The sequence below is a fragment of the Syngnathus acus genome, chromosome 5 (genome assembly GCF_901709675.1).
Source record: "Syngnathus acus chromosome 5, fSynAcu1.2, whole genome shotgun sequence".
Classification (NCBI taxonomy): Eukaryota; Metazoa; Chordata; class Actinopteri; order Syngnathiformes; family Syngnathidae; genus Syngnathus; species Syngnathus acus.
In genome coordinates this window covers 12,848,801-12,992,511 of record NC_051091.1, presented here as the reverse complement: position 1 = coordinate 12,992,511, position 143,711 = coordinate 12,848,801, and the positions used below count along the sequence as shown (strand labels likewise).

The 143,711-nt window shown below is 46.7% G+C and overlaps 2 protein-coding genes and 3 long non-coding RNA genes across 16 annotated transcripts; 1 reads left to right on the top strand and 4 right to left on the bottom strand.

Annotated features, from left to right (window-relative positions):
• Positions 1 to 1,112: 1,112 nt before the first annotated feature.
• Positions 1,113 to 1,821, bottom strand: LOC119123478. Of its 2 annotated transcripts, XR_005098067.1 has the most exons (3): positions 1,765 to 1,821; positions 1,572 to 1,661; positions 1,113 to 1,429 (listed from the first exon to the last, which is right to left on the bottom strand). It is a non-coding gene; the product is annotated as an uncharacterized LOC119123478 (long non-coding RNA). The 2 variants fall into 2 exon arrangements; XR_005098066.1 differs by lacking the exon at positions 1,113 to 1,429 and having other exon boundaries at positions 1,548 to 1,661.
• A 15,102-nt stretch (positions 1,822 to 16,923) lies between these two features.
• Positions 16,924 to 17,305, bottom strand: LOC119123482. Its single transcript, XR_005098071.1, has 2 exons — positions 17,136 to 17,305; positions 16,924 to 16,992 (listed from the first exon to the last, which is right to left on the bottom strand). It is a non-coding gene; the product is annotated as an uncharacterized LOC119123482 (long non-coding RNA).
• A 15,933-nt stretch (positions 17,306 to 33,238) lies between these two features.
• On the top strand, positions 33,239 to 46,152 carry rspo4 (R-spondin 4). Its single transcript, XM_037252624.1, has 5 exons — positions 33,239 to 33,636; positions 34,667 to 34,855; positions 35,737 to 35,874; positions 40,152 to 40,382; positions 45,161 to 46,152. Exons 1-5 carry the CDS (start codon positions 33,564 to 33,566, stop codon positions 45,262 to 45,264), a joined length of 735 nt encoding a protein of 244 aa, XP_037108519.1. The 5' UTR covers positions 33,239 to 33,563; the 3' UTR covers positions 45,265 to 46,152.
• Positions 46,153 to 59,368: 13,216 nt separating this feature from the next.
• chd6 (chromodomain helicase DNA binding protein 6) lies at positions 59,369 to 123,472 on the bottom strand. 11 transcript variants are annotated; one of them, XR_005098047.1, is made up of 49 exons: positions 123,059 to 123,472; positions 121,404 to 121,480; positions 120,688 to 120,806; positions 117,570 to 117,947; positions 117,132 to 117,327; positions 116,887 to 116,989; positions 116,672 to 116,822; positions 115,791 to 115,940; positions 115,525 to 115,590; positions 115,395 to 115,459; positions 115,206 to 115,323; positions 105,797 to 105,883; positions 105,595 to 105,732; positions 104,337 to 104,458; positions 103,689 to 103,932; positions 103,001 to 103,177; positions 102,332 to 102,475; positions 102,054 to 102,152; positions 101,831 to 101,987; positions 101,061 to 101,271; positions 95,083 to 95,278; positions 93,998 to 94,162; positions 87,871 to 88,050; positions 87,578 to 87,688; positions 87,294 to 87,496; positions 86,802 to 86,882; positions 85,882 to 86,006; positions 85,640 to 85,799; positions 84,934 to 85,023; positions 84,613 to 84,716; positions 84,414 to 84,543; positions 84,138 to 84,207; positions 84,009 to 84,072; positions 82,340 to 82,733; positions 81,688 to 81,896; positions 81,151 to 81,248; positions 80,849 to 81,073; positions 79,990 to 80,457; positions 79,410 to 79,637; positions 78,200 to 78,509; positions 75,943 to 76,542; positions 73,281 to 73,429; positions 72,953 to 73,150; positions 71,258 to 71,782; positions 70,907 to 71,143; positions 70,118 to 70,258; positions 69,574 to 69,678; positions 68,310 to 69,493; positions 59,369 to 59,381 (listed from the first exon to the last, which is right to left on the bottom strand). XR_005098047.1 is itself a non-coding variant. In XM_037252447.1 (48 exons), exons 3-48 carry the CDS (start codon positions 120,718 to 120,720, stop codon positions 68,462 to 68,464), a joined length of 9,237 nt encoding a protein of 3,078 aa, XP_037108342.1. In that variant the 5' UTR covers positions 120,721 to 120,806; positions 121,404 to 121,480; positions 123,059 to 123,472; the 3' UTR covers positions 65,917 to 68,461. The 11 variants fall into 11 exon arrangements, 10 of the variants coding, with proteins under 10 accessions (XP_037108342.1, XP_037108351.1, XP_037108350.1 ...); XM_037252447.1 differs by lacking the exon at positions 59,369 to 59,381 and having other exon boundaries at positions 65,917 to 69,493; XM_037252456.1 differs by lacking the exon at positions 59,369 to 59,381 and having other exon boundaries at positions 65,917 to 69,493; positions 71,258 to 71,722.
• On the bottom strand, positions 112,147 to 113,213 carry LOC119123472. The gene is made up of 2 exons (XR_005098059.1): positions 113,138 to 113,213; positions 112,147 to 112,199 (listed from the first exon to the last, which is right to left on the bottom strand). It is a non-coding gene; the product is annotated as an uncharacterized LOC119123472 (long non-coding RNA).
• Positions 123,473 to 143,711: the final 20,239 nt, after the last annotated feature.

Sequence of the window (143,711 nt, the reverse complement as noted above, 5' to 3'; positions counted from 1 at the left end):
TGCGGTTCGTGTTCCAGAGTTGCCGCCGATTGCGGTTCGTTGTCCCCAGAGTTGCCGCCGATTGCGGTTCGTGTCCCCAGAGTTGCCGCCGATTGCGGTTCGTGTCCCCAGAGTCGTCGCCGATTGCGGTTCGTGTCCCCAGAGTCGCCGCCGATTGCGGTTCGTGTCCCCAGAGTTGCCGCCGATTGCGATTCGTGTCCCCAGAGTCGCCGCCGATTGCGGTTCGTGTCCCCAGAGTCGCCGCCGATTGCGGTTCGTGTCCCCAGAGTCGTCGCCGATTGCGGTTCGTGTCCCCAGAGTCGCCGCCGATTGCGGTTCGTGTCCCCAGAGTCGCCGCCGATTGCGGTTCGTGTCAGCCAGAGTCGCCGCCGATTGCGGTTCGTGTCAGCCAGAGTCGCCGCCGATTGCGGTTCGTGTCCCCAGAGTCGCCGCCGATTGCGGTTCGTGTCCCCAGAGTCACCGCCGATTGCGGTTCGTGTCCCTAGAGTCGCCGCCGATTACGGTTCGTGTCCCCAGAGTCGCCGCCGATTGCGGTTCGTGTCCCCAGAGTTGCCGCCGATTGCGGTTCGTGTCCCCAGAGTCGCCGCCGATTGCGGTTCGTGTCCCCAGAGTCGCCGCCGTTTACGGTTCGTGTTCCCAGAGTTGCCGCCGGCCGCGGTTAGGACTTTGCCATGGCCGGTGAGGCCATTTGGACTGGTGCGCTTCCCCCCTGCCCCCCCGTTCGCCACGTGGGGGTTTCGGTTTTTGGGATGTTGGGAGCCGTCCCTTGTGGGGGGGGGTGCTGTCACGTCTCGTCCCCAGCTGTGTCTCTGTCTTGGTTTCTGTCTGTGTGCTCGCCCCTCCCCTCCTGTATGTCCATGATTAGTTTGAGTAGTCTCACCTGCCTCTTATTACCTGTCGTGTATATAAGTCCTGTCTGCCCCCCACGTCCCGTCGGATCATTGTGTGTGTTGTTGTTGTCTTAATGTCTTCACGTCCTTTGTCCCTGTCGGTTGGTCCTTTTGTTATTTCGTTAAGTCATGTCAGTTTGCCGAGTCTATTAGTTTGTTTTGCTGAATAAACCCTGGTCCAAGCTGCATTTAGTCGCCCTGCTCCATCCGATCCGTGACACATACAGTATTAAAAAATGGGGGCTATTTAACAGAACAAAACTATGTTACAAAACTTACAATATAAATATCTATACATATTTTATGTAGGACATATCAAACAAAACAACCAGCTCGGCGAAACACAACAATATAAACATCACTCTCTTGTGGGCTTTTGATAGCGTCCTTTGCTACTCAGCGCTGGAGCCCGTTTTAATTTTAAAGCCATTGCAGTCCTTGTTTCATCATCCGTCGCCTCTGTGCGTGTCGCCAACAGCTTCTACAAAGATGAACTCGATGTACATCAGGCACCACCCATTGTAGACCTTGGGATTAGTCTGTAAAAGAAATATGAATATGGGGAAAAAAAACACGACTACCTGTAAAATAGTTTTTCCTTGATGCATCTCATGTCAGTCGCACATTTCGAACATGAAGCAATCGCACAGGAACGAGCAAACAGTTTTTTTTTTTATTTACCAGCGCTATCAGAGCAGTCTTCCTGAGGGCCCTCTGCACGAATCACACGAGCACGCATATTGAACGTTGTCATTGTCATTTGTGTAGAGTCTACAACAGAAAGAAAATGTCAACAGTTAGCGGAGCCACCACATCGTAAGCCTTCACTGTTGTCTTTTTTTAATCTACAGTACAGATGTCAAACTAATCATACGTGTCCACGGTCTTGGAAACATGCAGGTCTTCAAATCAGCGGCCTCCAAACACGAGTGTTTTGCAATCTGTATACAAGGAATTATGAACAGTGTCTCAGAAGAGTGGAATTAAGAGTAGACAAAATTAAATTGAGGACTTTTTTTCTTGTAAATAAAGCAAAAAAGTAACTGAAACGTCAGTAACTTTGACAGTACAGCAATTAAACCAAACAGAACCCTACAGGTTCCATTTGTAAGCTATCAAGAGTGAGGGTGGGGACATCCAAAATTTTGACTAACAAATTCTAAGCTTATTCTAAAACAGAATAATTCTAATTCTAATAATAATTATAATAATTCTAATTCTTTAATTCTAATAATTCTATATTCTAAGCCAGGGATTGCCAGAAGGGGCTCCCCGATGACCTTCAGAAACTCTGAGAATAAAGAGAATAGAAATAAAATACTCACTTAAATTACTGCAGCTATGACCTCTTTTTAAATGACTAATGCCTACAAAAAAAACTTCACACTCACTTCCTAGCTGTTGAAAAATGAAGCAAATGTTAGCTGCAAGATTCAAATGAACCATTATCCAATAATAAACTTTGCCCTGTTTAAAAAAATAAATGGTGGCATTCTGTCTGTGCCTTTGAATGTGGTGCAAATTAATTTGGCTGTTGTACATATCCAATCACGTTATTTTAAAATAGTACTGATAAAATTGCTTCTACAAGTTGTTATCCAAATGATGAAAATGTACAGGGTAAACCTGGGTTTTATTTTGCACTTTGACTTCCGGAGTGTGAAAGTCAAGGCAATGACATGTCATAAATGCAAGTTCCATAGCGCAGATAATGCTAGGCAGTTGTGATTACTTCTACAATCAAGAATAAATCAAAAACCAATCTGTACCTTGTGGAGTCCAGTCTGTTTTTAATACAGATGCTCCTCTTATCTCCAGGCTTGGAGTCTGAAAAAGAGGGAAAGGGAAAAAGAAGATGTCTGATTTAACAATTCACCCATTAACCGCTGTTAATAACATGACACAAGACAATTTTAACTTTTGAAGTGATTTGCCTTAGAGTTCCAAGGCCTGTTGAGCGCAAAACAAAGTTAGGTGCACATTTTAATGACATCAGAAGATAAACACCTACTTTTTCACGTGCCACTCCTTGAGCTAAATCTGGAGTCACAAATCACTACATGGGTAAAAAAGGGAAATTACATCTTTGCCATGCCATCATCTCAGTGAATGGTTTTGTAACTTTTTTGTACCCTACGAATAATGATTTATGTATGCAATTTACAGAATGGTTTTGAGTTTAATATTTCATATTTGATTATTTATTTTTGTCGTCTATTTTAGATCTATGTGTAGACCTAAAATATACGTCTATTTTAGGTTATTCTCTAGACCTAAAATAGACGTCTAAATGAGATCTATGTGTAGACCTAATATAGACGTCTAAATGAGGTCTACAGATAGACCTAATATAGACGTCGAACAGGTTTCAGAAATAACCACACTTCACCCGGGTCAAGTGGATGGATGGATGGACGGACGGACGGACGGACGGACTGGCAAACGGTCGGGCGGGCGGACGATTAGATAAAAGAAAATGCAATCCACCGATAAGCGGGAATAGGCTTTGTTGGATTTGGTCCACAATTTGGGAAGCGCGCTATTCGCGCCTCATGGCAAGAGCCATAGCCAAACACCTGTCGTCCAATTCACTCACTGCGTTTTAGTTATTTCTTCAGTTTTGAGGACGAGAAAAAGACACCAAAACAAAAATTAGACTTACACAGGTTGGTTGAGTTCAATCACAATTCTTGTTAAGAAAGCTCTGTTGTCAGGAAAAATACCGTGAAGCGAATATAAGACGGTGTTTTTTGCATTGAAATAAGACTGAAAAAGTGGGGGTCGTCTTACATTCGGGGTCTAGACATTATACCCATTCACAACGCTAGATGGCACCAGATATCTTCAAAGCGAATGCTGAACTTAACTCCCCAGGCCAAAGCGAACCCCTGTCACTAAGAAGAAAAATAAAAATAGCGGTAGCAGTTTGCATTATTTTTTTGCAACACACGGCCACTTACATTCCCACCACTCATGTTATACAGAATGAAGACATGGATCTACCTGACTGAATGGGTATACATGAGTCTTATGCCTATGTGATTTGCAGGTAAGTACTTCACGCAAGATTTAAGGTATAGGCTACCAAACTTATCATTCACTCAAGTAGGAGAACTAGTTTCTGAATGGGCCTTTCTAAGATCAAAGGTTTAGTTGGATGGTTTTGTTTGGACTTCAGTCTCTTGATTCTCGCGACGACATTTAGGAGTCTTGACCAGGAAGAGAAACGACTCAGGTTGGTAAGTATGTTTGGTTGTGGAGGTTCAACTTTGGTTGCAAACTTCTGCATTGACTTGACTTCAGGATCGCCGACGAGCAATTCTGGTTGGAGGTCAGACGCTGCATGTATTTCCGATTTCCACAGGGATTCAGGTCCCCTTAATCAGTTCGTTGAGGAGATTTCTGCTGCGAGGCCTCTTGAGGCGTGGTCAGCTGGGTTTTTGGTTGTGTCTATGTAGTGCCATTGGCTGGGGCTTGTGTATTCTCTGCTCATTTGGACACGATTGGCAACAAAGACATGAAACCTTCTTGCTTCATTACTGATGTAAGCTAGGACCACTTGGGAGTCAGTCCAGAAAAACTCTCCATCAATCTTCATCTCACGCTCGTTTCTTAGCATGACACGATCTCGCAGCGACCACCGCTGCTGAGAGTTCGAGTCTTGGAATGCTGGTAAGTTTCGTGGGTGCAACTATGGCCTTTGCCATCACGAGACTGAAGTAGATTTTGCCATCTTTGTTCTTGCTTCTCAGATATGAACAGGAGCCATAGCACTGGTTGCTTGCGTCCGAAAAGTGATGGAGTTCTCAACTAACAGTTTTACCAAAGTCTCGTGGTTGGTAACCTCTTGTTATGGAAACTTCCTTCAGCCTTTGGAGACCCTCTTTCCATTCCTCCCACCGTGGGCTTAAGTCTTCAGGAAGTGGGTCATCCCATTCGATGCCTCTGCGACAGACCTCCTGAAGTATGCATTTTCAAGTTAGGATGAATGGTGCCACAAATCCAACAGGATCGTACAAGGAAGCGATGACTGATAGGATCCCGCGGCGTGTGGAGGATTTCATCTGTAGGTTCACATCAAAGTCGAAGTTGTCATTTTCGAGTGACCACTGAATTCCAAGTGCACGTTCTGCTGGGGCAGCATGTAGATCGACGTTGAGGGGTTCGGATGTCACTGCTTTTTCTGCTGCGTCCACAAAGTCCAGAACCTTTCTGTCATTTGAGTTGAACTTGTGGAGACGCAGACCTCCTCTCTTGCACAACTCTTGTGCAACAGCGATCAGCTCTTTGGCTTCTTCTACGGTGGGGACACTGATGAGCCCATTGTCAACGTAGAAGTTATTTTCGATGAAGGCTGACGCTGATGGATAATCATCTTTGTGTTAGTGAGCCAGGTACTTTAGGCCGAAGTTGGCACATCCGGGGGACGAAGCGGTGCCGAATAGGTGGACAGCCATGCGATACTCTTGAGGCTCTTTTTCCAAGTCTCCACCGTCCCACCAGAGAAACCGTAAGTAGTCCCGTAATTCAGGAGACACGTAGAACTGATGGAACATCTTCTCGATGTCACAGATGATGGCTACGGGTTCCTTCCTGACGCGATAGAGTACTCCGAGGAGGGGATTGATCAGGTTAGGTCCCGTGAGCAACATATCATTCAATGAGACTCCACGAAACTTTGCTGAACAGTCGAAGACGACCCTTAGCTTCTCGGGCTTCTTGGGGTGTAACACACCATGGTGTGGTATGTACCATTCGGTCTGCTCTTCTCCCATTGTAGGGGCTGGCGCTGCATCACCTTTCTTGATCATTTCCTCCATGAAGGACTTGGACTGATCATGATACTGCTTGTTAATTTTTAGCTTTTTCTTCAGGTACTGCAGTCGGATTTCTGCCAACTTCTTATTGTTTGGCAGAGGAGGAGGATCTGTGCTCTTGAAGGGGGGGGCATTTCGTAGTGTCCATCTTCCCTTTGAATAATGTTGTCACTCAGCAGCTGGATGAAGCGAACATCATCTTGTGACACACACTTATCTTTGTCTGCATACTTCCTCTCGTTAAAGTCCGACTCCAATACCTTCAGCACATCAATGGCTGACTGTGCTGGCATCTCTTTTACTGCAACTCGATGTACGAAACTCTGGTTTCCCTAGTGATCCAGGTGTGGGTTGGATGATCCGACAATGCTCCAGCCGAGTTCTATTCTCTGAGCAAATGGATCGTTTTCACCCCCTATGACGACCTCTAGGGGTTCTAATGCCAACGGGCAGTTGCTTCCAATCAACAGTCCCACTTCGCAGTCTTTCAGTGGTGGAAGTCTCTTTGCGAGGTGCTTGAGATGAGGCCACTGCAAAGCTGTCTTCGAAGTCGGAATGTAGGATCTGTCGACCGGGATGAAGTCACAGGTGGACGCTTGACGCAGCTGTACTCGTTTCTCAGACTGTAGTCCTCTGACTTGTAGACCAGCGACACTTTTGCTCTATATCACAGTATCAACAGCTGTCATAGTACTGAGCTTCAGCTGTACTGCTTTGGTCTTTACGTTTAGCTCTTCAAGTAGGTCATCCAAGATGAATGTCGAGTCACTCTGCGAGTCCAGAAGCGCATACGTTAGAACAGGGGTCACCAACTGTTGGGGAGGGTAATACGCTAGATCTTGGGTGTATATAGTGTACAAGATGGTGTATCGGTCAGAGTACAGGAGGCCGCAAAGGACGCTGGACACAGGGAATGGCCAAAAGGTAGATGGATGGATGGACAGGTTTATTGAGTTGCAGAATTAAGGATTTATAGAATGGCGGAGTCTGCAATAACGAATAATAAGAATAAGGGTAAAAACAATCCCAAACTAAATATTTCAAATATGGCACAAACATGCTTTAAATGACCCCAAAGGAAATACAGTATAATAAAGTTGTTGCCAACGTACATGGTTGAATTCCAATGCTACAAGTGGCCGCATTATGCTTATCTCAATGATACTCATAGTAATGTGGGCAATCGGATGGTCTGGGGAGACCTCTAGTGATCGAAATGAGGAACAGGAATGGCGGCAACAGGAAGTGTCTCTCGTCCGCGAATCCGCTCCGAGTGCCATACAAGGAGCCGAACTGACACGAAGGCAACAAATACAAACAAATATACTTATTATACGACAACAAAGATATAGGGCTTACTTTTTGGTTATGAACTCGGCTTTACTTTGCTTCAACTGTGACTAGCGAACTTCTACACCACCATACCGTGAACTGCTCTCTTCCGGACTGCCCTGCTCATGCGCGGAGAATGCCGCGTCACCCCATGGAGTCACGTGACATGCGGAGCGGGAACACAAGGCAGAGCCGCTGCCAACACAAACATGCACATAGAACAGCACAACCTGCAAACAATGTTACAGCCTTCTGTACAGCCGCCCCCAAATGTGCAGGGCACATTTGTTTCAAATGAAGGCTCATCAGTCTTTATGAGAGTCTTGAGTCACTTCCGATGGGAGGGCTGGTAGCACCACCAGTCGAGCTACTGGTCTGGTGTACACATGCCCTTTAATGTCGACATCAGCTGACCTAATGTGGCCATCGTCACTGCGATGGATCTTCGTCACATGACCAATAGGCCACGTGGCACGGGGTAACTGTGGCTCGGTGATCATGACCACTGACTTCTCCAGGAGGTCGGGGGGGGAGGCTTGCCATTTCTGTCTTGTTTGCAATCCCGGTAGGTAATCCCTGATAAATCTCGACCAAAACTGGTCGGCAAGGACTTGGGAGTGCCGACCAGCGCCTTTGGCTCAGGATTTCGCTCTTCGGGTAGACAATTTGGGGGAGTGATCCATCAGGCCGCCCTAGTAGGAGGCTATTGGGGGTCACGGGGTCGACGTCAGCCAGGTCCGCGGACACATAGCCCAAAGGTTTTGAGTTGAGAATGGCCTCCACTTCCAACAGGACGGTGGAGAGGACCTCCTCATGGATAGGCTCAGTACCTATACAGGTGCGGAGTGCAGACTTGACTGCTCGTACTTCTCTCTCCCATACTCCACCAAAGTGAGGGGCTGCTGGGGGGTTGAAGGTGAATTTGATTTTACGTTGAGCGAGTTGACTTTGTACGGTTGGACACATACTTGTGAAGGCTTCCCGAAGCTCTTTCTCTCCTCCTTTGAAATTGGTCTCGTGGTCTGACCACAGTTCCGAGGGGGTTCCTCTTCTGGCAATGAATCGCCTCAAAGCCATCAGGAAAGCATCAGTGTCCATATTTCGTATGAGGTCCAGATGTACCGCTCTGGTGGTCAAGCACTTGAAGATGAGACCCCAGCGTTTCTCATGGCGTCGTCCAACCTTTACTAACATGGGACCGAAACAGTCGATGCCAGTGGCGTGGAAGGCAGGTTTATGCAACTGGAGGCGTGCGGTTGGGAGGTCAGCCATTTTAGGTATGGAAGGCTTCGCCCGCCAGCGCTGACAATCTGCACAGGAACGTTGATAGCGACGAACTGCTTCACGGCCGTGAATGATCCAATAGGTCCTCCGCAGCTCTGCAAAGACTCGCTCTGGCCCCGGTGTTTAAGGTCCTGGTCATATTTCTTCTTTATGAGCAGGCGGGTCACAGGGTGTGAGGTGTCGAGGACGATAGGGTGTGGGGTGACCTCGTTCTGGCCCTCTAGACGGCGTAACCGGCCTCCTACTCTGATTAGGTCGATGGAGGTGTCGATGACTGGCGCTAAAGTAAGAAGTCGACTCGAAGTTTTCACGGGCTTCCCTGCTGACAGCTGAGCACAATCGTCTGGAAAGGATTGCTTCTGGGCTTGTTGAAGGATGAGTACCTCAGCTTGTCGGTATTCTTCAGCGGTAGGTGAGTAAACCGAAGGGGCCTGGCCATGAAGCTCCCTTGCAGTAGCGTCCATGAGTTCCTGCCAGGTGTTCTTAAGGAGGCGTCTCTCAGTGCTGCGCAGCAGGGCCATAACTGATTCTTTAGGTGCTTGCAATAGGGGCATAGCCGCATGGCGTAACAGGGGAGTAGCGTATCTAAGGATGCCACTCACCTCGGTACGTACTGTCTTCGTCTCCAGCAGGGCTATGGCTTGCTGATCCTGCTTGGATCGTGTCACTTCCCTCTCTGGCCTGTAGGGGACTGTATCCACTTGCCAGAGCCTCTCCACATGCCTGTAGAGATCATCCATGGGTGGTGGAACAGAGGTGAACAGGCATTGAGCTGGGTGAGCTGCCCGCCCCGTCGACTGACACGGGCCCTGCAAGGTCCACCCCAGTCTAGTGTGGACAGCTGCTGGGCTACCATGAGGACCAAGCCTGACAGGCTCGATGGGGGTTATGAGGTGGGGCTGGTCTGAACCTATGAGAAGCAAGGGCTTTACTTCTCGGAAGGTAGGAATAGGGATTCCACGCAGGTGCTTGAACTTCCTCTGTAGGTGGCTAACTGGGTAGCTATGTGGGGCTAGATTAAGATGGCTGGCTGTAAAGGCATCAGTGATCTTAAACATGACATTAGGGTTGGTGGGGGAGGAGACCCGGAATGACACTGTATGGCCATGCAAAACTTGGATGTCCGAGCGCACTGTGCGCAGTGGGAGGTCTTCGGGAGCGCCGTTAAGGACTAGTGACTTAGCAGCGGTGGGGAGCAGCATAGTCCTCTCAGACCCATCATCCAGTATAGCGAAGGTGTCTAACTTCTGACTACCATAGTGCACGTGTACTCGCACCACCTTCAACATGACTCGGTTCCCCACATGTGGTCGGTCAAGGTAGAAGGACTCGGAGGCACAGGTAGTCAGGCAGCTTTGAGCCTTTGGAGGTGAGTCATCCTTAACTTTCTCAGGTCTTATGTTAATCTTGTGGAGAGCGAGAAGGTGCTTGCCTTGACAAAGGTTACAGGGTTTCTTGAGGTTGCACTGAGCGGCGAAGTGTTGACGGGCACAGCGCCAACACCGCTTGTGCTCCTGGATCCACTTTTTTAGCTCGTCTTTGGTGAGCTGGGCTACACCACTACACTGGCTGAGGTAGTGGTCTGTACTCTCACAATAGGCACAGTATACCTTGGACTTGTCTTTCCCTTTGACGGGTTTCTCATTAACCAGTTTCACTGAGGGCTCCTGGCTACTATGCAGGACTGCTGTTTGCTTAGCCACAGGACGAATGTTCCCTTTAGTGCTCTGCTTCTCCTTGGAGCTCCGGCTACTGGTAGACTCGTCAAAGTCCTGACACCAGGACTCGTGGCGAAGCCACTCTGACAGGTCCCTCAAGGTGGATGTGGCTCCAGATCGAGTGGGCTGGGAACGGCGGAAATCGGCCCGCTGTTCAGGAGGAAGCTTACTCAGTAGGCGAGCTACGTGAGAGCCACAACTTAGTTCAATTTCTCCTTCGTGGCCCAAGGTCTGGAGGAGACCCACCAGTGATTGAACTTGAAGGGCAAATTTCTGGAACGCCATTGGATCACCCCGCCTGACCTCTGGGCCATCCAGGACGCTGGATATCTTCTTTAGGGCAAGCTGATGAGGTTGACCATATTTGTCATAGAGAGCTGTCATGGTGTCCGTGTAGGGGGTTGGGGAGTTTAGATAGGCGTCAGATATCAGTTTGGCCTCCTCTAACTTAAGATGGTCTACTAGTACCTGATACTTGAAGAGTTCTGTAGCATTGGAGGGGAGGAGGTTCTCTAATGCTATACGTAGCCGGGCAAACTCACTAGGGTCCGGGAAAGTGAACTTGGGAATGGTCGGTTGGGGTCCTCTGTACACTGGCTCTGGGAATGGAGGTTGCATGTAAGGGGTGGTTCTGTGAGAGTGTGGCACTTGAAGATGTGATGGACCAGTTGGGGATGCTCTTAGAGGTAAGGGTAAGTTACGTGGCGGTACAGGAGGAACATGGGAGGACTCACGGCTAGAAGGAATGAACTGTGGATGACGGAATTGGGCTGGTTGTGGCTGAGGCCTGTAGTGTAGAGGCTTGGTCTTCGGTGGAGTCAGGTAAGGAGGTAACTGATGAGCTCCCAGATTAAAGGCACTGAGGTCGGCGTTTAGGGCTTCCTCGGGTTCAGGCCATGGCGGGGGATCAGGCCAATCCTCCTCTTCCTCTGACTCAGTGAATGTCGAGCTGTTGCTCGTGGTGACGGCCCCATCAGGTGGTTTGGGACTGGAACATGCTGGTAGAGGGATGTTCACTTGACTCGTGCCTGTTCTTAGAGAGTGGGCCACGTCAATCAGCTGCTGAAGGTCGCTACGGGCTTTATTTAGCTCCTTCAGTCCGGCATGGATGGCTTCGTGAGTCTCACGCAGAACCGCATTCTCATCTTGTAAGGTTTGGCGGTTCGGGTGGTACATCGGGTGCTGGGTTGGCTGTTGTTGGTATGACTGGACAGGTGCAGATAAGGTTCTATCATCCGCATTCCTCCTCCGGGTGAAGCTTGAGGCTAGCTGAGGGGCTCTATACTGAGCAGCATCCTCGAAGCTCTCCGGGTGAAGTTGAGGTGCATGCAAGGAGATCGTCTGGACTAGTCCCTTCTGTGGATATGACGGTCTGCCTGTTGGGGTCGGTGTAAACGAGTCCCACCGTGGTTGGCCGCTGTGCTCATATCCCACGTAGTCCACCTCGAAGTCCTGCATCCAAGCTGGGGGGTGCGTCCGACGTTTTGGCCTCACATCCAGGTGTCTTTCTTGATCTTGCTCCATCCTGAACACTATATCCGGCTCGAAGGACCACAATGTTGGGGAGGGTAATACGCTAGATCTTGGGTGTATATAGTGTACAAGATGGTGTATCGGTCAGAATACAGGAGGCCGCAAAGGACGCTGGACACAGGGAATGGCCAAAAGGTAGATGGATGGATGGACAGGTTTATTGAGTTGCAGAATTAAGGATTTATAGAATGGCGGAGTCTGCAATAACGAATAATAAGAATAAGGGTAAAAACAATCCCAAACTAAATATTTCAAATATGGCACAAACATGCTTTAAATGACCCTAAAGGAAATACAGTATAATAAAGTTGTTGCCAACGTACATGGTTGAATTCCAATGCTACAAGTGGCCGCATTATGCTTATCTCAATGATACTCATAGTAATGTGGGCAATCGGATGGTCTGGGGAGACCTCTAGTGATCGAAATGAGGAACAGGAATGGCGGCAACAGGAAGTGTCTCTCGTCCGCGAATCCGCTCCGAGTGCCATACAAGGAGCCGAACTGACACGAAGGCAACAAATACAAACAAATATACTAAAGATATAGGGCTTACTTTTTGGTCATGAACTCGGCTTTACTTTGCTTCAACTGTGACTAGCGAACTTCTACACCACCATACCGTGAACTGCTCTCTTCCGGACTGCCCTGCTCATGCGCGGAGAATGCCGCGTCACCCCATGGAGTCACGTGACATGCGGAGCGGGAACACAAGGCAGAGCCGCTGCCAACACAAACATGCACATAGAACAGCACAACCTGCAAACAATGTTACAGCCTTCTGTACACCAACCTTTCTTAAACCGAGAGCTACTTCCTGGGTACTGATTAAGGCAAAGGGCTACCAGTTTGACACACACTTCTGAAATAGCCAATTTGCTCAATTTGGCTGTCACTATGTGTTATTATTGTCATTTCCAGTTCACATGTAAGTGTGATTTTAACAAGAATAGCAAAAATACAGTCAAACCTTGGTTTTTGACCACAATCCGTTCCAGAAGGCGGTTCGAGAAGCGAATCGGTCGAATTCCGAATCTATTTTTCCCATTACAAAAAATGGAAAAATAATTTTAATTCGTTTTGAGACAAAGAAAACCCCGCCTTTTTTAAGCACTTTTTCATTTGCGCATATTTGTCCGATCGCGCAACTGTAGCGCACCGCCGAACGCGCAACCGTAGCGCGTTGCCCACTGCGCAACTGCACCGCGCTGGTCGCATTATTGTGACAGAGCCGTCGCTGAAATTTAGAAAATATTTTTAAAGTCCTGATGTACTTTCCAAAATTTAAGTGGACCTAAGTGCGCAGGGAGCTTAATTTGGTCCGATCGCGCAACTGAAGCGCACCGCCGAATGCGCAACAGTAGCGCGTCGCCGACTGCGCAACTGCACCGCGCTGGTCGCATTATTGTGACAGAGCCGTCGCTAAAATTTTGAAAATATTTTTAAAGTCCTGATGTACTTTCCAAAATTTAATTGGGCCTAAGTGCACAGGGAGCTTAATTTGGTCCGATCGCGTAACCGCGGCGCGCCGGGCGCTCTCTGTCGCATTGCTTTAAGAGCGTTTTAGGATGGCTTTACTGCTCCCACTTGCTTTCTTTGGAGGCATGATTATGGGTTAATACAATCCTCAAAGTAACGAAAATACAATAACAACGGAGTCAGTCGGCATTCGGGCCGCGCGGTCGGGTTTTCTCGGGTCCTCCCGGCTCATCTCGCGAGAATCGACCTCCGAATTTTGTTGGACAACCGAAGCAAAAAAATCTCGAATTTTTTGTTCAAATTCCGATTTGTTTGAGAACCAGGACGTTCATAAACCAAGGTCTGTTAGATGCAGCTCACTGACAAGTGCCGCTATTTGAGCTAATTTTAGAACAGTCCTGCGGGCGACTCATGCGGTCCTCACGGGCGACCTGGTGCCTGCGTTAGAATTTCTTTCTGGGGCTCTTTTGCAGATGATATGAAAACAGGAACAATGCTTGATGTGGCAGAGGTGCATTGCATTATTGCATTAGACGTGACGTTGATTTCCTCCTGCATACTGCTGCGGTCTGTGGAAGAAGGCTTTTTCTCTGGTGCTTCCGCATGCCGGTTGTTTCTCTCTTCATGTAGGCAGGTCGGATGACGTCGATTACACGTGCCACAAGTGTGTCGGGTTTCGCAGTCCTTGCTGCTGTGTCCCTTTCTCAGGCATCCGAAACAGAGGTTATTTTCACGTAGGAAACCCCTTTTCTCTGCCATCGATTTTGCTGCAAAGGTGGGACATTTTGCAACGCTGTGCGTTTCATCTTTGCAGGTTAGACAAGGTGGCTTTGGTTTGGGGTTTGACGTTTCGTTTTCCCTCTTCAGTGGAGTTGTTCTTTTCAGTGTTCGTATGATGCGCTCGGGCTCTTTTGGGTTGTCTGTCGTCTGTTGATTTTATCAGAAACGGGAGGTGATTGGATTACAGGCGATCCTCGCTTCTGTTTGGATGAATGCGGTGAAGCATGAGAAGCTTGGGTATTCTCCGGATTCATCTAGACTCTGTGTGATGACTCTTCTCCATTTCCGGACAATCCAATCTGGAAGTTATTTCAGCAGTTTATGGTTCTCTTCACAATCGTCCAGGATGTTCAATCCTTTCACATGAGGCATTGTTTCAACGCATCCTTGCAAGAAGTCAGCAAACTCTCTGAGTGCAGCAGGATCACTTGAACTGACTTTGGGCCATTTCAATAGTTTGTCCCTGATGGCCTTCTACACGATGAAGGGGTGTCCATATTGCTCTTCGAGGACCTTCAAGGCTTCCTGATAGGCTTCTTTCGAATCTCTGTAGAAAAATCCCTCTACAGCTTTGCGTGCATCTCCACTCAGATAGTTTTTCAGATAAAACATTTTTTCGTGAGCTGCTAGAGGCTGGCGGTCTATCACTGCCATGAAAAACATCCTCCAGTCTATGTACTTCAGGGGCTCACCTGAGAACTTTGGTGGCTCGGGGGCAGGCAGACGATTTATACTGAGTGAAGCTATGAGTGCTTGGATTAGGCTGCGCAGAAGTATGCATTTGTGGACGCTGGAACGTTTTAGCTGGAGAAGGCTGGTACGTTTTTGCTGGTGTTCGTGGGGGGTCGAAGGGTTTTGAGTGTGGGTTCAGCTGGCTTTTGGATTCAGTTTGATAATCAGTCTCTTTGAACCAGTCTTTGCTATCATTTTCATTGCTTTGGTATACTTTTACTCTAGCCGCTGCTATTCTCACTTCTGTCTTTGCCTGTAGTACCTCTAGCTTTTTCTTCAAGCATCTCCAACTCTGCTCTTTTGAGAGCATCTTCCTGAGCCTGGATTTCATACACTGCTTTAGCCTTTTCTTCTTTCGCTGCTAGTTCAGCTTCTGCGTCTATGTGTTTGCTTGAGGTTCTTGAGTGGTCAAACTCTTTGGACACTGAGAGTACGGTATCTTTATCTGTTTCTCCGAAGACAGACCCATATTCATTTTTGGTGAGCACTAATCTCACTCTTGCCTTATCGAGGTTATCGTTAAAGAGATTCTCTAGAGTTTCTAGCCTCTTCTCTACCATTTCACAGATCTCTGTAGTTATTGCTAAAGAGACGTTCATCCTAGGGACTGTCTGGGGTGGCTAGATGATTACGCTGAATGTGCTCGTAGCAGTCACTAATTAGTTTAGATTTCTTCTTTGTAATTTTCTAGTTCTTCTTGAGAACAGAATGATTTTAGAGCTGTTCTGACCCACCTTGCAGTCTCTCTCCAGGAGTCATAAGCCTTTATAAAGGCTTTTTTGTGTTTTATGGCATTCTGGTCATGTATCATTTGCCCCTTCTCTGTAAAGGTTTTAACACGTGTAGGCCTACTTGACTCGCCCTGTTGTGTGCTATCAATTTGTTCTTCCTGTTGTGCATTATCCATTTCCTCACCACTAAGTGACATTTTGTTTTTTGTAGCTGTTTGATTGTACTAAACTATACTTGTTTATAACTCAGCAAACTCTTAATATCAAACAAGCACTAAATGATTACATAGGTTAACACACAAACAGTTACTCTGTAGATCAGGTGTGGGCAAACTTTTTGACTTGCGGGCCGAATTGGGTTCTAAATTATGACCGGGGGGCCGAACCAGGAGCAGATGGATGTAGTGTTTGTGTGAAGTAATATAAATGACATGTAAAGGTCATTGCATAAAAGGTGTTTACTTTTAGTAGATACTAAAGCATGGATATTAAAAAAAGCTTTTTGAAAACAAATGTATTTATTAACACCATTAAAAAAATATTTCACCAAAAAACTACTATCAGTGATTCTTATTAAATACGACACTGTTATGATGAATAACATTTTCCATCACTTCAGCGCCTGCAGGTCAGATTTATGAAATATGTTTATCTAATGAGGCGAAATCACATCCAACGGCAAACATTCTGACCAAATACATCATCTTGAAGAATCAGTGAAAGAATACATCTAAATAAAGTAATAAAGAAATCAATAGTATTGTTGGTTTCCCTTTTTTGCTAGTGCATCATAGTCTGGAGTAAAATCTGTTGTGGTAATTCTTAGGATAGAGCCGAGGTGTCGGTCCGTTAACCTAGATCTGTGACGGGCTTTGTTGACGTTCATGTGGCTGAACGTCTTCTCACACACGTAGGTCGAGCCAAATTGTCCACTCTTTTTTAACATTCGGCACTCAGTGTCCACCTTTCTTTTCTTCGGGCCACTCATTTTAATGGAACGATTCCAGGGGAAGGTTTGTGGGTGGCATTAGCGTCAAACTGTATCTGAAAACTCAGCGCGGGAATTACGAGAATATTGACGTCACAGCCTACACTCGAAATTCGGCACTGATAGATGAAATTACGACGTACTACTGAGTACGCACACGCACTTGAGTGTGCACCGAGCTTTCTGACACGGCTCCCGGGAGTAAATGCGCGGGCGGGCGCTTCCCCATCTACTGGGGAAACATAGTAATTGCAGGGAAAATGACCCAAAAAAAATTAATAATACAATTTATTCAGGTTTGGCGGGCCGGATTAAACGGCCCCGTGGGCTGGATGTGGCCCGCGGGCCGTAGTTTGCCCATAGTTGCTGTAGATGATTCACACTAGCAGGTTCAATGGTTCAATCATGTGAAATGAAATTACCCTTTTTTTTAATCCTTAATCTTATATGAAGGTAACCACAGTCCAATGACCGATCTTGCCTGAGTGCTGATTGAAGAATGAATTCTGATGACCAGTAGATGGCGGTCTTCTACCACAAGAAGGGAGGACGGCAGATTCATGCAGAAGAGAGTTTTCACTCCACACGCGACGAGTTTTCACTGTAGCAACCTAAGATTTTGAAGGAACAGGCTTTGAGTGTTTCCGAACGGGTGTAGTTTATTGAAGAATTGTGCATAGGCACCAACATCGTCGAACGCCGTGAAAACTATGACACAAAATGACACAGGCAAATTAGCCTACAACAGGCACATACTGTAAACAACAACTGCATATTAGCAGGCTAACAAAATGACAAAGTATACGAAATACTATACAAATCAATATATACAGTATACAAATGAATCGTACCTCGCTCCGCTGATCAAGGGTGCTAAGGGGAATCCTTGGAAAGCTGCCACCAATATCGTTGCAACGCTAGTTATCCATAAATGTTGCTAGCTACACAAAGAAACCAGTCTTCTTTTAAACTAAAATTGCCGATAATTCTATCGCTAAACGGCACAAGGCACACAATAACACTAGTTGTACTAAGTTCATTTTGTTTTTACTTGTTAATCACTTCACTGGTTCTTTTATCTCAAACAAATTATTTTAGGTTGCATTACCTAACATGTTTCGGCTTGTACTTCATCAGAGTGTCACTGGTGTGGTTGTGACGCGTCTTTATCAGATTTGTGCGTTTCTTGAGTGTCCTGTCTGTGTCATGTCTCGTCCCCAGTTTTGCTATGTGTCCCTGATCATGTCCAAAGTTTCTGTCGGTGTGTCTGTGTGCTCGCCCCTCCCCTCCTGTGTGCCCATGATCAGTGTGATCATTCTCACCTGCCTCTTGTTACCTGTCGCGTATTTAAGTCCTGTCTGTGTGTTATTCCCTGTCGGAGCATTGATGAAGTTTACTGTCATGAGGTTTGTTTGGTTCCTGTCTTTTGTCTCACGTCTCTGTTCGGTTCCTGTTGTTGGTTTTGTTAATCAGTTATGTCAGTGTACCGAGTCTGTTAGTTTGAGTTCCGTCAATAAACCCTGGTCCAAGCTGCACTTGGTCGCCCTGCTCCATTTCCACTCCGATTCGTGACAGTCTGCTGATAGTCTGTCATGTACTATGTGTATGGTGGCCTGTGTGGGTGTTTTGGTGAAGAGTGAAATGACGTCGTGCGAAATGAACATTTCATCTTTCTGTACCTTTATGTGTGTGAGTTCTATGGCGAGTTGTTTTGAGTTTTTGCAGTGTTGGTCCGTGAATAATAACACTGTTAACCAACACTGAGTGGAATGAAACAAAAATAAACACTCATTAACAAAGGAGAGAAGACGTTGAAAGATAAATTATTATGAGCGGTCTTTCTTGCTACTATCTTCTTCGAGGTCTCGTCTTTCTCTGAGCTTGACCGTTGGCGCGCACACGGAAGTTACAAGGCACAAGAAATTTAAAGTGACAATGCTCAATTCACACAACTCACGGCCACTTACAAATAATGTTAGTTGCCTGAATGTTGGCAGTCACTTAAATGTCGTACAGAGGCTGAGATCAACCGGAGTCAAATTCCCTGTTTGGCATGCACAAACTTGGTCAATAAAGCTGATTCAGATTCTGATTCTGACTTACTTACTTTCGTCACATTCTCAGTAAATCATACTTGCAACCATATATTTTCTTTGTTTGGCCAAACGTTTCCCTCAGTCCAGAATATTGTCCAGTAATCCAAGGCTGGCATCTAGCGTTAGGCAACATACGACGTCACATCAAGCATTAGGCAAAACATAAGATATAATCAAGCATTCAGCATTCTTAGACGTCCTTGGCAGTGTCCATGATTTAGAAAAACATCAGGCATGCATTGAACAGTTAATTAAGATGTCATTAAAATATTCAGGCAATATACCAAAAACATTTGTTATTTCAAAGTGAACAAAAATACATATCAGATCATGAAGTTATAAAAACATTTTCTCACTAAGTCCATCACATATCAAAAATGTCTACCGTAATTTTCAGACGAAAAGTCGCTCCGGAATATAGGTCGCATTAGCCATAAAACGCACAATAACGTGAAAAAAAACATATATAAGTCGCTCCGGAGTATAAGTCGCATTTTGGGGGGAAATATATTCGACAAAATCGATCACCAAGAACAGACATGAACGAGCAACAACAGGCTAAATGATAGGTATGCTAACGTGACATAAACACAAACGAAGAGCTGAGAACGGGCCTGACGTAACATTCAGAGTTAATAAAAAAAACTATTACATAAATAACACGTTTATAAAACCATCTGTGTCACTCCAATTCTTTAAATCCATCGATCGTCCTTTGTCAACAATGGGTGCGCGCCGCTGACGGCGCTTGCACTTCAAAATATTCCACAGGCCCATATAACGATATATAAATTAGATATCAAATAACTATTATATAAGCAATAATATTATCAAACCATCTGTGTCTCTCCAAATCATTAAATCCATCGATCAAATTCCTCGTCCTTTGTCAACAACGCCGCGCGTGCACCCTGACGTCAGCCTCGTCGTTATTCCACAGATCTAGTATATAACTATATTGTAGCGTTAACAAAGTACAAGGAAAGACGTGGGTTTGGTAAACGGCTCTTTATTTAACAAAACAAACTTCCAGGCGTGTGGCGGCGTGGACTTCCAGCCACGGAGATGGAAGAGAGATCCATAGAATAGGACCGGGCGTGCGTAAAAGCCATGACCGAGCCCATCCACCGTCCCCGGACAGCCACCCGGCCGAGCGCCGACCCCCGACTTCTATCCACGGAGGTGAAAGGAGAGCTCTGTAGAGTAGGACCAGGCGTGCGTAAAAGCCATAATAGTTTTTCAAACCTTCTGTGTCACTCCAAATCATTAAATCCTTCAAACTCTTCGTCCTCCATGTCACTTAGAAACAAAGCCGCTAATGACGCCGGTAGTACGTGGGGCCCTTCGTCATCTTCGTCATCCCGTGATCAATCTTTGTCCTTTTTGTAAACAACCACGCCGCGCCGCGCTGCTGACGTCACTTGAAATTCAAATTACAGTAATCCCTTGCTACATGGCGGTTCCACTTTTTTTTTTTGAAAATTTTTGAAAAAATTCACATATAAGTCGCTCCTCATTATAAATCGCCCCCCACCCAAACTATGAAAAGAAACGCGATTTATAGTCCGAAAATTACGGTAGTTACATCTTCTTTATTGATTTAGTGTGTATTAGGTATAAATATATGCTTAAAATGTTTTTTTATTGATTTAATGTTTGAATATAACTGTAAATGTATGTACTTTATTCAATGAGGTTTGTGCAAATCTGGCAGACAGCGTTGCTGCTATGCCAGCCGACACACGTTATGCTGACATTGTGTCAGGAATGAGTTGAGCCAGGGCGACCAAATGCAGCTTGAACCAGAATTTATTGAAGGGAAAGGGAGTTGGAAGGGAGGTAGGTGGGGAACCGAATACACAGACGGGATAGACTCACGGCCAGCAAACAGACAGACCGACCGACAGAAGTCCAGTTGGACAAGGTTAAAATTCTGACCGTGAGCCTCCAGACAGACCGACAGGGACGTGAAACAAAAGACGTGAAGACATTACGACAACAATGATCCGACGGGGAGTGAGGGGCAGACAAGACTTAAATACAAAACAGGTAACAAGAGGCAGGTGACTGTGGTTACATTGATTGAGGTGACACAGGAGAGGAGGGGCGACACGAACAGAAACCATGGCAACCTAGACACATAGCAAAACTGGGGACGAGACGTGACACATTGATGTTTTAATTTGTATTTGTTGGGTTGTAGTTGACGGTGTTATTATACCGAATGTGTTTGTGTTTGAATAAAAGTCAAAGTCAAAGAGTCAAAGTTAAAGTCTGCTTTATTGTCAATTTCTTCACATGCCAAGACACACAAAGAGATCGAAATTACGTTCCCACTATCCCACGGTGACAAGACATAGTACACAATATGCATACAAGTGAACAACACAAAAAAAAATAAAAACAAGAAGGCACAAACAATGAATAAATAAGAGTGATGAATAAATAATAAAGAAACAAATAACATACTAAATATAAGAGGAGCAAAAATGGAGCAAGTGTGCATACAGCAGACAGTCAGAATATAGCGCAAAAGTACAGGACGCTACGCAGAAGGGGGGAGAGAGTTCAGGATCCTAACAGCCTGGAGTATGAAGCTGTTGGTGAGTCTGGTGGTGCGGGAGCGCAGGCTCCTGTACCTCTTCCCAGAGGGCAGAAGATCAAACAAAGAGTGAGCGGGGTGACTCACATCACTCACAATCGTGGTCGCCTTGCGGGTGAGATGGGAGGTGTCAATGTCTTTCAGGGAGGGGAGTGAAGCACCAATAATCTTACCAAAAGGTTGGGAAAAAAACGTTATGCCGACATTTGTTATTTTGGGGAACACCAACTCAAATACATATACACATATATGTACATATTGTCATATAAAGCAGTTAACCAAATGTGTGATTTTTATGTTTTAATTAGCGAATATAAAAACAAGGAATAAAACACCAGACGTTTTAACATAAATGTTTATTAAAATAACAATAATAATAATAATAAAAATGGCGGCTCGGTGACGCACCGGGTAGCACAGCCGCCTCACAGTTAGGAGGATGCGGGTTCGATTCCACCTCCGGCCCTCCCTGTGTGGAGTTTGCATGTTCTCCCCTGGCCTGCGTGGGTTTTCTCCGGGCACTCCGATTTCCTCCCACATCCCAAAAACATGCTTGGTAGGCCGATTGAGCACTCCAAATTGTCCCTGGTGTGAGTGCGAGTGCAAATGGTTCTTTGTCTCTGTGTGCCCTGCGATTGGTTGGCAACCTGTTCAGGGTGTCCCCCGCCTACTGCCCGATGATGGCTGGGATAGGCTCCAGCGCACCCGCGACCCCCGTGGGGACTAAGCGGTTCATAAAATGGATAGATGGATGGATGGATGATAATAATTATAATAATAAAAGTAAATTTCAAACCAGCAATCTAATGTGAAATTGCAGTAGATACGTATATTGGATAACAATATTTAGGCGCATATATGTATACACGTGTTATTTAAGAACTACTGTATTATAAAATAAGATTGCCCAAAGAGAAGCATAATCTCCCCATTGTTGCATATCGACGCATTCCTTCATGCAATAAAGTTAGTCGTTAGCTTGGAGAAAACGAGCACAAAAGTGGTGTTTCAGAGAGTGGTTCTTTCTTTCCTTGGCAAATCGTTTATCTACATTCTGGTTTACATAGTTCACGACAGGAGACGCTACACGTTCCCTGACTGATCTGTTGATGCACAGGAAGGCAGTTCACCCATTGACTCGTTCGCGAACGGGAAAGTCAGGATTCGTTCCCTCACTGATCCGTTCTCGCGATGAACTGGAAATGCAAATCACTGACTCGTTCACTCACAGATCCGTTCAGTTGGTGAACGGAAAATGTAATTCACAACTCGTTCGTGAACGGGAAGTACGTCATTTTCTTCTTCGTTTTGTTTTACGGCGAGGTGGCACCAGCTTCAATGCGCATTACCCACACCAACTGGTTGAAGTCATATGAACTGAAAAAAAAAGAATCACTTTAGGAAGTGATTCGTTCACTCTCGTTCACTGAAAAGATTCGTTCCTTTGAACAAATCGTTCACTCACGAGCCAACACGAGCATGCATGCAGCGGATTTGGTCGTCCTCTCACGCCTTTTTTTGCTTTACCATCTATGTTCTGCCCTCCAAGCACCTTTATCTCCTCACACACATGGTCGCGCACGGCTTCCTCTCCTTTTTTGATCGGTGAGACAACGCAAAGGCGCGCTAATGAGGGCGTCCATCTGTTCCTCGAGATTCCTCCACGGGACGTCCTCGTCTTCAATCAGAGATGAGGGCGAGCGAGGGACACCCGCTAAAAACAGCCTGGCCCGGTGAGAGTATTGAGGTAGAAAGACGAATTGGGGGTGAGGGAAGGGGTGAGGGGTGACGGGGACCTTCCGGGTGTCACCACGGTGATGGATCGCCGACACTCCTAAGCTGACAGGAAGCTCGCCAACGAGGACTTTTACATCTTTTCAGATGTAACGCATGCAAATTAGCATTGACGCGCGTGTACCACGCACGCAAACACAACCACAGTCTGAGTGGGCACTCTGAAGCTGCGGTTTCAACACGCCAGGGTAGGAAACGTTATTAAAGGTCATTAACTTCTCGTAACACACAATGGCGCCATCAAAAACAACAACTCTGCTGGACGGCGGCTGGTAATTGCGCAATGACGTTTTTTATACAAAAGCACAGCATGCCACGCACATGTAGCCGTAAACACCAGCACTTGGTTTGCACTGACGTATTTCGTCAGCGACAACAACCGGCAAACACGCACACATTCAGTGCATATGATGATGATGATATGTCTTTATTTACAGCATACTTAAAACATAAAAGGAAGAAAAAAATAATTAAAATAAAATACAATGAATAACACTTTAAAGTTCCATATTTAAGTCACATAAAAAAAAAGAATGCTCAAAAAGGAGTAGGAGGAAGCAGAGCTTTTTACATTCCTGCCCCTTTCTCACTTAATCCATTAAACCAGGGGTCGGCAACTGTTGGATTTGGTCCACAATTTAGGGAGCGCTATCTGCGCCTCACGGCAAAAGCCATTGCCAATCACCTGTTATCCAATTCACTCACTGCGTGCTCGTTTAATTTCTTCAGATTTAGGAAAATGCAAAGACACTGAAGCAGAAATTAGACTTACACAGGTTGGTTGAGTTCAATCATAATTCTTGTTAAGAAAGCTCTGTTTTCAGGAAAGTACAATACAGCGCTGGGCCCTTCAAGAGCGGAAAGTCTCCATTCAGAAAAGGCAACGTTCAAGGTTCTTTGGTCTGCTTATATTCAGTTGCTCATGCCGGTGTGGGGCGAGTTTGATGGGTGATGAGTCGTTGGGGTGGGGCGAGTTCGCAGTAGAGTTTGATTCCATGGGAGTGGGTGCTGGTATGGACGATTCGGTGTGTGTGTGGGGGCTGCCGTCTTCCATCCTGTCTTTCGGCCTTGGGGATCATCTTTGGCCGAGTCCTTGGCTGTCTCCTTCTGGCACCAGCTGGTTTTATCTCCAAGTGACCTTCCTGTAAACATTCTGCTCCATTCCTACACTGTCGCACCTCATCCATTCGTCATTCTTTCAATTTTGTCATTTTGTACGGAATTATGTGAGCTTTTGGCTGTGACATCATCAATTTATTAATGTTCCCTGACGATGCAAAGTTTGTTCTTTTGATACTCCATGTCTTTGCTTACATCATTACATTCTTAGTTTAATCATGCTTCCGCACGTATCTCTTCTTTGTTAAGCAAAATATTTCCCTCTGTGCAGAGCGTTCAGTAGTAATCGAAAAGCTGGCGTCTCACATTTAGGCGACATATGACGTTTAGTCAAAACACAAGATATAATCAAGTACTGAACGGTCAAGACGACTCTGGCCGTGTCCATGATTTAGAGAACAAACATCAGGCATGCATTACACAGTTCCTTAAGGGTCATTAAGCTATTTAAGCAACATATCAAAAGACATTTATATTGCAGTGCACAGAAATACATATTGAATCGTGAAGTTGTAGCAACCTCTGTTATTATCTTATATCAAAGAATGTCTAGTTATGTCTGCTTTATTGGTTGACTCCATGAATATACTTGTCTGCTTATATACTTTATCCAAAGAGATGTGAGCGTATCTGTTATTGTGGCTAGGCGGGTTTTGTGTCTTTTGACCCTATTCCTTCACAACCCATGGCTCCGGAGCCACATGTGGCTCTTTCATCCTTCTGTTGTGGCTCCCTGTGACTTTGGAAAATAATGAGTATTTTATAAAAATTTAATTTTATTTTAGTTTGTTCATTTTCAAATATAATTGTGGATTTGAAGATTATGGTAAACTTGTAACATTAAAATTAAACGTTTTTAATATTTTTACCGCCCAGAATATGCGTCACATCCGCCGATGTGCGACATTCGAATTCCTGGCGTCCCTCACGTCTGGCAGCCGGCGTCTTTCCAGCACACTACCAGCGTGATAACTATATATTAAGTGAAGTAGTCCTTTATTTTAAATTCAGGAGGACAACTGGCTGCACACTCCAGTACACGCGATGGGACAGAAGCAGACTGCGCATTTTTTTGGTTTGCATTGTTCGTTCAGTGCTGGTGGATAATATTTGGATAAGTTTGGATTTTTATCTCATAAATAAGAGGACAGGTGACTGCAGGCTGTTTGCATTTTTTGTTCAGTGGGTTGGGTAAGTTTGGATTTTTATTTCTTAAATACGAGGACTCAAATAGACACCGGGTATTTTATTTGAAATTAAGCATCAACCAAGTGTAAAATGCTTTTTGTTACATGCAGAAATAAAATTCGGTGTTCTCTGCAGCAGTTCGTTCATTTCATTTTCATAAATGCAATAGTTTTTTGTATATAGCATAATATATACATGCATAATATATATAATGATGTCAAAATGGGTTGTGGCTCCGGGTGCTTTCTTTTCATTGGGGGGCGGTCCCAAATGGCTCTTTGAGTAAAAAAGGTTGCCGACCCCTGCATTAAACTAATAACTCAACATATAAATCAATAAAACAGAATACAAGTAGACACAGTTCCAGACTTATTTTCTGTTTCCTTTTTACCTGTGTAGTCAGTTTGGCTAGGTTTTCCTTTTTCTCGTACATGTTAAGGAACCAGTTTTTATACACTTTTTTGAACAGTTTTATGTTTGCGCTACTTGTGTGCTAATTTTCTAGATCATTCCACAATCTCACCCCGCAAACAGTCAGAAGAACTTTTCATAGTTGTTCTGACCTTTACACTCCTCAAATTCAGTTCCCCTCTAAGATTATACCCACCCTGCCTTTCCATCAACAAATTTTGTATCCTACCCGGAAGCAGGTTGTATCTTGCTCTGTACATAATTTGAGCTGTCTTGTGTTTGATCAAATCCTTGAATTTCAAAGTTTGTGTTTTTATGAATAGTGCGTTTGTATGCTCCCAACATCCTTTGTTATTGATTATTCTTATTGCTCTTTTTTGTAACGTGCACAATGGCTTTAGGTTGGACTTGTAGCTGTTACCCCATATCTCCACACAGCTCAGATATGGCAACATGAATGCATTATAGAGAATATGTAGAGATTTGGAAAATAACGCAGTTTAATAATACCTTCCACATCCCCTTCACGTTATTTATTTCATATGCACTCAAGCACGCACACACGCGCGCGCGAACAAACACGCAAAGTGACACACGAAAAGCTCAAATGTCAAAGCAACACTCGTCGAGTTGGCTTGAAAGCATCGTTCGGCAAAAATGAAAACAGGTTCAAGGGAAGAAGGAACTGACAAAGGCAAGAGGAGGAGCCGGAGGCTGGGAAGCAGCGAGCTTCAGCAGAGGGCAGCAACGCTCCACGGCCAAGCAGCACATCCATCCGCTCGACAATGCTGACGCTTCCCGTTCATTGGATGGTCACGAATCGTGTCGTGCAGACTGGACCTCGCTTACCGACCCTTTGTCCTAAAAGGACTCGCTTTTCTGTCCCGACAGAACTTGTGCTTGTCAGGACGTAAGCGCCTGTTGTACAGAAGGAACTTGTAGCCACTCCGCCACGCCCGTGTGATCATGCGCGTGCGACCTCTGGGTCTTATCGAAATTAGTGCGTCTGCAAAGACGTAATACGTAAGGAAAAGCTCGTGAAAGCGACAGACACACGCTCAAGCTACTAATCCAGTGGTTCTTAACCTGGGTTCGATCGAACCCTAGGGGTTCGGTGAGTCGGTCTCAGGGGTTCGGCAGAGCCTCCACTGCGGAGGTCCCAACACGCCTGATTTATTGCGTAAATTCGTGACAACGCATATCTGAACTGGTCTCGTAAAGGCAACAGCAGAAGTCACAGTGATTTGCAGGTATGGAATTTGTTTTGAGTTCATCCATTGGGTTGGTTATGTTCTTTGAAGAAGGTGATGTTCATGCATGGCTCATTTTGTGCACCAGTAATAAACATTGATGTCTTGAATTTGAAAAAAATATTTTTTTCACTAAAGCGGGCATCTGTGAATGCGCATATGAAACTGGTGGGGTTCGATACCGCCAATAAGGTTAAGAACCACTGTACTAATCAATAATAATAATAATCGTACATTTAATTTAGAAGGGCCTTTAAGTTCACTCAAGGTCACTTTACAAAGAGTTAAAAAGTTAAAAACAAATTAAAACAATAGCATTCAGTAAAGAAGATTGTGGAAAAACATGTTAAAAACAACAACAGTAAAGCAACTAGAGTTGAGATGCTGTCCTGAAATTGGTGGGTCTTGAGAGTGGATTTAAACTGTGGGAGGGAGTTAATATTGCGGATGTCAGGTGGAAGTGTGTTCCAAAGTTTGGGAGCAGTGCAGCTGAAAGCTCTGCTCCCTATGGTGGTGAGCCGGGCATAGGGGACAGTGAGGTGGATGGAAGATGAGGATCTGAGGGAGCGGGTGGAGGTGGCTGTGTGGAGGAGTTGAGACAGGTAGGGAGGGGCAAGGTTATGGATAGCTTTAAGGAATGGAGGAGGATTTTGAAAATAATGCAGTATTGAATCCCTAACCCTGACGTCAGCATCGTCGTTATTCCACAGATCTAGTATATAACTATATTGTAGCGTTAACAAAGTACAAGGAAAGACATGGGTTTGGTAAACGGCTCTTTATTTAACAAAACAAACTTCCAGGCGTGTGGCGGCGTGGACTTCCATCCCCGGAGGTGGCACTTCCAGCCACGGAGGTGGAAGAGAGCTCCATAGAATAGGACTGGGCGTGCGTAGGAGCAGTGTCCGACCCCCATCCACCGTCCCCGGACAGCCAGCTGCCGAGAGCCGGCCCCCGACTTCCAGCCACGGAGGTGAAAGAGAGCTCCGTAGAGTAGGACCGGGCGTGCGTAAAAGCCATGTCTGAGCCCCATCCACCGTCCCCGGACAGCCACCCAGCCGAGCGCCGTCCCCCGACTTCCATCCACGGAGGTGAAAGAGAGCTCCGTAGAGTAGGACCAGGCGTGCGTATAAGCCATAATAGTTTTTCAAACCTTCTGTGTCACTCCAAATCATTAAATCCTTCAAACTCTTTGTCCTCCGTGTCACTTACAAACAAAGCCGCTAATGATGCCAGTAGTACGTGGGGCTCTTTGTCATCCCGTGATCGAATCTTTGTCCTTTATGTAAACAAGTGCCGCGCCCCGACGCTTACGTCACTTGAAATTCATCCATCCATCCATTTTCTGAACCGCTTAGTCCCCACGGGGGTCACGGGAGTGCTGGATTCAAATTACAATAATCCCTTGCTACATCGCGGTTCCACCTTTTTTTTTGTTTGTTTTAATTTTGAAAATTTGTGAAAAAAATCACATATAAGTCGTTCCTCGGTATAAGTCGCCCCCCCCAACCAAACTATTAAAAAAAAGCGACTTATAGTTCGAAAAATACGGTAAATTGGATGAACTGGGTGCGGCCTGAGAGGTAGGAGTGAAACCAGTCGAGGGGGGTGCCAGAGATACCGATGGAGGATAGTCTATTGAGGAGGATGGAATGAGAGATAGTGTCAAAGGAGGATGAGGATGGAGAGTAAACCGTAATCAGCTGCAGTGAGGAGGTCATTGGTGAGTTTTAGGAGGGCTGTTTCGGTGCTATGGCGGGGGCGGAAACCGGACTGGAACTGTTCAAATAAATTATTTCGTGAGAGATGAGATTGAAGTTGAGAGGCAACAATTTTTTCAAGAATTTTACAGATGAAAGGTAAGTTGGAAATGGGGTGGAGGTTTTTGAAGTTGTTGGGATCTGAACCAGCTTTTTTAAGAATTGGGGAGAGAGCAGCAGTTTTGTAATGTAAGGGAACAGAGCCACTACTGAGAGAGGAGTGGATGATGGCAGTGATAAGGAAGAGCAGTGAGGAGAGGCAGGATATGACCAGGGCAGTAGGAAGTGGGTCTAACTGACATGTGGACGATTTGGATTTGGAGATGAGAGCAGAAATAGCAGAGGGATCAGGGAGTTGAAATGACGAGAAAGGCAGACTGGACGAGAGAGGTTCAGAGGAGTAGGGAGAAGGGGAAGAGGGGCTCAGTTGCTGGTGGATTTTGTCAATTTTTTGAGTGAAAAACAAAAGGAGTGAGTTGCAAGTGTCGTTCAAGTACAGGTGGGGGGGTAGGAGATCTCGGGGTTGATGAATTTTGTTGAGGAGTGACAAAAGAGCATTAGGGTGCCCACGGTTGGACGAAATGAGACTGGAAAAGTAAGTGGATTTGGCTGAAGCAATAGAGTCCTTGTACTGTAAAATATGTTTTTTGTACATGTCCAGGTAAACAGTGAGACCAGTCATTTTATGGAGGCGTTCAAGTTGATGTCCTTTCGACTTCATGGAGCGGAGACCAGGGGTGAACCAGGGGGCAGAATGGGTGAAAGAGACAGATCAGGTTCTGACTAGAGTGAGGGAGTTAAGAATGTTGGTGAGTGAGTTGTTATAGTGAAGAACCAGTTCATCAGGGGAGGAAGAATCTAGGCATGGTAAAGAGGCAATGGTGGAGGAGAGGGTGTCAGTATTTATGTCTTTGATGTTACGGAATGAGATGAGACGAGGTGGCTTGGTTATGGAAAGGCAGAGTGTGACTTTAAATGAAAGGAGGAAGTGGTCCGTGAAGGGGAGATGATCAGCTGTACAGGTGAAGGGAGTGAGACCGGAGCAACAGATTAAATCCAGTGTATGGCCTTTAACGTGGGTAGGGAAGTTGGTAAAGAAGTGAAAACCGGAGCTCTCAAGGCAGGATGAGAAGTCGCGGGTGAGGGGAAGAGCAGTGTTGCCCATATGGATGTTGAAATCGCCCAGTATAATCACGTTAGGTGAAAGTATGGAGAGATGGGCAAAAAGAGCAGCAATGTCATTTAAAAACTCTGGGTGCTTAGGTGGATGGTAAACAGTGGCGACGATGGTAGGAATAGGACCAGACCTTTTGCATGCAATGCACTCAAATGAGCTGCATGTGGGGGCAGAGAGAGCCGTGACTTTCCACTTCTGGCGGTGAATTATTGCAAGACCACCCCCGCGACCAGAGCTATGGGGTTGCGAGATGTAAACAAACCCCGAAGGTGTAGCGTCGTTAATTTGTGAGAAGTCGTTGGGCTGCTACCACGTCTCTGTCAGACAGAGAAAGTCGAATTTGCGTTCAGTGATGAAGTCCTGGACGAGGTGGCCTTTGCTCGTGAGTGAGCGGATGTTGAGGAGCCCAAAGTTGAGGGCGGAGTTGTCATTCTTGACAGTAGCGTTAGCCGACCTGGGTAGGCTGGCTAACACACTGTGGTCAGCCCGGCGGGCGCCGGTGTTTCTCGGAGGACGATGGGGGGTGGACCAGAAGGATTTTATTAGCTTGGAATTGTCAGTTTGAAAGTTCCGGCCAAAGCCCCGGTGGATATATCTGTGGCGAGGCAGGGGAGCGTCGCCCCGGAGGCACAGCACTGCAGGCGGAGGCTCAGACAGGTGGAAGCATGACCGGAGGAGCTCAGCAGCCGAGTACTGGAGAAGCCCAGACATAAATCCGTGGAGCGTCGACAGCGTAATCCAAGCGAGTGAAAATGAGTTTACTAAAACCAGTAAACACGATAAAACGAAAAAGAACAGCCGGTGAGTAGCGGCAGCATGACGCGCCAGCGTGCACTCAGACCGGAAGCATCCAACCTATGCCTACAGTGTGGGCTCTGACGCGTGCGCAGCAGCATTGGCCCAGATAGCGCTGCCTTGGGCGCGACAAATTCAGAGCTATTCAGAGCTAGGCGCTTTGACCCAAACAAGGCTCAATCCTGAAAGCTGGGCAAGTGTTCATATGACATGCCTACAACCTAATCAAATCATATGTGCCAAGGAGGTTGTTGAGCTTTTGAAAAAAATGGAACAACCTGCATCCCGAGATGTCCAGCCGTCCGTTGGTCTATCGTTCGTTGTGGGCGTGCCCGGGCCCATCCCAGCTGACTTTGGGCGATGGACGGGGGCCACCCTGAACCTAACCCACACAAAAGACACGATTTGCAGGTAAGTACACTTTTGTTTTTTTACTCGAGACAGGTTTTACAAAGTAAACTCAAACAATTCAAGGCCACCCAGCCCTGGGGAGACGCATGCAGGCCGCAGCGTGGTCATGAGTGCAGCAATAGATGCAAGCCAGATAGAGTTCAGCGGCTATTTGTGTCTTTCCTGGAGGAGCGTTACATTTCTCTGAAGACAAAGGCATCTTAGAGCCTTGCGTAATGGCCCCGAATGTTAGCACGCACTTCACAAGCGCCGCTTTCTGCTCATTTCGTAGCAAACGTGTCACAACTCGTCCCCGGTTGTTTTATTATGTGTAGGTTGTCATGGTTTCTGTCCGCGTCTGTGTACTCGCCCCTCCCTTCCTGTGTCTACTCACAATCTATGTACTAATCACAGTCACCTGCCTCATTACCTGTCGCGTATTTCAGTCGTGTCGGATTATTTCATGTCTTCTGTTCATGTCTCTCGTCTGTCGTCTTGTTTCTCATCGTTTTGTCTCGTCTCTCTGTTCGGTTAGTTTCTCTCCAAGTTGGTGTGTCTGTCTGTCGGTTACCCCTGTCACTCTGCCTCTGTTAAGTTATGTTAGTTTGCCGGTTCTGTTGGTTTGTTCCCCACATCCTCCCTTCCAACTACCTTTTCCCTCAATACACCCTGGTCCACGCTGCATTTGGTCACCCTGCCCCATTCCGATCCGTGACAAAACGAGGTTCATCATTCAGAAACGTCCCGTTTACAAAATTAACAAAACACGCGTGCACACAAATCAGAGACAAATGTGTCTCCAACAAACGCAGAGTGTTTTTGTGAACATCAAAGACTACCAAACAAATAAAGAGGACCGGAAATGTCAAGGACAATTTAGAGTCACTACCTGCAACGAATGTGGATGGCGCTGGCCCAAAAATCAACTTGCTCAGAACCGGCTCAAAATGTTACAGAACTCGTCGACCTGTCTGCGAGTGGACGAACGCATCGGCCTGTCTGCAGGTGGCAAGCTTCTGGGATTTCCTCGCCAATTGCACGTCACGTCATCGACAGGCTGGGCTGTTATGGCGCAACGCGACGTATGACGACCAGCGACTGGTCGTACAGATTCCCATTTAAAAATGTAAGGACAATTCAAGTATGAGAGGAAAAAAACGACTCAAGTATAGTAAGGAGGAACTTGTACTTTGTTACATGCCATCCATCTGCAGGCGTTTTTCCGTGGTTGTGCTTGTCATGTGAACGCTCGCCCAGCTTTCAGGCTTGAGCCTTGTTTGGGTCAAAGCGCCTAGCTCTGAATAGCTCTGAATTTGTCGCGCCCAAGGCAGCGCTAACTGGGCCAATGCTGCTGCGCACGTGTCAGAGCCCACATTGAAGGGCCATAGTGTGACGCAAAAGCTCCTCCACATTTCCCCCCACCCATTTGAACGTACTTGAATTTGGGGTCGCAGCGAGGAACATTTTCCCGTTCTGACTTGAAGTGTCGATGACGTGACATTAGTCCATATAGTCCAACGGCGGAAAAATGCAAGACGGGGAGCTCGGTGCATTACTGTCGATGCAATGATTAAACAGCAGGTTGGTTTTTGACATCTTGTCTGGCTTGTACCACCGAGGTGCGGTTGAATGCAGCAGCAAACACGCGACGCTGAGCAAGTCACGCAACACAATTATGACGGAAATGCGCTCCAGCAGGGATGCGCAGCGAGACAATTACGAGACATGCGCATGCAGCCACATCCAATAAAGATATTACATTAGAAAATAATGCATGCGCGCTGCTAATTGTGGACGGATATGTGTACATCTTCTCTTTAACTTCCACTTTCTTTGGCATTGTGGATGAATCATGATGCTTGATGATACGGATAAATGCGCAATCGTGGAGCGTGCAAGGTGGCGCTGCTGCTGCTGCTGGCTTCCGTCGCCGTGGCGTTGAAAAGAGAACACATTTGAAATAACTCGCCCCTGAGTTCAGTTGGCTAACTTTGGAAATTACACTTGGCCAAAGAGCCGAGGGAATTGCTCATTGCTCTTAATTCATGAATTCGTCCTGGCAAACTGTGTCCCCAACCTAACCCAACCCATACAACCACCACCATGGGAAGTTTCCACTTTCAGAAAATTCTTAGAATTTGGTTATCTAAAATTTGTTTTGTTCGTGTGAAATATTGCATTTGCAACTCTGATCCAAATCAGAATCGTCACAAGTGTTTGTTACAACAGAGGGTGTTGTGTTCTGGATTTGCCAATTTGGGGCTTCAGCGGCTGCTGCTGTTGGCTGTGGCTGAGCCTTCCCGCCGCAAAAGGTTCTGGCTCTGAGCTCGTTTTGGAAAAGAATTCTGCACGTCCAGCAGGAGGAGAGGATGAGGAGGAGGAGGCTGTCATAGATCTCAGTGCAAATGTGGAAGCACTTACGGCCCTGGAAAGGGTTAAAGAGAAAAAAGAGAGGATAAAAGCGGCTTGTTTAGAGCAAAAGCTGTCAGAGCTGCTCAGCAGCGACGTTTCCTTGACGGCATCCAGAAGGAGCTCCTCTTAGTTGCTCCTCAGCTGCTCTTCTTCCTCGGCCAATCCGCTCTCCTCCAGACCTGTCATCTTGTCAGCGCAGAAGTGGACGGTCCGGAGGGCCGCTTTTTTCCCGCGGATGTCGGCAGCCCGAACCTGAAGTCCAGCCAGCGCCTGCCAGGAGCCCAAATGCGTTTGCCACTCGTCGCCATTGTCATGTCTTTGCTTTGCGACGCCATCAGGAGCGTGAGCTGGCCCTACGGTAAGTGCGCCCGCCCGCCTTTTGAGCAGAGACTCCGCCAATTGAGTCGGATCTGAACTAAACCGCATTGACCAGCATTGAGACTTTTGCGGGTGGATTTTCTAGCCATGAGCGTGGTTTGCTCGTAGACTTTGAAGGGCAAATTTGGTTCGAGCCATGTCGCGGGCGGCCATCGTCCTCCTCAAAACGATGGCATCCACGCGTAAGCCGTCACACTCCAACCACATTTGACAGAGACGAGAGTGACCGGTGATTCTTTGGCATCGTCTGTTTGCAATGTGATTTAATGTTTGCATCTGTTGTGGCTTTTCAACAGCAATCGGACTCCCGAGAGCCAAATGGCAAAACTGACCAGTCTTGTCCTCAGAGGGCACGCCATTGTCATTTTGAGGGAATCAAAATAAGATGATTTGGACACATTCCTCCCAAAACGAAGTCACAGAAGTCACAAGAAAGTATCACGAGAAGCGACAAAGCGGCAAGGTGCCACGGCCAAGGGGCCGCTGACGAGCGGGCTGCTGTCGGCAGATGAGCCAGCGAGCGCCGTCCTTCCCCCCCATGCATGTGTTCGGCAAACGGACATCCCGTCGTGCTTTGGCCTTTTGCTGGCCTTTGGCCTTTTGCCGGCCTTTGGTCTTTCATCCCTGCTCCCGCGCAGGCGAAGGGCAACCGTGTCCTGCCTGATTTGCGCTTTGATGGCTCAGCGGCTGTACCCGTGCCGCGTCTGCAGACGGACGAACAGATGTTCGGTGTTTGCCTCTTTCTGTTTGCAATCAGTACGTGGGGGAATGCGAGGAATGAGATCCGTGTCAGGGGGTGGCGCACAATGTTTGCCGGGCTCAGAGCGGCCCGTTTGACTTGGGGACCTTTTCATGAAGGTGGTCGCTCCAGAATTGAATTGAAAAAGCTTCCGAGGACAAGAATGTCAGCTGTCAAAGGGGAACCAAAGTCTGGCCTTCGGTTTTGTTGAGAATAACAATTTGGTGGCTGACGAGGACTATTACTTCTTCTTGTTGTCCTCTCTCCTCAGCTGAGCAAGATTGGTCGCGGAGTTGCACAAACTGCAAGGAGTGTTCCCGCGACAACGGCTGCGTGCGCTGCGCCGAGCGCCTCTTCCTTCTGCTGCGTAGGCATGGTGTGGCCCAGCACGGAAGTTGCCTGCACGCCTGCCCCACAGGATACTTTGGCCAGAGGGGGCGCCACCTCAACCGATGCTTAAGTACGAGCGCAGCGCCGACGGCCACGATCACGCGTGACAAACACCAGGTGGCGCGGATGCCACAAGTGCTGAAGCTTGATACTAAACTTTTCAAGGCTCTTGAAAATATGGACACAGCTGAGATGAGTGATGCTCCGCTCAGATTTCTTGCATTGTTTGTGCTCATTGTCCCCCGCCCTCATCCAGTCCAAATGAGTCAAGGAAGGCAGCGTCTGAACATGCAACCATTTGATGGGCTTGATTTGATGTTCGATTTGATTGGCCACGGGACCACTCGAGCGTGTGTCGGCCATGCCCGTTGACAAGGAAGAACATTTATAAATGGCAAAAATCTCAAAGGTTGCAAATAAGCGTCTGAGATGAAACACTCAAGTACTATACAGGAGCATCTGCAGTCGACAGCAACGCAAATGGCGATTTGACAAATGGGGCAGATTTGTCAGCAAAGCATCGGATGGGGCCTAACGGCTGCATCCTTGTGCCGGCGCCCTTTGGAAATGAGAAGGTGTCAGCTTTTGCTAGCAAGGTGACGCAAATGGAGAGCTCTGCTGTTTTCCCGAGTGGCCTTCTGAGAGCTGCCGAAGCATCCCGGCATCGTCACGTAAAACAAATTCCCGGGCGGAGTGCACCGCCACTTTGTGACGGCAGCAGAAAGGGCGCATGGTTTCTTTAACAGCTTCGACGCTGCCGGGGGTGCACGTCATGCTTTGATGCGAGTCGTTTTCAAATCAATGGCAGCCTTGTTTTTGTTTGACATGTAAGGCAAGGCTCAAAAAGCGAGTGGCAAAATGTCAAAATCCCCACTCGGCTCAAAGACACGTGTGGCGCAGCGCCAGGCCAGCGCATTGTTTGACCTCATGCCTCTTTGCTGTTGTGTGCAGAGTGCCGATCGGCCAACTGCGAGCGCTGCTTCGGACGGGACTTTTGCACGCGGTGCAAATTGGGCTTCCACCTCTTCAGCGGCCGCTGCCTGAGCGTCTGTCCCTCCGGGACCTTGGCCAACAACTCCCAATGTCTTGGTAAGGATCATGGGTTTACAACGTGACGCTCACACGCCGTGTCCATGGAGAGTAGAGCCACCAAACGTGGCCAAGGTGCAAAATACCGTAATTTTTGGACTATAAGTCGCTCCGGAGTACAAGTCGCATCAGCCATAAAATGCCCAAAAATGGGAAATAAAACATATATAAGTCGCTCCGGAGTATAAGTCGCATTTTGGGGGGCAATTTATTCGACAAAATCCGACACCAAGAACAGTCATGAACGAGCAACAACAGGCTAAACGATAGGTATGCTAACGTGACATAAACACAAACGAAGAGCTGAGAACAGCCCTGACGTAAAATTCAGTTATTCAAAAAACTATTACATAAATAACACGTTAATAAAACCATCTGTGTCACTCCAATTCATTAAATCCATCGATCATCCTTTGTCAACAATGCGTGCGCGCCGCTGACGGCGCTTGCACTTCAAAATATTCCACAGGCCCATATAACGATATATAAATTATATATCAAATAACTATTATATAAGCGATAATGTTATCAAACCATCTGTGTCACTCCAAATCATTAAATCCATCGATCGTCCTTTGTCAACAATGGGTGCACGCAGCTGATGGCGCTTGCACTTCAAAATATTCCACAGGCCCATATAACGATATATAAATTAGATATCAAATAACTATTATATAAGCAATAGTATTATCAAACCATCTGTGCACTCTAAATCATTAAATCCATCGATCAAATTCCTCGTCCTTCGTCAACAACGCCGCGCGTGCGCCCTGACGTCAGCCTCGTCGTTATTCCACAGATCTATTATATAACTATATTGTAGTGTTAACAAAGTTCAAGGAAAGACGTGGGTTTGGTAAACGGCTCTTTATTTAACAAAACAAACTTCCAGGCGTGTGGCGGCATGGACTTCCAGCCACGAAAGTGGAAGAGAGCTCCATAGAATAGGACCGGGCGTGCGTAAAAGCCATGACCGAGCCCCATCCACCGTCCCCGGACAGCCACCCGGCCGAGCGCCGGCCCTCGACTTCCATCCACGGAGGTGAAAGACAGCTCGGTAGAGTAGGACCGGGCGTGCGTAAAAGCCATGTCCGAGCCCCATCCACCATCCCTGGACAGCCACCCGGCCGAGCGCCGGCCCCCGACTTCAATCCACGGAAGTGAAAGAGAGCTCCGTCGAGTAGGACCAGGCGTGGGTAAAAGCCATCATAGTTTTTCAAACCTTCTGTGTCACTCCAAATCCTTAAATCCTTCAAACTCTTCGTCCGCCGTGTCACTTAGAAACAAAGCCGCTAATGATGCCGGTAGTACGTGGGGCCCTTCGTCATCTTCGTCATCCCGTGATCAATCTTTGTCCTTTATGTAAACAACCGCCGCGCCGCGTCGCGCTGCTGGCGTCACTTGAAATTCAAATTACAGTAATCCCTTGCTACATCGCGGTTCGTTTATCGCGGTTTCTCTTTTTTGTTTTGGAACATTTTTGAAAATCTTTGAAAAAAACCACATATAAGTCGCTCCTTATTATAAGTCGCCCCCCCACCCAAACTATGAAAAAAAACGCGACTTATAGTCCGAAAATTACGGTACTAAGAAACCCGTTTTGGTTTGAACTTTTCATTGTGAATATCAAACCTCCAGTTCTGAGATGTTCGCTTTTGAAAATTGGTCCTGTGACTTGGCAACATAAAATTTGGAAGACAATTTCTATCATGGGCAGAGCCACAAAAAAGTCTGGAAAGACGCAGGAGGTCTGTCAAATGGACACAATTTGCAGACTGACTGACTAAGTGGTAAAGAATGTTTTTTGTCTTTGAAATTCAGCACCTGGAGTCAATTTGCCAAACACGTCTGTCACGAGCAGAAGCACCCAAAAAAAGACTCCCAAATTCTGAAAAGTCTCAGAAAGTCCTCCGTTTTGGTTAAGAGTTGGATGAGCCGCCGGCAAAGGCAAGACTCAAGAAAAAGTCAAGTCAAAGTCTGCTTTACTGTCAATTCCTTCACATTTCAAGACATACAAAGAGATCGAAATTGCGTTTCCTACTATCCCACGGTGGAGACAAGACATATTACACCCAATTGGTCCACAGACAAACAAAACATTCAAGTAAACAATACAAAAAGTAAAAATAAGAAGGCACATACAATGAATAAATAAGAGCAACTCGCTTGAAATGGTGCAATTGTGCATACAGCAGACAGTCAGTATAATAGCGCAAAAGTACAAGTGGAGTAGTGCAAGGCAGCCATCGTGGCCCAAAAGGCCAGGACGTTATGCAGCCGAGGGTGGAGGGGGGAGAGAGAGTTCAGGATCCTAACAGCCTGGCGTATGAAGCTGTTGGTGAGTCTGGTGGTGCGGGAGCGCAGGCTTCTGTACCTCTTCCCAGAGGGCAGTAGATCAAACAAAGTGTGAGCGGGGTGACTCACATCACTCACAATTGTGGTCGCCTTGCGGTGAGGTGGGAGGTGTAAATGTCCTTCAGGGAGGGGAGTGGAGCACCAATAATCCTTCCAGCTGTGTTCACTATGCGCTGCAGGGCCTTCCTGTTGTATTCAGTGCAGCTTCCACTCCACACAGCGATACAGCTGGAGAGGATGCTCTCAATGGTGCCTCGGTAGAATGTGGTCATGATGGCTGGCGGAGCACTTGCACGCCTGAGTTTCCGCAGGAAGTACAGGCGGCGCTGAGCTTTCTTCGCCAGTGATGCAGTGTTGGTGGTCCAGGAGAGGTCTTCGCTGATGTGCACCCCCAGGAATCTGGTGCTGCTCACTCTCTCCACCACAGCACCGTCGATGGTCAGTGACAGGTGTTGGGTGTAGCCCTTCCGGAAGTCAACAACAATCTCCTTGGTCTTGCTGACGTTCAGCAGGAGGTTGTTGTCCCTGCACCACGTGGTCAGAAGGTCGACCTCCAGCCTGTATTGAGTCTCGTCGCCCATGGCGATGAGACCCTCCAGAGTCGTGTCGTCAGCAGATTTCCCTATGCGGTTGTTGCTGTAGGTTGCAGTGCAGTCATGCGTCAGCAGGGTGAAGAGCAGCGGACTGAGCACGCAGCCTTGGGGGGCCCCCGTGCTCAGCATGATGCTGCTTGAGATCGCTCGCCAACATGTTCTACTTGAGGCCTCTGACAGAGGAAGTCCAGTAGCCAGTTGCAGAGGTGGGTACTGAGTCACAGTTTGTCGAGTTTGCAGATGAGTCGTTGTGGTACAACGGTATTGAATACAGAGCTGAAGTTCACAAACAGCAATCTCACATACGAGTCCCTATTTTCCAGGTGGGTGAGGGCCGAGTGGAGGGCAGAGCAGATTGCGTCCTCAGAGGACCGTTTGGCTCGGTATGCAAACTGGAAGGGGTCAAGGGTAGGGGGGAAAAATGGATCTGATGTGTGTCATGACAAGCCGCTCAAAGCACCTCATGATGATGGGTGTCAGTACTACGGGGCAGTAGTCATTGAAGCAGGATGGAGCAGTTTTCTTCGGCACAGGTAGGATGGTGGCAGCCTTCAAACATGATGGCACGATGGCTTGCTTCAGGGAAGTGTTAAAGATGTCTGTGAAGACACTCTTAAGCTCCTCAGCGCAGTCCTTCAGCGCTCGACCTGGGATGTTGTCTGGGCCTGCTGCCTTACGGGTGTTGATAGCAGCAAGTGTCCTCCTCATGCTATCGGCAGAGAGGCACAGGGGCTGCTCGTGTGGAGGGGGAGGGGTCTTCAGTGGGCAAGTGCTATTCTGAGCGTCAAAGCGAGCAAGGAAGCGGTTCAGATCGTTGAGCAGAGGGATGTTGCTCTCACAGCTCTGCGGCGTGGGCTTGTAGTCCGTGATGGCCTGAATGCTCTGCCACAGGCAACTGCCCCCGACTGCAGCATGAAATTTGCGTCCATCATGGCAAGAGCCACAAAAAAAAACCCTAGCAATTTCCAGTCACTTGCACCACTTGTTCCTCTTGAGATGGCGCCTGAGGTTTTTGTCAAACGGTGCCCCAGAGTCCACCATGGGCCGCTCTCGAATGGGCCGGCTGCGGGCAAGGTGACCTTTGAGTGCAGGGACGGCGGCTTGCCCCTTTGTGGCTCTTGTTTCTCCTCGGCACGGCACGGCCGCGGCCTCCCCCTGCAAGCGCTCCCTCCGTGTCTCTTCCAAGCTCGTCACCTTCAAGGCCATCTGTTGAGAATTGCTTTGAATGTTTGATGATGGTTTGCACATGTCACTGCTTTTGCTCTTTTATTGCACCAAGAGACTGGCTCCATCAGTCGAATGGATGGATTATTTTTTTTTTCTTCTCAGACGAGTGTGTCCTGGCATCGCTGTCCGAGTGGAGTGCGTGGAGCGCCTGCCTGCGTGATGGCGCCCCTTGCGGCTTCAGGTCGGGACAGCAGAGCCGCACGCGGGAGAGCGCCCCGCCCAAGCACACTCCGCCCGAGCACGCCCTACCCGAGCGCGCCCCGCCCGAGCGCACCACCTGCCCGTTGCATCGCGAGACCAGAAAGTGCCGGATGACCATGATGTGCCCCGCAGGTCAGGGGGCACCAGCCCACACGCACACATAAATTGCAAACCTTGTCAAGTCAATTCAGAAACCCATTTGTAAATGTCACAAATGCAAACGCGGGGCTAGGGCGGGGGAGCAAAGCAAAGCAAAGCTTTGACACGACAGATCACTTGCAGAGCGGGCCAGGCGGCTTCTCGTTGTCTTCTTATTTTTGAAGTCCTTTCTTCCCTTTCCAGGTGAAATTTCTTCTTTCTTCCTTGACTGGACTCAGTCGCTTTTTCTCCATTCCTGTCGTTCTTTCTCCATCCTCGAAACTTTCCTTCTTGGGACTGGAACCCAGAACCTAAAAGTGCGAGGCCTCCCGTGGTGCCGCCCCTCTCCCCTCTAATGCTCTCCGTCATCAATTCCCTTAAAGTTCTTATTTTGCGCTCCATTTCTTCCTTCTGTCACTGTTTGCTTGCTTTCTGTGTCCTTGCAGGACAACAAATGGAGGCAGCCTGCAACCTCCCAGTAGCGAACTACCAGTACAAAAAAAACTACGATACACAGAGTTGCCCTCTTGAAATGAAGACATTTTAGCTCCTTTCCTCGGCATAGATCCAAAGCGGAGGTCTTCAGCTGGTCCTACTACGTCCATTTGGATTTCGAATTTTGCGAAAGAGAGGTGCTAACCTCCACTCAGGCCAGACCTTTAGGACGGCGAGAGCAATGAAAGCAAAATTTGGTTTGCTTTTCTTTGCTCCATTCTCTCGGCCAACAAGCAAGCTTTCAAGCTTTTTGTGTGTTTGGTTCCCCGAGCGCAACTCCGACAGAAATCAGAAATCAATTGTTGAAATATAGTGGGACCGCTCAGTCGACACCAACTCGAGCAGACCGATGGCACACGTTAAGGACCAAAACAAACTTGATGGCTTCGCAGCATTTTGTGGCCAAGTAGTTTTTGCGATTTCTGTGACCAATACAAATTTTGTAATTATTTTTTCAAATGATGAAAATAGCACTCAATAATTCTGTTCAAAATTAAAACAATGAATCTAATATTGGGTGAACTTATCAAATCTTAAGCGTTATTCATTGTTGAAGCAGATCGAGAAAAGTTTTGGAATTCCCTTCCTTTTCTTCCAAAACAAGACTTGACTTCAAAGCGAGAGCGCCGAAAATGTGGCAAAATACGTCGACGATGACTCACTCTGCGCTTTGGTTCGTGCCAAGTGGACAAAGTGGCAAAGACATTGAGCATTGTGTTCCAAAGTCAGAGCAGATGTTTGCAAATGTCATATTTGGAGTCAATGCACCCATCGGAGGGAGGCAGGGAGGAAGGAAGGTTTACGCGCGAAAAAACAAAACAAAACTTGAGGATGACAATTCCGTCAACCAAAGTCGCAAACGACGCTCCTGATGGGGTTGGGGGCTCGCCGCTGCTGCCGCCGCCTCTGCCGCCGCCTCTGCCGCCGCCTCTGCCGGCAGCCGTGACTGCAAGCAACTGCGAGAAAGCCATCAGAAATTGTATTTTTATGGGAGGGGGGGGGGGGGTAAAATGGATGTTATAACTTGAGGCCATGTGGCCTCGTTAGGAGAAACACAGATGTGCTCTTGTTCGATTCCAGAGTGGTGACGTGACAGTGAAAAACGTTGACAAGAGCAAGCGCGTCTCCACACGCAGGCGGAAAATCCCAACTCCAGGATAATTCTGTGCTCGTCGCTCATCGCACTGCCAACAAACATTTTGCTGTTGTGCCCCGCTTGCCCTTCTTTTCTGCATGACGCTGCTGTTTGACTCTTGAGCGGCGTCTAGAGGATCCCCAACTGGGAAGAGACAAGGGCTTCCTAGAATTACGTAACGACTTTCGACTTTTCCCCTCCCTCCCTTCCTTTTTTTTAACCCCTCCGCCTCTTTTTCCTTCTTCCCCCTACGCTTTCCTTGTTTCTCCTTTTTCCCTCTCGCTGACATTTGTGACTTCTGCTCCTTTTCTTCTGCTTCTTTTCTCCCAGCCAGTGCATCCGCCCGCTCGCTCACAGTCCTCAATGTAGCCGCGCCACAGCCTCATGCAGTCAAAGGAAGGCGCGTCAGCAATTTCCAGGCACTGTGGAGGGTCCTAACATTTGCTAACATGTCCTCTTTGAGTGCAATCACACAAAATTGGTCCACGCACTCTCTGGCTCGGGCACAACTTGATGTTTGCTCATCAAAGTGCTTCATTTCTTCTTTTCATGTCCGCTGGTTTGGAATGAACCCACACAAGCAAATTCCATGATGCGGTGAGATGGCACATGGACAAATTTGGCTTCCTGCTATTGGGCAATTTTCTTCCTCTTCCTCCTCTTTCTTTACTTCCTGTCATGTGTCCCAATACTTCTGCAGGGGTCAAGCATGGCATTCTCTTTTGCAACTTTTCTTCCCATGGATCCACATCACTTGCGTTCTTTGCTCATTCACCGTTTCTTATTCTGGCTGGGAGTCACGCGCATTCACGTGACCATGGCCCAAGTGTGTTTCCCGTGAATCGTCTCACAGTAAACGCACCGCAAAACAAGTTTTCAAATGCTGCTCTGGAAAAGGGCTTCAGTCTGCGGCCTATGTGGGGAATAAAATGAAAAAGGGAGACGGTTGAGCAAAGAAACGGGATTTGCTTTTACAAGAGAAATGGGAGACGGCAAATTGTGCAGATGAGTTCAAATCAAACACGGGCTCCAAACGATGAATTCATGATCAAAAGAGTTGCCACTTCATTTGCTGATAGCTAAATTGTCAACCATCGCATGAATCGTCCACGCTTGCGTCAAACGTTGGCTGAGTTAGGAGAAACAAGCAGCTAAAATAGACGGCCACTTGGTAGGTCTGAGTTCTCTGCCCCCTCCCTCCCTCTTCTTCGGATTTATTCCGGACAAAGCCATTTAGGCTTTGTCATATACATATATATATATATATATATATGTATATGACAAAGCCCAAATATATATATATATATATATATATATACCGTATTTTCCGCCCTAAAAGGCGCACCTAAAAACCTAAAATTTTCTCAAAAGCCGACAGTGCGCCTTATAGGCCAGTGCGCCTTATATATGGATCAACTGATGAATTTGTTGATCCATACTGGTTGTACACAGTGCTCTGCCAAAATGTTTCAGTACGTTTTAGTACGACTAGTAAATTACAAGGTCGCATCGCTTCCCAGCATTACGGCAACTGTAGTCAGGGGGCGTCACCGAATAGCTGTTGTACCCGCGAGGCTATTTCATGTCAAAATAGGCTGCTCTGTTAATGTTTCGAGTAAATCTACGGATCGATATGGAAGGGAAACATAGGTAAGTAGTACCAATGCGTTAGATCGAACTTTAGTCAGTTCCGATCATTTTATAGGAGATCGTTTGAGAAACGCGATTGTTTACACTTTGCTGAGGCTCATGGGAGATTGCGAGCTGAGGCTCGTGAGACTTTGCGGATGGCTAATGCTATTGCGATAGCTGCTATACGTACCAGGCTATTTCATGTCAAAATAGGCTGCTCTGTTAATGTTTCGAGTAAATCTACGGATCGATATGGAAGGGAAACATAGGTAAGTAGTACCAATGCGTTAGATCGAACTTTAGTCAGTTCCGATCATTTTATAGGAGATCGTTTGAGAAACGCGATTGTTTACACCGCTGAGGCTCATGGGAGATTGCGAGCTGAGGCTCGTGAGACTTTGCGGATGGCTAATGCTATTGCGATAGCTGCTATACGTACCAGGCTATTTCATGTCAAAATAGGCTGCTCTGTTAATGTTTCGAGTAAATCTACGGATCGATATGGAAGGGAAACATAGGTAAGTAGTACCAATGCGTTAGATCGAACTTTAGTCAGTTCCGATCATTTTATAGGAGATTGTTTGAGAAACGCGATTGTTTACACTTTGCTGAGGCTCATGGGAGATTGCGAGCTGAGGCTCGTGAGACTTTGCGGATGGCTAATGCTATTGCGATAGCTGCTATACGTACCAGGCTATTTCATGTCAAAATAGGCTGCTCTGTTAATGTTTCGAGTAAATCTACGGATCGATATGGAAGGGAAACATAGGTAAGTAGTACCAATGCGTTAGATCGAACTTTAGTCAGTTCTGATCATTTTATAGGAGATCGTTTGAGAAACGCGATTGTTTACAGAGGGCTCGTTGGTTATTGGCTAGTGGATGCATACCGCAACCCTAGTCAACCTCAGTTTGATGCAGTATAGCTTCTATTTTATGCGCCTTATAATCCGGTGCGCCTTATATATGGACAAAGTTTTAAAATGGGCCGTTCATTGAAGGTGCGCCTTATAACCCGGTGCGCCTTTTAGGGCGGAAAATACGGTATATATATAGGTGTGTGTATTTCTCACGTGCTTTAAAGACATTTTCAAACTGATAACATTGGCTAGTTGATTTGGATGCTTCCAAAAATAAATTATTTTACACTACAAAATAAGACAATGACATTCAAACATTGAAAGAAATTGTCTAAAAAAGGACAACACATTGCACAACAGTTCTGGCTGCAATGTCTCAGCGTTCAAAAACACATCCATTCAGTCAAACGTCCGTCGCAAAGGAAAGGAAAGGAAAGGAAAGGAAAGGAAAGGAAAGGAAAGTGGCAGCTCTCCAAAGAAATGCGGCGTGGACGTTTGCAGTGAAGCTGACCTCAACAGAATGCACAGCCTCAGCAAATCTTGCAAACATCATCCAAAACCCCGTCGACGGGTGAACAGAATGCGTGGCAAAAAAACGAGCGGGTGGATTTGCATGAACGGGTGTTTCCTAAACGCTTTTCTCGTCTCCAGGCGCCAGAAGGCCGAGGACGCGAGGACGAGGCAGCGAGCATCCAAAGAAACCGCTGTGGATGCTGGCCATCAGCAACGCCAGCAATGTGCGCAACGTTTTCTGAGATGCCCAGCAGGCCTGCCCGCTCGAGGACAACAACGAGGCAACAATTCAAGAGTCGACCGCAAACTGGGACACCCTCTTGTCAATTTAGTGCACCTCGATAACACGGACGCAAGGATATCGCGGTGCTATTAAAGGTCCCAAGACGGAAGGGGCGGAGCTGCAACAAACAGTTGCTGAAAAGGTCTTTCCAAAGTGGCCCCGCTTGAATGTGGACGTGCGTTTGGACAAGAGGGCGAGCTTTCAGAGGGCAGGTCAGCGGTCGCATTTAAAGGGGCGGGCCTCTAGCCGCTATGCTTGCGCAATGGCAAAATGTCAGCGGCCCAGAGCGGAGGGGTCCAGAGCGGATGGGCCCAAATTTGTGTGCTGAGGCACACAACTGCAACTTTCAAAATACGAGTCGTGTTTTATTTGGACTGTGAGGCCCAGTCCGAAGCGGTGGACGGGCCCCGCCTAAATCAACCACAAAAGCTATCCAGATATGCAGCAAATTCATCAGCAGAGACAACCGCAAAAAGGGGCGGGGCTTGAGACAGCGGCCCCGTGAGAATTTGTGCCCCCCTACCATTTTGAGAACGGTGAGTCCTGGACATCGACTGACTCTTTGTCTTCCTGGGGGTCTGTTCAGGTAGTGTGGCAAATTTGAACAGGTTGCCTCCTTCCTAGCCCAAATTACAGGGGGCGAACAAATCCTCACAGCGGCCCTGTGAGAATAAGTACCCCCCCATTACACTTTTTACATTGCTGTAGTGTCAGCATTTAATTATAATGCACTCATTTTAATGCAAATTAATAAATGCAACAATATTAAGTTGCTTTGAAAATAAATGAATAATAAAAATAGATTAATGATAATCACAATGAAGTATAAGGTCTCCTTTGTAATATATACTCCTTGTAGCATGTAATGCTCCCCAAAAAGAGGAATTTCTTTGCATCGAGGTTTATGCAAAGATCTCACGTAATTATAGCATTGCTTTTTGGTGAAGTGAGTGTTCCGTCTGTACGATTGGTCTTTGAGCGCACCTCGTGTCAACGGCAGAACGCGAATGAACTTAAAGAAATGAAATAAACCCTTTATAAAAATTAAAATTAACTGACGCAGATGTGTGTTCATGTTTTTATTGAAAACAACCAAGTGCTGTTGCCGTACGGCATCGGTTTTTCGCTTTCCACCGCTTTCCAAACAAGGCGTGCGTGCTCCCGCGGCAGGGGAAACAAATCTTCACGGGGGAACCTACCGTGTTTTTTCATGCAAAATGCGCCCCCGTGCATAATATGCACCCTAAAAATGGCATGTCGATGCTGGAAAAAAGCCTGTACCCATGTATAATACGCACCCAAATTTTGACTCTTACTTAAGTCCGTAAACGTAAAATTATTTCAGAAAAAAGATCATCTTTGGGAACAACCGGATGTTATTCTGCCGGTCAGCATCACTGCGCATGCGCTAGCAAACTCGATAGCGAAGAAATGTTTCGGATTTGTGTAGGGTACATTGTGACAGCAAACGAGCAGGTGATCGAGCAAGTGTCTGATACGAGAGCATTGTGTTCGTATGGAGCGTGTTTGAAGTGAACAGCAGAGAAGAAAGGAACAAGGCAAAGTGTTGTGAAATAAAACATTACCTGTAATACGCATTTTGTTATTTGCTGATTGAAACTGCTAATTAAACTGTGAATTGAAACTAATAGGTAGAGAACTGAACTCTCGCTCTTTATATAGCTGACGTGTCTTGCGCATCCGTTCTGCGCATACTGTCATGGCGGCCTCCGTATGATATCCGGTCTGCGATGGAGATTAAAAAACAAACAATATTTGACAATAACACACCATCAAGGATTGCACCATCGCATCAAACGATGTGTCGTCAATTATGAATTTTACTGACTAAGTGTGTTGGGCTGAATGCGATGTGCGATTGACAACAAACTGTCATGCTGTCCTGTTTTGTGGGCTGTCTTGGCATGTCACTTCCTGTTTTATTGTGGTAACTCTCATTTCAGTTCGTGGGTCCTTCCTCTGCACGTCAATCCACTTGACTTCCCGGATCCCCGACTGCGTACACCTGTGTCGTTGGCCCTGATTGTCTGCACCTGTGTCCTCCTCCTCCCGTGCGTGTATATAGCCTGCGTTTCCCCCTTGTCTTTTGCCAGTGCGTCTTGATTTATCACGAACACTAGCGATCCCGAAGTCAGAGATTCCCCGAGAAAGCCTAGACAAAAGATACCTTTTGCCCAAGCTCTGTGTTTTGTTTCGTTGGATTTTTGCCTTAGTAGTTCCCTCAGTTTGAGGCGTTTTTTGTTTGCTGTTCTCAGCCTTTTTTCCCTCGTGTTGAGGCGCTTTTTGTTTTTGCCTTTTTTTCCCTCATCTTGAGGCGCCTTTTGTTTTTTGGTGCTGCCTTCCGTTGGAGAAAATAAAACACTTTTGGTTGGAACTCTGCATTCGAGTCCTCTCCCTGCTCCACGCCTGACACAAACAAGAAGAAAGGTGTGATTTCAAGTTTTATTTCGAGGGAGATTTTCTTCAAAAATTGTTGTACCCATGCATAATGCGCACCCCAGATTTTAGGACAATAAATTAGTTAAATTTTGCGCATTATGCATGGGAAAACACGGTACTTTGGCACACCTGTTGACCTCCCCTCCAACTTTATTGTATGAAGTGATGCGTCGGTATGCAACAGCGGGGAGATTATGCTTCTCTTTGGGAAATCTTTATTTTATAATACTTAGTCGTTTTTAAACAACCTGTTCATGCATTTATACGCCTAAATATTGCAATTTCACATTAGATTGCTGGTTTGAAATGTACTTTTATTATTATTATTATTATTATTATAATAAACTTATTTTAAAACGTGTCTGGTGTTTGAGTGGTGTTGGATTTTGTCCACAATTTAGGGAGCGCGCTATCTGCGCCTCACGGCAAAAGCCATTGCCAATCACCTGTTATCCAATTTACTCACTGCGTGCTCGTTTGATTTCTTCAGATTTAGGAAAATGCTAAGACACTGAAGCAGAAATTAGACTTACACAGGTTGGTTGAGTTCAATCACAATTCTTGTTAAGAAAGCTCTGTTTTCACGAAAGTACAATACAGCGCTGGGCCTTTCAAGAGCAGAAAGTCTCCATTCAGAAAAGGCAACGTTCAAGGTTCTTTGGTCAGCTTATATTCAGTTGCACAGGCCGGTGTGGGGCGAGTTTGATGGGTGATGAGTCGTTGGGGTGGGGCGAGTTCGCAGTAGAGTTTGATTCAATGGGAGTGGGTGCTGATTATGGGCGATTCGGTGTGTGTGGGGGCTGTTGTCTTCCATCCCGTCTTTTCGGCCTTGGCGATCATCTTTGGCCGAATCCTTGGCCGACTCCCTCTGGCACCTGCTGGTCTTTATCTCCAAGTGACCTTCCTGTAAACATTCTCCTCCATCCTTGCACATACACTGTCGTACCTCATCCATTCGTCATTCTTTCAATTTTGTCATTTTGTACGGAATTATGTGAGCTTCTGGCTGTGACATCAATTTATTAATGTTCCCTGACTGTGCAAAGTTTGTTCTCACCACTTACCATGTTTTTGTTTGTTTGTTCTTTTGATACTCCATGTCTTTGCTTACGTCATTATATTCTTAGTTTAATCATGCTTCCAACCACATCCCCTCTTTGTTAGGCAAAATATCTCCCTCTGTGCAGAACGTTCAGTAGTAATCGAAAAGCTGGCGTCTAGCATTAGTCAAAACATAAGATACAATCAAGTACTGAACATTTTTAGACGACTTTGGCAGTGTCCGTGATTTAGAGAAAAAACATCAGGCATGCATTACACAGTTCCTTAAGGGTCATTAAGCTATTTAGGCAATATATCAAAAAACATTTGTTATTTCACAGAAATACATATTGAATCGTGAAGTTGTAGCAACCTCTGTTATTATCTTATATCAAAGAATGTCTAGTTATGTCTTCTTTATTGGTTGACTACGTGAATATACTTGTCTGCTTATATACTTTATCCAAAGAGATGTGAGCGTATCTGTTATTGTGGCTAGGCGGGTTTTTTTGTTTTTTGACCCTATTCCTTCAGTGGTTTATTTCATGTTTTTATTTTTGCGCATGAAAACAAAAAAATCTGACATTTGGTTAACTGCTTTATATGACAATATGTATATGTGTTATACGTTATGTGTTATATGTGTTGGTGTCCCCCAAAATAACAAATGTAGGCATATTGTGTAATACTTACTTACTTAGGCCTTTACATTCCTTTCGGAACATAGGCCATTGATGATGAGTTTCCACCCTCGTCTGTCTTGTGCCATTTTCTCCAGCTGTTTCCACGACAGTCCCCTCTTCTTGACATCCAGCTCTGTGCTCCTTCTCCAGTTGTTTTTGGGTCTCCCTCTGCTTCTTTTGCCTTGTGGGTTCCATGTTAACGCCTGTTTAGTTATAGCCGTGTTGTTTTTCTCAGGGTATGTCCAATCCAGCTCCACTTCCTCCTCATAAGCTGTATTTCTATTGTTTCTTGTTTGGTGCGGTCCCACAGGCTGGTGTTGCTGATGCGGTTGGGCCAGAAGATCCTGAGGATGCGTCTTAGGCAGTGATTTGTGAAGGTTTGCAGGTTAGTGGTGATGTGTTTAGTGGTCCTCCATGTTTCTGATCCATATAGCAGCACTGTTTTGAGGTTGGAGTTGAAGATTTGAAGTTTAGTATTGAGTGAGATTGTCAGGTCTAAGTACCATCAGACATTATTTTTACACAATATAACAAAGAGGAGAAGACAACCAGTATTTGTTTTACTCATGAGGAGAATTACGTAGAAGGCCCAGTTACAGTCCTCCACCAATTCTGAGCTTCTCTCCCGCTATCTCTTCTTTTTATTTTGGGTTGCTCTGGTTAAAAGGCGTTGCTACACTAAAGGGAGGGGAGATTGTGGTTGTAGCAACGCTGACTAGCGAACGAATGTTATGTGGTGCGAGGTGTCAGGGTTTTCCAAACTATCTTGATCGTATGATTATGTTGGAATGTATGTAACCAGTAATAAATAACCTAGCTTGTACCATCCTACACAACGTCGTAAAACATTCCCTTGCTATGTTTTGACTAGAGGTCAAGGGCTTTCTCTTCTGTATCCAGTCCACTCTCACCCCCACCCTGTTTCTCTTAATAAAAAGGCTCTTGTGGGAGGCCAGAGTCAGACCTCCATTCGATCATCGCTGTACGCACAGCGACGAATGGGCTCTCCACCTGCAGGTGTCAAAGGGCAAACTACTGTCTCCCGTGTGATTCTTGCAAAATAAGTTAGAGTGAGCACCACTCTAACATTTTGGTGCCGAAACCCGGGACCCTCATACCCGCCATCTGGCTGACGGAGGAAGACGTGCTGCATTGTCGACAAGCCAGCGTCCTTTAGGAGGACCTGGAAAAGAAAGTCCTGGGAAGAGAACTTCTTCGCTGGGCCAGCATCTTAGGTCTGCCTTCGTCTGACAGAGGTGGATTGACGGGACCCGGCAGTGGAACGAACCAGGAGACAATTAAGTTAAAGCCCTAAAGTTGTGTGATTGTGTTGTTGTGAAACGCGTAAAAGGTAGAGGTGCACGGAATATAGCTTGGGTTCGAGTCCCAGGGGAAGAAACAGGCTAAGAAAAGCAGAGCTTCTTTTTCGTTCATCGAAGAAGTGCGTAGATTCTTCTTTGTCTGTTTTTCCAAGCTGAAGGATCTGGCTTGGGTTAGAGTCCCAGTGGAAGGAACGTGCTAAGAAACACGGAGCTTCTTTTTTGTTAATCAAAGAAGAGTGTAGAATTTTCTTTGTACGTTTTTCCGGCCAAAGAACAGCTTGGGTTCAAGTCCCAGTGGAAGGAACGGGCTAAGAAAAAAAACCAGAGTTTCTTTTTCCTAATTGAAGAAGGGCGTAGATTCTTTTTTTTTGTCCGTTTTTCCAAGCTGTTTGGGAGGGTTTTACACCCATCCTGGATAGGCCTAAAAATAAAAAAGCGCTGGAGTTTGTGTGGTTGAGAGTGTGACTGGTAGGGTAAATTGACTAAAAAGCAGTTCTAGCATTGATCCACGGCAATAACACAGGCTAGTAATCTGTTGAAAGGTCAATTTAAACCTGCATTGAGGATCCTCAAAGAAAGAAAAAAAAAATGTTTTGAAAAAAAATTGTATAAACCTAAAAAATACCAAATTAAGATGGGAAAAAGAAATGATAAATCTCTAGCTCTTGAAGGAGATGAGAAGTTCATGGCGAGTAGATTTCTTAATTGTATGCAATACATGCCGAAGTGGAAGAAAAAGTATGAAGTACAAGGAAAGTTGAAATGTGACAAAAAATAGAAAGGTGAAAAGTGATGAGGCTGCGAGTATCGAAAAAGGCAAAGGTTCTGATGTATTTCATCTAGATGATGATGGTAATGATCTAGATCAGGGGTCACCAACTCCGGTCCTCAAGGGCGCCAATCCAGCCTGTTTTAGATGTATCCCCCCTGCAACACACCTGATTCAAATAATCAGGATCGCTATCAGCCTTAATAGGGCTTGCTGATGAGCTGATCATTTGAATCAGGTGTGTTGTTGCAGGGCTGCACCTAAAACAGGCTGGATTGGCGCCCTTGAGGACCGGAGTTGGTGACCCCTGATCTAGATGAAGATACAACGGTCTTCTTCCAAAGTTCCCAAAGGGGGAGAGGAAGAGTTAGAGACCAACAAGGCCAAAGGCCACCCTACAATTCAAAACCCCCATCAGATTCTGACAACTGTTGGAACTGTGGGAAACGTGGACACTGGTCAAGAGAGTGTTTTAGAAACAAAACGGTACCAATCAAAGGGCGGAGGAAGAGGCAGAGGAAAAGTCACATTTACAGCATGACAAGCTTCCTCCACTTTGACCCCTCATGCTAATACAGAGAAAGAAAGAATAGATGCCCATATGACAGCAAAACATGTCATTGTCAGATTATTGGAACATATTTTGGATTATTAGAGCTCCTGTCCATACAAGAAGTATGACAATGCTGTTTGTATGCCCAATGACAAATGACCAGAGATCAAATTGTGTGTGTACACTAAAGTTAATATTTGCAAATCAAGTGGTAAATAAATGCAACTTGCTTCTAGAAGATAAATAAAAAGTTAGAATGTGCTGTCCTCGTGTGCGTGGGAGGGACCAGCTCATGATCGACCACAGGAAATGGCCAGCCTGTGACGAATCATTGGTGCTGGGACCTACCTTACGCGCGTGAGAGCTGTGCATGTGTGTTAAAATGATGAAGATTGGCTAAACTTTTAGTGTAAAGAAATTTGCTAGAATGTGGTCTATCCAATTTGCACCGCAGAACAGAAATGATTTGGAAAGATAAAAATGAGAGGAAAAGAGAGAAATCTGTTTGCGAGCAGAAATTGATCCACACTAGTGCATGTTAAGTGTCGAGCCGTCATGAGAAATTCGAAAAAAAAAAACGACAGAACATGCTTTCAGGAATTGGAAGAAGCAAAATTGTGAATTTAAGACATTGCAATGCTACATTTAATAGGAATAATTGATTGATGGTGTTATAAAATTATACAAACCTCTATATGCGAGCTAAATCTGAGAGATTGAGTTCTTTAAATTTAAAAACATCGAAAAAATTCTGATTAATTTGCCAGTAGTTGTTGTGTTGAGTTTTTTTTTTTATTGATAATTAACTAGAGAAAAAACAGGAGAACCAGTAACACATGCAGAAGATGTGTGAACTGAGAAATTGAGAATCGTTTTGGAAAGAAAGTCAAATTAAATGATGATGGGATCATATGTAGTAAAGAACACATTCTCCCAAAATGTTTGTCAAAGTGTGAGGCATGGGCGTTGCCAAGCCTCAGAAGGAGGGAGTGAATAGGACAGATAGTGGAAGATAGTAATAATACAACGCTTTACGACATATGGGTTTCCTAATACATTTGGTGTCATACTGTGGTAAATTTTTATTCTGGTATCATGCAATGTATATCTCACTAGTATTTAGTATTTAGTGTTATTTATTCATCGCTCACTTTATTTTATTTATTATTATGGTTTGTGCCTTTTTTGTTTTGTGTCGCCTACTTGTATGTCTCGTCACCGTGGGATGGAGGAAACGGAATTTCGGTTTCTTTGTGTGTCTTGACATATGAAGGGATTGACAATAAAGCTGACTTTGACTTTGACTTTAGTAAGCCTAAGTGTGACCGGGTCATGTTTCGGGTCAGGCTCGTGCGGGATTGTTTGGGCCTTGGTCCATGATCTCATTGGCACGAGACATCTGGTTTCCATTAACAACTGACAAGATATGCACCCGAGTGAAGAAAGGGAGGCTAACTCATAAATAATGAGGAGATATTGGGAGTAATCTGTTGGTCCTTTCTTTAAGACCCTTTAAATGGTTTCCTGGTATAGATAGGTTAGCAACACGAGAGATTTAGAGGTTCAAAAGAAAGACAGTTAAAAGAAAACAACATTATTGATTTGGACAATTGCAGGCTAACAGGAGCATAAGAAAGAAGAGCTAAGAAGCGGGATCCAATTTGATCAGGGAGATTGGAAATTCACAGCACTATATTCTAAGTCACATTTTTGAGCAAGCATGACACAGGTAATAACGTTTGAGAGGTCAAGACATAGATCAGGGCTAGATGTCGAACGCAGACCTCGTTGAGTTAATTTTGAATAATGATACTGAAGACAATGTACTCTCCCATTAAATTGGAACTATAGACAAAACGTAGCTCGAAAATAGGATGAGTTGCAGGACTTACAATATAAAGACGAGATAGCTGTTACTAGGAGAATTTGAAGTTTGGTAAACAAACGTTACTAGCGAATTGATGGCAGCAGCTACATTTGGTTTGATGTCCCGGTCTGTCACTCTCAGTGCCAGGATCCCTGAAACTTGATCCCGAGACTCCGTCTGCAGCCGTGGACGTCTACAAAACGGTGCCTGGCTTTGAGGCACCTTTGACCTTTGGCAAGGACAAGGAAAGACTGTTGTTGTGCTTGGAGGGGGCAAGTACACTCCGGAGGAAAGACAACATCCTCGGGGACGAGAAAAGACAGTGAGAAGCGGAGGAACTCACAATGATGAAAATGGACTCATTTGAACAATGGACTCATTCGAGAGTGATGGACGGGTTGGCTTTGAAGCAACAACAAAAGAACACCAACTTGAGAGGGTGAGGTGCGGCAAAAGATATGGACTTGAAGTGTCCGACGGCCAAATCGCACTCCTTGCTGTGGCGTTACCAAACTTGGTGGAGCTTGGCTCAAAGTGGAAGGGAACTTCATTGTGCACTGGGTTTGACAGAACTGAGGAGATTTGTTAAAAAAAAAAAAAATTAAATAATGCTTAGAGCTACAGAGAAAAGCATCATAATTGGAGACTGAACAGATTTGGATAGAACAAATAGGCTAAAACGGTAGGAAACAAGAGCAAGATCTGATATTTTGGCTCGTCAGGCTTCAGAAGTAGAGGTCGAGTTATATAAATTTTAGAATAGGACATTTGGACTAAAGTGAATTCAGTCAAGAGGAAGCTAGGTTGCTCAATGTACCTACTCAATAAAATAGTAAGTTCGTTGCCCCACAGTGGAGTTTGGGTGGTCAGAAAATTGGACACGTTCAATTTTTGACTTTCACACAAACATGCATAGGAGTCGCACAAGGTGACAGTTAACAAGACAATGACTGCAATAGGGGTCACTTACGACTGCACCGACATGGAAAAGTAGAAGCAAGGGAGTTGAGTAAGGGATTATATGCAAAACAGTCCGCTATACAGTTACCAATAGGAGGTTCTATCAAAAGAAGCTACATGAGAGATGTATAGAATACCTTTGTCTGTGTTCTGTGTTTGTGCGTAATCTCTGTAAAGTTGTGTCAGGCTGTTGTCGTTCATCTGAGCTTTGTGTGCGCGCTCGGTGTGTGTGCGTTTATGTTAGGGGTGTCCAAACGTTTTGCAAGGAGGGCCATATTTAGTAACGTGAAGGGGCCCGGGGGCCAATATCTCCCGGGGGTGGGTGCTAGTGGGACGTCCAGCGCTGCGCGTTCCCTTCTCTTTCGGGGGGGTGCTAGTGGGACGTCCAGCGCTGCGCGTTCCCTTCTCTTTCGGGGGGGTGCTAGAGGGACGTCCAGCGCTGCGCGTTCCCTTCTCTTCCGGGGGGGGGGGGTGCTAGTGGGACGTCCAACGCTGCGCGTTACCTTCTCTTCCGGGGGGGGGGGGGGTAATCGGACGTCAAGCGCAGCGCGTTCGCTTCTCTCCCGGGGGGGGGGGAGGCGGCTAGTGTGACGTCAAATCAAACGCTGCGCGTTCGCTTCTCTTCCGGGGGGGGGGGGGGGGCTAATCGGACGTCAAGCGCTTTGTGTGGCGGGCTCCATCTAGTGTGGAAACTGAGAAGTGCTCAAGCTGTTGTGCGGGCCACATTCAATTATGTTTTCAGAATTTGCTGCGGGCCAATAAAAACTGGACCGCGGGCCGCAGTTGGCCCGCGGGCCGTAGTTTGGACACCCCTAGTTTATGTGCACAACCTGTGTGGGTGCGAGCGTGTTAGGAGGAAGACGGCATGGATAAGGGAATCTCCTTTAAGACAGGAGGCAAGAAATGGGAGAGACCCTGTCATGAACGGTGTTTGGTTAGGAGGAATCATTAGGAAGTGCTCAAACTCTTCCCGCAAACACTCCTATCTGCCTCGTTCAAAAGGGCATTACAATTGACTACAAGAGTTGCAAAAGGCAGACGAAGAACATAGGTGGCATGATCAGGGCACTCAGACTGACGGATGTGTCCAATGCAAATTTACTGCCGCCTGATCTTCCCTCCTCACAGGTCGACAACCCCATCAATCCAGGAGACTGGGTCTACATCAAGGTCGTCAAAAGAAAGAACTGGGCCAGCCATGGTGGGAGGGACCATTCCAAGTCTTGCTGACTACCCCCACCGCAGTGAAGATCGCTGAACGACCCAGCTGGATTCACCTCAGCCACTGCAAGCTACAGGGAGTGCTGGACCCCTCATTTCGGGGTGGTGGCGAAGTCTGCGAACAACGATCCCAACTCCGCTAGGCGGGGGTATGTCTCGGTGTTCCTGTCATCTTAGTAGCAACGGGGCTCCAGATGCCAGGTGGATCCTCTGCAGCGTTGTGGTTGGAGCATGCTATGGTCTATGGACACATCTGAACAGACCAAGTGACAATGTTGACCGTGGAAAACGATGGTCACACGATGAGAACTTTGAGGACTGGTCATGAGACCCCAGAAACCCATACAAAACCAACACTTGGTACCGGTATGTGAAGGTCACTGTGAGAGCGCACACACAGGAGGGATGTTATGTGTGTGTTCGAAAACTCCCCTTGCTCCACACAAGTTCATTTGGAGGCCAGAGCAATGAATGTCACTGAAACGAAATGTATGGCATCCATGGGAGGAGTTGGATATCAACACCGTGCTGTCACAGACAGTGACGCTACCCCTACCGCCCTGGACTCGCAGAAATGAATCTGTGATCAAACTCTTTTGGATTAATCCCAATGCGACTGTTGGAGGACGACAGATGCCACGAGTGGCCTAAACAAAAAGGCTACCTGGAATGGACTACACGTGTTTCATCCAAGAAAACAAGACAACTGCTCTCCAGGAGGAAACTGGATGGGAGCTTTGGACATCACCGCTGTGTGCCAGGATGGGAGAGCCAGTTCAAGGCGTAAGGGCTCTCCTGCCAACATGGCTGCACCATTGGACGGGACCTACTTCATTCAGAACGGATCGTGGCTTTGTTTTTTTGTTTTTTATTGATAGCATTCTGGTCGCCTAAGGCAGAGGGACCGTGTGAGACCTTTCCTGCGATTTAACATCGGCCAGCAGGTTTTTAGATCACACACTAAGTTTGAACTGGAGTATTGTGGAAAAACCTCATCTTCACTGGAAGTTATTGCTATCATTGTTTGTTGTTTTTGTCATGTTTCACCCTACACGATCCCCAACCCGTCCGCTGTCATCTCTGTTTTTTATTGATCTTTTTTATTAGTGTTTTATTATTTTTACTATTCTTCTTTATGTTTTCTTGCTTGTGTTTGTGGATTGGGTTGACATAATCATATGATAAAACAGGAGGGATATGTCTGGGTTTTCCAAACTATCTTGATCGTATGATTATGTTGGAATGTATGTAACCTCCGTGAGTCGTCACCTTATCGTGGTGGAGGGGTTTGCGTGCCCCTATGATCCTAGGAGCCATGTTGTCTGGGGCTTCATGCCCCTGGTAGGGTCACCCATGGCAAACGGGTCCTAGGTGAGGGGCCAGACAAAGCACGGCTCATCAGCCCCTTATGATGAAAAAAATTAATGGATCACGTTTTCCCTCGCCCGGACGCGGGTCACCGGGGCCCCCCTCTGGAGCCAGGCCTGGAGGCGGGGCTCGAAGGCGAGCGTCTGGTGGCCGGGCCTTCGCCCATGGGGCCCGGCCGGACTCAGCCCGAAAAGGAAACGTGGGTCCCCCTTCCCATGGGCTCACCACCTGTGGGAGGGGCCAAAGGGGTCGGGTGCATTGCAAGCTGGGCGGCGGCCAAAGGCAGGGACCTTGGCGGTCTGATCCCCGGCTGCAGAAGCTGGCTCTTGGGACATGGAATGTCACCTCTCTGGCTGGAAAGGAGCCCGAGCTGGTGTGCGAGGCAGAAAAGTTCCGACTAGATATAGTCTGACTTGCCTCCACGCACAGTTTGGGTTCCGGTACAAGCCCTCTCGAGAGGGGCTGGACTCTCTTCCACTCTGGAGTTGCCCACGGTGAGAGGCGTCGAGCAGGTGTGGGTATACTTATTGCCCCCCGGCTGGGCGCCTGCACATTGGGGTTCACTCCGGTGAACGAGAGGGTAGCCTCCCTCCGCCTTCGGGTGGGGGGACGGGTCCTGACTGTTGTTTGTGTCTATGCACCAAACGGCAGCTCAGAGTATCCACCCTTTTTGGAGTCCCTGGAGGAAGTGCTGGAGGGCGCTCCTTCTGGGGACTCCATCATTCTACTGGGTGACTTCAATGCTCACGTGGGCAATGACAGTGAGACCTGGAAGGGGCGTGATTGGGAGGAACGGCCCCCCCGATCTGAACCCGAGCGGTGTTCTATTATTGGACTTCTGTGCTCGACACGGATTTTCTATAATGAACACCATGTTCAAACATAAGGGTGTCCATGTGTGCACTTGGCACCAGGACACCCTAGGCCGCAGTTCGATGATCGACTTTGTAGTCGTGTCATCGGATTTGCGGCCGCATGTTTTGGACACTCGGGCGAAGAGAGGGGCGGAGCTGTCAACTGATCACCACCTGGTGGTGGGTTGGCTCCGATGGTGGGGGAAGATGCCGGTCCGACCTGGCAGACCCAAACGTTCTGTGAGGGTCTGCTGGGAACGTCTGGCGGAATCCCCTGTCAGGAAGAGCTTCAACTCCCACCTCCGGCAGAGCTTTTCCCACGTCCCGGGGGAGGCGGGGGACATTGAGTCCGAGTGGACCTTGTTCCGCGCCTCCATTGTTGAGGCGGCCGACCGGAGCTGTGGCTGTAAGGTCATTGGTGCCTGTCGTGGCGGCAATCCCCGAACCCGCTGGTGGACACCGGCGGTAAGGGATGCCGTCAAGCTGAAGAAGGAGTCCTATCGGGCTGTTTTGGCCTGCAGGACTCCGGAGGCAGCTGACAGGTACCGGATGGCCAAGCGGAACGCGGCTTCGGCGGTTGCTGAGGCAAAAACCCGGGCGTGGGAGGAGTTTGGCGAGGCCATGGAGAATGACTTCCGGACGGCTTCGAGGAAATTCTGGTCCACCATCCGGCGTCTCAGGAGGGGGAAGCAGTGCAACGTCAACACTGTTTACAGTGGAGATGGCGTGCTGCTGACCTCGACTCGGGACGTCGTGTGTCGGTGGGAAGAATACTTCGAAGACCTCCTCAATTCCACCGACACGCCTTCCATTGTGGAAGCAGGGCCTGGGGACTCTGAGGCGGACTCTCCAATCTCTGGGGTTGAAGTCACTGAGGTAGTTAAAAAACTCCTCGGTGGCAAGGCCCTGGGGGTGGATGAGATCCGCCCGGATTTCTTAAGGGCTCTGGATGTTGTGGGGCTGTCATGGCTGACACGTCTCTACAGCATCGCGTGGACATCGGGGACAGTGCCTCTGGATTGGCAGACTGGGGTGGTGGTTCCCCTCTTTAAGAAGGGGGACCGGAGGGTGTGTTCCAATTACAGGGGAATTACACTCCTCAGCCTCCCTGGTAAGGTCTATTCAGGGGTGCTGGAGAGGAGGGTCCGTCGGGAGGTCGAATCTCGGATTCAGGAGGAACAGTGTGGCTTTCGTCCTGGCCGTGGAACAGTGGACCAGCTCTACACCCTCAACAGGATCCTCGAGGGTGCATGGGAGTTCGCCCAACCAGTCCACATGTGTTTTGTGGACTTGGAGAAGGCGTTCGACCGTGTCCCTCGGGAGGTTCTGTGGGGGGTGCTTCGGGAGTACGGGGTACCGAGCCAACTGATAAGGGCGGTTCGGTCCCTGTATCACCGATGCCAGAGTTTGGTCCGCATTTCCGGCAGTAAGTCGGATTCGTTCCCAGTGAGGGTTGGACTCCGCCAAGGCTGCCCTTTGTCACCGATTCTGTTCATAATTTTTATGGACAGAATTTCTAGGTGCAGCCGAGGCGTTGAGGGTGTCCGGTTTGGGGACCTCAGCATCGCGTCTCTGCTTTTTGCCGACGACGTTGTGCTGTTGGCTTCTTCAGGCCGTGATCTCCAGCTCTCACTGGAGCGGTTCGCAGCCGAGTGTGAAGCGGTCGGGATGAGGGTCAGCACCTCCAAATCAGAGTCCATGGTCCTCGATCGGAAAAGGGTGGAATGCCCTCTCCGGATCGGGGATGAGATCCTGCCCCAAGTGGAGGAGTTTAAGTATCTTGGGGTCTTGTTCACGAGTGAGGGGAGGATGGAGCGCGAGATTGACAGGCGGATCGGTGCAGCGTCGGCAGTAATGCGGACTCTGTACCGGTCCGTCGTGGTAAAGAGAGAGCTGAGCCAAAAGGCAAAGCTCTCAATTTACCGGTCGATTTACGCTCCTACCCTCACCTATGGTCACGAGCTATGGGTCGTGACCGAAAGAACGAGATCCCGGATACAAGCGGCCGAAATGAGTTTTCTCCGCAGGATGTCCGGGCTCTCCCTTAGAGATAGGGTGAGAAGTTCGGTCATCCGGGAGAGACTCTGAGTAGAGTCGCTACTCCTCCACGTTGAGAGGAGCCAGATGAGGTGGCTCGGGCATCTCATCAGGATGCCTCCTGGACGCCTCCCTGGGGAGGTGTTCCGGGCATGTCCCACCGGTAGGAGACCCCGGGGACGACCCAGGACGCGCTGGAGAGACTATGTCTCTCGGCTGGCCTGGGAACGCCTTGGGATCCCCCGGGATGAGCTGGATGAAGTGGCTGGGGAGAGGGAAGTCTGGGAGTCCTTCCTGAAGCTGCTGCCCCCGCGACCCGACCCCGGATAAGCGGAAGAAGATGGATGGATGTATGGATGGATGTAACCAGTAATAAATAACCTAGCTTGTCCCATCCTACACAACGTCGTAAAACATTCCCTTGCTATGTTTTGACTAGAGGTCAAGGGCTTTCTCTTCTGTATCCAGTCCACTCTCACCCCCACCCTGTTTCTCTTAATAAAAAGGCTCTTGTGGGAGGCCAGAGTCAGACCTCCATTCGATCATCGCTGTACGCACAGCGACGAATGGGCTCTCCACCTGCAGGTGTCAAAGGGCAAACTACTGTCTCCCGTGTGGTTCTTGCAAAATAAGTTAGAGTGAGCACCACTCTAACACGAGGCCTTGGCCGATTCATGACTCCAGCAATGCAGAGTATGTCCTGTTACTCCTCAGCTGGTTGGCAGCCGGTTGGCTGACTCGTCCTTGATTAGATAGCGTGTTGAGTGTCGTTTTCCTGTGGAACAATGCAACTTTCTTGCTAAGTGTCACACAATACTAATATTGAGTAAATATGGGATAAGTTATATGCAACTACTTCAACAGATATGTTTTTTCTGTAACACTTAAAGACAAACAGTCTCAATCAACAGCAACCCATAGATAAAAACTACAGAGTTGGCTTATAAGGAGAGAAGTTCTTATGAATTAAACAAAGAACTAGTGAGATAAGAAAGGAAGGGAGGTAAAGGAATTCTCTGACGCTAGACAGAGTCCAGAGTTGAAGCAAAGGACTCTCAACTCGTAAATAATGAGGCCTTTGGTCAGGCCGACCATCTAATTATTCCAACAGAAATGTTTTTGGTTTTCCAGATCTTGATATTGTGTAATGAGGTCACCTAATGGCCCAATGTCTTTGTTTCAGTCTTGAAGTGGGTGAAACAGCAATATGACAAGTTAGACAAACTCGTACTTTTTCATGTTCATATGCGGGCAAATCTTATTATTATTTTATATAAACATAACTGCTCAATCAGAACACGGCTACAGGACCAAGAACTTTGCGGCCACGTGGGCACACACGTGCGCGCACACACACACACACACACACACACACACACACACACACACACACACACACACACACACACACACACACACATACACACACAAATATAGGGGCGGTATACACATAGGTACCAAATGGTCAGGTGATGCTTTCCCGCCTTTTCTGGACAGTATAAAATCTTGCGAACTCGAGAAGGAGACTGTTGTTTTATCTGCTGCCGTGCCTGGTGTACTGGCCGCCATTAAACAATCCAAGATCTTGCCAATAAAGAACCAACTTGTTGGAATAATTTAGGTGAAGCCTTTGCTTGCCAGAGCTGGGGGCCTTATCTTTTACGAGTTGAACTCCTTTTCGTTTTCGTTCAACTAAGTTCTTCTAATCTTATCTCGTTCCAGGGATGTCCTTTGACTCCCAATCAGTTTTATGTATCCTTCCTGTCGTTCCCTTATCTGTTTGTTAACTGCTGTAAGAGGCCTTCACTAGCAATGAGCAGAGCTCCTTTGCACAGGCAAAATGTTCTTTGTTTAGTTCAAAGGAACTTGTTGGGAACTTGTTGGATTCTATGTATCTACTTATGTGTGCAAGATTTTCCACAGTATGTGACAGTTTGACCTCGTGATAATGACTTGGGAGCATATGGCTGGCTAAGGAGCACATGACCGGAGTCATGAATCGCGTTATACAATAAACTCCTACGTTAGCTAGTCATGACCAGGTCATGAGTCTATTATGAGATGGCTAAAGCAGACAAATGTCTTATTTAATCTAAAGTCATGAGTACGCCACGGATGTATGCATCCCAGGGGCACTAAGACCCTCCTGTTTAACTTTGTTAGTCATTAGACGACCATACTGCTCTTTCTATAATAGCATCCCTGTTGTTCTGTGGTCATGAGATGTAATTATGAGATGTCCTTCCTGTTTAAGAAACTATGCATTCATGTAGACTCCCCCCATTGTTGTTCCTCAATAAAAGGCACGACCAAACTGGAGGAAGAGCGCGACTCTCAGCCACACTTGCTGTGTGTCTGGTTTACGCCCTTCTGCAGAAGTCGCTTGCCATCAAAGGCATCTCCTGCTCTGTGAGATTCTTTTCAGATAAATGTTGTGAACCCAACAGAACTTCTTTCCTTTTTGTTAACTGTAGCTTTGATTCATAGATTGTTGTTGATCGGAACTGTTTTTGAAGTCGTTGCATATAAGTTATCCCATAGTTACTAAATGTTTGTTTAAGTGTTCAGGGTTATTTACTCATTATTATAAACTCATTAGATAAACTTAGCAAAGGTTTAGTTGCATTGTTCCACAGGAACGCGGCATTCAACGTGCTTCAAGTTATCTGGTCACAGTCGAGGACGAGTCAGCCAACCATGGAGAAGACAGCCGGTTGAGGAAACAGGACAGACTGCAATTCCAGTGCTGGGGTCACGGGCCGACAATTAAATGCTGAATCACACCACACTACATTCCTTAGCGACCGTAGCGCGCCGGGCACTCACTGTCTCATTGCTTTAAGAGCGTCTTTGTGTTTTAGGATGGCTTTACTGCTCCCACTTGCTTTCTTTGGAGGCATGATTAGGGGTTAATACAATCCTCAAAGTAACGAAAATACAATAACAACGGAGTCAGTCGGCATCCTGGCCGCGCGGTCGGGTTTTCTCGGGTCCTCCCGGGTCATCTCGCGAGGTTCGACCTCCGAATTTTGTTGGATAACCGAAGCAAAAAAATCTCGAATTTTTTGTTCAAATTCCGATTTGTTCGAGAACCAGGATGTTCGAAAACCGAGGTTTGACTGTAAAATAAATAGATGCAGCTCACTGACAAGTGCCGCTATTTGAGCTAATTTTAGAACAGTCCTGCGGGCGACTCATGCGGTCCTCATGGGCGACCTGGTGCCCGCGGGCACCGTGTTGGTGACCCCTGCTCTAGACCTTGCAGACATTTTCTTGGTCCTCGGTGTCACTAAAAGACTAGCGTTTTGCGAACGAAGGTTATGAGACTGAACATAAGGACAACTAATTCGACGAGATATGAAGGCGCTAAGCCATGCAATGATTTATAGCAGGGGTAGGCAATTCCGGTCCTCGAGGGCCGGTGTCCTGCATGTTTTCTATGTCACCCTGTTGCAACACCTGATTCAAATGATCAGGATTGTTATCCAGCTTCTGCAGATCTTGCCAATTATCTGACCATTTGAATCAGGTGTGTTGCAACAGGGTGACATAGAAAACATGCAGGACACCAGCCCTCGAGGACCGGAATTGCCTACCCCTGATTTATAGGTTAATAGAAGAACCTTGAAGTCACATCTTAAATGGACCGGGAGCCAATGTAAGTTGGCTAATATTAGGGTAATGTGATCAAATTTTCTTGTCCGTGAGACCAGCCTTGCAGCAGCATTTTGTACTAACTGTAAACTTTTGATGCTGGACTTAGGAAGACCAGAGAATAATGCATTACAGTAGTCCAGGCGCGACGTGATAAACGCATGTATAATAGTTTCCGCATCACCGGTCGAGAGGATCGGACGAATCTTAGCAATATTACGAAGGTGGAAAAACACAATTCTGGTTATATTCTTAATGTGCTTTTGAAAGGAGAGCGTTTGGTCAAATATTACCCCGAGATTAGTTACAGTTACTGTCTGTGCAGCTGTTTGCTTGAGTGTTGCTGAATAATGATTTTAATTTGATTGTGGGGTAAGGGCCTGCTCTTGTATTGTCTTACCTGTGTCGTACTGAAGTTGTATCGTCTGTGTGAGTGTTGCCTTGAGTATGGTGAATTGATATTGTAATTCGATTGTGGGGAGACTGATGGGGGTGCGGGGGCCTGGGCTCTGCGTGGGGCCATGTGCTGTGCTGGCGCGGGTGGGGGCCGGCGGCATTGATCGTCCCAGCCGACTCCCAGGGGTGGCCAACCTGTGACGTATCAATATTTAAATGCCCCCCCCACCCTAACGATTCTTTTGAACGGATCTTTTGAGTGAACTGATTCTAAAGATTCAGTTTACCTAAAAGAACCGGAATGCACATCACTAGATGACATGATCTTTGAGTCGCACCTCTTTGAGTGACGACCTGCGCGTGTTGCACTTCCGCCAACGCTTTCTTTTGGTACAAGCATGCACCACTTATCGTGCCTTGTGTTGGCCGGAGAGACAGAAAATGCGGAGAAAGCCAGATTGACCAGTTCGCAATCATGAGTACAAAGAAAAATTGGTTGCAAAACCGTGGCTCAAAGGTCCGCGCAAGTCAGGAAGCTGGAAGGCCTCGGGACGTTTGGGCGGCCCCAAAATTTGATTTGTAACGCAATTATTTTTCCTTTCATTAATTTATCACAGGGTCAGAGTCGCAGTCAGAGATAAACCTAGTTTTCGGTAGCAAGCAGTAAATTATTTTTAAAAATCTGTACTATCATGTGACCCATTTGAAAGAACAATATTTTAAGACCCCAAACAACTTTAGACTTAGCATTAAAGATTAAAGTGAAAGATTTAAAAACAATGTTTGTAGCAGCGTACGTGAAGGCCTTCAAAAACTTTTCTGAGTTCCCAGCTCACTTGAGCGCAGCAGCACGCCCCTCTGGATCAAAACAAATAAACTCAAATCTGTGCGCAAAAGAATGCAACTTTTCATGAAAGCTGTGATAACCTGACAGGAATAACATCACTTTTTAAGTAGAAGTCATTTTAATATTATATAAAGGAATTGGTGTGCTTTTCTCTTTGTTTTTCCAGAAAAGTGGAGTTTTCCCCCAAAAAGTGAAACCACAAAATGAGTGAGCAAAATGTCAGGCTGGTCCTCAGGTTGCTTGGGAAAAAAACTAAAATTCTACAACACCTTTTGTGGAATCCAGGCCATTGGCCAAAGAACCTCCTCCTCTGCCCTCCAGCTTGTGAATTAGATTTCGGTTTCTTTTGGTTGTCGTCTATGAAAACAGGCGCTCAGACTCTATCTTGTGCTTTGATAGATGTCGTCTCGCCACGCAAACAAACAAATAAAGGCAAATGAAGGGTTTCTTCATGTTTTCTTTTACTTGGATTAATAAGACAAAATAATATTTGGCCAAAGCAAAAAGTATCATCGTAATAATAATAAATTATGTGGCACCACAATAAGTTGTGGCAAGGCAATGTCTACCAAGTGTTTGTTTTTTTTGTCTTGCCACACACGAGGACTGTGCAAAAATGATGTATTTTTTTCACGTCATTTCAAAAACAGCGTGACCCTGTTGGATGTTCATAACTTCCTGCGCACGTGCGCGCGCGCACACACACACGCACACACAGTCAGCCAATGAGTTACAAGCAGAAGGCCAAAAGGAATCATTAAAAAAAGCAATATACAGCACCACACGTGTTTGTCGATATATACATATGTGTGTATATACGTTTGCAAACCTATTTTTTCCGCTTTTTAACCCCAAAGCTTTTCTTTTTGCTCCATTGTGCTTTCTGAAACAGCCCACGTTGGCGACCAAGCCTCGTCGCATATAAAAGTAGAGCTTTGGCGCCATGTCGTAGCATCTCATTGCCAAAGGACTACATTCAAGAGACAGGAGCGTCATTTGGAAACAGAAAAGTAGTGCTTGGGTGCCCTTTTGCGGCATCTCAGGAAATGTTAATGACTTGCAGTTTGTCAGCAGTCACAGCAGCGCTCAGTATCAGCGACGTTACTGCACTGTACACTTTACAGGACATGTACATCTATACACGACTAGCCAAAAACAGTTGTCCTGGCTTTTAGAGTGAAATTTCCACATGTAGCACTTGCACTATTGCAGGGCAACCTAATTAGTTTTGGGAAGGGGGCGGCGTGGCTCAGTGGTCGTCTCCCAAGCCGGAGGTCGGAGGTTCGCTCTGCAGCCACTGTGAAGACTGCGCCGAAGCGTCGCTCTAGATGCCGCCTCATCCATCAGTAGGTGAACGAGGGAAGCAGTGCAGAGCGCTCGGAGTAGCAAAGGTAGAAAAGCGCTACAACCCATTTAGTATTTTACCAACGGGTGGAATTATGGGGAGTACCTCTTCAACTTGCTGATCAGAAGGTAGGAGATGAATGGAAACATTTTAACAGGGGGTTGATCTGAAGGCGATTTGTTTGGTCAACATGCCACGGTGGGGGGGGGGCAAAAAAGCAAGCCACTTTTAGATTGGAAGCCCACCTTTGCAGGGCCATTTCAAGTGGACCTAACAATGTTTGTCTTTGTGGGGAGGATCCACCGCCAAAGCCAGTTTGATCACACTGCCATGACAATTGAGGGCACTGCAGCTCTTCACTTTGAATATGGACATATATTTTTTCTTTGGATTGTTTTACATTATGGTCTACGTGCCCTCTCTGTATCCATTGCAACCTGGTCATTCTGGAAGGGGGATCCTCCCATCTGTGGTCTCTTCTCAAGGTTTCTCATTTTTCCCCAGTACGGGTTTTTCCTTGCCCTCCTGGGAGTTTAGATCAGGGGATGTTGAGAATAATTGTCAATTTTGCACATGTGAAACCTTTTGAGACTTGTCTGTGATTTAGGGCTATATAACTAAACTTGACTTGACTTGATCAAGCAGCCTGGATTTTGCCGACCCACAAAAAGAGTCTCTGAAGGCCATGCCCAAAAAAAAGTTTGTTTGATGTCAAGTGGCCATTTTAGTTTGAATCAATACGCACGTGACGAGAAATTTGGCAGACAGCTCCCGGACAAGAAAATCTCAAGAAGCCATTCTGCTTAACAGGGAGTTTTACGTTCTAATGAGAAGCAAATATTTTGGGTGCTTTTTATTTGCCAACGGAAGCGCTCCCATCAACCAAACTTCTCAGTAGAGTCCGATTGCGACCCAATTCGAAGCTGGTTGGGAGACAAACAGGTTGGTGGGGTAAGTGTGTGTGTGTGCGTGTGTGTGTGGGGGGTCTTCTGACTTTCCAAGCTACACTCCAAATTACCTCGTCCTCTGCCCTCGAGTTAAAAAAAAGGGCTGTTGTGTGTGAATGTGTAGCAATGTCACAAAAGATACAAACAATCCCTTTTAATGGGCGAATTAAGGATACGTGTGCATTGATGACAAGTGAATTGGCTTCCAAGTTCCTGCCCAATGGAACTGTGCAAATGTGTGTTGATTAATGTGTTGCTGCTCCCTGCGGCACCTGTCAAAGTGAGTGAGAGAGCCACGGACTCCACAAAAACATGTCATGGACGCCAGTCTTTTACCCTAAAAGTTGCAATATTATAAGGATAAAGTCAAATCAAATTAAAGTGTTTTTTTTTTTAAGCTTAATGTAAGTCTTTCCCCAACAAAACGTTGTCTTCAAGAGAATGTACATATATTGATGGGGGATTTGTTGATGACTGGCTCTAACACTTGTCAGTAAGAAAGTGACTGTGTGTTTGTGCGCGTGCGTGCGTTTTTGAAAGCATGGTCTTCTCAGTCATAAAAAAACAAAAATCATACAACCAAAAACATGCATCATGATTGTTCTCTGCTTTGCTTTTGTCGTGATGGGTCGGCGTTGAAGAGATGAAGTGGAAAACGGAAGTGCCCGCCCGAGAGGGACCATTGGAGCTCAGAGAATAGAAAGGAGTATTTCCGATGGAGGGGGCTACGTCAAACAAAACATGTTGGTCCGAGAAGGAGGAGGATTCATGTCGGATGACTGACTGACAGATGGGGCACAAACGTTACACTCAGACTTTCCTTCCTACACTGTTAGACGCCCTGCTCCTGTCTTTCCACTTGTCTTGCTCCCCTTTCTGGGTCACGTGGCTCTCCCGCAGGCCTCTGATGGCAGTGCGCTTCTTGTGTCGGGGACAGCGAGGGCACCGGGACAGAAGGGCTCCGCTCGGCCTGCGGCTGTGGCTCCTCGCTGCGCTGCTGCTCCTCTTCCGGCTCCAGGCGCAGATCCAGGTCCTTGCAATGTTTCGACTCCTGACGGCATTCCGCTCCCTCCTGGAGTTCTGACTCCCGATGCGGCTGCGGTTCTGGCTCCTGGAGCAAATCAGGCTTCTGGCGCAGAGGGGCCCGCTCCGACTCGTCCCGCTCTCGCCGCCGCCTCCTCTTGGGGCTCCCCGGGGAGGCATCGTTAGCAGAGGCGCCGTGCGGCACGGCGGGCAGCGCCATGATGCCACCGTGTGGCACAAACATATGCGGGTAGAGCAGGCTGTGCGACACGCCGGGTATCAGGAAGGGGTTGAAAGTCAGATGGCCGCCGGGATGCGGGTCGCAGTTATTCTGGCCCTGGGAAGGGGCGGCCTCGGCGGATGCCGCCGAGGTGCCGCCGCCCATCTCTGCTGCGCTGGCAGTGGCTTTAGCGGCCGGCGAGGCGGAGGAGGGGGAGTGCAGCGGCATGACACTGAACAGTGCATGTTGTGGGACGGCGGCCCCGCGGGGGGACGGCGGCATGCCGTGCAGCATCATGGGTAACATGCTCAAGCCGTTCTTGGCATCCTCAGCCGATGCCCCGCCCACGCCCGCCGGAAAAACGTGAGGGAAACCCGCCGCCATGATGCTGGAGATAGGGATGCCGGGCAACCCGCTGCGCAGGTTTTGCATGGCCACCACTGAGTCGACGCCGCTCAACAGGGCTCCGTTCATGAAGATGGGCGGCGGCGGGCCCGAGGCATCTGACGGGAGGGGTTTGGGCATCTCACTGCGCGGACGGCGGCCGCGACGGCGCGACGAGGGGTCTCGGTTGACCGGTTCCGTCAGGATGCGGGAGAACTTTCCCTCTGGGAGGAAACCCTGCGGGCGCGAGACTGGGTGATCAGACAGGTTTGGTGGCAGTGCCCGTGGGTGAGACCCCAAAAGTGTTTGTCACTCACGGAATGTTTGACCACGTCCGCCCAGTCTGGAGCCACAAAATACTCTGAGTTGGCATCCAACCAGCGGGACAGCTCCTTGATGGCTGGAGCCATCGCGCCACCCAGCTGCAAGGCGGGATAACACAAGTTGGACAATGGATTGAGCGGCACCGGCGCACATTCAGACCATAGACGGTCAGAGGGCCGACCCTCCTGCCTCTAACCCAGTGGTTCTTAACTTGATTTGATCGAACCCTAGGGGTTCGGTGAGTCTGTCCCAGGGGTTCGGCAGAGCCTCCACTGCGGAGGTCTGAACACACTTGATTTATCGTGTAAATTCACGATGACGCATATCTGAAGTGGTCTCACAAAGGCAACAGCAGAAGTCACACTGATTTGTAGGTATTTGAATTTGAAAAAAAAAACTATATATATTTTTCACTAAAGAGGGGTTCGGTGAATGCGTGTATGAAACTGGTGGGGTTCGGTACCTCCAACAAGGTTAAGAACCACTGCTCTAACCCCTCCGGCAGCGCGCTGACCAACAAAGGCGGCGTGGACGTACCCGCCGTCCGGTGGCGCGGTGCACTACGGGCACGCGCTCTTCCCCTGTCAGGGAGTTGACGTCCAGCTTGGTGGGATCTTTGCAACGGTGGCGCCGCTGCTTGGGCCGCTCCACCAAACCGTGCAACACGCCCGTGCCAACCTGCCGAGGGCAAAGACCACAAGTCAGGAGTGATTTTGCCATGTCTGCTCGCTATTATTGGTTGCAATCATTACCATGATTATTTCGGCTCAACCCGCGCCGTTTTTTTTGCCAGAGATGTATTGTCATCCTTGTTTTAGTATCGCTGAAGCCACTAAAATAGCCTTTTAGAGGCCTTGAACTACATTTGTTCAATCATTCTTCTTATTCCCCAAATTAAATCTGATTTGTGGGCTTCAACATATCCTTGTTATAAAAATCAACTTTGATTATTATTATTTACTATTATCATTGTTTCAGACCTTACAGTTGTAATGTCTGCAACATTCAAAAAATTTATTGTACTATTAACATTTCTGAATAGCAGCGAATAGTGCACCATTTTGGAGGCAGTTGTTTGAATCGTTATGTTGTCATCAACCAGTGCACCAATTACTAAAGCAATAAATGTTGGATTTTTCTTTGTACAAGTTCAACTCCCAGCAAGTTGTTTGAGTCCTCCCTCTTCGCTTTCGGCTAACTTTCTACTTATGGCAAAGGTATTTCCAAAATTCAAGTTGCCCTCCAGCAAATACCTCCACCCTACCCCCACGTAGCGAATACGCGACAGGCATTTTTTAGAAAAATGCAAAGTGTGAAATAACATACATGAACCAAAGGAAGGTCCAAGCTGTATCCCGGTTTGTGTCGCAGCCACTCCATCAACCCTTTGCCGGTGGTCCCCTCCCGCTCCATGGCTGCCGCCTCGGGGCGGGGCGGCGTGGACGCCGAAGTGGGTGCGGACGATGTCATAGGCGGTGCCGCCGCTGGACACTCTGAGGATGAGGCTGACTGAGCTGACGTGGATGGCGACGCCGCCGACGGGCTCAGAGCGTCGGCGCGACCCTGGACATGCGAACAATATATCCACGGACGTGGTGTGTAGGTAAATGGCCCTCTATCCGCCGCAGATGGATGGTTTATGGTTTGGAGTGGATGCCAAAGTGTAGACTGAGTCACCTGTGCTGTGTCAGGGAGGCGCATGGCTTGAGCTTTAGTGAATTCCGAGTAGAGCGCCTCAACGTTTCTCCTGCGTCCCCGTCTCCTCCTCAGGCAGTCGTCGCCCCTCAGACTTCCGTTGACAATTTGTCCTGTCACTGGGTGGATAAGCCCAGCCTGCAGGATTCCCGCCATGTCCATTGCCGCCGAGCCCGGCAGGGGTGCCGTAATAGGCGGCGGCACCTTGCGGGCAGCGTCCCCTGACCCAGAAGCCAGCGAGTCGCCTGGCGACTTGCTGAGATCCATTGCCGCCTCCTGCCAACCGTTCATCAAGAGATTGGCCGGCGGTGCGTCCACCCCGGGCGTCCTGCTCGCCGCTGCCTTCCCTGCTAGGGCCTTAGCCGTTGCCGCTGCTTCGTAGTCGAAGGAGTGCCGCCCTCCGGAACGCTTGAGTTCGGGGAGGAAGCCCGATGCCACCAGTCTCTCCTGTAAGAAAGGGAGGGAGGTGAGGCGCCAAGCCCCGCGGCCGCCGCCCCGCCCCGAGTACTGCCGGAGTGGACAAGACACACAAGAACGATGGGCTGGTTAAAACACAAAATGAGCAGCAGCATTATTTAGTACACACATCAAAATTGCGCCTCTGATGCCAAAACCACTTGGGAAGGCTTCGATTATAAGGGAATCCTCAGCAAAAAATGGCAATGGCCCAAATAACAGTGAATTTTGCTTTGAAGCAGACAATTTAGGCTCAACTGGATTAAGCACAGACCACGGGGCCATTTTCACTTGCTGACATAAAATTTGACCCAGAGAAAAGCTGCAACAATTATCCATTAAAATTAGTTTAGGGACCTTTTTTAATTTAGAGTCATCCAAAGCCTCACAATTTGATAAAGGAGATAAATATTCTCACCCACCCTCCAGAAAAGTCGATTGGTTGCGTGTTTCTTCTGCAATTGAAATTTCTGTTTGTATAGTGATAAACAATGATAGACACGTGCCATTTTTCTAACGGACCAAAACAGGGGCTATACCCGAATTTATTTTTTTTGCATTTTCTTCACTGTCAATTTTTTTAATAAAGGGTGGATTCTTTTTCTTTTAATCTGATTCATTGATGAAGTTACAAAATAAATGGGAGATTAATCGCTTCTTAAAATAAACATTAGTTGAAAGCATGTTTAAACCTGCAAAAATCTTTCAAGAACCCATGCCTCAAAAGGAATTCATACAGTTTTGTTTGCACCAACCATTTTAGGTTTGTTTTGCATATTCGCAAGGCTCCTTCAATTTTTGATAAATTCAACCCCAGACGCCAATTTCAGTGAGAAACATGAACATTTGGGAGACATGTCTTCTATGATGTGTTCTACAAAAAAGTCTCAACAAACCATGCCTGAATAAAAATAGGAAGTCAGCCATTTTGATTGAAGCAGACCTATGACCGATTGAGCACAACTAATGTAGAGCCACAAATGAATCAGCCATTTCTGAAACGTCTGCCATTTTGCTTACTTTGTCGTGGCTGTTTTGGACATTTCCAGTTGTTGTTTAAAGGCTCAAAACTGGTACCAAACATCCATGTCATGTACCTTTGAGCAGTTTCTTCGTAGGTACGACGAAAGCGTTAAAGACGACGACGCGCCTACGCGAACACATGCACGCGCAGGCACGCGGCATGACGTCAAGCAGAAAAGCCGGACGGCTTCAGCTCACCTTGGGCAGTCTGGCAAGAGGAGGCGGTATGATGGGGAAGGCCGGGCCCGGGTTGAAGGCAGTGCGCTGCAGCTGCTGCCGGGCCAAGTGGTTGGCACAGACTGAGGCCGGTGAGTCGTACTGGTCACTGGCCGAAGGCCATTTGCCCTTCAGAATGGCGTGGCAGATGCTATCCAAACGGTTGATGATCACGCGGTCCTGCCGAGACCAAACAAACAAGGGACGCCTCGGCATGAGACAAGAAGTCAACCCAAACTATCTTGTGAGGACTCCAGGTTTGTGGTACAAAACAGAACGCAACGATGCTGTGATGTAACGGTCGGAGTACCTTGGGCCAGTCGGAATAGGAGTAAAGCGCTTTCTCCTGGAGCAGCTGAGCAATGGTGGGCTCCCGGGCGTCGTGGATTTCGGGGGACTCGCACACAGTGAAGGGAGCGGTAAAGCTGGGACTTCGAGAATAGTCCTCGGCAGCAGTCACTGCAACACACCAACATTGACATCTCAGCAAGGAGCGGGCGCAGTGGCTCGCGAGACGACGCTCCAAATGATTTTTGCTATGGCATTGGGAACGAGACATGTTTCAAATGACTGTCCAACATGAATGAATCATGATAAGCTGAATCAGGCAAAGCATGGAAAATGTATTTGGCACATCCAGGGCCAGACTGGCTCACAGCGCCTTAATTTGCTCTTGCCCTTAACGTCCCATTCACAAAGGATTTTGCGCTCAAGGCAGCCCAGGGCAAAGGCTACCCCACATTGCGGGCTTTGCGGCATGGTCAAACGATACCAGTTTGGAGGAGACTCTCTGGCTCGATTCAAATCACAACTCAAAAGGCACTCGTTTCAAAGTGCCGACTCAACGTGTCATTTCCATCAGGCCCCTTCTGGTTGTATTTGACTGCATTTCTCTCAATGCAATTCTTATTGTTCTTTTAATGAAGGTCATTGTACGGTTTTATGATTATGATTCCAAGCCCAAGTAGCGTCTTTAAAATTATCAGTTGGACAGAGGTTGCTTATTTTGGACGACAAGCCCTCGTGCAATTGAGTGATGGCCGAAGTAACGTCTCGTGTATGTTGGACACAGAGTAATCCCTCACGCTGCTCTGGTAACTGTTGGAATAATTTAAGTGAAGCCTTGGCCTGCCAGACCTGGCGGCCTTGTCTTTACATTTTATGACTTTCCTTTTATCTAGGTTCTTCCTCTTTAGTGACAGCGATGTCTTTTGATCCCTGTCAGCCATATGTATCCTTCCTGTCCTTTTGTTAACTGTGTGTTTTTGTTCCTGTAAGAGGCCTTCACTAACAATGAGCAGAGCTTATTTGCATAGGCGAAATGTTCTTATTTGGTTCAAAGAAACTTCATTCCTTTTATCTTACTGTAGGTTTGGTTCATAGATTGTTGTTGGTCAGAACTGTTTTTCTTTAAGTGTTATATACAGTTTGAAGTACCGTAATTTTCGGACTATAAGTCGCACTGGAGTATAAGTCGCACCAGCCATAAAATGCCCAGAAAAGTGAAAAAAAAACATATATATGTATATAAGTCGCTCCTGAGTATAAGTCGCCCCCCCACCCAAACTATGAAAAAAAACCGCGACTTATAGTCCGAAAATTACGGTAGTTGCATACAAGTTATCCCATATTTACTCAATGTTTGTTTAAGTGTTTAGGACAGGACAAGTTACTCATTATTATTGTGTGTTAATTTACCAAGTAGATAAAGTTAGCCAAGGTTTAGTTGCATTGTTCCACAGGAAAGCGGCAATTCAAGTTATCTGATCACACTCGAAGACGAGTCAGCCAACCATGGGAGAAGAACAGCTGGTTGAGGAAAGAGGACAAGTTCTGCGGGGGTCACGGGCCGACAATGAAGTGCTAATTCACACCACACTACATTCCTTAGCTAATCAGCGTTGCTACAGACACAATCTCCCCTCCCTTTAGTGTAGCAACTCCTCTGTAACCAGGGCAACCAAAACATTAAATAGAGGAGCACGTGAAGTAAGGACTCAGAATTGATGGAGATTGTAACTGAGCTTGCTTTCTCTATCGTTCTCCTCGCGAGTAAACCTATTCTGGTTGTTTTCTCCTCTTCCTTCCAGCGTGTGGTTTAATGTCTGATGGTAAAGGGTGTTTCATAAAGTACGCAGTTTTTTAATTGCGCGGGATTTTTTTGTTTCAAGATTGTCAGCACTGTTCCTATCATTTTCGTTATTATCACTCCGATTAGAAGACCATTTGTCGTTTTTCCATTTTGTAGCCATGGAGCGGTTCAGTATCGAGCAACGCATTCTTATTGTGAAAACTCATTACAAAAACGGGGAGTGCTACGCAGAGACTGTCCGTAAACTTCGCGCGATCTTTGGACGTGACAATGCCCTGACCGCAACAACAGTTTCGAGGTTGGTACAGAAATTCGAAGAATCTGGGTCAGTTGCAACCAGAAAATCGCCCGGTCGGAACCGTAATGTTCGAACGCAACAAAACATTGCGGTAGTGCAAGACAGTGTGAATGTGAGCCCTGTGAATTTCAACGATCGGATGACTGCCTGCAGAGAAAGTGGAGGTGGACATATGCTCGATATCATTTTTCATTATTAAATTGAAGTATATGTTGAATGAAATTAAATAAAAATTTTGAATTTTGCATTGATTTTGGCTGATTTATTGCATTTTTAAAAACTGCGTACTTTATGAAACACCCTATATTTAGACCTGACAGTAACCAAACTGGAGCTCGAATTTGAATGAGACTGAATGAAAATGAGGCTCATTTGCACAGAGGTGGGAAATTTCTCTGATGTTTAAATCGGTGCAAATATCACCAGCGCGTCGAGATGCATACTACCCAGCGACGTGGTTCACCACGCACGCTTTGTGTGTTTTGCCCCATTTTTACCGCTTTGTGCCGAAAAAAAGCGACGCAAAGCTGTCGTGAATGTGGCCCCGGTGTGCAGGTGTGGGTGTAGCGGAGCGGCCCTTACCTGGTGAGGAGGGCATGTCGTCGTCCTTGGGCTGACCCCTGAGTTGGCCCGGCCGCTCTGTTTTGGCCTCCACAAAGTTCCGCCCACTGTCGTTCGAGTCCAGAGCACCCGGCTCGGTTTCCTCAGCTGAGGGCCGGAGGGCGTCCTGTTCTACGGATTCGCCTTCTCGGCGGACTCCGACTTCCGACTTGACGGTGCTCGTCTCAAGGTCCTGGTCGTCGGTCTTGATCCGGAGCTCCGATTTCTCCTCTGAAGGCGGCGCTGCCGGCTCACCCCGCTGGTCCGCCGTAGTGTCGTCCAGAAGACAGAAGCCGTCGGCCGTCCGCTCGGCAACGGGCTGGCCGCTGAGGCATCCGTCTTCTTGGAGAAGCGCTCCGTGAGCCCCGGTCATCAAGTCGGTCACGCCGGTGCGCTCCTCGTCGTCGTTCTCCTCCTCCTCTTCTTCCTCGGCAAACATCAGGGTGTCTACCTCCTCCATGGGACACATGAGCTGGTTGGGAACCTCCATGCCGTCCACCGGATCCCTCAACGCCGACGACGGAGGCTCGCCGGCACCCATGTGTGCCAAGTCCAAAGGCAGACGCAGACTCGGAAGAACGGCTGCCAAGTCACAGACACGATTAAACCTCATTTGAATGCTTGATTGAAAACTTCAAGAAGACCTTCATTTTAAGCCCCAGTTTGAAACCTGAGAAAATTACAACACTGATTCTGGCTTCTTAAAGTCCAAATTTTATGATGGATGAGGCGGCCTCAGGAGGAACCGGGGGCTTAGTGCCTCGCTGGCGCGATCCTTGGAACAATAGCCGGGGAACGAAGCCCCCACCTCTGGCTTGGGGGACGGCAGCTCTACCACTGAGCGACTCCGTCCTGAGGCTCCAAAACCTAACCTGAAGCCGTGGCCCTGGTTTTAATTCCTAAACCTAATCTTAAATTTGACTCCCTATCACAGCGGTGGCCAACCCGCGGCTCGCGAGCCGCATGCGGCTCTTTGGCTGGTTTCATCAACATTTGTGTTTATTTTTCGTGCGTATTTGCTTCGCTTGAGTTCAATATGGTATTTTGGTCAAACGCGCATGCGCGTGAGTTGAAATCCCGCAAAGGAGGAGGGACAAACAGAGCGATTGGTTTTGCTGGCTTTTTAATGAATGGCGACTGTGACTACGGGGGCCCATTAGGTCCAGAAAAGCTGACAAGACGCTTGCCAAAATGGCAAGGAAATAATGCACAGCTAAACGAATATATGACGATGAACACAGGACGTTTTTAACAGAGTTAAAGTTGTTTTTTGTTGAACGCTATGGCAAGCCATTCTGCCTGATATGTCGGACGTCATTGGCGCATTTAAAAGCTTCAAATGGTCAGCGCCACTTCAGCTCACTTCATGCCAATATCGATAAGGACTTTGCAAAAGGGACTGAATTTCGCAAGCACAAGTTTGGAGACTTTGAAAAGTCAGGCAGAAAAATAGGTAGTTTTTCAAAAAAATTACGAAGCACTCAGAGACTGTCACACTTGCATTGTTTCAACTGGCTTGGAACATTGCACGGGCTAAAAAGCCATACAATGAAGTGGAGTTCGTTAAAATATGCCTCAGTGACGTTATTGAAATCTTGTCTCCTGAATACGACAAACTAAAACGAATGGTCTGTCCCGCCACACATAGTAAGTGAAAAAACGTATGTTTTTGTTTGTGGAATTTGTTGAACTGAGAGTTTGTCTGTGTGAGACAATGCACACAATGTTCATTGTTGAAAATGTGGTCTTTGGTCTGTGGTTTTAGTACTGTAGGAGTCAATTTGTCATTATCATGTTGGTGCATGACATAATGTCACACAATAAATTTGGCTGAGCAGAGGGGTGTGTGTGTGTGTGCGCGTGCGTGTGGGGGGGGGTGTTCATGTGTGCTCATGTGTATGATGTGGCTCTTGTGGCTCTTAGTCTCTGACTGGTTGGCCACCCCTGCCCTATCATTTCAAATCAGAACCCAAATTTCATATTGCAACCCTAATTTGAAAGCCAGGTGCTTCTACTCAGGGAGTTGGTTGACCTGCCTGTTGAGTAGCAGTACCCGAGTGTATGGCTAAAGTCTTCTGCTTAAAAGCCGACCCTGAATTTCCTACTCAACGTCCACTTTCAAACCTTGGCCTGTCTTGATACGCCACTTTGAAAGCCTCGCCCTTGTCCAATGTAATACCGAGTTAAGAAACCGGCATTCAATTTGAGCACACATCATGAGCTCAGCGGGCTCTCTCACCCTCGTACGTTGACGGAGAGGCCACGAGCCGAGCTTTTTTGCAGCCACTTGTGCCGATACCTTTGTGCGCGTCAAGCAGAAGGCCATCTTTTTCCGTGCCCACGTCTTGGCACTTGCCGTCAAAGCGGAAGCCACCTCTGCCCGGGCCTTCACTTTCACCTCCATCTGCGTTCTGGCTCCCGACATCCTCCTCCCGGTGGCCCGCGATGTCGGGCGAGGAGAGCGGGGTGTGCGGGGGGATGTAGGGCGGCAGCGGGCTCGCCGCCAGGTCGTTTTGCTCCACGCCTGCTTCTTCGTTCACTCCAATGTCCTGATCACAAGCAGACGGATGAGCAGAGAATTGCATTGTAGTCCAAAAGCGGACAATGCTTGAACCTATTTGGCTCCTTTCAAAGCAGACTGGCCCACATTGGCTGCAGCCTGACTGGTCAGCCAATGACAATATACGCATTGAACTAGCGCTGCTGACTCATGACTATTTGAATACTCTCGCTGGGTTTCAAAGTTGACACCACCCATGCTTTCCTACCCCTATTTTTTTGTTCCAACATGTTTATGATAAGACTACAAAAGTTTATCAGCCGCTTATTTTCTGTAAGCTTCTACAGAGCGAAAAAGGGCTTTGATGGCAAAATATTACTCTGTCCAGATATTCAACAAAGAAGCATGCACTCTGAGTGATGCTGACTGACACGAACTGCGTTACCTTTTCGCATCATGGCGACACACACTTTTGGTAACCTGCACTCTGTTCGTAGCATTCCTACAGGTTCTCTGCTCAAGTGTCAGGTCCCTAAACTTGTGCGACTTCCTACCTGTTGCCATTTGCTCCCTCATAACGGATGAGCAGAGTTTACAGTCCTGTTCATTGACAAAGCTGAATTTGGCAGAGCGAGCCCATTGAAAATCATCTAGTATGGATGGCGACGACAATAAATGGCAGGATTCCAGCTGACCAATACAAAGGTCCGTCGCAGTTGAGAACAAATGCTCTTTAGGGATTGCCGTCATGACGAGTTCAACAGGCGAACCGGGGATCTTTTCAAACTGTATTAAAAAGCTGTCTGATATGAATCCCTGGATTATTCATCCTTTCCCTTTCAAAGACTTTATTCTTAATTGGACGCAAACGGAAGGCGAGAACTTCATCTGTGTGCAATAAGCAGAATGAACAATGCTACGAGTCTAAGTCCCGCCAAGCAGCACAAACCTTGAAAAGCAGGAAACTGGACGACTCTACGGAGTCTGCGGCAGAGGGGTGAGAGGGCGAAGACGGGGGAGGGAGGCCCAGACACTCTTCCAGAGTCCCATCGGCTGTGCCATTGCCCCGCCCAGACTCCTCGTCCTCCTCCAGGAAGCCCGTGGGACCCAAGATGGGGTCCGACTCGTTGAACATGTGGTGAGCTGGGCTGGAGTGGTCGGTCCCGTCCCAGGGCGCCTGCACGCAATGCTTGCTTAGTACCGGCAGACGGACAGAAAGAAAGAAAGCGATGCAATCATCCTGTTCATTTGGCTTCTTCTTATCTTACATTTATGTATTAAGAATATACGGGGCCGGCTTCTACCACTTCTGACAGGGGCAGCACAACTGGACCTCGCCAGCGCGCTCACCGCCATCAGGAGGATGAAGGAGCTGCATGCAGCTCTGGAGCTGTGCGCCGCTGCCCAAAACTGTTGCATGTTACTGTTGCGCCCGCTTTGTTTCTTTTTCTGCTTCTTTTCTTTTTGGGGGAGGATGGCATGTTTCCATTTGTTGGTTGGTGTGCGGTGAGGGAAGCATGCTGAAATACCTGCAGCCGATCCAGCTCCACGGACGGCGCCAGCAGCCCGGTCTCTTCGGACGATCCCTGCTCACCCACCAGCACGTCGCTCCTCAACTCGGAGCAGAGATCGGCCCCGCCCAGTCGTCCATACGGGTTAAGCATTCTCTGACCGCCCGCCGCTGAGTTGAAGGGGAAGCCGTTCAGGGCGTCCTTAGAGGCCTTGGCGCCGTGCAAGGCTTCCGCAGACATGGGGTCCAGGTCGGCCAGGCTCTCGTCCAGTGGAGGGCAGTCCAGGAAGTCCCCCCGAGAGGTGGAAACCATTCCCAGGCCTGTAGCGGTCGCCTCGTCCAAGGTAGGTGGAGGCGGAGCGCGGAGGTGAGAAGAGGAGGAGGAGGACGACGAGGGAGCAGAGGGAATGGTGACCTGCTGGGCGGCCTGCTGGGGGTAGTCTGGAGGCTGGGCCACGTCGTACAGGCAACAGTGGGGGGGCGGCAGCTGGGGAGGACGGCAGATCAATGGAAGGTTTAGTCACAAAAAAATAATACGATGGTGCCTTGAGATTCATACATACGCCATCAAGAAATGTTTCTCGGAATCTGAGAAACATACGGATTGAAGTTAAAACATTTTGATTGCAGTTACTTTTTGTGACGTGGTCATTGTTGTTTACTTGCCATTGTTCAATGATAAAACAAAGCCAAATCAACAAGGAGCAATGTGCCACTCTTGATGTCAAATTCTGTTTAATGGGGCTGGCAATATACGTCATGGCTTAGGTGACAATGAATGGCCACTCCTCTTGATTTCTCCAGTATAGTGCTTTGCTAACATCCGCAATCAAATCAATCAATCCACAATTAGAGCCCAGGCACCTTTCTTCACGTACCCTGTGAAGATGCGAGGCGTGGTGTCCCCTCACGTAGTTGCGGTGGGCCTCCAGGAAGCTGAGCTGCGGGTCGTTGAGGATGTAGAAGTCGGTGCGACTCAGGCCGTGTCGCGCCGCCCCAACCAGGAGATCGCGGTCGTGCTTGCCCGACTCCCACCACACAGGGAGGTAGAGCGAGGGGCGGCACAGCTGCAGGCGCGCCGGCAGCAGCGGGTGACGCAGAACCTGAGGGCGACCGGGATCCCGGCTGTGGATGACTCGCTCAGCAGCTTACCCGTTTGCGGCGTTAGCGATTTAGTCACCTGCTCGCGGATCTTGCGGAGAAGCTCGATGCGGTATAAGGTCCGAGCAGCTCGCTCTTCTGTCAGAGGCTCCACTGGAATGGCAGCGTCCGTCAAACCTGTGTGGCAGAGAGGATGGGGAGAATACAGCTTCAGACAGAGAAGAGGACCGCCAGAGACGAAGGCTGGGCAAATACGCAAGCAAATACAAATAACCACGCTTATCTTATTGATCTTGAAATTATGAGAAATATAAAAAACTAAATGTATTCACTCAACGACCAAAAGTCAACTATCAGAGACTCAACTCAGGCCGCCCATTCAATGCTGCATTTTGAGCACTTGATTCAGGTGTTTTTCTATTAGAGTGTTTTCTTTCCTGATTGCCTGTGTGTGTGTATGTTCCTGCAACATAATTGAGGGAACATCACTCCCGGATGCCAATGACTTTGGGTAGAACACCGGCCGGCAATGTTCTTTAAAAGGAAGCGTGGCTGTGTGCCTGTGTGTCTTAAAGCTTCTAGTCAAGCGCAACTGTGCTGCCCTGAAACAGATCACCTTCCTCCTTCCTGGGCGGGAGCTTGCAGGCGGTGCGACACATGCTGACGAAGGAATTGAAGTATCTTTCCAAGCTGTCGTCCGTCTTCCTTTCCAATCGCGCCAGCACGCGAAACTGCGACCAGTCGAAGGCTTTCCTCTCGGGATCGAAGGCCACGCCAAAGGATGACACTGTGCGGTAAAAGTCCATCTGCTCGCGCCGGCTCCATCTGACAAACACCATACACAACTGACCTTTCAGACACACCGACCAGAAAGGAAAACAAACTGTCCTGGCTTTACACACAAATTGTTGATTTTGACTTGCCTGACATGTTAACATGCAGATTGTTAAATTTGCTTGATTGCCCTGAGCCATTCAAAGACATTAGTTCAATTTTTAGATTGATACCTGTTTGCAAATTGCCCATCTTATTTTCCCTGTGCCTTTCACACAAAAATTTTAGAGTGGAATTTGCGCATTTCACAAACATTCGCACAATTGTAGATTTTGTCTGCTTCTGCACAATCAAACTGAAAAAAGAAAATTACATTTTCATCTGTCCGTGTCTTTCACACAGAGATCTGCTAAGCTGATGTTTATCTGCCTGTCCATTTCACGCTTAGAGCTGCAAAAAGTATTGACAAAGTCACGTGTCAATCATCCTCTCACCTTCTCTGCCACTCCATAAAAACAGCGTCTGATTCAGCGTGGGAGGCGGAGCAGCGCCTCAACTCCTCGCCAAGCTGCCAAGCCAGTGCTCCCCCCGCGTGGTGCCCGAGAGGGGCGCCTCCCGCGCTGCCGGCCACCACCCCAAGGCCCGCCAGGCCGTCGTGGAGTAGGAAGTCGGGGCGCAGCGGGGGCTCGCGGCGCAGCGTGAAGCGCTGGTAGGCTGTGATGAGGCGGCGCAGGCGGGCTGTCAGCGCCGGGCCGGTGGGCCAAAGGGGGCGCGCATGGACCACATGGAGGGCCGCCACTCCTGTGCCGCTTCCCACCGCCCCACCGAACATGGTCGTCACCAGCGTGGCGTCCTGGGCGCACAAGTCAGCAGCCGCTGCATGCGAGTCTGGCGAGCGTCAAAGGCAAACATCATCGATAGGCTGCTCTGACTTTCACGCTTCACCATCTGCAAAAGTGGTCTTTTTTTTCTGCCTGCACTTATCACACAAACCATTTATTCTGTGGGGGGGGGGGGGGGGGGTATTGTTACACGGAAATATTGCAAAATTGCTTTTATTTGCCTGTCTGCTCGTCACGAAAAGAACTGCATTTTTGACCAGCCCGTGTCTTTTAAAGCAGCGGTTCCCAAACTTTTTTGGGCCACGGATCGGTTACATGTCAGACAATATTTTCACGGACCGGCCTTTATATAAATATAAGAAACATTTATAATAAAAACCGCATAAAAATAAAACTCACCATTAAGTATCTGCTCCGTAGCTTTGTGGGCTCGACTGGGGAAACATGTTACGTGACCGGGACGAGCGTCTTGACCTAAATTATTTGATTGTCGATAATTTTTTTTTTTTTCTGTGCGGCCCAGTACCAAATGACCCACGGACCGGTACCAGTCCACAGCCTGGTGGTTGGGAAACTCAGTTTTAAAGGACAGTTATCTTGCAAAACTTTTTTACTTTTTTATTTTTTAAGCAAAATTGTGTTGTTGCTTTTTTTAAATCTGCCTTCAACTTTCAGGCAGAGCCTGCAAGTGCCTTTTATACAGACGTCCTGACTTTTTTTCTTAAGTCTTGTTTGTGCCTTTTACACAGGGATGTACTAAACTGTTCATGTGTGTCTGCCTTTCAAAAAGAGAGCCTGCCTCATTTGCTGCTGATGTGCATTTTTTTATTTGCTTGTGCCTTTTCAAACACGGTAAATTGCGTGTAGTGGTAAAGCAGTAAAGTGCTCAGTGGCCTTGTGGTATGAATGTCCGCCCTGAGACTGGGATGTCGTGGGTTCGATCCCCGCCGTGTCATTTTTAAGACTATAAAAAAATGGAACCCGATGCCTCCCTGCTTGACACTCAGCATTTAAGGGGTGGATTGGGGATGCTGTAAAAGCTGCACCTTCTTGAGCCGCCCTGCATGTGGCAGTACCTGCACCTGCTGGGCAAACGACCCTCTGAAGGCGAGAGGGTGGCAAGGGGACGGCACGGCCGCTTGACACCTAAAACAATCTTTGTGCTGGTAAGACTTGCAGAAATAACTGCTAGTTTACTCATCCGTCGGATCGACGGGAGATTCCATCCATCCATCCAAATTGCGTGTAAAAAGGCAACCACAGATGAGTTGTGTGAAAGTCTCCACTTGATAGTGAGGCTCGCGCGAAAGGGGATACTGACCTGGGGCAGCAGCGCCGCCGTCCGGCTTGTCGGCGCCGTCGGTGCTCAAGCGGCTCTCCTCTCCCTGAACAAGGTGTGCAAAGGAGCAAACGTCACAGAGCTGACGAGGAAGATGCACGCCCTACGTACCTTGTCGTTGTCGTCTCCTCCTTCACTTTGACTGTTTGCGTTCTCGGTGACGTCGTCCACTTTTGCAATGCTGCTCAAAAGAATAAAAACAAACGTGCACCCACCCTTATATTACTTGTCTCTTATCCGCTTGTTCTTGCTAAGGTTGTTATTGCTAAGGTTACTTTGTTTGCTTTTTTTCTGGCTATCTTTGTTTTTGTTGTTGTTTTTAGTGCCGTTGTCCAAGTGTTTTTGCTGTCACTACTTTCTTTTTGTTGCCCCCTTTCATAGCGCTACCTGTCGGCGGCGTCGGCAGCTGGCTCTCCTCCTCCCTGCTCGGTGGAAAGCGCGGTGACGTCGGGCATGCCGACCCTCTCCAGGAAGCACAAGTCGGCGTCGGCCCGCATGGCGTTGTAGCGCTCGTAGCCTGTTCGGGCGCATGTTTCAAACACTGTACCTCTTCTTCACGCGTCAAACATTGTGTCAGGTAACTCACCGTGTTTATGGACGCCTACAAGCAAAGACTTGTCTGCATCGGCATCCCACCACGACGCCGGAATCTCGATGTAGTCGATGTCAGGCAGCGACATGTCCAGCTTACTGGAGTCATCAAATGAATATGAATTTCACTCGTGCGGAGCTCTGACCTTACAACGTTTCATTTCAGTTCAGTGTGTGTGTGTGTGTGTGTGTGCGTGCGTGCATTCAGAAACGTGAGTGACTACCGCTGACATGAACTGAAACAATGACCAAACATCATGGCTTGCGGCAGCGCATTGTCCTACATTTATGAGTTAGTACGTGTGGTGCCTTGTACCTGGCGGGTGTGCCCTCCAGAGCCTGATTGGCTGCTTCACCCAGAACCTCTACCTTCAGGTAGTACAACATCCTCACCCTCAGTAGAACCCTGCACACAAACACGCAAACATAATTCAAGGTGAGAAGAGTCCAATGCGGCAAACGCCACAATTATGCAGCGGCTTTAAGCCAAAACGGCACACCTCCTTTTCAGTGGATCGACTTGTCTTGGACAAAAAGTGCATGATACGAGGTTGAAATGGCTTCAATGTCAGAATTCATATTGGTAGAGCGAGTGATCAAACGGCACCTCGAACTCAAGCTTCCTGTGTATTTTCTAGCCAAAAGGTTCTCGTCGACAATGTTCATTTGTGAAGGCTCCCTGAAAATGGCAAAACAGACTGTTTCACATAAAAAGGGCAGACTTCTCGTGGGACTTGGTGAGTCTTCTTTCGATAGACATTTCTCTCTGATTTCAGGGGCTGAATCTTAACAGTGACAAGACTACTTCCCTAAATGTCACCGAAAATGGCCAAAATGAGGCGAGTGTGTCGGCTGCTTAACAAAATGCGCTCACTACCGGTATCTTTTCGGGCATATGGTTTCGCTAGACTTTTTGGTGGGTCTACTCATGATGCACATGTCCACCAAATTTGTGGATGTGGCTTTGTCAAAGTCGCAACGCGATTGGGGGTGAATGAAGTAAAAGGTAGGACTGCTCTGACTTGTTGCAATGCTGTTTGAGGTGCTTCTTGTAGCTGTCGTCCTGCAGAACCACTTCGGGGTTGCAGTGGGCCAGCCAGTCGGCATTCTTCAGCTCGGGAACAGTCAGCGGACTCTTGGGTCTGTTGCCTTTGCGTCCACGAGGAACCGGTGCCGATAGACCTGAGGCACAGACACGCACGCACGCGGAAGTCAACCCTCATTGATGGAGACAGCTGGACTCGTAAAAGTCTGCGGTACCGACCGGAGTGGTTGAGCAGCTCTTGGTCCTGGTCCTGGCCCTCCTTGCTGGGGGAGATCAGGTCCCAGATGAAGCTCTTGATCTTGTCGTCACCTTTGTAGTGCTTCAGACTGTAAACCAGCAGAGCCCTGAAGGAAGAAAAGAAAACAATATATGCCGGAACGTACAAGCGTTTCATTTAGATCACCGCTCTCAAACTCAAGGCCCGGGGGCCAGATACGGCCCGCCACATCATTTTATGTGGCCCGCGAAGACAAATTGTGCATCAAATGCATGGGTCATTCCTAGAATTGCAAATTGTCTTCACTTTTAATATCTTCTTTTTAAATATTTGACCAGCTTTTACTCGTCTGATTTGAAAACGAGTTGCTTGTCAGTTTGTTTTGTAGCTTTTACTGTATATAATATAAAGTGCTCATACATTTATTTGGGTTGACCGTCATAATGGCCTTCCGATAGAAGCTATGACTACAATGCGGCCCGCGAAAAAAATGAGTTTGACACCCCTGATTTAGATCAACAATTCATTTATAGAAATGATTGGCCCATTCCTTCATCTATCCGTCCGCATACATACTGTATCAATTCCCAATCCATTGGTCGACCACCATCTCAACATCCATCCAGGAACCATCCATTCATCCGACCACTCAGACATGCACACCCACATCTAGTGATCTTATCCATCCGTCTGTCCATCCATTCATTCATAAAGCACTCCTCAGCGACCATCATCATTGAGTCACCGTTTTATTTTTTCATCCTTGTAACATGCAAGCAACTATTCACTCATCATCCGTTCTTTCTTGGATCAACAATATTTGTGTGTTTAATGTTTCACTAATTCATCATCCTTCCATCATACATTGATCTGTTCCAAATCAATCATCCATGCGTGCTGTAACATGTCGGCGGCGGGTGACCTGCAGATGGCCTCCATGTCTCTCTCGGTCAGGTGCCACTTGAAGCGACCGTGGTGGAGGATGTCCTTCCAGCGGCCCCACCTGCACACATCGCCAAGATCCAAAAACTCAGCAATCTTCCATGCATATGAAGTACAGCATAATTCCTGATTTCTATTTGATCAACTCCTCGGACCTTCAGCCTGTAAACAGTACCGACTGTCACATTTTTGTAGACCTCCATGAAAACGGACTGATTATCGTTGCGTTTAGCAAAATAAGACGTTTGCAAATATGTGCTTCTAAACATTTTTAGCAACTTTCTGACATGTAACATACCAATCAGGAACTGAATCCTAATTTATGATTGGCCATTTATTTTCTGCACTGTCAGTTTTGTTTTGTTTTTTTAAATGAAATCTGATCCAATGACAAAGTTATGGACAGATGAATCGCCTCTTAAAATAATCCAAGTGGTTGCTGCCCTAACAGATGACGCCAACTTGATTGTACCCAAAAATGAGCAGGTTCTTCTCCACGCGGAAGCACTCGGCACGCAGATAGCGGCGGCTGCGCTCCCCCAGGCGGCGGGTGCGGCACGGCTTCTCCTCCGAGTCGCTGTCCAGCTCCGAGAACTCCATTAGCTCGTCGTCCTCGAAGGAATTGTAGTGGCGCGTCTGCTTCCGGACGCGGGGCGTGTCGATCACCAGCGACTCCTGAGCACCGCGCGGGCCAGGGCGGAAGGGAGGCGGATCAGCAAAGATGCGAATTGCATCGTCAGCTCATCTTTTTTGTACCTTCTCCGACTTGGAGTCGATCTCCACTTCGGCGATCTTGGCCCACTTCTGCCAGAAGTTGGGGTCGTCAAGAGAGATGTCTGTGCGGTTACCCGAGGAGACAAAGCTGGCCTGGAGGAGGGGGACAACATCAACAAAAGAAAAAAGTTGACATGTCACAAAGTGGATTTGCCAGACCGATTGGACCCGAAAGCTGAGCAAGAACTCTGACTCATTATAAACGGCCAAAACAGACGTAGCAATCAAAACAGAGAATGAGCAATAAGAGCAAACGATGACTCTTTGTGACTCACCTTGGCAAAGGTGGAGCCTTTGCCTTCCGACTCGATGGTGATGGTCTGCGTACGTCTCTGCAGGATTTGGTCGATGTCCTCCTCGCAGAACTTGGAGCCTTCGTCCTCTTCGTCCATCAGAGCACCGTAGGCGCCTTTCTTCAGCAAGTCCTCCAGCTCTAGCTTGGACAGCTGCTGCACCTGCACCCCCGCCCCAAAGCGCATCACAGACCTGCCGAAACCTCAACGTTGTCACCAACGCGCACTACACCCAATCGTAGCCCCGACTTGTTGACTCTCGTCCTACGGGAGCGTCCTTGGAAAGGACATTGTGATTTCCATTTTGGCTTACCTCCATTTTCAAATACCGTATTTTTCGGACTATAAGTCGCGTTTTTTTTCATAATTTGGGTGGGGGGGGGCAATTTATACTCTGGAGCAATTTATATGTGAAATTATTCACAAATTCACAAAATTCAAAAATCCGCGATGTAGTGAAACCGCGATAAACGAACCGCGATGTAGCAAGGGATTACTGTAATCTGAACTGCAACTGCGGCGCATATGCGGCGGTGTTTTACATAAATTCCTAAATTCCTGGGAGTCCACATGACAGACGACCTCACTTGGACTGTGAACACCACAACACTGGTCAAGAGGGCACAGAAGCGCTTGTACTTCCTGCGGAGGATGAGGAGAGCCCACCTGCCCCCACCCATCATGAGGACGTTCTACCGAAGCACCATAGAGAGCATTCTGACAAGCTGTCTCTCGGTGTGGTGTGGAGGTTGCAGCGCCTCCGATTGGAAGAACCTGAGGAGAGTGGTGAGGACAGCAGAGAGGATCATCGGGGCTCCTCTTCCCTCCATTCAGGACTTGTCATCCCAGCGCTGCGTGTCCCGAGCCCGAAATATTATCAGTGACCCATCACACCCCCACCATGGACTGTTCTCCCTGCTGCCCTCTGGGAAGAGGTTTCGCAGCATCCGCTGCAGGTCCACCAGGTTCTGCAATAGTTTTTTCCCTGCTGTCGTCAGACTGTTGAACATTCAAACGTAGCATTCCTCTGCACACTTGTAAATACTGCTTTTGTCTCCTGCACTGTTTACATACTTTATCACTGCTGCACTTTGTACTTTATAATTATCTTATTTCATATTTTTATATAGAATGTCACTTTTTAACCAGCCGAAATACCTCTACATTGTTGAAAGCCGTATGCAACGAAATTTCGTTTTGTACACACCTAGTGTTGACAAAATGACAATAAAGTTCTGTCTAAGTCTAAGTCTTAGTCTAAGTCATAAAGGACAAACGATTTGATCACGGGATTTAATGACTTGGAGTGACAGAGATTGTTTGATAAAATTGTTGTTTATAATTATATGGGCCTGTGGAATATTTTGAAGTGCAACCGCCGTCAGCGGCGCGCACCTGGCATTGTTGACATAAACGACGATGGATTTAATGATTTGGAGTGACACAGATGGTTTGATAATATTATTGCTTATATAATAGTTATTTGATATATAATTTATATATCGTTATATGGGCCTGTGGAATAATTTTAAGTGCAACCGCTGTCAGCGGCGCGGCGCGCATGCGGCATTGTTGACAAAGGACGATCGATGGATTTAATGATTTGGAGTGACACATAGTTTGATAATATTATTGATTATATAATAGTTATTTGATATATAATTTATATATCGTTATATGGGCCTGTGGAATGATTTGAAGTGCAACCGCCGTCAGCGGCGTGCACCCGGCATTGTTGACATAAAGGACGATCGATGGATTTAATGATTTGGAGTGACACAGATGGTTTGATAAAGGTGTTATTTATGTTATAGTTATTTGGATAACTGTCAATGTTGCGTCAGGCCCGTTCTCAGCTCTTTATTTGTGTTTATGTCATGTTAGCATACCTATCGTTAGCCTGTGGTTGCTCATTCATGTCTGTTCTTGGTGTTGGATTTTGTTGAATAAATTTCTCCCGAAATGCGACTTATACTCCGGAGTGACTTATACGTGTACGTGTTTTTTTTCACTTTATTGTGCATTTTATGGCTAATGCGACGTATATTCCGGAGCGACTTTTAGTCCGAAAAATACGGTATTGCTCATGGAAGAAAAACCATGAGGGTAGTTTTGGAGAATAACGTGCACCGCATTGTGTTTCTGAAGCTTTGTTTCTGACACGTAGAAAATTAGCTCATGAATATCAAGAAACTCAAGTTCTCACATTTTCATTCTGCTGCAGCCACAGAGTTGCACATTTTCAAACTGTAAAGAAGCATGTCCCTCATCTCTTGATCATATTTATTGATTTGTTCTTATATTGTATTGGATCTCACATCCGCTATCATATTTTGTGACAAATGTGTGGAAACGTGTGTTGACTCACCAATACTGTGACATCATACTTCAGCTTTTGTGAGGACTTGTGTCTGCAGACTAAGACCTTCTGCACGTACAACAACAACAAGACCAGCTCAGTGGTGTAGTGTCCGCCCTGAGACTGGAAGGTTGTGGGTTCAAACCTCGGCCGGGTCATACCAAAGACTATAAAAATGGGACCCATTGCCTCCCTGCTTGGCACTCAGCATCCACAGGGATGGGTTCAATGCAGAGGAGAAATTTCACCACACCCAGATGTGTGACGATCATTGGGGGTAAAAAAAAAAAAAAAAAACGTTGTTTACACCAAACCTCAGGATGCTGCGCAAAGCCAAGGAGGAAAACAGGTTTTACTGCAGGTTTGAACGGTCCACCCACACAACAGGACCTCCTGCATCACAATCAATAACCACACCTCCCCCCACAACCCTCCTGTTCACACCTCCATCGTTGTTATCACTACTCTCTCTCTTTCAGAAGCCGCGCCTGCACTTCAGATCCGCGAGGAGGTGTGTCAGATGTTCCGGAGACAAAAGGTCAGGAAGGCACCAGGCCCAGACGGCGTGTCCCCCTCCAGCCTGAAAGTCTGTGCTGAGCAACTGGCACCCACCTTTGCACAGATCTTCAACCGTTCCCTGGAGCTGTGTAAGGTGCTCTCGTGCTTCAAAAGCTCCACCATCATACCGGTGGCCAAGAAGCCCGCCATCACAGGTTTGAATGATTATAGACCTGACGCCCTGACATCTGTGGTCATGAAATCCTTTGAGAGGCTAGTGTTGAGCCACCTGAAGGACATCACGGGCCCCCTGCTCGACCCCCTGCAGTTTGCCTACCGGGTCGGTGGATGATGCGGTCAACATGGGATTGCACTACATCCTGCACCACCTAGACACCCCAGGAACATACGCCAGGATCCTGTTTGTGGACTTCAGCTCGGCGTTCAACACCATTGCTCCCGACATCCTCCACCAGAAGCTCGTCCAGCTCGCAGAGCCTGCCTCCACCTGTCAGTGGATCACCAGCTTCCTGACCAACAGGAGACAGCATGTGAGGCTGGGGACCATCACATCTGACACCCGGACCACCAGCACTGGCACCCCACAGGGGTGCATCCTCTCCCCACTGCTCTTCTCTCTCTACACCAACGTTTGCTCATCAGGCGACTCTTCTGTGAAGCTCCTGAAGTATGCGGACGACACCACTCTCATCGGACTGATCCGGGACGGTGATGAGACTGCGTACAGACAGGAGGTGGAACGGCTGGTCCACTGGTGCAGCCAAAACCACCTGGAGCTGAACCCGCTCAAGACCGTGGACCAGTCATGACAGTGGACTTCAGGAGAGACCCTTCACCACTTCCACCCCTCACTATCCTCAGTAATGCTATTCCCTCCACAGACACCTTCAAGTTTCTGGGATCCACAATCTCTCGGGACCTGAAATGGACCGGCCACATAGACTCTGTCTGGAAGAAGGCCCAGCAGAGGCTGTACTTTCTGAGACAGCTCAGGAAGTTCAACCTGCCACAGCAGCTGCTGAAGACCTTCTACACTGCCATCATCCAGTCTATCCTCTGCACCTACATCACTATCTGGTTTGGATCGGCCGCCAAACAAGACAAGCACAGACTGCAACGGACGAGCACAAACTGCAATGGACAATCAAGATAATCGGGACCAACCTCCCATCTATCCAAGGCTTGTACCTGTCCAGGACCAGGAAATGTGCAAGTAACATCTCTACAGACTCTTCTCACCACGCCCGGACTGTCCATCGGTATTCCCGAAGCGCCGGCCTAGGATTGGCCTGCTGGCCTGAGTCTCTCTGCGTCACTCTTTTTTTTTTTTTGTCTGCTGGTGCGGCGGCTCGCCTATCAGAGGGACAGGCCAGGCCACTCAGGCCAGGAGCATGTGAGGAGGGAAAGACGATTGGTTTATATCAATTAACACCCGCCCCCACAGTCCGTATCAACCACACAGCGCGTGTGGAGGAAGGGGTGTGTTAATAGTAATTACAGTAAAACCTCGGTTTTCGAACGTCCCGGTTCTCGAACAAAGCGCGTGTGGAGGAAGGGGTGTGTTAATAGTAATTACTATGTAAGGTGCCGGCTGCTGTAGCTAGCGAACGGTGCAAATGAGGATAATGGACTTTGAACGTGGTAAAAAGAAGAGGAAAGGCGGTGCGGAGAGGGACAAAAAAAGAAAGGCGCTGGAGGACGCGGTCAAATGCAGAAAAGTTACGGATTTATTCAGCCCCCCCACACACACACACACGGTGCCATTAAAAACTGTGTGTGCCCGCGCGTGTATCCATGCCAGTTTGCATGTGTTGTGTGCATATGTGCCGCTGCCATGAAATCTGCTGATTTATTGTTAGATTTAGTTCTAGTTGATTTTGTAAGTTGAAGAGTCATTTGTTAGTCTTTCTTACTTGCACATTCCTCTAAACTTTGTAACTGGGCCTGGCTAAATTAATATTAAAATATATGTCTATGTTTCCTATGCAAAGGTGGAAATATTGCCAGTTTTGGTGCTTCAGAAAGTAGGCCCAGTACTAGGTCAGAGCAGCTGACAGGTATGACTATGCATGAAACATTTGGGGAAAAAAGCGTATATTTAACCATATCATTCTTTTGATATTGATTAAATGTATTCTTGTCAATAATATAATTATTATGCTGGTTGTTCTGACACTCACAGCAGATGCAGAGTATACTGGCAAGACAAGTCCAGGGAGCAGTGCAAGGGAAAGGCCAACTCAGGACACACACAGACAGACAGTCAGACTCAGAGAGACCTTTCGATTATTTTGCTCGCCCTCATTCTAGAGATTTTGATTTGTTTTTCCAGTACACCCACAACAAAACCCAAAGAATGATTGTGTGCATGTGTGTGCGCACAAATGCGTTTTGCTTGTGCCCATGCATTTAAGTGTGGGTGTGAACATGCACGTGTGGGCAAGGCCAGGGTGGCCTGGTTACATAACTGACTCCTGGCCTGAAAAAATCTCCCAGTCCGGCCCTGCTTCTCACCCAGGTCACAGTTGTTTAAAACTACTCCCCTCCGGACGGCGTTACAGAGCGCTGTACGCCAAAACCAGCAGACACAGACACAGCTTCTTTCCCCAGGGTGTCGCTCTGATAAACTCACACCACTCAGAGTCTCAGAGACATCACTGGGCAATAATACCCTGTTCTTGCCACTTAAATGTTGTTAGTAACCTGAATGTTGTTAGTCACTTGGATCAACCGGAGTCAAATTCCTTGTTTAGCATGCACAAACTTGGCCAATGATTCTGATTCTGGTACAAGAATAAGAATCACAGGTCACCGAGTTAAAAAAAAAAAAAAGATGATCCCTGATTTGATCACAAGATGGATTAATCTATTTGAGACAATTCTGTGCAAAAAGACAAAACTGTTTAAAAATATTGTTTTTTTTCAATCCGAACCGTATGTGCTGACAACAACTGCAGCAAAGGACATCCCTGGAGTGGAGGAAATTTTGTTTAGTGACTCACCGTCAAATTATGACAATGATTTTTGCAATGAAATGCCAAGTATCTGCCAATCAGATTTGCGTTAAGTCTCGGACAAAGCATCGAACATGTGTGACGACTGGCCATGAGGCGAATACGGCATGGTCGAGTTTTAGTACTGTAGTTTTGAAGTCACTGAAGGACGGTTCACTAAATTGTGAGGACTTTTGTCACATTGCCCTGCTGGCCCAGCCAGACGGACATGTCTCACCCCATTGAGACCGCCCTTGCGGTTGATGTCCTGAAGGACGGCCTTGTCCAGGCCCAGCTTGAGGCTAGCCTTGTCAAACATCTCTCGCTCGTAGGAGTTCCTGGTGATGAGGCGGTACACCTTGACCGCTTTGCTCTGGCCGATGCGGTGGCAGCGCGCCTGAGCCTGGCGGGGGAGGGGGACACACGACGTTTTGATTATTCCCGAATCTACCCATATACATATCAATTCTTCCAACGTAATTTGGGCCAGCACTCATCCTACCACGTTGAATCGGATTTATTGTCTACAAAAGCGTTGTGTCCGAATCCTTCTATATGCTAACTACCTTGTTCATTCACTACCGCTATTCCAGGAACTATCAATTCTCAGCTTATACCAGGTAAATTTTCTCCACACAGCTCAGTTTGTCTTCAAAGCAACCCACAATCTGTTCCCCAATACACTCAATAGCTTTTACAGGAGAAGGGAAGACTATCACTGTCATAACACCAGAAATAAGGCTAGAGTTGAGTTGCCCCCCATACGAACTTCCCTGTCCAAATGTAGTCTTCATTTCAGGGGTGCCAAAGTATTTAATCAACTTCCTATCCATTTCTTTGACCTTTCGTCCTTCATGTTTAAAACTGCTGTTAAACGACACATATTCACAAATCACATATGCACTATGAACTATAGTAGTATTACCTGAGTTAGGTTGCTTGTTACCTTGGCTACTGTTATTAGTTTGCCTTGATGTTGCTATTATTTGTTTCTAAGGATCTATTAACATTATTTGTTTATTAAGTTATTATTACCATCCCTTTGTAATTACATTGATTTCAATCCTACTTAAAATGGTAGGCTAATTGATTGATTATATTATATTATATTTTCTTTAATTTTAACTTGAAATCTGAGGGAGACACCTTATAAGCCCGTCGGGGTTTCTAGTCTTCCTTGCGCATGACTATTTTCTTTATTTTTTTTTCTTTATATGACATTTATGTTATTATGTGTGTGCTAAATAAAAATAAATTAATTAATTAAAAAAAACAGGGCTCGCTCGGAGAACCCCCCCAAAGGCAGGGCGAGCGGCTGGCTACCTGCAAGTCGTTCTGCGGGTTCCAATCCGAGTCGAAGATGATGCAGGTGTCGGCGGCCGTCAGGTTGATGCCCAGGCCGCCCGCCCGCGTGCACAGCAGGAACACAAAGCGGTCCGAGTCCGGCTTGCAGAAGCGGTCAATGGCCGCCTGACGCAGGTTGCCGCGGACGCGTCCGTCGATGCGCTCGTACGTGTAGCTGAGGACAGGCACGCACGCGCACAAAGTTGGGTTAGAAAACAACTGATCACTCCAACGTGCGTATTCACAGTGTTCATATTCATCAGCCCTTTCAGACATCCTTGGTGGATAATGGCTTTAAATTCCTGCCAGTTCATAGTACCGGGTATCTATGTATTGAGAGTACCTTTGCTAGCTTTCCTATTTGTGTGCATGTGTTTCTTTTTATCGGTTGTGTTTCACATGTAAGTCGAATTAATTTTTTTAATTTTGATGTGTTCTTGTCTTGTACTGTCTGTTTGTGTCAATAATTTGTCGTGATTATGTAGTAAAAAAGATTGTGTTATACGAGTACAAATCAAGTGTTGGGGGGAAAAAAGCTAACTCCAACCTGCTAATAAGTTCACGGGAGAGTTGTTTATTCGACCGAGCAATGATTTGCGCTTGCCGGTAAATGGATTAGATTGACCAATGACCGGAACATGACAATGAGTATATTCAACCGGCCAATAGTGTAAAGATGTTGGTGTACAGTAATCCCTCGCTACATCGCAGTTCATTTATCACGGCTTCAGTACATCGCGGACCCCCACCAAAAATAACAAAAATTCAAAATAAAAATTCTCAATTGAGGGATTGTGGCAGGAAAGTTGCCCGCACGCCAGCAGAAGGCAGCGAGTGCCCACACAATTGCAGTACATACACTTGTACGTTGTTATAAAAAGTTGTTATAACCTTGTTATAAATGTTTTTATAATAAAAGAGTTCTTAAAAATATATTTACAGTATGTACACTTGTATCTTGTTATAAAAAAGTTGTTTATAATAAGAGTTCTAAAAACATATTTACAGAATGTGTACTTTCGCGACATCTATATACCGTAATTTTCGGACTATAAGTCGCGGTTTTTTTCATAGTTTGGGTGGGGGGGCGACTTATACTCAGGAGCGACTTATATGTGTTTTTTTTTTTTCAAAAAATTTCAAAAAAAAAATTTCAAAAAAAAAAAAAATGAAACCGCGATAAACGAACCGCAATGTAGCAAGGGATTACTGTAATTTGAATTTCAAGTGACGACAGCAGCGCGAAACCATCTGCGTCACTCCAATTCATTAAATCCATCAATCGTCCTTTGTCAACAATGCGTGCGCGCCGCTGACGGCTTTTGCACTTAAAAATATTCCACAGGCCCATATAACGATATATAAATTATATATCAAATAACTATTATATAAGCAATAATGTTATCAAACCATCTGTGCACTCTAAATCATTAAATCCATCGATCAAATTCCTCGTCCTTTGTCAACATCGCCGCGCGTGCGCCCTGACGCCAGCCTCGTCGTTATTCCACAGATTTACTATATAACTATATTGTAGCGTTAACAAAGTTCAAGGAAAGACGTGGGTTTGGTAAACGGCTCTTTATTTAACAAAACAAACTTACAGGCGTGTGGCGGCGTGGACGTCCAGCCACGGAAGTGGACGAGAGCTCCATACGATAGGACCGGGCGTGCGTAGAAGCCATGACCGAGCCCCATGCACCGTCCTCGGACAGCCACCCGGCTGAGCGCCGGGCCTCGACTTCCATCCACGGAGCTGAAAGGCAGCTCGGTAGAGTAGGACCGGGCGTGCGTAAAAGCATTGTCCGAGCACCATCCACCGTCCCTGGACAGCCACCCGGCCGAGCGCCGGCGCCCGACTTCAATCCACGAAAGTGAAAGTAAGCTGGACGAGTGACGCGCGACAGCAGCGAGCGCGACAGCAGCGCGACGCGACGTCGCGGTCGCGCGTCAGCAGCGCGACGGTTGTTTACATAAAGGACAAAGATCGACTCGTCCAGCTTTCTTTCACTTTCGTGGATTGAAGTCGGGCGCCGGCGCTCGGCCGGGTGGCTGTCCAGGGACGGTGGATGGTGCTCGGACAATGCTTTTACGCACGCCCGGTCCTACTCTACCGAGCTGCCTTTCAGCTCCGTGGATGGAAGTCGAGGCCCGGCGCTCAGCCGGGTGGCTGTCCGAGGACGGTGCATGGGGCTCGGTCATGGCTTCTACGCACGCCCGGTCCTATCGTATGGAGCTCTCGTCCCCTTCCGTGGCTGGACGTCCACGCCGCCACACGCCTGTAAGTTTGTTTTGTTAAATAAAGAGCCGTTTACCAAACCCACGTCTTTCCTTGAACTTTGTTAACGCTACAATATAGTTATATAGTAGATCTGTGGAATAACGACGAGGCTGACGTCAGGGCGCACGCGCGGCGATGTTGACAAAGGACGAGGAATTTGATCGATGGATTTAATGATTTAGAGTGCACAGATGGTTTGATAACATTATTGCTTATATAATAGTTATTTGATATATAATTTATATATCGTTATATGGGCCTGTGGAATATTTTTAAGTGCAAAAGCCGTCAGCGGCGCGCACGCATTGTTGACAAAGGACGATTGATGGATTTAATGAATTGGAGTGACGCAGATGGTTTCGCGCTGCTGTCGTCACTTGAAATTCAAATTACAGTAATCCCTTGCTACATTGCGGTTCGTTTATCGCGGTTTCATTTTTTTTTTTTTTTTTTTTTTTGAAATTTTTTGAAAAAAAAAAACCCACATATAAGTCGCTCCTGAGTATAAGTCGCCCCCCCACCCAAACTATGAAAAAAACCGCGACTTATAGTCCGAAAATTACGGTAGTTGCATACAAGTTATCTTATATTTACTCAATGTTTGTTTAAGGAACTGCATACCAGTTACCTCACATTTACTTAATGTGTGTTGAAGTGTTTAGGACAAGTTACTCATTATTATTGTGTGTTAATTTACCAAGTAGATAAAGTTAGCAAAGGTTTAGTTGCATTGTTCCACAAGAAAGCAGCAATTCAAGTTATCTGATCACAGTCGAGGACGAGTCAGCCAACCATGGGGGAAGACAGCTGGTTGAGGAAAGAGGACAAATTCTGCGGGGGTCACGGGCCGACAATGAAGTGCTAATTCACACCACACTACATTCCTTAGCTAATCAGCGTTGCTACAGCCACAATCTCCCCTCCCTTTAGTGTAGCAACGCCTCTGTAACCAGGGCAACCAAAACATTAAAAAGAGGAGCACGTGGAGTAAGGGCTCAGAATTGATGGAGATTGTAACTGAGGTTCCTTTCTCTATTGTTCTCCTCGCGAGTAAACCTGTTCTGGTTGTCTTCTCCTCTTCCTTCCAGCGTGTGGTTTAATGTCTGATGGTACTTAGACCTGACAATGATCAAGCCATTTTTCACCACACACTGTTCTGGTGCAAGCTGTATCAATTACAGCAGATCCTAGAGACTCCACCGTGAAAATCTCTGTGTTAGTCAATGCATCTTTAGACAATATGGTAATGTTGCATTCATCAACCTCGGTTTGTCCTTCTTCTTCTGTTAGTTTAGCATGTTCATTTTTGTGGGGGCAGTCTTTTGCCCAGTGATATAAACTTTGGCAGACTGCACATCTCGTTCTTCTACCATATCGGTCAAATGGATTGGTACCTTGAACAGCTGCTTGTTGTCGCGGATTTGACCTACTTTCTCTCCTGCCGGCAAACCTTGTGTAGTAGGCATCGTCAGTTCCATCACCGCTCACCTGCAGTGCACCGACTCCGCCTTGTGGCGTATTGTCGCCAAATATCCTCTTCAAGGCAGCCTTCATATTGTCAAACGTGAGGCTTGGACAAGCGGTAAGTGCCAACTGTTTGTCTTTAATATAAAGTCCCGCAGTGTCTAGCAGCTTGAAAGCTAACACCGCATCTGGTAACTCCATTTTGAACTGGCGAATTCTGTTGTACCTCCGTTCAAACTCGACAATGTAGTCGGCCGCCCGTTAACCGGTCGAACTCCGTATATGCCTCATATTGGCGGTCCTTTTCCTCTTTCAAAAACACTGAGTCCAGTTTTCCCAAAAGTGTAGTCATTCCATCATCTGCATTCAAATCCCCTGCGGATATTTCCAGCGCGTTGTCTCTCGCTCTTCCCGTTAGCGACAAGGCAACCGCCAAAGCCTGCTTCTTTTTATCCAAGTCCGTAACAAGTCTCCATATTTCGACTTCATTTTTCCAACTTTCGTAAGACTTCTTCTCATCAAACGCTGGCAGAACTTTGTAATTACCAGCGTCCATCCTCTGCTACCATGTTAAGTTGAATAACGACAATAACGACAACTGTGCGTCTCACTAGACTTTACTTGTACACCTGCACAACGTGACAACTTTACCACCACCAAATCATTTCCTTGACTTCCAACATACAACACGTCTGCACATGCGCAGTAGGAAAAGCATATAACAAATGCATATAACAAACACGCAGTAGGAAAAGCATAACACAGAGTTCACCTCGGTCAGAACACGAGTGCATGGAGAAGGCAGACAAACGGGCTGCCACAAGGCTCAGTTCTAGCTCCAACGTTGTTCAATCTCTACACAAATGACCTACCCACCACCAAATCCCGGAAATTCATCTATGCAGATGACATCTGTCTGGCATTTCAAGCACCAGACCTTGATCAACTGGAACAGGTGCTCACAGAAGATCTTGCCAAACTGGAGCAGTTCTGCAAAACCTGGCGCCTAAAGCCAAGCCCAGCAAAAATTGTATCCAGCGTATTCCATCTCCATAATGCAGAAGCCGCCAGAGAACTAAACATCTACCTGGGTGTAGTCAAGCTGAAGCACGCCTCCAACCCAACTGACCTTGGAGTGACACTTGACCAGACCCTATCTTTCAAGGAACACCTAAAAGGGACGGCAGCCAATGTTAAAGCAAGGAACAACCTGCTCTGCAAACTCGCTGGTGTAAAATGGGGGACAGCAGCGTCCACACTGCGCACCTCAGCACTGGCCCTTGCATACTCTGCAGCTGAATATTGTGCCCCTGTCTGGTAAAGTGCCCCCCACACTCACTATGTGGACACCCAGCTCAACACAACCATGAGGACCATAACCGGGACTGTCCGCTCAACACCACTCCCCTGGCTTCCTGTCCTATCAAACATCCCCCCCACACATATCCGGCGAGAAGCAGCCACTCATAAGATGCTTCAAAAGATCAAAGACTCCCCATCTACCGATCTATACAGACATCTACAACCCACCCACTGCTCGACTCCCGTCCAGACGACCAATTTGGACGAACATCCCACCAACCGACTTCCGACATCCAGCTGGCTTGGAAAATGGAATGGGAGTCCAAGGAGGTCCCAAACAAACACTTGGTGCCAGACCCCAACCAACAGGTCCCTGGCACCAAACTCCCAAGAAGACAGTGGTCCACACTCAACCGTTTCAGGACTGGACATGGCCCCTGCTTGGCCAGCCTTCACAAATGGGGCAGTAGCCCCACCCCACTGTGTGCTTGTGGAGAGGAGCAAACCATGGAACACATCATAGAAGTTTGTCCTCTCCACAGACTTAAAGGAGGGTTAGTCACCCTCCATACAGCAGACCAGGAGGCAACTGCTTGGCTTAGGGACTTTGCATTCGCCAAATAAATAAGATACACAAAAAACGTAGTATGTATGTTAAAAATGAGAGGGTAACACTACTTCGGCTTTTCACCTATCGCGGGTGGTCTTGGAACCAATTATCTGTGATAAAGAAGGGATTACTGTATTGCGAACCAACAACTTGAACCTGTCACAACAAGCAAGCCGTCCTGGATACACTTCCTAAACTGTTGGTTAGTGTCTCAGAGTGAGCACTGACCTCTCAGTCCATGTATAGGAACGGCCACTATGGGCTGTAACAAATGAGCAAAGTGTCTTGGCGCGCGCTCACCGTCTCTGTATGAGGTAGTCCTCGAGGATGTCGAGGCAGCGGACCATCTGCGAGAAGACCAGGACCTTGTGTCCACCGCTCAGCAGTTTGGGCAGCAGCTTGTCAATGAGCACCAGCTTGCCAGCCGCCTGTATCATGGCCTGCAGCTGCAAGTCGCAGGCGTCGGCCCCGTGATTCTTGCGGAAGCTCTCCAGGATCTTCTCCTCGGCCCCTGCCCAGACAACAGACCGTCACGCTAGAAGCCAAGTTGCTAGCAACTCCCAACACAAATTTTTTGAGCGACCAATAACTTGAACCTGTTGGAAATGTATCGCACTTAGCAGTGACTTAACTATCAGACTGAGCAATAACTCAAATTAAGACCAATCAACAACTTGAAACTGGAAGTACAGGAAATGTATTAAATTGACCAATCACTAACTTGAAACAGCCGCTAAAGGATAAACGGAGTAAAATCACGTCTCGTCACGTCACGTCTCGTCACGTCTCGTCACGTCACGTCTCGTCACGTCACGTCAAGTCACGTCACTTCAAGACTTTAGGACAGGGGTCTCAAACTCCAGTCCTCGGGGGCCGCATTCCTACATGTTTTCCAAGTTTCCCTCGTTAAACACACCTGATTCAAATGATCAGTTCATCCTCACGTTCTGCAGGAGCCTGATAATTGAATCAGGTGTGTTTAACAAGGGAAACTTGGAAAACGTGTAGGAATGCGGCCTCCGAGGACTGGAGTTTGAGACCCCTGCTTTAGGAGGCGTGCCGACCCGCACCGGTGATCAGGTAAGGATGGTTGCAGCACTTGCGCAGCTCCATCATGGTGTTGATGAGGTTGGGCATGTTGTGCTGGTTGGCTCCTTTGGACAGGAAGGAGAAGTTCTTCTCCAGAATTGCCCGGTAGTATTTCTTCTGCATGTTGGTCAGCTCCACCTGCAGGAGGATGCCGGCAAGCTCAGAGTGGGAGGGGAGGGGGGAACTGAGACAAGAAACTCCTACCTCAATGATGGTCTCCTCTTTGGGGGCCAGGTTCTTCTCCACGTCATCCTTCAACCTCCTCAGCATCATGGGCTTCAAGATAGCCTGAAGTTTCTTCACCTGGGAGTGCAAGAAAGCAAGATTAAGATCTGACGACCACATGGTTGGGAATCAGATTATTAAAAATAAAATCCACATTGTCAAGAGCAACGCAAACAGTCAGTCGTGGCATTCACTGCCTTTAGATGCCCAAGATCCATTTCAACTGGGCGGGTGGTCAAAGAGTTAAAGGGCCTTACCTGCTCCTCGGTTTTCAGGTCCCCAAACTCGTCGAGGAAGGCGCTCTCCGAGGGGAACTGCAGCGGCTCCAGGAAGTTGAGCAAGCTGAACAACTCCTCCACCGAGTTCTGCAGTGGCGTTCCCGTCAGCAGAACCTTGTGCTCCTGCTCCGAGCAGCCAGAACAGAAGTCGCAAGTCAGTCTCAGGTCTCAGTCTCTGCCCTTCCGCTTTTCCACAAGTGCCCCCGAAACAACCAATATCATCAACCTTTTGGAACTATTACAGACAAAGCCATTACCTAGCTCAGTCGCCTAGTGGTAGAGTGTCCCCCCTGAGACTGGAAGGTTGTGGGTTCAAACCCCGGCCGGGTCATACCAAAGACTATAAAAATGGGACCCATTGCCTCCCTGCTTGGGACTCAGCATTAAGGGTTGGAATTGGGGGGTTAGATCACCAAATGATTCCCGAGCGCGGCACCGCTGCTGCTCACTGCTCCCCTCTCCCCCAGGGGATGGATCAAAATCACACGGGGATGGGTTAAATGCAGAGGACAAATCTCACCACACCCAGATGTGTGTGTGACGATCATTGGGACTTTAACTTTTAACTTTAACTGAGACGCAGACCAACCAATGACTTAAGCATGTGATGACTTTGTTTGTGAGAGGTGCCGAGAAGTTTGGACTGACCAAGTTCATGAGTTTGAGTCCTTCCAGCAGCTTGCAGTTCCTGTTCTTGAGGCGGTGCGCCTCATCGATGACCACGCAGCGCCACTGCAGCTTCTTCAGCTCGGGGCAGTCGGCCATCACCATCTCGAAGGTGGTGATCAGCGCGTGGAATTTGAGCACGCTCGGCGCCGCATTGCCCTGGCGGGAGACGCATGTTAGCTTGGTGCTCATGCCAGGGAGCATCTCGGTTTTTGTGCTTGACGCATTTACGCAACGGACCCAACGCAAATGCTTCCGCCACATGCGGACAAAAAAATAATGGTGCTACGTTCTTTATCTTCTGCGTGGAACGATGAAGTGTCACGCAAATGATGGGCACATCATTGAGTGATGCAGTGTGGCAGAAACTGTTGAATTCTATTCAGCTATAGTTTTCTTTTTTACCACATGGTTTCAGGCTACAGAGTCACAGTGATGATTTTCCTGATAAAAATCAAATTCTAATAATGACAGACTGCTGTGAGTTGTGTTGCGACTTACTTTTCCACAGCTTGCCAAGACAAGATTACTGAGTGGAACTTTGGTCGCTGTATAGCTGAGTTTCCGTAGGTTTTTTATTTACGGCAAATACCAAACTGGGGCGGGTGTATATGTAGTTGGAGTGTGATGCACGTTTGCGTCTGTTGTGTTTGCCAAAAAAGAGCGAGACCTGCGCTTTGCGATGGAACATCTCGTACTGCAGAATCATCTGGCGGCTGATCTGCGAGCCGTGGTACACGATGACGTTCATGCGCGTCCAGGTGCGGAACTCGCGCTCCCAGTTGGTGATGGTGGAGAGGGGCGCGATGATCAGGAAAGGCCCCCGGATGCCCATGCTGAACATCTCGTACAAGAAAGTGATGGATTGGATGGTCTTGCCCAGGCCCATTTCATCCGCCAGGATGCAGTTCTTCCTGCCGCGGACCGGCGGGAGGAGGAAGGCGCGTTCAACTTCTACTGTGAGAAGGCGTGTGTGTGTGAATGGATTCTGTCTGCATGTGTCTGTCTATATGTGTCTCCCTATATGTGCGTGTATCTGTCTGCAGGTATGTGTGTGCAAGTGCATCTGTGTGTAACTGTCTCTGGCTCTATTCACACCGCAGGTCTGAATCAAAACAGTCCCAAGCGGAGCGCATGTCGTCCGGGTGAGATATACGCCAACTGGCTGCCACCCGGCCGTTCAGACCGCGTTGCAAAATATCCGAAATGTATCCGATCGAGAAGCACGAACGAAAGTGGCCGGATTTGGGGGAAAAAAAAATCTGAATTGTGCCGCAGTATGAACGTAGCCTTTGTGTTTGCATGCATGCGCGTTCACCTGTTGTACCAGTTGAAGAGCAACCAGTTCATGCCCTCCAGCTGGTACTCCCTCAGCTGGTTCCCATTGCGGTAATCTCGTGAGCGCTCCAACTTCTGCCATTTGTCCGGAGGAGGACGCTCCTGACCGCACAGACAAAATACACGCTTGTATGTTGACATTAAAATACTACACGGTGTTCACCATACATTTGCTATTCATGATTGTGAATGTACAGTGGTACCGCTACTTACGAACGCCTACACTTATGAACTTTTTGAGCTACGAACTGGAGCCTCGCAATTCTTTTGCATCTACTAATGAACCAATTTTTGATTTCCGAACCGACGCACCCATCCACCCGCCTTGTCTCTGCCATTCCCTGTTTGTCTCGGCGCGTTAGTGGTGTAAGAAATAAGTAGTGTAGTCGAGTATGTCTCCAAAGACGATCGATATGAAACACAAAATCATAAAGGAGCATAGCAAAGGCATGCGTATCATCGAGCTTGCGATGGAATATAGCCGGTGTAGTGCCAAAATAGGTATCCCCTGCTGCTGGATCATTCACGACAGCATCACTTTATCTGTGCCTTCTTAGGGGTATTTTCACTAAGTGTAGCAAATGTGAAAAGGTGCTCCCCTCTACAAGCAAAGTTACAGGGGTACTCGTTCTAACAGTAGCCCTATTAGAAAAAAATCAGCCCGTGAGAATAAGTGCACCCCCCTCATCTTCAAATTGATTCCAGGCCATCAACCGTTTCAGGCAACGGTGATTCCTGACTGCCTAATGGCTTTTTTCACGTGGCTCAGTCGTAGAGTGATAGTCTCGCAACTTAGAAGAGGTGGGTTCAATTCAAAACGTAATGACGAGTATGTGAGCCCATTGCAAGGGGTGTGTGGAAGCACACAATAATTTATTAGCCTGACTTTTTCTGTCTTCTTGGGCAAATTTTTAGCAATGGTAGAAGATTAGAACTTCCCTAAGCAAAATTAGGGGGTTAAAAATAAAGCAACATTTATATCTTGTTCTAAACGTTTAAAAAAGCACAAATAAAATAATAATTTGCAAATAAATTCTTTAAAAATCAGACAATGTGATTTTCTGGATTTTTTTTTTAAATTTTGTCTCTCATGTACTCTCGTGTACCTATGATGAAAATTACAGCCATCTCTCATATTTAAAGTGGGAGAACTTGCACAATTGGTGGCTGACTAAATACTTTTTTTGCCCCACTGTATGTAGCAGAAGGTTCCAGAAGGTTGTCTATGGGCTCCTCACCACATGTCGCAAGTCTGGCGGCAGCTTTTGAATCTCCTCAAACTCTTTGATTTTCTCAGGGTCCAAGTCCTCCTGGAGCTCCCAGGTGGCCTCTTCATAGGACAGGCTGCACCACTTGACCAGGTAGTGCGTCACCTCCTGAACACGCAAAGTGCGGCATATGAGCGCGGGCATGTGAGCGTGCGTAAGCGCATCAACCAACCTCTCCGGTCTCCGTGTCCGTGGTAACGGCCACCTCCAGCACCCTGTCCACCTCCACGTAGTCGGGATTAAACAAATCCTCGTCAGGCTGGAAGAGGAAAAAAATAACATGGGGAAATGGCCCAAATGACAGTAAAACGGCGGCAAAATGGCAGACCCTGGGAAGAGGGACTGTACATATTTTTCAAATCCACATAGGATTTACTTCAGGAGTGATTACTTTTTAATCTTCCACAAAGATATGAATAGGGTTCTAGACTGTGAATTGGGAATGATGGACCTTTCGGACCATAGCCCTCTCTTTTTGGAAGTGCAACTTGAACAAAGTTGGAGAAATACTCTGTGGAGATCAAATTGAGTCATATGAAAGAGCAATTCAAAAAGGACATTTCAGAGTTTCTGGAATTGAATGATCATCGCGAGGTTTTACCCCCAATTCTTTGGGACACGTAAAACGGTACTGAGAAGCAAGATCATAGGATATTGTTCCTATTGAAAGAAACAAAAACAAAAAGAATTGGATCAACTATTGGCAGAATTGAAAATGTAAGGCTGGATTTTATTTGTTGTTGATGGATGATGTGAAGGGGTACCCCACGATTCTTGTTCTAGGGAGTTTTGGATTATTATACAGAGTTGTTATTGTTCATTGGTGGTAAAAGAAAATATTCATTGCTGCAAATTTGAAGTACCGTAATTTTCGGGCTATAAGTCGCGTTTTTTTTCATAGTTTGGGTGGGGGTGCGACTTATACTCAGGAGCGACTTATATGGTTTTTTTCACAAATTTTTACTTGATCATTAACACATCACTTACTTACAAGTATAGTTGACCACTTCACATGTTATTTTTAGTATAGTTGATCACTTCACATGCTTTTATATCTTTATCTTGAACATATTCAAAACATGAAAAATAGAGAGAAAAAATCAAATAAAGCAATTAACACTTTAAAGCGCCATATCCAAGTCCACTGTCTGCTGTATGCACACTTGCTCCATTTTTGCTCCTCTTATATTTATTGTTATTTGTTTATTTATTATTTATTCATCAATCACTCTTATTTATTCATTGTTTGTGCCTTCTTGTTTTTATTTTTTTGTGTAGTTTACTTGTATGCATATTGTGTACTATGTCTTGTCACCGTGGGATAGTGGGAACATAATTCCGATCTCTTTGTGTGTCTTGGCATATGAAGAAATTGACAATAAAGCTGACTTTGACTTTGACGAAACAACCAAATAAACAAAACAAAAAACTACAGCTGAAAAAAAAACCTGTTATTTTCAGACAAAACTGGATGAGGGCGCTCTAACTTTCACCGTTGGCCGTGACTCATCAACTGGGAAGGGCTTAACAAAAATGGCACCAAAAAGAAACTCATATTCTGCAGGTTACAAACTTCAAGTTGTAAAATATGCAGCCGAAAACAGTAATCGAGCAGCAGAAAGTTTGGAGTTAGTGAGAAACTTGCAAGGGATTGGCGAAAATCGGAGCTTCTTCAGAGCGAACAAAGCTCTGCTTGTGATGGACAGTATGCGAGTGCATATCACGCCACAGATAAAAGAGAAATTAAAAAGCCTCAACTCCATACCTGCCATCATCCCTGGAGGCTGTACTAAAATACTTCAGCCACTTGACGTCTCCGTGAATAGGAGCTTTAAAGCAGTTCTGCATAACCTGGGGGAGCAGTGGATGGTGGACGGAGAACACAGCTTCACGGCAACCGGGAGAATGCGACGTGCAACATTCCTGGACGTCATTGGATGGATCGACAAAGCGTGGGCTTCGGTTACACCCAAAATCATTCTGTCAGGATTTAGAAAAACTGGAATAATTCCAAATGAAACTGACGAGGAGTCTGACGTCAGCGACGGAGATGTCGAAGGGCCCCACGTACTACCGGAATCAGTCGCGGCTTTGTTTGAAAGTGACACGGAGGACGAAGAGTTTGAAGGATTTAATGATTAGGAGTGACGCAGAAGATTTGGAAACATTTTTTATTTTTGTTATAGTTATTTGATATATACGTATTTTATTTCGTGTAGCAACTTCTATATGTTTTTATCGTTACAGTTCATAGTTGTTGGCTCGTTGAACTCTTGTTTTGTTAAATAAAGGGCCGTTTACCAAACCCACGTCTTCCCTTGTACTTTGTTAACGCTACAATATATTTATATACTACATCTGTGGAATAAAAGGAGTCGCAACTGACCCACGAGGTTGACGTCAGCTGCTCACGCGTGGCGTTGTTGACATAAAGGACGAGAAATTTGATTGATGGATTTAATGATTTGGAGTGACACAAATGGTTTGATAATAGGGGTGTAAATCGCGGGTTTTGTCACGATACGATATCATATCGATACAAAGAATCACGATACGATATTTGCCGATACCTTAAAGCCTGCTGTGATTCATTCACGATACATCACGATATAGTGCTCCACGATCGATTTTTTATTTATTTATTTATTTTTAAATAAAAAATATAGAATATCCTGATTTATAACAATTCATACGCAAAATCAACAAGGTACTGCAAACTCTTTATTTAGGAAATTACAAGAGTATTGTAGTATACAAAGTGCTTATTTTAACACTGAACTTAATCAAATTCCTATATTTTTTCTCATAAGTAAAGAAAAATGGATATTCTTTCTTTTTTTGTAATACCATTAACTTTAAAGTGCATTACTGAACTATTTATTTACAATAATTTTAATTGTCCGTTGAGCCATCTTTTCTTTGGAATCCAAAGTGCTTCCAAACGAATGACTTGAAGCCCCAAAGGGGAGCGAATTTCCTCGTCTTCTTGGACACTAGCCATAGCACCAGCCCAGGAGCCGCGTAGTTGTTGGCTCCCCTTTCACGTGCCTGCTCTGCTCACAACACAACACGCCGCGTACTGCTCCCGGAAAGAGGAAGCAAGCAACAATGAACTGGATTTAAAGTCGCGTCTAATGTCCGAGGTCAAACACGGCGATATAAATCGATGTTTACGTTTAGCATCGATGCCAATAAATCGTAGAGCATTATATCGATTAATCGATGTGTATCGATGAATCGTTACACCCCTATTTGATAATATTGTTGTTTATGTGATAGTTATTTAAAATATAGTTTATATATCGTTGTTTGGGCCTGTGGAATAATTTGAACTGCGGCGCGGCACACGGCATTGTTGACAAAGGACGATCGATAAAAGACGAGAAATTTGATCGATGGATTTAATGATTTGGAGTGACACAAATGGTTTGATAATATTGTTGTTTATGTGATAGTTATTTAAAATATAGTTTATATATCGTTGTATGGGCCTGTGGAATAATTTGAACTGCGGCGCGGCACACGGCATTGTTGACAAAGGACGATCGATGGATTTAATGAATTGGAGTGACACAGATGGTTTTATAAACGTGTTATTTATGTAATCGTTTTTTTAAATAACTCTGAATGTTACGTCAGGCCCGTTCTCATCTCCTCGTTTGTGTTTGTCAGGTTAGCATACCGTATCGTTTAGCCTGTTGTTGCTCGTTCATGTCTGTTCTTGGTGTTGGATTTTGTCGAATAAATTGCCCCCCAATATGCGACTTATACTCCGGAGCGACTTATACCGTAATTTTCGGACTATAAGTCGCACTGGAGTATAAGTCGCACCAGCCATAAAATGCCCAAAAAAGTGAAAAAAAACATATATAAGTCACTCCGGAGTATAAGTCGCATTTTGGAGGGCAATTTATTCGACAAAATCCAACACCAAGAACAGTCATGAACGAGCAACAACAGGCTAAACGATAGGTATGCTAACGTGACATAAACACAAACTAAGAGCTGAGAACGGCCCTGACGTAAAATTCAGATTTATTCAAAAAACTATTACATAAATAACACGTTAATAAAACCATCTGTGTCACTCCAATTCATTAAATCCATCAATCGTCCTTTGTCAACAATGCGTGCGCGCCGCTGACGGCTCTTGCACTTCAAAATATTCCACAGGCCCATATAACGATATATAAATTATATATCAAATAACTATTATATAAGCAATAATGTTATCAAACCATCTGTGCACTCTAAATCATTAAATCCATCGATCAAATTCCTCGTCCTTTGTCAACAACGCCGCGCGTGCGTGCGCCCTGACGTCAGCCTCGTCGTTATTCCACAGATCTACTATATAACTATATTGTAGCGTTAACAAAGTTCAAGGAAAGACGTGGGTTTGGTAAACGGCTCTTTATTTAACAAAACAAACTTCCAGGCGTGTGGCGGCGTGGACTTCCAGCCACGGAAATGGAAGAGAGCTCCATAGAATAGGACCGGGCGTGCGTAAAAGCCATGACCGAGCCCCATCCACTGTCCCCGGACAGCCACCCGGCCGAGCGCCGGCCCTCGACTTCCATCCACGGAGGTGAAAGACAGCTCGGTAGAGGACCGGGCGTGCGTAAAAGCATTGTCCGAGCCCCATCCACCGTCCCTGGACAGCCACCCGGCCGAGCGCCGGCCCCCGACTTCAATCCACGGAAGTGAAAGAGAGCTCCGTCGAGTCAATCTTTGTCCTTTATGTAAACAACGCCGCGTCGCGCTGCTGACGTCGCGCTGCTGACGTCGCGCTGCTGACGTCGCGCTGCTGACCGCGACGTCGCGCTGCTGACGTCGCGCTGCTGACCGCGACGTCGCGCTGCTGACCGCGACGTCGCGCTGCTGACGTCACTTGAAATTCAAATTACAGTAATCCCTTGCTACATTGCGGTTCGTTTATCGCGGTTTCATTTTTTATTTTTTTTTTTGAAAATTTTTGAAAAAAAACACATATAAGTCGCTCCTGAGTATAAGTCGCCCCCCCACCCAAACTATGAAAAAAACCGCGACTTATAGTCCGAAAATTACGGTATATGTTTTTTTTCACTTTTTTGGGCATTTTATGGCTGGTGCGACTTGTACTCCGGAGCGACTTATAGTCCGAAAATTACTGTACTATATTCTCTGCACCATAAGGTGCTTCAGGTTAAAAGGTGCAGACTCAGTTGCAGGTCTATTTAGTATTTAATCCTCACATAGGGCGCACCGCATTATAGGACGCATGCATACCATGACTTACGGTAAACAAAAAAAGGTCACGGGAGCAATACAGTGAGTTCAGTTGTACTTTATTCTACTGTTTAACCACGTACTCTAAATTTAGTTTTTCCCTTCTAATTTCTACATTTTCCAACCGATTCAACCCATTCTAACTTTGTTCACCTTATGCTTACCATATTCACCCCCTTCACCCCCACTTCCACCATGCTTACACAATTCACCCCTTCACCCCCACTTCCACAGTGTGGCGGCCATCTTGGATTGACCCCGAAGTGCCCCCGAATGAACTCAGAATAAACCGGAAGTGAACCAAAACAAACAGGAAGTGCCCCAAAATGAACAGGAAGTGCCCCAACATGAACAGGACGTAAACCGGAAGTGCCCCAATTTCGACAGGAAGTGAACCGTAAGTGCCCCAAATCAAACCAGAAGTGACATAAATTGAACCGTAAGTGCCCCAAATAAACCGGAAGTGATATCAACTAAACCGGAAGTGACCTCAAATAAACCGGAAGTGGCCCCAAACAAACCAGAAGTGCCCCAAATGAACCATAAGTGACCTTAATTCAACCAGAAGTGCCCTAAATAAAACCAGAAGTGCCCTAAATTAAACATTTGCTCTAACTTTTACGATTTTTGACCGATTCAACCCGTTTCAACTTTAGAACTCCAAAGTGAACCTCTTAAACCCATAGTTTTCATTTCGTTCCAAATTTCAAAACATTTTGGCGCAATTTGTTTTAAAATTCCCATTCTTTCTCCATGGGGATTCAACATTTGCTCTAACTTTTACAATTTTGGTCCGATTCAACCCGTTTCAACTTTAGAACTCCAAAGTAATCCTCTTAAACCCGTAGTTTTCGTTTCGTTCAAAAATGTTGGCGCAATTTTTGTTTTTAATTCCCATTCATTCTCTATGGGGCATTCAACATTTGCTCTAACTTTGACCATTTTTGTCTGATTCAACCTGTTTCAACTTTTGAACTCCAAAGTGACCCTCTTGAACCCGTAGTTTTCGTTTCGTTTTAAATTTAAAAAAATGTTGGCGCAATTTCTTTTAAAATTCCCATTCATTCTCTACGGGGATTGAACATTTGCTCTAACGTCTACATTTTTTAACCGATTCAACCCGTTCCAACTTTCAACTGTTCATGTTTTTCCTACCTATTCCACAACTTTCAATTTACCAAAAATTCCTAATTTTCAATTTTAAAATTCACGCCAAATTCTCCAAAATTACGTTTTTCACTTATAATTTCTAAATTTTTTAACCGATTCAACCTGTTCCAACTTTTAACTGTTCATCTTTTGCCTACCTATTCAACAAATTGACATTTACCACAAATTCCACATTTTCAATTTTTAAATTCAGACCAAATTTTCCAAAATTTCGTTTTTCCCTACTAATTTCTAAATTTTTCAACCAATTCAACCCATTCTAACTTCATTCTGCAGCAAATCCCCAAGTATTTATTCAACTTCTTGGCCTTCACACGCAATTTGTCCATGAATTGCATTTTCTAGTTATTATATTTTATTCCTCGCACTTTTTAAAGTTAAAGTCCTAATGATCGTCACACACACATCTGGGTGTGGTGAAATTTGTCCTTTGCATTTAACCCATCCCCGTGAGATTTTGATCCATCCCCTGGGGGAGAGGGGAGCAGTGAGCAGCAGCGGTGCCGCGCTCGGGAATCATTTTGGTGATTTGACGTTCTACTACTTCCACATAATTCATCCAATTCACCCCATTCCAATTTTGACATATTCCAAAAATTCACACGAGGGGTGGTTGCATTCATCTCATTCAAAACATTTTGAGTTTTCACAAAATTCGCAAATTTACGGCAATTTTTCCCCCATTCATTCTCAATGGCACATTCAACATTTCACATTTACGTCGTTCCAGGATGAAATTCACGTCATTCAGCACATTCAACTCACATTGGGGAAGAATTTCAAGATTCCCAAAATTGCCAAATTAAAAATGTTCACGTTTTCACGTGTAAAATTTCCACAAAATTTCATTTTTCACCTCTAATTTCTTCATTTTTCAACCGATTCAACCCATTCCAACTTTCAACTGTTCATCATTTGCCTACCTATTCCACAACTTCCCACTTCCCAACAATTCCAAATTTTTTAATTTGAAATTCACGCCCAATTCTCCAAAATTTCGTTTTTCCCTTCTAATTTCTACATTTTTCCACCGATTCAACCCGCTCCCACTTTCAACTGTTTATCTTTTGCCTACCTATTCCACAACTTCCCACTTACCAAAAATTCCAAATTTTCAATTTTGAAATTCACGCCAAATTCTCCAGAATTTCATTTTTCAACTCTAATTTCTACATTTTTCAACCGATTCAACCCGTTCCAACTTTCAACTGTTCAGCTTTTTCCTACTTTTTCCACAACTTCCCACTTGCCAGAAATTCAAAATTTTCAATTTTGAAATTCACCCCAAATTCTCCAAAATTTCGTTTTACACTTCATTTCTACATTTCCCAAGTAATTCAACTCGTTTCAACATCATTCTGCAGCATTCCCCAAGAATCTATTCAGTTTCTTTGCCTTCACACGCAATTTCTCCAGAAATTGCATTTTCTAGTTCAGGAAAGCAATCAAAACTGAACCACGTCTTCCCTCCTGTTTTCTGACCGACACCCGGGGGCGAAAAGAGCATAACCATCCGAGCCAACCCCCTATACAGTCCTCAGGCTCCCCAACAATAGCGGTAGCAGTTTGCATTATTTTATTGCAACGTTTTTCCTTATTCAGATTTGTTTCAAGACTACAGTTACAGTTAGACTTTACTTTGACGGTTAATGCAGTTATTGCAATTTTGCTGTTTTATCACAGTAGATTGGTTTATTTACATTTCAAAAACCAGAAGCTATTCATTTACAAATGTGATTGCACTTTAGTTTACAGATTTAAATGTTCAGATATTAAGATGTGATAGACAGTTTTTGCATGATTTGAATGAGGCAAAATAACGTGCTTTTTCTCTCGAATATATTGTTATAATCATTTGTTTCAGATGTACTGTAATTACTTTCTGTATAAAAATTTAATTTTGTTCAAAAAGTATTTTTTCAAACTTGAGTCTTGAAAAAGAGGGGGTTGTCTTATATTTAGGGTCGTTTTATATTCGGGCCAGTACGGTATTTATTTATCAACAGCGGCGGAGGTACGTACTCTACGCATTACGTACAGTCCTCTGATTGTTTCTTTGCCCCGATCTACGTCAAAAGTACTGTCCTCTGATTGGTTCATCGGGTCTTCATATTACACTTGTATATTACGGAATCCACACAAAACAACTTTACAGATTTTGGAATTTTGTCCACACAAAAGGCGCACCTTATTAAAAGGTGCAATTCGTTTTTTGAGAAAACTCAAGGCTTTTAAGTGCGCCTTATGGTAAAATCTGGTACTATGAGTCGAGAAAAGTGGATATAAAGTTAAAGTCCCAATGATCGTCACTCACACATCTGGGTGTGGTGAAATTTGTCCTCTGCATTTAACCCATCCCCATGTGATTTTGATCCATCCCCTGGGGGAGAGGGGAGCAGTGAGCAGTGGCGGTGCCGCGCTCGGGAATCATTTGGTGATCTAACCCCCCAATTCCAACCCTTAATGCTGAGTGCCAAGCAGGGAGGCAAGGGGTCCCATTTTTATAGTCTTTGGTATGACCCGGCCGGGGTTTGAACCCACAACCTTCCAGTCTCAGGGCGGACACTCTACCACTAGGCCACTGAGCTTATGATTGAAATGTGCAGAAGTACGGATGTTGATTTTGTATCTGCTTTACAAATGATGGACATGTAAACTACAAAAGTGTTAATTCAAAAGAGAAAATGGCCCAAACGAGAAAAAAAATGTTGGCTTCAAAGCAACATTCATGACCTCTTGTGTCTTTTGGGCTATGACTTCTTTCCTTTTTTGGGGGGGGAGTGGTATCCTCTTGACAAACGTGTCAACAATTTTCTATGTTCTTTCACAAAAGTGAATTTTTTAAAACACAGAAGATAGCACCAAAAATAAATTTTGAAGGGCTGCAGGAAGGGGCTAAAGTGTGGCCAAAGTGTGCCCAAAATGTCGCTTTCCGATTGGCTGCGCTCACCATCAACCATCCCGCGTGCCCGTTTGTTGCCAGGGGACACCGCATGGTGTGAAATCGGGCCCAAAAAATCCAACATGTTTATCTGCTAAGATTATCTTTTGAGCCATGACTGGAATCGCGACCGACCTACAATTGTCGGGAGGGGACTTAATTCGGCCCGCTAATCCTGCCAAGTGACGGCGTAAAGTGCTACCTCGCTGAAAAGGTGCTTCATCTGCGCCCGCTTGGTCCTGAAGCGTTTGATCTTCTGGTGGATTCTGGGATCTTTCTCCAGCTCACCTAGCGTGGCCCACTTGCAATGCAGGTAGGAACTGCAAGGGACATAAAATGCAAGGACCAATGAATGACTGAACAAAACAAAACAAAACCAAAGTTGACTCACAAGTTTCGGTATTTGACGTAAAACTCTTCCGTCTCGTCGGCTTGCTCCTCCGGCGACGACGTCTGCTGAGGAGGTCCAAGGCGACAATAACGATAACAGCAAGCAACAAAAGGAAAAAATAACGCTTTACCTCTTTCTTGACTGGTCGCACAGACAGGATTTTCTCTATAATGTTGGCCTCATCCTCGGGCGGCTCCTGTGGAGATGATGTCATTCATTCATTTGATTTTCATGTAAATAGGTCAATTTGACTTGTGAGGCTTTATTTTTCTTCTTCTTCTATAAATTTTGCTTTTCCTTTGAATGCAAAACACACGCACAAATTGTTCCTTCCAGATGAACATGTTTTGTTTTCATGTCAATCCAATCCAGTAAGGTTTCCTTCCTTGCGTGTACCTCGGCTTGCCAGGCCAGCGCGGTAGCACTGAGCGCTGCGATGCGTCCGGCTCCCAGCACGGCAATGGTCTCTCCGTCGTCGTCCACCACCTTCAGGTCCAAATCCTCGTTGTACTTCCGGCGTTTCACTTGACGCCCTGAGCGCCGCTTCTGAAGGTGAGAGAAGACAAAAAAAATAAAGGTTCCTTCTCAAACAAGTCTTGTGCGCAATACAACACGCGCATGCACTGTCGGTACAGCATGTTGACAAATGGCCAACAAAAGAAAAAATGTAATGCTTGCTTGATTTTCACAATACCCATATGGACGGCTCTCAACTCAGTGATTGCTGTCTTCCTTGATATTACAAATGAAAAAAAAGAATAGTGTACAGACTGGTGTGAAGACAGTTGGAGCCTCATCAAAGTTGTACGGTTGAGAGAATACCAATGTCATAACTTGGCAATTAGTACTTTCCGTCATCAACTGCAATGTCTCGAGAACAATGTCATTTTCATATTCAGCGACATCAAAACACCCTTTACTGTTGAAGCTTTCCCGGCACCAAAGATGTACAGTATGCAATCAGTATAATTGACAACTAGTCAATTAATCATTTAAGACTGTCTCAATGAAAATTGTCCAACCTGTCATCAGTGAATATTCTCTAATTTCAGTATTTAATGAAAGCATACTGATTATATTTGCAAACATCCGCTTTCAATTTGGGGAAGAAAAAAAACAATGATCACCATTCTTTGCCAATTTTCTGACGGCCGTTACTCTCTGATGGACTCGCAACTGAATTATCAATTTTATGATGAATTGTTTTTTAAGGTTAATGACTGTTGTCAAAGCGTGCCAATTGGTTTTCCATCCAACGAGCCATGTGTGGGGCTCACCGCGTTGTCCATAGGGTCCTGGCTGTCCTCTCCGCCCGTGTTGACCGACAGCGAGGTGGTGTCGTCACTTTCGGCCCCCTCGGGGAGCGCCGCCATCTGCTTTCTCCTTTTGGCCTTCTTCTTCCTCTCCACCGGGGCGGCGCTAGCATCTCTGGAGAAGGAAGACGACGCGAGGATTTCTCTTTCCGCCGCGTTCTTCACTCTGATGGCCTTACCTGGGTTTGCGGGCCCTTTGCTTAGGCACAGAGTAGAGGTTGGTCTTGAGGCCGGATAGGTTGTGGTTCTTAGGGGGCAGGGCTGAGGCTGGAGCAGGTGTGGCTGTAAGGAAGAAAAGCGCGTGACATCAAAGCAAAAAAACACCTGCAGTACATTCATGTTAATAGATATTTCAGAGTGTACTGTACACACACACACAAACACGCACACACACACACACGCACGCACACACACACACACACACCTTGATGAGGGGGATGAGGGGGCAGGATTTTGATCTTGGGTTTCCTCCCTCGTTTTCCAGGCACCTTAACGGGCACCTCTGAGGGAACCGGCACGGCTGTGGGGGCAGAGGCGTTTTTCCGCCCGGCATCGTGCTTGAGCTCAGCCCGGTCGTCCGGGGTGGTGTCCCCCCTCCCTTTGGTCCTGCTCTTCTTCCTCTGTTTGGGAACAAGCGTTTATTATTGTTTGATATAACTAACAAAATGACAGAAACTAGATTTCATAAGTGCATTGTCCGTTGACAAAATTAAGGCTGGCTTAAGACTGCAGAGAAATGTGACCCAGATTGGCTTTTATTTTGCCCACATGCACCTCGAAGCAGGCCCCCTGTAAAAATGAATGCCAACAAAATGATTTGGAAAGCAAAAAGTGAAAATCAAATCAATCAAAATCCGGTGACCTTATTTGGAAGCACGGTGGCGACAGGCACCTCCCTGGCCTGCTTGCGCTTCTTCACCGAGGCTCTGTTGTCGCCCTCCGCCCGCTCCCGTTTGTCCTTCTTCTTGCGTTTCTTCCTCAACCTGCCGACGGTCCCGCCGCCATCGTCATCCTCCTCGCTCAGGGAAGAGGGGGGTCGCGGGGTCGCCGTCACTACCAGGGCGGGGGCCTTGCAGTGGTTGGACAAGCTGCCCACAGGTGCCAGAAGCCGGAGCTGGTCCTTAGAGCCCACCAGGAGGTGGGCCCTGGGGATTGCAGGCAGCGAAATCTGCGGACCGCCGGTCTGCTCCGGCGGCGAAGCTGACGCCAGCGGCGCGTGCTTTGGGAGGCCGCCCAACGTCTGAGAAACAACAACAACAATGGTTTGGCTCGCATGTTGCCGTCAGAGCAGTCACCATCCTGAAATCTGGACTTTCATTTGTGTTGTCTCCAAATTGGTAGGCCAAATGCGAAGGCCACGTGGCGTAGCTTCTGGTGCGCCTTAACGGCACGCGGCCTTCAAATGGAGCCTTCCAATCTGCCCTTCCTCTCCATGGAAAGGAGCGAAGGCTGTTGCGGAGCACAAATGTGTCGCATCAACATCGGGCCTCGACATCCAAGACACTTTACTGTGGTTGTTTCCATGGCAACAGCTCAAGGGTAGCTAATTTTTGGTTGTAGTTTTATTTTGCTGTTTTTCTGTGTTTTGGTGGCATGCCTTATCAATAAAAAATATCCTGAGATAACATTTCAATCAATGCCACACACACACACACACGCACACACGCACACACACACACACACGGAGGGGCATATGGGCCGTTGCCATAGAAACTGTCTCTTTGCAGCAAATGTTGCGTGGAAAAGCAGACATAAACAGGTGGTTGCCATGACAACAGCCTTTTGTTGCCCGCCCGTGCGTTCTACCCCTTTGGATGCGTTTGTGACGCACCAGTCAAAACATCTGTCATCCATATTGGAAATTATTACAGCTTTGTCTTTTTTTCGCTATTACGTGCGTATAACGAGCCCGTTTTTTCTTTTTTCTTCAAAAGATTGATTCATTTTTCCAATTTTACCCAATGTTTATTTTGCATCAAATTTGCTTTATTTCACATAATTTGATAAAAATGGGTCGTGTTCCTATAACTTCATCAATAACAATTAAGACATAGAACATCGCGTTTCCATCTGAAAAACAATAAATTTTCCTTGGCAGTTGGTATCATTCAAAATAAAAAATTATTTCTGAATGAAAAAACAAAAAAGCTATCGAGTGATGCTTGTCGCACAGTGTCTTTACTGTTATGTGCCCCAAATCACATTTCATGATTTTCAACATGATGCTTGAATATGTTTCTCCAATTGCTTAAAGTTATCTCACAAAAAAATACCCCAAATGCATCTTACTGCTGTCAAAGTATGGTGCTTTTGGTTCTTTCTTTTCATTGCCACTCAAGCTATCTTTGGGGTTCATGCAATCGGAAGTAGCCTGGCTACAGTATGTCGTCGTAGGACTCCAGAGGGAAGTGGCAGAATGTCGCAGAGATTTTGCGCTCCCGTAGCAGCAGATAGCAAAAGAGATGCAGGCCCTCTTTGTGAGCTTTGCGAAGGCCCCGGAACAATTGCATGACTTCACCACTGACAAATCGTCTTCAAACCCATCTTTTCTCCTTGGCTTTTGACTCCGCATGAGACTCGGATTGTTTTAGCGTTTTCTGGTGTTGACTGTTTTTGTGTAAATAATTGATTTTGAAAGATATGAATTTTTACACTTTGTGTTCAGCAAGCGTTGTTTTTAAAGCAAAGTTGAGTTGATGTTTTTACTATTATGGCCTAAAATTTAACATGATTTTAATTTTCTCCTTTTGAATATAGGACTCCAAGCATGGCTGACTCAGGATGAGAGATGTGTGCAAATGTAAAACCAAGGCGCCATGAAAAATAAAATTTTATTGAAAACAAAATGATGGGTTTTGGACAGGTAATAAAAAGTTTTTTTTTTTATTATTTTGTGCAGCATTTGTTATTAATGTATTTTGATGACGCTTTAACGTAGTTCATACAATTTTATTTATTTTATTACCTTAAGGCAATATAAATTGTTTGTTCTCATTAACATCAGCTAAAATTAGCTGCTACGATAACACGGGCTCAATGAGCAGAACTTTACGCAGGCGCTCACACATAAACGGGCAACACAATGCCAAAGATTTGTATCACAAATCACTGCGCCTGTATGGATGACGTCACGTGTTGTAATGGCAATCGGACGCAGGCAGGCGCACACAGCAGCATGCTGCAGCGTAGTGGCGGCTGCCAGCCCAACGAGCACAGCTGCCGCTTGCAGTCACACACCCGATGAATCACGCAAACACGCACATACAAAGAGCACGTCTTTGGGCATAAGTGAAGCGCGTGGCTCTGCAGTTTCGCCGCTGCTCCTGCGGCAGCCAGAACCTGTTTAGCATACTTGCTAAGTTATCCCAGCATTGTGAGCAATGCCATTCACTGTGCTCTGGGTTAGCATTTGGGACCATCCATTACTGTTGTGTCGAGCGCTCAACAACTAATCTAGATAGCAAATTAAACAAAATAACAAAAATCGATGAATTGTTTTGAGTTTCAATTTGATTTGTCAAAACGCGCTGATTTAAGGCTCTCAACTAGGACTGCGCCAAAGTATTTTATTTTAATGATTAATCTGTCATTTATTTCCATTAATCAATGAATCGGATTTAATTTTCATCCCTTCATTGAAAAACAGGACCTTTTTTCAACCTGACTGTGAGGAAAATAGCCTAACCTTAATTGGTTGATTCACTGAGTGGCTTAGTATGTAACATCTGTCCGAAAACAGGCAGAAATGTTGATCACTGCAATCCAAAGTGAGAGCAAATTGTCATCTTTGAATTCACTACAAAGGTAATCGGTCGGCTTTCAAGGAGGATCACTGAAACCTCACCAAATTGAGAGGCCAAAATTCCAAGGATTTCTTTGGACAAGTGAAACGGAGTTCTTGAAGCAGATGGGCAATTCTTTTGGGGGTACTTGCAGCATTTTAAGAAGGAAACTGGATGGAAACATAAAGGGCAACCAACCTGCTGCTGCTTGTCCTTTTTGTGGATTTTCATCTTCTAGGTCGTCACTGCATCTGTCTCTCACACGCACACGCACACACGCACACACGCACACACACACACACACACACACACACGTGCTTGATTAAGCACAAAGCACTCCAATTGGTGATTGGTGCACACAAATCAAGATGTTCCGATCAGGGTCTAATGCTGCCGGTTCCGAAATCGATTCTTCGTGAGCGAGATGGGCTGACAGCAATTCAACTGGTACCAATCACATGGATGAGGCGCACACTCTCTGGGTGTTTTCTAACCTACATCGGAACACAGCTGCTTCAAACGATCACGATTGTCAGGCAGAGTGTGCGAACCTTGCGGATTATGGCGCACACGCAGGTTATGGTGTGTGCGCCTGATGTCACGTTGGAACGCCATGTCACGTTTGGCTAGGCTATTATTTTGTAGCAACGATTATGGATCATGGCAGCAATAGTCATTGAACTCGCATACATCCAAAGCAGCACACACATGGTCCCTCGCTCGTTCTCGATCCTACGCTTGCAAACAGACGTTTTTTTAAATGCACTAGACATTGACAGCTAAAAATGTTCAGGCCACAGTAGTTCCTTCATTAGAAGTTGCTCCACCATCTGTAAACATGTCAGGAGTGCTGATACAAGCTGAAAAGTTGAATACAAGTTGAATACACATCTTAATGCATGATTTGCACATACCTCAAAAAAGGGGCGTGAAACTCTTTTTTGTCACGGACCACATTGCAGTTACGGTTTCCCTCAGGGGGCCGTTATGACTGTGAAAACATAGAACTGATTCATCATCTCCACATATGATGACATGAACAGTGAACAACAAATTGTGAATACTCCTTTTGAAATCAAGACAAGAATAGTTTGTTCAATTATTGTTAAATTTGTGATCAAAACATAAACAAGAAAATGCTTGCAATATCTTGACGATGTAACAATTTATTACATATGACAATATGAGATTTTGGGGCCTATTTTAGCAAGTGTCATGGAAGTCAACATGGGTTTGTCGCCTGTACTTTAAAGAATTCAAGCTGTGAGCGAAGTGTGGTTTCACAAAAGTGGACGCTTACCAATTTGGGCTCTGTGCGGTCTGACCAGTCGACTCATCGAGACTACTACCAGTGCCGAGTCGACTAGCGATTCATATTGATGGCCTTGATTTATTGCCCTGCCCCGAGTGGAAGTCAAGGGAGAATATCGAATGAAGTTGAACTTCTTCATTTAGGTTTGAATGCATTTTTGAACAGATATTCTGTAAGCATAATGACAAAACACCCCCACCCCACACCATGCCCTATACACAAAAACTCTCCAGAACCTATCATGTGTTTTTCAAAATTTGAGCTTCATTGTACTCAGGCTGTAGTGGCCATTGCAACCAGACTGAGCGTTTGGAGAGTTGGTCTTTGGGGAAATGTTGACATGTTTCTACTTTTACTTCTCATAACTCTGAGCACCTCTACCAACAGTAACTGAAACTACTGGAATTATTAATCGTGTTGTTTACTAACTATAGTAGAATGTGTGTCTCAAGATGTACATGAAAATGGATCAAATATACTGTCGTGTCGGCATTCAATGTAAATTGGACATTTTTGTCCCCATTGTAGAATTTTTTCTTTGGGGCCTGAGCAACGAGGTGTTTTGTTAGGCATTTACCCCTTAGTATTGCAGCCTTTTGATGACTTAACTCGTATCAAGACTAGTTCATAAAATGCTCTGTTTTGTGATTGTGGTATGAACGTTTGGAGGCTGCGCTAGTCTTAAAGCCAGGCAACATCAATATCCACCTACCTGGCCAGGTGAAAGCGAGAGGACGCCGCGCGACTATTTCGTTTATTTGCCATCTTACAGCGGTTAAGTGTTAAAAGGCATTCGCCTGAGCTAGGAGGCTAGCCTGCTAGTTAGCTAGCTAGCTAGCTAGCTAGCTAGCTAACTAGCTTCCACATCGCTCGGGGGGCTTGAAGGGGATGCTATCCGACGCGGCGGCGATCGCTCGGCTTGCTCGCCTCCATGTCTGAGTATTCCGCCAGTGAGGCCCTCGTCTCGGATCGAAGGAGATTGGAAAGGAGGCGGTTAGCATGTAGGAGGGAAAAAAATAAAGCCAAGGCGGGCAGGGAAAGCGGAGACCCTCGCCGGGTTGTTTTAGCTCCTGCCGTGTTAGCCACCTAGCTCGGTGGGTCGGCTAGCTCCGTCATGTCCCCGCAGCGCTGGAGGAAATGCATCCCCGGCATCTGCCTCCTCCTAACACGTGCGGAGCTCCGAGGAAAAAGTCCGTCCGGAGCGACGACACCGCCGACGACGACGAACGTAACCCGACCGGCCAGCCAGCTGCTCACCTGCTCCGGCGGCCGCTGGCACGCTGACTCCCCGCTCAGCCCGGCGAGACGTCCACCTCCCTCGGCCCGGTGAGCGCGAAAGTCCGCCGCCGCCGCTTGCTTCTGCTGCTGCTTATTTCCAAGGACACAAAATCGCCATGACAGTTAGGAAAAATGCATAAAAAATGAGCGGGAGGGAGGGGCAGGGTGGTGGGGAGGAGGGCAGCACGAAAAGGGGGGAGCAGGAGCAGCGGCGGCAGCAGCAGGGGGAGGAGGATGAGGTGGAGTGGTGATCCACATCCCCCAAAAAGACTCCAGTAGGATGGGACTGTCTCCTCCAAGCCCCCTCAGCTGCCTGGAGGAGCCAAAATGGAGCCCCCAAAAGAAGCGCCTCAGGATGGATGCTCGGGAAGTTGGCCGTGCTTGCGTGTGCACGTTTGCCTCGTTTCGTACATGTGTTCGCGTGTTATTGTTGAGTTTACATTTGTCTCTCAGGTAATCTCGTCGTGCAAAATGTATTCGGGTTCTCGCATAGATTTTCAACATTATTCAGAATTGTTTTGTGATTCATCCATCCGTTTTCTATACTGCTAGTTCCCATGGGAGTCGCGGGCGTGCTGGAGCCTATCCCAGCAGTCATCGGGCAGTAGGCGGGCGACACCCTGAACCGGTTGCCAGCCAATCGCAGGGCAAACAGAGACGAACAACCATCTGCACTCACACCTCGGGGCAATTTGGAGTGCTCAATCGGCCTACCAAGCATGTTTTTGGGATGTGGGAGGAAACTGGAGTGCCCGGAGAAAACCCACATGGGCACGGGGAGAACATGCAAACTCCACACAGGGAGGGCCCGAGGTGGAATTGAACCCACACCTTCCTAACTGTGATGCGGACGTGCTAACTAGTGCACCACTGAGCCTCCGAATTGTTTTGTATGCCACGAAAGAGTATTGTTACAAAGACTCACCATTTCAGCAGAAACAAAGACACCAGAGTGATCTTGTTCTCTACTTTCAGGAAAATAAAGTTGTTAACTCTGCACCCCCCCCCCCCCCCCCCCCAAACACACAAAAAAGAGATCATTTCAGATTTTAGGACTGAAAGAACAGAAGCAGAACAAAAACAATGTCAGAAAACCTGAAAAACACATGCTGCATAAAAGTGCACGCACGTACTGAATGCACGCACGCACGCACACTCACCTTCGGCAGCCATTTTGGCTCAGACAAGCCGGTCTGAGGTTGTTGCCATAGCAACTGATGTTGATTTCCGGCATTGCGCGTGTGTACGTGGGTCACAAAAACAAAAGCCCTAGATTTAGTACACACCTCTATTAAGCGTATTGTTTTATCCGACCATCCATTTTACACCACTTACATACAGTCCATAAAACACCTTTAGCTACCGTATTTTTCGGACTAAAAGTCGCTCCGGAATATATGTCACATTAGCCATAAAATGCACAGTAAAGTGAAAAAAAACATATATAAGTCGCTCCGGAGTACAAGTCGCATTTTGGGGGAAATATTTTCGACAAAATCCAACACCAAGAACAGACATGAACGAGCAACAACAGGCTAAACGATAGGTATGCTAACGTGACATAAACACAAACGAAGAGCTGAGAACGGGCCTGACGTAACATTCAGAGTTATTCAAATAACTATTACATAAATAACACGTTTATAAAACCATCTGTGTCACTCCAATTCATTAAATCCATCGATCGTCCCTCATGTAAACGATGCCGCGTATGCGCCGCTGACGTCAGACTCGTCGTGAGTTGCAGTTCTAAATATTCCACACACCCATATAACGATATATAAAGTACGTATATATCAAATAACTATCATATAAACAACAATATTATCAAACCATCTGTGTCACTCCAAATCATTAAATCCATCGATCAAATTCCTCGTCCTTTGTCAACAACGCCGCGCGTGCGCCGCTGACGTCAGCCTCGTCATTATTCCACAGATTTAGTATATAACTATATTGTAGCGTTAACAAGGTACCAGGAAAGACGTGGGTTTGGTAAACGGCTCTTTATTTAACTAAACAAGAGTTCAACGAGCCAACAACTAATGAACTGTAACGATAAAAACACATACAAGTTGCTACACTAAATAAAATATATTATATAACTATAACATAAATAGTTCACCGCCACACGGCCCCAAGCACCGGCGTCGACTTCCAGGCATGTGGCAGCGTGGACTTTCATCCCCGGAGGTGGCACTTCCAGCCACGAAGGTGGCTGGGACCTCCATAGAGTAGGACCGGGCGTGCGTAGGAGCAGCCATCCACCATCCCCGGACAGCCAGCTGCCGAGCGCCGGCCCCCAACTTCCAGCCACAGAGGTGGAAGAGAGCTCCGTAGAATAGGACCGGGCGTGCGTAAAAGCCATGTCCGAGCCCCATCCACCGTCCCCGGATAGCCACCCGGCCGAGCGCCGGCCCCCAACTTCCATCCACGGAGGTGAAAGAGAGCTCTGTCGAGTAGGACCGGGCGTGCGTGAAAGCCATAATAGTTTTTCAAACCTTCTGTGTCCAACTCTTCGTCCTCCGGGTCACTTACAAACAAAGCCGCTAATGATGCTGGTAGTACGTGGGGCCCTTCGTCATCCCGTCATCGAATCTTTGTCCTTTATGTAAACAACCGCCGCGCCGCGCCGCTGATGTCACTTGCAGTTCAAATTACAGTAATCCCTTGCTCGTGGTTTCACTTCTTTATTTTTTGGGGGAATTTTGAAAATTTGTGAAAAAATAATACATATAAGTCGCTCCTCAGTATAAGTCGCCCCCCCACCCAAACTATGAAAACAAACGCGACTTATAGTCCGAAAAATACGGTAGATATGATCAAATCTATCAGCGATGACGCCTTGATGTCCTGGAGAAGAGATTTGAAAAAGTGTGTATTTTAACCCCCCCGTTTGTTTTTTTTCATTCCCTTTTCCATTCTATTTTTTTAGAAATCGTTGACATTAATGTTCCCAGCCCTCCTATTTGTGCATATTTAGTCACAAAATAACAGTAGGGGGCATCATAGTACAATAGTGTAATGACGTAATTAGGCTTCATGAGTTCAGTGGGTCACAAACACGGCAGCACCATGCAGACCTGCACTTTGACTTCATTTTAAAATGTTTACGACAGTTCTGATGTGCAACTTGTCAACTTGTTGCGCCTCAACATTTTTTCAGGCCCTAAAAGGGTGACCTCTGCTGCATTGTGTCTTGAAAGAAAGCCAATGACAGGATACCTAGAGAGGAGCTGTGCTGCTGCACGAGGAAGTCTGGAGTTGCAGAGTATGTATGTTAGTATGTATGTTAGAATCATCGCGGACATGTATGCGGGCAGCGGAGAGCAGCTAAAGTGGCTTGCAGCTGCAACAGAAGACTCCAAGGTGGAAGTGGGACTGCCTCAGGGTTCAAGCATGATCCACCTCCTCTTTGCAACAGTGATGGAGAGACTGACATGAGGTTAGAACAGGGGTGGGCAAACCTTTTGACTCGCGGGCCGAACTGGGTTCTAAATTTGGACCGGAGGGCCGAACCAGGAGCAGATGGACGTAGTGTTTGTGTGAAGTAATATAAGCGACCTGTAAAGGTCATTGCATAAAAGATTTTGGCCTTTAGTAGGTAGTATTTTTTGTTTTTATTTTGTTTATTTCTACCATTCAGGTATCTTTGTGTTGTATTTGAGGTATGTATGTATGTTAAGTGTCTGTGTGTGAAATATACGTATGTATTAATAGTGTGTAGGTACATGTTTAGTGTCTAGCGAGCAGCAGGTGGGAGATAATTTAGTAATTTAGTATTTTGTTGGGATAACTGAGGCAAAATGATTTATGGCTGGGTATTTAGGGATTATTAAAAGGGGGTGGGATTAAATAAATTATACTTCTTCCTACTCCTTTTCAGACATGTGAATGTGACTTATGGTTCTTTTGCGGTTATATCTTTATTGCTACGCTTGTAGGCATGTGTATGTGTATATGTATATATCAAAGTCAAAGTCAAAGTCAGCTTTATTGTCAATCCCTTCATATGTCAAGACACACAAAGAAACCGAAATTCCGTTTCCTCCATCCCACGGTGACGAGACATACAAGTAGGCGACACAAAACAAAAACAAGAAGGCACAAACCATAAATAATAAATAAAATAAAATGAGCGATGAATAAAAACAGACCAATAACCCATTGAATATGAGGGGCAAAACCGAGCCAGTGAGCATACAGCAAGTACAGGACGCTACGCTGAAAGGGGGAGCGAGTTCAGGATCCTAACAGCCTGGAGTACGAAGCTGTTGGAAAGTCTGGTGGTGCGGGAGCGCAGGCTCCTGTACCGCCTCCCAGAGGGCAGAAGTTCAAACAAAGAGTGAGCGGGGTGACTCACATCACTCACAATCTTGGTCGCCTTGCGGGTGAGATGGGAGGTGTAAATGTCCTTCAAGGAGGGGAGAGAAGCACCAATAGTCTTACTAGCCGTTTTCACAATGCGCTGCAGGGCCTTCAAGTCTTGGTCAGTGCAGCTGCCACCCCAGACAGCAATACAGCTGGAGAGGACGCTCTCAATGGTGCCGCGGTAAAAAGTAGTCATGACGGCCGGAGGAGTCCCCGCTCGCCTGAGTTTCCGAAGGAAGTACAGGCGGCGCTGGGCCTTCTTCGCCAGCGACGCGGTGTTGGTGGACCAGGAGAGATCCTCACTGATGTGCACCCCCAGGAACCTGGCGCTGCTCACTCTCTCCACCACAGCACCGTCGATGGTCAGCGGCAGGTGTTGGGCGTGACCCTTCCGGAAGTCAACGACAATCTCCTTGGTCTTGTCGACGTTCAGCAGGAGGTTGTTGTCCCTGCACCACGCGGTCAGAAGGTCAACCTCCAGCCTGTATTGAGTCTCGTCTCCCTTGGTGATGAGACCCACCAGAGTCGTGTCGTCAGCAAACTTCACTATGCGGTTGCCGCTGCAGGTGGCAGCGCAGTCATGCGTCAGGAGGGTGAAGAGCAGCGGACTGAGCACGCAGCCTTGGGGGGCCCCTGTGCTCAGCGTGATGCTGGCGGAGATCTTGTCGCCAACACGTACCACCTGTGGCCTCTGACAGAGGAAGTCCAGTAGCCAGTTGCAGAGGCCGGTACTGAGGCCCAGCTTGTCAAGTTTGCTGATGAGACGCTGCGGCACAATGGTGTTGAAGGCAGAACTGAAGTCCACAAACAGCAACCTCACATACGAGTCCTTCCCCTCCAGGTGGGTGAGGGCCGAGTGGAGGGCAGAGCAGATGGCATCCTCAGAGGACCGTTTGGCTCGGTACGCAAACTGGAAGGGGTCAATGGTGGGGGGGAGAACTGACCGGATGTGCTCCAAGACAAGCCGCTCAAAGCACTTCATGACGATGGGCGTAAGTGCCACGGGGCGGTAGTCATTGAAGCAGGACGGAGCAGGCTTCTTCGGCATAGGTACGATGGTGGCTGCTTTGAAACTCGACGGGACGATGGCCTGCTGCAAGGAAGTGTTAAAGATGTCCGTGAAGACACCCGTCAGCTCACCAGCGCAGTCCTTCAGCGCTCGACCCGGGATGTTGTCCGGGCCCGCCGCCTTACGGATGTCGATAGCGGCAAGCGTCCTCCTCACGCTGTCGGCGGAGAGGCACAGGGGCAGCTCGTGGGAAGGGGGAGTGGCCTTCAGCGGGCAAGTGCTGTTCTGAGCGTCGAAGCGAGCAAAGAAGCGGTTGAGGTCATTGAGCAGACGGACGTCGCCATCACAGCTCTGCGGCGCGGGCTTGTAGTCCGTGATGGTCTGAATGCCCTGCCAAAGGCGCCGTGCGTCCCTGCTGTCCTTGAAGTGGGCGGTAATTTTGCCCGAGAACGCCCTCTTCGCTTCTTTGATGCCCCGGGACAGGTCGGCCCTCGCAGTCCTCAAGCCAGCCTCATCCCCCGCCCGGAAGGCTTTGTCCCTGGCCCTCAGCAGCCTGAAGACAGCCCCCGTCAGCCATGGCTTCCGGTTTGCCCGAATGACGACGGATACTGAGTGTGTCACATCATCAATGCACTTCCCGATGTAGGAGGAAACAGAGTCAGTATACTCCTCAATGTCCGCCCGACCGTCGCAAGTGGCCGCCCTCCTAAACACGTCCCAGTCGGTAGAGCCAAGCAGTCACGAAGCGCATCAGAGGCACCCTCAGGCCACACCCGCACCCGCTTGCGAATTGGTCTGGATGTTCTCACCTTTTGTCTGTATGCGGGCAAAAGCATAACAGTGAGATGGTCAGAAAGCCCAAGATGGGGGAGGGGGGCGGCTTTGAAAGCTCCTTTATGCGAAGAGTAGACCAGGTCCAGGAAGCTGTCGCCACGCGTAGAAAAATCAACATGCTGGTGAAGCCTCGGAAAAACAGACTTCAGATTAGCATGATTAAAATCCCCAGCGAAGATGGTGAAACCGTCAGGGTGCGCTGTCTGTTGGTCACTGACAGCCTGGTACAGTTCACTAAGAGCCGCGACCCTGTCGCCTCCGATGTTGGAAGGCGGGATGTAAACCGCGACCAGCAGAATCGCGGTAAATTCCCTCGGCAGGTAAAAAGGACGGCACTTAACTACATATATATATGTATATGTATATTTTTATATGTATATATATATGTATATGTATGTATGTAGGTATGTCTGTATGTGTATATATGTATATGCATGTATTTTGTCATGTCTTTTCATTGTGTACAATAATCTTGTTCTTTTTTCACGTTTGAAATAAACGAAAAAAAAAAAAAAAAAAAGCATGGATATTCCAAACAAGTTTTTTGAAAACAAATGCATTTATTAACAGCATTAAAAAAAGAAAATCACTAAAAAACTGCTAACAGTGATTCTCATAAAATACGACACTATTATTATGAATAACAGGCTCCATCACTTCAGTGCCTGCAGGTCAGATTAATGAAAAATGTTTATCTTATGAGATCACATCAAACAGCAAACATTCTGACCAAATATATCATCTTGAAGAATCGGTGAAAGCATACATCCAAATAAAGTAATCAAAACGGCAACACGGTGAGGGGTATCTGAACATCAGAGCAGAGTTTTAACTCACAAACACCTGGTAACAGAGGTGAGGAAACGGGAAACACTTCCTTAAAGTAAGCCTTAAGAACTTTACAGGTTAAGATTAGTCGCAAACAGGTGGTGTATCAATGTCCTTGAGCATCCTGCATTGTTTGAAAATGAGAATGGTCGCTAGTTTCAATCCCTGCTATGTGTACAAATCATATTCAAAATGCATTTTTTTTACAACAAACTTGAGAGCCTCCCCTTCATTTTCAGTGGGAACAGTGTTGTTGGTCTCCCTTTTTTGCTAGTGCATCATAGTCTGGAGTAAAATTTGTTGTGGCAATTCTTAGGAGAGATCCGTTTACCTCGATCTGTGACGGGTTGATGTGGCTGAACGTCACGTCGCGTACGTCGAGCCAAATTGGCCACTCTTTTAACATTCGGCACTCACTTCTTTTCTTCGGGCCACTCATTTTAATGGAAGGATTCCAGGGGAAGGTTTGTGGGTGGCTTTAGCGTAAAACTGTATCTGAAAGCTCAGCGAGCGAATTACAAGAATGCTGTCGTCACAGCCCACGCTCTAAATTCGGGACTGATACAAATAGAGCGCGAGTGCGCCATGTCCGTACTACTGAGTACGTACGTACACGCACTTGTGAGTGTGCACCGAGCTTTCTGACACAGCTTCCGGTAGTAAATGCGCAGGCGAGCGGTTCCCCATCTACTGGGGAAACGCAGTCATTGCAGGCAAAATGACCCAAAAAAAAGTTTAATAATACAATTAATTCAGGGTTGGCGGGCCGGATTAAACGGTCCCGTGGGCCGGATGTGGCCCGCGGGCCGTAGTTTGCCCACCCCTGGGTTAGAATGTAAATGCCGGGGACCGTGATGACAGCAGATGGCAAGGGGGGGGGGGGGCATTTAGAGAGGCGGAGGCCGGCGCTGAAAAGGTGAGGAATGAAGATGAGCGCAAGCAAGACAACATGACTGAGATAGGCGGAAGGAGGTAGAACGAGTGAGGCTGCAGAGATAGTGAGGGTGAAGGCCTTGGGATACTTGCTCAGTGGGGTCACGAGGTGAAGAGTCACATCCGAGCATGGGTGGAGGAAAGCGTCAGCTGCGCAGAGATGTCTAAAGTAATGTTGCTCAATACTTAAAATAGTACTTAAAAACAACTAAACACACTGAAGCTGCTCCTTACTTGAAGTGCTACTTTACTCATTTAGCCATTTTCATCAATGTTCATATTTTGTCTAGAATGAGATTGTCAACTGCATTATTTTTCATGTGCAATTAACACCCTTAAAAATATAGATTATTATTTTGCCACTTGCTGGCGACTGAAAATTACTTTCCATGTGCTTCGTACTCAGGTAAATGACCAATAGTGGCTCAGCTTGCAAATGCCATACATATGGATCCAATTAAGTCTGCACAGAACATTCCAGAAAGAACATGAAATGACAGCAGATAGACTGCAGGCTCCACACTGCACATATGACTTTGAGTGTACATATAATATAGCCTATATACACAGCAGTGTTTCCCAACCTTTTTCATTCGCGGCACACCTTTTCATTGGAAAAAATCTCGAGGCACACCACCAACAGAAATCTGTTAAGTGTTACACCAGACTCTATATTAAAATCAGTTATATTACAACGAAAAACGTAAAGTCCTATTCCTATATACCGTATTGGCTCGAATATAAGACGGTGTTTTTTGCATTGAAATAAGACTGAAAAAGTGGGGGTCGTCTTACATTCGGGATCTTGAAATTATACTACGGCCCGCGGGCCACATCCGGCCCACGGGGCCGTTTAATCCGGCCCGCCAAACCTGAATAAATTGTATTATTAATTATTTTTTTGTCATTTTCCTTGCAATGACTGCGTTTCCCCAGTAGATGGGGAAACGCCCGCCCGCGCATTTACTCCCGGACGCCGCGTCAGAAAGCTCAGTGCACACTCACAAGTGCGTGTACGTACTCAGTAGTACGGACCCGGCGCACTCCGCGCTCTATTTCTATCAGTGCCAAATTTCGAGTGTAGGCTGTGACGTCAGCGTTCTCGTAATTCGCGCGCTGAGCTTTCAGATACAGGTTTACGCTAAAGCCACCCACAAACCTTCCCCTGGAATCCTTCCATTAAAATGAGTGGCCCAAGGAAAAGAAAGGCGGACACTGAGTGCCGAGTGTTTAAAAAAGAGTGGACAATTTGTCTCGACCGACGTGTGTGAGCAGACGTTCAGCCATGTGAACATCAATAAAGCCCCGTCACAGATCTAGCTTAACGGACCAAAACCTCGGCCACAACAAATTTTACTCCAGACTATGATGCACTAGCAAGAAAAGGGAGACCATCAACATTGTTCCCACTGAAAATGAAGGGGAGTTTCTGTAGTTTGTTGTAAAAAAGAATTTTGAAAATAATTTGTACAAATAGCAGGGATTGAAACTAGCAACCATTCTCATTTTCAAACAATGCAGGATGCTCACCTGTTTGCGACTAATCTTAACATTTAAAGTTCTTAAGGCCGACTTTAAGGAAGTGTTTACTGTTTCCTCACCTCTATCACCAGGTCTCTCTCTCTCGTGTAACATCAGAGCTCCAACTTGGTGTCGTGGAGCCACGCCAGCATCTCTGGTCCCAGGTCGAAGAGGCCGGCCTCCGAGGGTGGTCTATATAGGGGGCAGGTGTTGATGATGTGGTCGGCTGTCTGCTCGGGGTCTCCACACTCGCATGCCGCACTGTCCGCCAGTCCCCACTGCCCCATAGACGTGTTGAAGCGCCCAACACCAGTTCTTAAGCGGTTCAGTGTGGTCCACTGCTGGCGAGGTAGTTCGTCTCCTCCTATGGCGCCGTCTCCTGGTTCCCAGACATAACGGTGCATGAGGGAGAGGCCAGCTGCCTCTCACTCCTGCTTCCAAGCTGCTGCCAGCCAGGCATCTCTGGAGATGTCTTCAGGGATGGAATTGAGCATCTCTTGTGCTGCCATGTTGTAGGGGTGGCGTGCCTTGAGTCTGCTTGGTGGAGCTGGAGTTGTTGTAGTGTTGTGCAGGATGTGCCAGTTGTTATTTTTTGCCTTCCTGGCGAGAACGAGGGTGGCAGCCTCTCGCCGAAGGTTGGTCGGCGCTATTCCCGCAAGGACAGGCAGGAGGGACACAGGGGTGGGTTTCAGGCATCCTGTTATAGTTCGGAGGGCGTTGTTAATTGCCACATCCACCTTTTTGGCATGGGGGCTTCTGTTCCAAACTGGAGCGCAGTACTCTGCTGCAGAGAAGACCAGCGCTTGGGTTGATATCCGCAAGATCTTAGCAGAGGCTCCCCACGTTGTTCCAGCAAGGCGGCGGATCAATGCTCACTGCCAGTTCTCTCCTTGCTTCCCTGGTGCTGAGATGGTATGATCCACCAACAGTCTTTCCAACGCTGAGCTGGAGACGCCACTTTTGAAGGTATGCCGCCCACTTCACAGCACCGAAACAGCTCTAGTTAAAGTCACCAACGATCTCCTCATTTCTGCAGACTCTGGTGCCCTCAACATCCTACTACTACTTGACCTTAGCGCAGCCTTTGACACTGTGAACCATTCCATCCTCCTCCAAAGGCTGCGCCAACTAGGTGTTGAGGGCACTGCACTCGACTGGCTCACCTCCTATCTCACCAACAGAAACCAGTTCATCTCTCTCTCCGGTCACACATCCATCCTCTCCCCAGTTACACAAGGGGTCCCCCAAGGCTCAGTTCTTAGCCCTCTCCTATTCATCTGTTACCTCTTTCCCCTTGGTACTGTCATCCGCAAACTCAATCTGGACTTCCACTGCTACGCTGATGACACCCAGATCGATATACGTACCACACCAACCCGTAACCCTTCCCTCACCCACTTTGAAACCTGCATCTCTACAATAAAAACATGGCTGACCCACAACTTTCTCAAACTCAACAGTGACAAAACAGAGCTCCTCCTCATAGGCACTAAATCCTCCCTTAATAAAACTGGATCCATCACACTCACTATTGACTCCTCAAACATCACTCCCTCCCCTCTGGCACGCAACCTTGCCGTTATTTTTGACCCCACACTGTCCTTCCACCCTCATGTTAGCTCAGTTGTCAAGACCTCCTACTTCCACCTCCGACGCATCGCCAAAATCCGGCACTGCCTCTCTCTCCCTGCCGCTGAATCCCTCATCCATGCCTTCATCTCATCCCGGCTTGACTACTGCAACTCCCTTCTCACTGGAATCACTGCTCACTCACTCCATAGACTTCAACTAGTCCAAAACTCTGCTGCCCGCCTCCTTACCCACACCCGGTCCCGTGAACACATCACTCCTGTTCTCCACTCTCTTCACTGGCTACCCATTAAGGAGCGTATCATCTTCAAGATACTCCTCCTCACCTTCAAAGCCCTTCACCACCTGGCTCCCACTTACCTATCCGACCTCCTTGTCCCCTACTGCCCCAACCGTCCCCTCCGATCCTCCAATACTTCACGTCTGACAGTCCCAAAATCTAAACTCAAATCCTTCTGTGACAGAGCCTTCTCCTGCACATCACCCCGACTCTGGAACTCTCTCCCTCAGTCTGTCTGTGACTCACCCACACTCCCCATATTTAAGTCCCGTCTAAAAACTTACCTCTTCTCCCAAGCTCATGACCTCCCCTACCCATAACTGGTTTCTTAATTTTATCCGATTGTTTCTTCCCCGTCCCCCTCCCCTCATGTAGTATGTCTTTGCCTTGTTCCCTGTAAGCGTCTTTGGGTTTTTGAAAAGCGCTATACAAATTTAATGAATTATTATTATTATTATGGTGCGCATGTCTTCATTCAGGCCGTCTTCCGTCGCCTTCCACGTTGGTCGACTCAGCATGATGGCAAGGTCGTCTGCATAGCCATACTTTCTGGATGCTGTGTCCGGTAGGTCATATATATAGATGTTAAATAGTGTTGGTGAGAGAACTGACCCTTGCGGTACCCCGCTCCTCAGTCTACGGAGCCTACTGCACTGCCCACTGCTGGTTTGGAGAGTAAAGCTGCGGTTGGAAAGCGTCTCCATAATGAACTGCACCATGTGCCGGTCCGGTATGGTCCTCAGCAGCTTCAGGTGGAGTTCCCGGTGCCACACGGTGTCATATGCGGCAGTTAAGTCCAGGTATACCACTCCAGCTTTCTCCTTATCCCGGAAGCTGTTCTCGATGTCTTGGGAGAGTAGGGTAATCTGGTCTGCTGTTGACCTTCCGCGACGGAAACCAGCTTGTTCCCGTGGGAGTTGTGAGTCCACCGCTGGCTCTATGCGGCTGTGTATCATTCTTTCCAAGATCTTAAATGGGACAGTCAGGTGTTTGTGAGTTTAAGCTCTGCTCTGCTTCTCAGATATCCGTCACCGTGTTGCCGTTTTGATTTCTTTATTACTTTATTTAGATGTATTCTTTCACTGATTCTTCAAGATGATGTATTTGGTCAGAATGTTTGCCGTTTGATGTGATTTCGCCTCATAAGATAAACATCTTTTATAAATCTCACCTGCAGGCACTGAAGTGATGGAAACTGTTATTCATAATAACAGTGTCGTATTTAATGAGAATCACTGATAGAAGTTTTTTGGTGAAATATTTTTTTTAATGCTGTTAATAAATGCATTTGTTTTCAAAAAGCTTTTTTTTTTAATATCCATGCTTTGCTACCTACTAAAGGCCAAAAAACTTTATGCAATGACCTTTACATGTCGTTTATATTAACTCACACAAACACTACCGTAATTTTTGGACTATAAGTCGCTCCGGAGTACAAGTCGCATCAGCCATAAAATGCCCAAAAATGGGAAATAAAACATATATAAGTCGCTCCGGAGTATAAGTCGCATTTTGGGGGGCAATTTATTCGACAAAATCCGACACCAAGAACAGTCATGAACGAGCAACAACAGGCTAAACGATAGGTATGCTAACGTGACATAAACACAAACGAAGAGCTGAGAACAGCCCTGACGTAAAATTCAGTTATTCAAAAAACTATTACATAAATAACACGTTAATAAAACCATCTGTGTCACTCCAATTCATTAAATCCATCGATCATCCTTTGTCAACAATGCGTGCGCGCCGCTGACGGCGCTTGCACTTCAAAATATTCCACAGGCCCATATAACGATATATAAATTATATATCAAATAACTATTATATAAGCGATAATGTTATCAAACCATCTGTGTCACTCCAAATCATTAAATCCATCGATCGTCCTTTGTCAACAATGGGTGCACGCAGCTGATGGCGCTTGCACTTCAAAATATTCCACAGGCCCATATAACGATATATAAATTAGATATCAAATAACTATTATATAAGCAATAGTATTATCAAACCATCTGTGCACTCTAAATCATTAAATCCATCGATCAAATTCCTCGTCCTTCGTCAACAACGCCGCGCGTGCGCCCTGACGTCAGCCTCGTCGTTATTCCACAGATCTATTATATAACTATATTGTAGTGTTAACAAAGTTCAAGGAAAGACGTGGGTTTGGTAAACGGCTCTTTATTTAACAAAACAAACTTCCAGGCGTGTGGCGGCATGGACTTCCAGCCACGAAAGTGGAAGAGAGCTCCATAGAATAGGACCGGGCGTGCGTAAAAGCCATGACCGAGCCCCATCCACCGTCCCCGGACAGCCACCCGGCCGAGCGCCGGCCCTCGACTTCCATCCACGGAGGTGAAAGACAGCTCGGTAGAGTAGGACCGGGCGTGCGTAAAAGCCATGTCCGAGCCCCATCCACCATCCCTGGACAGCCACCCGGCCGAGCGCCGGCCCCCGACTTCAATCCACGGAAGTGAAAGAGAGCTCCGTCGAGTAGGACCAGGCGTGGGTAAAAGCCATCATAGTTTTTCAAACCTTCTGTGTCACTCCAAATCCTTAAATCCTTCAAACTCTTCGTCCGCCGTGTCACTTAGAAACAAAGCCGCTAATGATGCCGGTAGTACGTGGGGCCCTTCGTCATCTTCGTCATCCCGTGATCAATCTTTGTCCTTTATGTAAACAACCGCCGCGCCGCGTCGCGCTGCTGGCGTCACTTGAAATTCAAATTACAGTAATCCCTTGCTACATCGCGGTTCGTTTATCGCGGTTTCTCTTTTTTGTTTTGGAACATTTTTGAAAATCTTTGAAAAAAACCACATATAAGTCGCTCCTTATTATAAGTCGCCCCCCCACCCAAACTATGAAAAAAAACGCGACTTATAGTCCGAAAATTACGGTACATCCATCTGCTCCTGGTTTGGCCCCCCGGTCAAAATCTAGAACCCAATTCGGCCCGCAAGTCAAAAAGTTTGCCCACCCCTGCATTATACCCATTCACAACGCTAGATGGCGCCAGATATCTTTAAAGCGAATGCTGAACTTAACTTCCCAGGCGAAAGTCATGGAGCACATCAGTTCCATTCTACCCCCCACCATAGACCCCTTCCAGTTTGCGTACCGAGCCAAACGGTCCTCTGAGGATGCCATCTGCTCGGCCCTCCACTCGGCCCTCACCCACCTGGAGAGTAGGGACTCGTATGTGAAACTGCTGTTTGTGGACTTCAGTTCTGCCTTCAACACCATTGTGCCACAACGACTCATCTGCAAACTCGCCAAGCTGGGCCTCAGTACCTACCTCTGCAACTGGCTACTAGACTTCCTCAGTCAGAGACCTCAGGTGGTACGTGTTGGCGACAAGATCTCCGCCAGCATCACGCTGAGCACGGGGGCCCCCCAAGGCTGCGTGCTCAGTCCGCTGCTCTTCACCCTGCTAACGCATGACTGCGCTGCAACCTACAGCGCCAACCGCATGGTGAAGTTTGTTGACGACACGACTCTGGTGGGTCTCATCACCAAGGGCGACGAGACTCAATACAGGTTGGAGGTTGACCTTCTGACCACGTGGTGCAAGGGCAACAACCTCCTGCTGAACGTCAACAAGACCAAGGAGATTGTTGTTGACTTCCGGAAGCGTCACACCCGACACCTGCCGCTGACCATCGACGGTGCTGTGGTGGAGAGAGTGAGCAGCACCAGGTTCCTGGGGGTGCACATCAGTGAGGATCTCTCCTGGTCCACCAACACCGCATCACTGGCGAAGAAGGCCCAGCGCCGCCTGTACTTCCTGCGGAAACTCAGGCGAGCGTGTGCTCCTCCGGCCGTCATGACTACATTTTACCGTGGCACCATTGAGAGCGTCCTCTCCAGTTGTATTGCTGTTTGGGGTGGTAGCTGCACTGACTACAACATGAAGGCCCTCCAGCGCATAGTGAACACGGCTGGTAAGATTATTGGTGCTTCACTCCCCTCCTTGAAGGACATTTACACCTCCCATCTCACCCGCAAGGCGACCACGATTGTGAGTGATGTGAGTCACCCCGCTCACTCTTTGTTCGATCTTCTGCCCTCTGGGAAGAGGTACAGGAGCCTGCGCTCCCGCACCACCAGACTCACCAACAGCTTCGTACTCCAGGCTGTTAGGATCCTGAACTCTCTCCCCCCTTCTGCGTAGCGTCCTGTACTTTTGCGCTATATTCTGACTGTCTGCTGTATGCACACTTGCTCCGTTTTGCTCCTCTTATTTATTTATTTATTTATTGTGTTATTTGTTTATTTATTATTTATTCATCGCTCTTATTATTCATTGTTTGTGCCTTCTTGTTTTTATTTTGTGTTGTTTGCTTGTATGTACTATGTTGTGTACTATGTCTTGTCACCGTGGGATAGTGGAAACGTAATTTCGATTTCTTTGTGTGTCTTGGCATGTGAAGAGGTTGACAATAAAGCAGACTTTGACTTTGAAAGCGAACCCCTGTCACAAAAAATAAAAATAAAAATACAGTCAAACCTTGGTTTTCGAACGTCCCGGTTCTCAAACAAATCGGAATTTGAATGAAAAATTTGAGATTGTTTTGCTTCAGTTGTCGAACAAACTTCGGAGGTCGAACCTCGCGAGATGAGCCGAAAGGACCCGAGAAAACCCGACCGCGCAGCCCGGATGCTGACTGACTCCGTTCGTTATGGTATTTTCGTTACCTTGAGGATTCTATTAACCCCTAATCATGCCTCCAAAGAAAGCAAGTGGGAGCAGTAAAGCCATCCTAAAACAAAAAGACGCTCTTAAAGCAATGCGACAGTGAGCGCCCGGCGCGCTGCGGTTGCACGATCGGACAAAATTAAGCTCCCTGCGCACTGAGGTCCACTTAAATTTTGGAAAGTACATCAGGACTTTGAAAATATTTTCTAAATTTCAACGACGGCTCTGTCACAATAATGCGACCAGCGCGGTGCAGTTGCGCGGTCGGCGGCGCGCTACGGTTGCACGTTCGGCGGTGCGCTACAGTTGCGCGATCGGACAAAAATGCACAAATGAAAAAATGCTTAAAAAAGGCGGGGTTTTTTGTGTCTTGGAACGGATTACATTTTTTCCCATTATTTGTAATGGGAAAAATAGATTCGGAATTCGACCGATTCACTTCTCAAACCGCCTTCTGGAACGGATTGTGGTCGAAAACCGAGGTTTGACTGTAGCTGTTAGAAAGGTTCCTTTGTTGATGTTAAAATGTTGGAAAGTTATGTCACCACGCCTTAAATCTCGTGTGAGTTACCTCAGCTTTTCGCGATTGTTGGAGCTTGTGCGCAGCGGTAAGTTAAAGGTTGCTGGTATCGACTGAGTATGTTGCTGTGATCGTGTGCGTCTTTGACACAAAGTGACTATATACATCCATCCATCAATTTTCGATTCCGCTTGTCCCCACGGGGGTCGCGGGCGTGCTGGAGCCTATCCCAGCAGTCTTCGGGCAGTAGGCGTGGGACACCCTGAACCGGTTGGCAGCCGATGGCAAGGCATACAGAGATGAACAACCATCCGCACTCGCACTCACACCTAGGGGCAATTTGGAGTGCTCAATTGGCCTACCAAGCATGCTTTTGGGATGTGGGAGGAAACCAGAGTGCCCGGAGAAAATCCACGCAGGCACGGGGAGAACATGCAAACTCCACACAGGGAGGGTCGGAGGTGGAATCGACCCGGCACCCTCCTCGCTGTGAGGCGGACGTGCTAACCAGTGCGCTACCGAGCCGTATATACATTTCATTGTTACTACTGTCTACTGTCGTTTGTCTGATCGCGGTTTGTTTCATGTGTGCGCCGTTTTATTGATAGCTTCAGCGCGCTCCTTTACGTTTGCCTCACATCGTACGAGTAGCCGTTACGCAGCGGCACGGCAACTAACGGTCGCCTGCAAATGTATTTTGTTGTCTCGATGACTTATGTTTGGTGTGTTGCCGAGAGTATTTCATTTATGGTTATTTAGTATACCTGAACCGTTATGCGCAGTTAGTTATGTAATGTGTCAGAAGTTGAGCGTTGACTTACGAGCTGTATTTCTGTCTGTTGCAGAACCACACACACACACACACCACACACACACACACACACCCTTCACACGCTTCATACAATAATCACACACAAGAATCACATTCACACACCGAAAGTCTCACGCATGTATTCTACACACACCTGCTCTCACATCCTTACGACCAAACGTGTGCCTATACCCTATAGAGGCTTTGCAGCTGACGTCATCAAGCTACCCACATTAGCTTGGCGGCCATCTTGGCGGTCAACTTTTCAGTGCCGGTCAACGACTCACACACGCTTTCTTGTTATATCTGCTGCTATTTGAGCTTAAAAATGCCGGATACCTGCTGTGCTGTTGGATGTAGCAATAGACGAGGCGATAAACCAAATCTTAGCTTCTATAGATTTCCGGCGAACATGAAAAAACGTGATAAATGGATCGCGGATATTCGTCGTGAACGATGGAAACCTACGATTTACACAAGGATATGCAATGAGGACTTCATATCAGGTATGTAAACAAACTATTCACCCCTGATTTGTTTCACAAAATGTGAAATAATACAATATGGGATGATACAAATATGATTGTTGAAAATGCTGGGTGCATTTTTAGAAAGGCAGCAAGGCAGGGAATGGGATGATTTCTTCAGTTCACCCCCCCGTTTTTATTTTGTGTTTATTTTTTCATGATGCTTCATCTGATTGGCTTGAAAACGTTATCAATGTAAATATTGAACTTCATATTGGAATTGAACAATTAATTCTCGAGTGAATGCATTAGGAAATTTCCCAAAAAATTATTATGAACCTTGTGAAACAATTTTTTTTTTAATGTAGCATTTTTTAACAAGAGGGTTTTTGTTACTTCATTTGGCACAAGGTAAAATCTACATTGGTAAAGTTTTCAAGCCATTGGCACAAGGTTAAAAATTTTATTGGTTAATCTGCCATATCAGACATGCACAAAACCTGCTGTAAAATACTTGTAGGCATCCAGACACTTGTATGCCTTAAGGTCCTTTTCAGTGTACGGAGATGGTGAATCGACGAGGTAATTATAAATATCTGGATATGAGAGTTCAGGCAGGTCGGCTGTTGCAAAATGCTCGGGCGATTTTAGCATGTTTCTCGGTAAAAGGTACGGATCCGTTGTGCCAACAAGGTTCAACTTCTCTCTGTAACGTTTCTTGGATTCTTCATCCAAATGCCCAACTTCGTTGGATAGCAAACCAGCCATAATTCGGATGAAATCGGTGAAAATGTAGCGCAGAAATCAAACAATCTATACAAACACGTAGGAACGAGCTGACGAGTTGACCGCCAAGATGGCGGCATAACACAAAATCACGTGATAAAACCACGTGACTGCAAAGCCTCTATTGCCAGTTTGCCTGTATGCCCCTATGAGCCACATTGCCTGTTACGTTTTTGCCAATAATTCAGTAAAGCAATCAAAACCGAACCACATCCTCCCTCCTGTGTTCTGACCGACACCCGGGGGCGAAAAGAGCATAACCATCCAAGCCAACCCCCAATTCAGTCCTCAGGCTCCCCAGCAATAAATAGCGGGAGCAGTTTGCATTATTTTATTGGAATGTTTTTCCTTATCCAGATTTGTTTCAAGACTACAGTTACAGTTGGACTTCACTTTGATGGTTAATGCAATTATTGCAATTTTGTTGTTTTATCACAGTAGATTGGTTTATTTACATTTCAAAAACCAGAAGCCATTCATTTACAAATATGATTGCACTTTAGTTTGCATATTTAAATGTTCAGATATTAAGATGTGATAGACAGACAGTTTTTGCATGATTTGAATGAGGCAAAATAACATGCTTTTTCTCTCGAATATATTGTTATAATCCTTTGTTTCAGATGTACTGTAATTATTTTCTGTATAAAAAATAAATTTGGTATTCAAAAAGTATTTTTTCAAACTTGAGTCTTGAAAAAGAGGGGGTCGTCTTATAATCAGGGTCGTCTTATATTCAGGCCAATACGGTATGTATGGAGAGTCGAATACCGTAATTTTCGGACTATAAGTCGCTCCGGAGTATAAGTCGCACCAGCCATAAAATGCCCAAAAATGTGAAAAAAAACATATATAAGTCGCTCCGGAGTATAAATCGCATTTTGGGGGGCAATTTATTCGACAAAATCCAACACAAAGAACAGACATGAACGAGCAACAACAGGCTAAACGATACGGTATGCTAACGTGACAAACACAAACGAGGAGCTGAGAACGGGCCTGACGTAACATTCAGTTATTTTAAAAAAACTATTACATAAATAACACGTTTATAAAACCATCTGTGTCACTCCAATTCATTAAATCCATCGATCGTCCTTTGTCAACAATGCCGTGTGCCGCGCCGCAGTTCAAATTATTCCACAGGCCCATACAACGATATATAAACTATATTTTAAATAACTATCACATAAACAACAATATTATCAAACCATTTGTGTCACTCCAAATCATTAAATCCATCGATCAAATTTCTCGTCCTTTATGTCATCCTGGTGACAGAGGACATGTCCAGAGGATATGGCGCTTTAAAGTGTTAATTACTTTATTTGATTTTTTCTCTCTATTTTTCATGTTTTGAATATGTTCAAGATAAAGATATCAAAGCATGTGAAGTGATCAACTATACTAAAAATAACGTGAAGTGGTCAACTATACTTGTAAGTAAGTGATGTGTTAATGATCAAGTAAAAATTTGTGAAAAAAAACATATATGTCGCTCCTGAGTATAAGTCGCCCCCCCACCCAAACTATGAAAAAAAACGCGACTTATAGTCCGAAAATTACGGTAATTGAATAAAAATAAATACTAAATATTCTTTAAATTGCATTTCTTTTTTAAATAAAAGTGACAGTTTTTTAAAAAGGTTTTCGACGGTGTAAGGAATAAACTATTGAAAGTGATTGTGATTAAAATCCAAAAGAATCAACATGACTTTGTTTACTGTTTTAGACTAGCTCTATAAATATTGCGACACGAAGAACAAAGTCACTTTTAAAGACACTCTGCTGTTCTGACAGCAGCTGAGTGGCTATCACAGTCGAGGTGTCTCAACTTGACTGTGTATTTTATGTTGGTGAAAAATTAACAATCCAGGTTCTCCGGTTGAACTGCATGCTCTGATTTCCATTGGACCACAAAGTCACCACAGCCGTCATAGTGTCACTGTTAGCAAAAGCACACAGCAACACACACATAAACCA

Excerpts from the sequence above, each read along its gene's own strand:
- rspo4 (XM_037252624.1), top strand. The coding sequence starts at position 33,564 with ATGCGTTTGCCACTCGTCGCCATTGTCATGTCTTTGCTTTGCGACGCC. Across the intron at positions 33,637-34,666 it reads GAGCGTGAGCTGGCCCTACG|CTGAGCAAGATTGGTCGCGG; the intron begins GTAAGTGCGCCC and ends CTCTCTCCTCAG. Across the intron at positions 35,875-40,151 it reads CAACAACTCCCAATGTCTTG|ACGAGTGTGTCCTGGCATCG; the intron begins GTAAGGATCATG and ends TTTTCTTCTCAG.
- chd6 (XM_037252447.1), bottom strand. The coding sequence starts at position 120,720 with ATGAAAATCCACAAAAAGGACAAGCAGCAGCAG. Across the intron at positions 85,800-85,881 it reads AGAGCTGCTCAACCACTCCG|GTCTATCGGCACCGGTTCCT; the intron begins GTCGGTACCGCA and ends TCTGTGCCTCAG. Across the intron at positions 73,430-75,942 it reads CGACATGCCCTCCTCACCAG|TGACTGCTGCCGAGGACTAT; the intron begins GTAAGGGCCGCT and ends GGTGTGTTGCAG.